We start from the raw sequence: 144,179 nt of genomic DNA, 5'->3' as shown, positions 1-144,179 counted from the left end.
AATCAAGTAACATAATTATTCTATATTTAACTTAAAGTAACTTAATTATTAACTAATGATTAGCTAAATAAATTATCACAAATCTATATTATCACAATTAAATTATCAAAAACTAAATTTCATTAAACTTAATTAAAATTAATTAAATTAATTAACTAAACTAACCTTTACTTACTAATAATTTAGTTAACATTAATATATTATGAACTTAATTACTTATTCAATAAATTGATCAACTTGTTTACTAACCAAATAAAACACTAGGGATATAACTCGGATGGGTTGTGATGGTGCACGATCCAGTCGCTCTTAGCTGGATGGTAGTTCGGACATCAGTCTGATTATGTGGCCTGTCGAATTGCAAGAGAACACGATCAGAGGACCCGGGGTGGCTTACCCGGTGTGTGCACTCCGATGCTTAAATTAGCGAAGAGTGATTGCGAACTTAAAAGCTTAGTAAGGGAGCTAGAGAGCTAATATCGCACATACCTTGTAAGGTTGGAGGTGAAACCCTTATATAGGTGAGCTACCATAGGCCTCACGAAACATGTTTAAAATCCCCGGTCCACATTACCCGAAGTCCTTTTCGCACCTAGAGATGAACTTCGTGTGAGCCAATAAGGGTTATCGAGTCTGTTCGATCCGAGCGGGATGAGGATAGGGCTCACTAACGTGCAGCATGAGACAGCTGGCAAGCTTCTAAAAGTGGGCTACAAAGCACCTTGGCAGGTCGGGATATCACAAGCTGCTCGGACCTTGGTCTTGGCCGATGTACCCAAGATACCTGAGCTGACTTGACTTGCTGAGGTATCTAGAGATGCTGAGTTATCGTGTAATCATCAAGTTGTTCCACGTGTCCGAATGCTAACAGGTCAGGCCAAATTATCCCTCATCAGGTTAGGTTAAAGTTACCTATATATTAGGAATAGGCTCACACTGAGGGCCTAACATTTTTTGTTGATAAATAGTAAAGCCTGGCCTGACCTGGCCTATGAACAGATCTACACATGACAAGGTCCCTACTAGTATACATGTATTTCAATATTATAATGTCAGCATGACAAATTTAGTTTTGATTCACCTCAACATGAACCCGACCAAAAACCCACCTGAAGCTGACCCACTTTTAAACCAATAGGAATGGGTGAATGCAGCTTTATCATTGAACCTGACGCATGGACATTTCTAGTGGTAGGGATGAAAATGGCGCAGGTGCGGAAGGATTTTGTAAATTTTAGATCCTACTTATTTCTTTAATCATCCCAATCCATGCCGCTATGCCCCAAAATCTATAGTGGATTGGATTTTGAGAATTCAAATCCTTTTCATACATGAAAATGCAAAACCCTCTTCAACCCTACCTTCCCTGCATTGAAGAATAGGACGAATTGAATTTAGAACCTGCATCTAATTTATTTCCTAGTATACTTGTTATATATATATAATAAAATAATATAAACAAACAACAATTTTAATGAGATATACTCACTTAATTTGTCAGGAAATGCACTAACAGAGTAATTCCAAGGTCCATCAGCAATTTAAGTAGTCTAACAATACTTGATTTGTCAAGAAATGCACTGAGAAGAATAATCCCAAGAAGCATTGGCAAGTTAAGACGGCTACAGCAACTCTACTTGTGGGGAAATGGTGTCGGCAGTTTTCAATCTTTCGGATCAAAGCAGAAATTCATTCTCACCTAGGGGTGATCATTATTCGGTTAAAATTGAAATACCAAATCAAAAATTTGGGTTTTGATTTTTGGGTAATTCGATTTTTAAGAATTTTGATTTTTTGTTTCGGTTTTCAGATTTAGAAATTCGGTTAACCGAAAAAACCAAATTAACTAAAATTCATTATATAATATGTAATATTACTAATATATAATATATAATATGTTATATATTTATATATTAATATACTATATATAATGTATTATAATGAAATTAAATTTCATAATATATATTATAGGTTATAATATATAATATTATATATATATATTAATAAAATTCAGTTTTTAACCAAAATAATCAAAAACTAACTGAAAATTTTGGTTCGGTTATTTCGGTTTTATTGTAATTTGGTTTTGGTTTGGTTTTCATTTTTATTTCAGTTTTAAAAAAATTGGTTTATTCGGTTCAGTTTTTAATTGAATAAACCAAATGCTCACCCCTATTCTCACTAATGTGACCAGCATCAAAAGAAATAACAGTGACAGAAAAATAATTTATAGCTTTAGTTCTTATTTCTTAAGCTACGTATGTTCATCGATATAATATATATTAGTCAAGAACTGTGTTTTGGAACTGCACTTGACCCAGACGGTCGAACCATTCGACTTGGGAACTATCTAAGCAACTGATTCCATTTTACTCCAAACCGGTCTTTGGTAAAAAATTGTTGAATTGGTCAGCAATCCGCTGACCCGAGTGGTCGAACCATCGACCCGTTCCACCTATTCAACAGTTTTGGCCATTTTTTTTTTAGTTAAAGCGGGCCATCCATTCAAACCAGACGATCGAACCATCAACCCAAAAACCGGTGGCCAAAATGGTTCTGTCAGGTTATTTTTTTAAACCTTGGTTGAGAAAGTCACCATAATGCCCATTGCCCCGTTACAAACAACATCCAAAGTTCCACATTTAAATATAATAAAGGGGCTGTTTGATATTACTAATGTTTTGTAATGATTAGTTTTTTTGTTTGATTTTAGACTGTTTAAGGATGCAAACAAGGTTATCAAGTGTACCATATGTATCATCTTTTGGTTACCGATGCACCTGTGAAAATATATTTTTTTAAAATAATATATAAAAATATATTTAAACTAAAAAATATAAAAAAAAAAAGGAGTATGGTTCAAAGTTCCAATACACAAAGGTGTATTGATACGTTGAACCTTGGCCCTTGGGTGCAAGCTGGGTACGCTTGGTTGGGTTAAAGTTCAACCCAAGCCCAATGCTAAGATTTGGGCCTAAGGCCTACTCAGATCAAGTCCAAGACCAAGCCTGATATATTCAACCCAGGCTCATCCTGCCCCGTTGGCCTCTTCTTCTTTGTTATTATGATACCTTGTAAATAGGTTAAGAAAAGTATCAGGTGTATCCTATCATATATCTAAGGGTCATCAATACAGCATACATTAGGGGTTAAGGGATTTGGATGTTTTAAAACGTTTAAAGAACAATACAGGATACTAGAACCATGAGAGGGACCAACAAAAAAAAATCGAAGTTGTATTTAGTATCATTGGTGTTTCTATTAGAAAAGTTTTGGGCTGATAAAGAATCTGAATTTAGTTATCACAAATTTGGTCCTCACACCGCCCTCACAATATCTGAAGCCATACATTGAGAACATCTCCATACTTGTATATTTTCATTCATGGGAAGATGTTTCCAATGCAGGGCCGAAAGGGTTGTGAGGACCAAATTTGTAAGGATTAAATCTGGATTCGGTGAGAGATGTTCTATCACATCACATATGAGAATCACTTCAGTTAGAGAGATTAGATTTCACCCTTCAACAATTTGACATTTGTAGCTAGAAACAGATTCCTTACACCTTAGGTAGAAATAGCAATTGTATCAAACACAACTCTAATGACTTCTTCATATTCCATTTTTTTTCCAAATCCCCTAACTAGATTCACCCCATGTTTCAGATTTAATTCATTTGGGCAATTAGTTTGAGTAATCCATATTCCAATTTGAAGTCTTGAACCAGTTGACCGAACAGAGAACTAGGTGTATCCATGCTGCTATTTCTTGGTCTGTTGGCAATAGTGATTGCATTATTATTATAGGCATGGTTATGTAGGGCAAATGCCACCTCTCAGGCTCTCGGGGGGTGTTCGCCTGTGTATGCTTTTGTTTCATTGGCAAACGCCCCCCTTAATTTGTTAATGTGCTGACGAGTTAGGGCTGCAAATGCTATCTGTTTGTCCAAATTCGAACATGATTCAAATCAGTCTGATTAAGGAGATTTGAATTTGATGCTTTTATAATTGGGTCAATTACAAGTCCACCCAATCCGATTCGAGGAAATACATGTATACATACTACTTGGATCTGCATTAAAGTTGGTTTGAATGTTACATGTTTACTGAATCATAGGTTCAGGACTGATAGAAGTTACTCGTTTGGACTGACAAAAAATAAGAAACTAACAGAAAGCTCAACCCCTTTTTTACTCTTATTTTCTGTCAATCCAAACATAGTCATGAAGTCATTTTTACATGATATGCTATCAGAGTTTTAGTTCTTTTTAAATAATGCAATTATATCCTGATCATTTTTAGTTTGATTTATTAATGCCATTTAATATCCAAATTTGATCCAATTGCAACCAAAACCCTATGATAAGATTCAATTTAAATCCAAATATTACCGAATCAAATTTGAATTTAGGCACACCCATAATTTAACAAGAACTGGATTACAAAACAGGATTCATGCAACTGGCCCCATATAGTTGCAACAAGCTTAGATGATGATGATGAAATTTGAATCTAGGTATATCCAATTTTATTCAGTCTGTATGCAACGTTAATGCAGTTGGAAGCAATTTTGAAAGTTTGAGGCAGTTGGCAGTCCCCATTTTACATTTGGTTAGTGGTAAGTTTTAAGGGTTCATTTGATTCACGGGAACATGGGTCAAGAATTGGAATCAGAACAGCTAGACCTGGCAATCGGGTTGGGTGGGTCGGGTTCAGATTGGGTCAAGGTATTTCGGGTTGGATTGTCAAATGCTAGGCCCTAACCCTAAATGTTCGGGTTAGGGTTGACTCATGGGTCAATTCGGATTATCCTAAAAAATAATTGAAATTTAAAAAAAATAAAAAAAAAATTACATGAAAATATCAAAATTAAAAGAATTAACCTTAAAATTCCAAATATAAAATAAAAAATTGAACATTTAACAATTTAAAGAGTAAACAATAAAGAGTAAAGAGAGTGGAAACTTCTAACAATACATAAATAATCTCAATTAGACTTGACAATCGGGTCAGCGGGTTGACCCATGACCCAACCCAACCCAGTTTTTTCAGGTTGGGTCGGGTCGTGTCATTTTCACATTTGATTTGCTAATTATGAGACCTTGACCCTATTTTTTCGGGTTGGGTCGGATCGGGTTCGCGAGTTGGATCAACTTTTTACTAAGTCTAACAACAGCCAATTCCAATTCCAGCCATTTCATTGGGCATAATGGGATTCCGATTCTAATTCCTGGCAGAACGGAATTCCCCCATTTGAAAAAATCACTACTCCGGCCTCGTCCCTTGGGGAAAAAAATAGTCGAATGACTTAAAACCCCCCGAACCCTATTTTTTCTTTACCTGATGCTAATCCTCTTTTGAGTCATGCATAGAATCCAAATCCAATTCCGCTTACCATTTTAACCAAACAAAATAAGTGATTTCGATTCTGACTACAAACCAAACCAACCCTTAAGCCTACACTTGGTTGTTGGCTATACTCCTTGCTTTACATACCAGTTCTATAATAATTGTTGGCTGGACATAAATGAATCCACATAAACTTTGGCCCGGACGACTTGATATCAATCTGGTTGTCCCGAGCCCAGAAGAACTGACCTCGTGAACCGGGTCTCTCTGTCCTGTAAACTAGCTGGACGAGGTTAATTGAAAAAGTGCAGCCGGGAGCAGACTTTGAATAATGCATCGATCAAACGTGGAAAGTTTGTTGGTCGGTTGGTTAATTGGAGGGTCTCATCAAGAACCGCTGCGCCTAATCTTTGGAACTGATTTGGACTTGGGAGAGGTGCCATGCGCAATTAAAGCCTTTTGGTAGAAAGAACAGGTCCTATAACACGCCCAACTGTGCTTGTCCCATGGACCTGCCTCACTCAAGTATTGGTCAATTACTCAAATGCCTATTATCGTACGCCCCAACTATGCAAGGAGTTCACTTGTGATACCACATAGTTTTAATGCAGGGCTAAAACCGTGAAATCATGGCGTTTGATGTATTGATGTGATGTTGTGGTTCCATCACTAAGTGGGGTCACAGCAATACATAGAAGGCTTTGATTCTCAGCCTCTAGTGCAGCGCTAAAATCTAATGTTTAAAAAATCGATCCAAAGGCTAAACCATTTTTTGTTTCGGGTCATACATCGGTTCGACTGGTCAATATATGTATGTGTGTATAAATATATATTTTAATAATAAATAATATATAAATATATTTTAGAAATTTATGTTTTTAATTTAGTTTTTAAATTTTTATTTATAAAAAAAATATTAAAAATTGCAATTTGAAACCAAAAATAGGTTTTTTTTCCTGAAAATAGCACGCAAGGCATCTACAGCCCCTTGAGATGCATAGATATCGAAAATTACACAATTAAAAAAAAATCACCCCAATCGGACATCAAAATGCAAAATTATGACCTCCGAAAATTTGCATATATTGAATATACAACCTGCAACCCGATCACCGGGTCAAACGGGTCTTGACTAAGTCAACGATCTTTTACCATCTAACAGGTCTTGACTGAACCAGACCCAAAATCATAACCGAGTAACAATTTGAACGGGTTCGACCGGCCAGGTCAACGGTGGATTGAAAACATTGCTAAAACCACGTCGTAGCAAAAGCGATTGGGCCAATGGGCTCAAGTCATACTCTTAATGTACTCCTTTTGGCTAGACCCTTGTGTCTGTTTAAACTTTAAAGTGATGAGGTCCCTACCGTTAAGTACTTTGCATGCTAATCAAAACAGAAAACACCCATAGCAACATATCATTCTGGTCGGAACCAGTATTCCAGATGTGAGCTCTTCACTCTTGAGCATGCGGAAATACTCACCAGTCACCATAACGCCCTGAATGGGCCATAGATCATCAAACACACCATGTTACTCCAGCTTGCCATGTAAGGGGACAGACATCATCCATCAAGGGGTTGCTCTCTGGGCAATATCTTGGTCAGGCCATGTTTTGCTATAATTGTACCTAAAGAGTAGAGAGAGATCCCATTTTATGACCCCACATGGTAGATGAAATGGATCACCTATTCGTAGCCGGCCTCAAAAAGTTGGGACTATGGCCCATTTTATGACCTCACATGGTGGTCGGAATAGGTCATCTACTGGTAGCTGGCCTTAAAAAGTTGGGGATGACTTGGGGAAAGGCTTAGTTGAGTTAACAAATGGTACTACGCTGCAACTCTAGTATCTGGGCTGCAGGACTCCCTTGCAACTCCAGAATGAAACATGGACACATCACACAATGTTCGAGCCTTTATTGAATTCTGCTCTCAGTGTGAAACTTGGATCGGGTTGGGTTTGAGAATTTGCCAACGAAACAAAAACATCATCAGTAGTTTAAATACAAATTCAAGGCATTCGTGTTTTGTTGGTGGGTCGCAAGGGAGTTCCACAACCACCGTCGCAGCAGATGTGCCCTGGAGTATACTTCAGTCTTTTTTGAATTCTGCTCTCATTGTGCAACTTGGGTCAGATTGTGTGGAGCATTTATCAAATCTCAAATGGACCCCAGAGCCCCATGTAGTTGAAATTCTTCAGCCTGGAACAACTCCATTTGCACCCTCTCATTACAAATTTACAATGTATAGATACACCACTAGTGCAGTAAGGTAGCCAGGAAGCTTCCCTACACCACTAACCTTATTTCTATATATATATATAGAAGGATGGAACCCAAGATCCAAGCCCTCAAACCACATCAATGACTCTCTTGATTGGCCAATTAATAAAAGCCAAAGGTGGCCAGTTAATAAAAGCCAAAGTTGGGAAATGGGGTCACTAAAACTTAGAAGAGAAGCTCTGAGGATCGTCTGAAAACATGGTCTTCAGAATATTAACCCTCTTGATTGGCCAATTAATAAAAGCCAAAGGTGGCCAGTTAATAAAAGCCAAAGTTGGGAAATGGGGTTATTGAAACTTGGAGGAGAAGCTCTTAGGCATGTCTGAAGACACCGTCTTTAGAACGTTATTTGCCCCCACTCCATTTCCCTGAGTTTGTTGTTGGGTTACAGGCAAATCCATTCACAGGATACAACAGAGCCTTAGGCGAGAATCTACAACCAGCAAAGTTGAAGAGTCTCCGAAAAACCTTCTGTGAGACAATAGCAGATCGGACTGAGAGAGAGAGGGAGAGAGAAAGTGATTTTCGAAAATTGTTTTGTGTGTACAAATGCTTGATTTGTGCTCCTTAAATAATCTTTGAAGAGTCATGATTTGAAATTGTGACTATTAGAAGGTAGTTAATAATTAATGATTGTTAACTTTGAGTGGTGTCTCTTGATCACACCTGATCAAATTGTGGTTGTTGACCCCATCAACGGTTAGCCTCGCACCAAAAGTCAAAGCCTCAATTCGCGAGCCACACGAAATGCGAGCAAAGTGTGCCTCTAAAATGCCTCATTGCACCACACACACGCTTGCGTGGTAGCAGGCCTCCATACTCTCCTTTCTTTATCTAAGGAGTGTAAATTAGCTCCTATTAAAAGACCCAAAACAAAATTTGTAACTTTCCAATGTCGGACAAGTTAAAAAACTATTTTTAGTAAGAAAAGAAGTTATTTTCAAAACATGCATGTAGGTGTAATTTTTTCATGTAGATGACCGATCAAACCCCAATAGATTTAATCTCTAATGAGATTAAAATCCAACAAGCTAGGTAGGCAGACTTAATTGGCCACATCCTTCTGCCATGTGGAAAAACTATGCAAGAAAGGATTCCATAATTAATCACATATTTATGCCGCATTGAGGGATGATATGGCTAACCCAAGCCGTCCAGAAAATAGACACTCTTACAATATTTTAATTTACTTCGGGTCGTGGTTATCTTTCAACGTTTTATGTGTAAGTGATAACATACACGTATACGGTGCATGGCACATGCACCCAAGACTCCTACTTCATCTTGTACACTCCTCTTCCCTCTTATCCTGTAAATATCTTTCCCACAATACTTCTCCTTCTTATAGATAACCCCTATCCTATACACTTGTAGATTATCTTTGTAAAGGATAAACCTAACCTAGTAAGATAAGGATTATCCTAATTAGGATTGCATCTAACCTATCCTATTTCAGATAGAACTTCTTGTACTCTATATATATCATCAAAGAAAGGAGAATAGATATTCGACCATCATTCTCAATTGTCTCTCTCTCTTATTACTCTCATATGGTATCAGAGTCATAGACAGTTCCTTTCTTTTCTTCTTTTCGAGCAGTTTCTTCTTCAAGTTTTCGTCATGTCTTCCACCATGTCTACCAGTTCAATCAATCAAATAACCTTCGGAGTATCGGGGAATCACATTCCTAAGTTGATTTCAGTTCGGTTGGATGGTTCCAACTATATTGCCTGGCATTTTCAGGTTGAGAATGCCCTTATGAGCCATGAGCTCCTTAAATATGTCGATGGGACAAACCCTTGTCCATCTCACTCGCTGATTAAACCCTATACACAATGGGTTAAACAGGGTTGTTATATTTTCAGCTGGTTGTTGTCTTCACTGATGGAAACAACATTAGCATAGGTCGTGGGAAGCAAAACCAGCAAGGATGTTTGGGAAACGCATGAGAGTCTTTATTCTCCTCGAGGAACAGCCAGTGTAGTTGGCCTCAGAAACAAACTCAGAGCTATGTGCAAGAATGATCTCGCCATGTCAGACTATCTACAAAAACTCAAGGTATTTGGTGATAAACTAGCTGCAATTGGTGAGACCCTAACAAATTCGCAGTTAATTCATCATGCCCCCAATGGTCTCGGTCCAGACTATGATGCCTTCCCTACATCAATCTTTACCCGGATAGATGAATTATCATTTGCTAACTTGCAAGGTATGCTTCTCACTCATGAAAATTGTTTACTTCATTCAGTAACTACATCTACACAGGCTAGCTCTCCTGTGAATCTTGCCTCTAAGGGGAAGGATTACAAGAAATATAATAAAATCATTCCAAGAAATTCCTCCCAAACGGGTAGTGGTTCTACTAAGCCCTCCAAATATAGCAATAATCCCTGTCAAATTTGTGGAGGATAAAATCATTCTGCTAGGTACTGTCGGAAACTCATTGCACACATTGAGAGTTTAAAGAACCCTAAACGACCACAACCCTTGGCGTTTACGGCTACATCAGGACGTGACAAGCAGAATACAGATGTTTGGTTCCCTGATTGCTTATTCAGGCTCTTCTACTAGTTCCTCGAATCTCCTTCAATCTATTATTTGTGGCTCGGTTTTTCGCTGATAATGATGTCTATTTTGAATTTCACCCTCATGAATTTTTTGTGAAGGATCGACGCACAAGGATGATACATCTTCAAGGGCCGAATAGGGATGGTTTGTATCAATTTCATCTCCCACTCAAGATATCATTTTCGTCCCCTTCTGCATTTGTAGGTACTTGTACCAACCCTACAATTTGGCACCATTGATTGGGTCACCCTGCTCTTAGAGTGACTCAACAACTTATTTCTACTCAGCACTTACCAAAAGTACCTAGTAGTGATTTAACTTTTTGTTCAGCTTGCTCTATGTCCAAAAGCCATGTACTTCCCTTTTCCAGAAAACATGCCATTAGTAATTCTCCCTTAGAATTAATTCATTGTGATTTGTGGGGACCCTCTCGAGTGACATCTGCTTCTCGCTATCGTTACTATATTCTGTTTGTTGATGATTTTAGTCGTTACAGTTGGATTTTTCCTCTTACTTGCAAATCTGAGGCATTTAATATGTTCTTAAAATTCAAAGCCAGTGTTGAATTGTTATTTGATACTAAAATTAAATATTTTCAAAGTGATGGTGGCTCTGAATTTAAGACCTTTGAGAAATATTTTCATGTGGGTATCTCTCGTCATATATCATGTCCGCACACACAAACACAGAATAGGCGAGCTGAACGCAAACATCGCCATATTATTGAAACTGGTCTTACTCTTATGACTCATGCCAGAATTCCTCAAAAATATTGGTTTGAGTCCTTCTCCACTGTAGTCTATCTTATTAATTGGCTTCCTACTTCGGTTCTTGGATCATGTTCTCCCTTTGAGAAATTATTTGGTCATCCTCCGAACCACCTCGAACCTCGGGCCTTTGGATGTGAGTGCTTTCCACATGTTCGGCCGTATAATAAGCACAAGTTATAGTTTCGCTCTCTTTCATGTGTATTTCTTGGCTATTCTAATTCTCACAAAGGATATGTTTGCCTGCATCAATCTACGTGACAGATTTTTATCTCTCGAGATGTCATTTTTAATGAGGATTCCTTTCCCTTCCTTACTGCGAATGCTGTTACATCTTCTCCATCATCGACTTCTCCGCCTCTAGTTGGGGCTCCTCCCCTTGTTGCTGCTTCTAACACTACATTGCCACGTGAGGTTTCATCTTCTTCATCTACACCTCTGGATGTTGTACTCCCTTCAATTGCGAAATCTATTGATACTGCCCCACCGCCTACCTCTTCCTTGCATCCCATGACCACTTGGGCCAAACATGGTATATTCAAGCCTAATCCGAGGTATGCCCTTCTTGCTAGTCCTCTTCCGAAATCCGAACCTACTTGTTATTCCCAAGCTCACAAAGATCCTCACTGGGTCCTTGCTATGATTGATGAATATAGGGATTTAATTCAAAATAACACTTGGACTCTTGTCCCAGCACCCCCTGATAAAAATATTATTGGCAACAAATGGGTTCAAACGTAAGCATGATGGTTTGATTGAATGTTTCAAAGCCCGCCTCATTGCTAAGGGCTACTCTCAGGAAGCTAGTCTTGATTATGATAAGACATTCAGCCCTGTGGTCAAACCAGTTACGATTCGCACAATATTATCTCTTGTAGTTTTTTTTAATTGGGATGTTCGCCAATTGGATATTAGCAATGCCTTCTTACATGGCCACATTTCAGAGGAGATATATATGAAGTGACCAGTTGGGTTTGTTGATCCCAGATTCCCAACACATGTTTGTCGCTACCATCGCTCTCTCTATGGTTTGAAACAAGCACCTCGTGCATGGTTTACACGACTACGTGATTTTCTTCTTTCTCTAGGGTTTCTCAAATCTCGAGCAGATGCCTCTCTATTTATTTCTCGTTCTGGATCTGATATTACTTTAGTTCTTGTTTATGTTCATGACATCATCATTACAGGATCTTCCTCATCCGCCACTAACACTCTCATTCAGCATCTTGCCTCTTAGTTTTCTCATTGAGATTTGGGATCTACACATTATTTTCTTGATGTTGAACTTCATAGATCATCCACTGGTTTTCATCTCTCTCAGCTCACCAAATCGGAAGGGGAACCTCTTGCCGATCCAACCTTTTTTTGCAGTATTGTTGGTGTTCTCCAGTACATAACTATTACACGTCCAGAAATCGCCTTTGCTGTGAATAAGGTTTACCAATTCATGCAGACCCCTACTGTTGTTCACTGGGCTGCTGCAAAGAGGATTCTTCGATACCTCAAAGGGACGATCACGTATGGTTTGCTTCTTCGACCATGCCGTACATTCTCTCTTGTTGCTTACTCTATGCTGATTGGGGTAGTTGTCTCATGGATCGTCGCTCTCAGAGTGATTATTGTGTGTTTCTTGGTTCTAATCTAATTTCTTGGAGCTCCAAAAAGAAACCCATGGTGGCTTGTTCCAGTATTGAGTCAGAATATCACAGCTTAGTCTCCGCAGCTGATGAGGTTTTGTGGCTTCATATGCTCCTCCAAGAATTGGGTATCTCTCTCTGCCACTCCTTTGATATGGTGTGACAATGTGGGCGCTAATTTCTTGCTAATAATCCTACACTTCATTCTCGTTCTAAACACATCGATTTGGATATTCACTTCATATGGGAAAAGGTTGCAGCGAAGCTTCTTGATGTTCGGTACATACCATCGGCTGATCAAATCGTAGACATCCTTACCAAGCCTCTCAGTCTTCCACAATTCGAGGTCCTTCATCACAAGCTCACCATTTCTCCCCCGACTGCACTTGAGGGGGGTGTAAGCGATAACATACTAACCATGAACATATCTGATGCATGGCACATGCACCCAAGACTCCTACTACATCCTATACACTTATCTTCCCTCTTATCCTATAAATACCTTTCCCACTGTACTTCTCCTTCTTGTAGATAACCCCTATCCTATACACTTGTAGATTATCTTTATAAAGGATAAATCTATCCTAAAAAAATAAGGATTATCCTAATTAGGATTGCATCTAACCTATGGTATTTGAGATAGAAATTCTTGTACTCTATATATCTCTTATTGTCTATATCTCTATTACTCTTATATTGTCTATATCTCTTATTACTCTTATATTATGTGTTTTTTTTTTTTTTTTTTTGCTTTTACTTGTCCCACAACACGCACCCGATAAAGAACGGAGAAGGAAATAAAGAAAGAAAAACTGGCTCTTTGTATATTAATTACTGGTTGCAGTCGTATCTTCTGATTTTGGACTATTCCGCCATTGACTTGCAGATATTGGATAAACAAGGGTTAAAGTTTTGGTTAAAAATAAAAAATCTCATCTTATCACGGAAGAAAGGATAAAAGAAATCCTGAACGCGGTGGTAGGACTGCATTATCATATAGCTTTTGGGAGGGCCCCACTGGGTAGCGGCCATGACAAGGGGTCCAACTCATTGCTTGGGGAGGCAGGAGTGGCCAATAGGACAGGCGCAATTCGGAGGGTCTCTACCCACTAGGACACACACATGCAGCTGGGAGGAGGAGTTCAGTAATCAGTACGTAGTTCATCTGCTCCATGGAGATAGTGCCAATAGCATTCTGTCAGAGCGGTGAGTGTGGTGGGCTATCTCAGGCCTATTACATGAGACAGCCAAACAGATGCAACCTCGACCTCACGGTAACTAACACTGGTCATGCATGAGTAGAGATACCCGTCATTTAATGCTTTCAATCTGGATTCTGGATCAATCAACTGATGGAAGACATAACCTCAAAATCACAAACAATCAGTTCTGCTCTCAGTCATGAGAGGATATAATCTGGTTCCATGACTCAGAGCATGAAAAAGAGATCTGAGAGAGGAACATCAAGTCAATGGTTGAGGAATCCAAACTGGTTTCTTTCTGACTTAAGAACACATCCAAATTAACCTCTGATCCAAACCAAATTGCATTTTTTTTGAATGGTCAGATTCTTCAATCTGATTTTATGTTTCAAAGGGCTCAGATAAGGCTCCCACTTTCCACAGAATTAAACAAGAAGATTGACAAAAGGAAGCATACTTTACCCATCTGCTTTTGTGTAGAAAAAGTACTGCCATTACCAAACCAATGCTTCTCCAATTGTAAAATAATAGCACTATAAGCCTCTGTGTTGTGTCATTATTCCATGATCCAACAATCGTCAGTTTTTCCTCTTTTTTTTAGTAACCCAATATCTGTCCGGCAACTAATTGCCATTGACATGGGTTGCTTGTGGACAATTGTCAATAATTAAAGCCAAATCACATGATTAACTTTAAATTAATTATGCAATAGACTTTCAAGCCCATGTGGTACACATGACCCATGACAGCTACTTAATCAACCAATTGCTTCTGCCCCCACTCCTTAATAATTAAAACTACCGATGAAAAGAGACCCTTAACCAAGAATTAAAATTACAATTTACTGCCATTATCATGAAAATGCTTTACTTGGGTTATGTTTGGTTTGAAGAAAAAAGTAGGGAAAGGAAGGGAAAGATAGGAAAACCTATACAAGGTTTGTAAAGTTTCCTACCTTTTCTTGTATTTTCCTTCAAACCAAATATAGCCTTAAGGCTCAGTTTGGAAAGAATATATAAATACAAATATATAGTGTAAAACCTTGTATTTTGTATGTATCTTCATTGTTATTCCTTCCAAAGTGAGCTTAAAGGTCAGTTTGGAAGGAGTACAAATGTAAATATATAGAGTGTAAAACCTTGTATTTTATATGTATTTATATTCCTTCCAAGTTTGAAAAGAGTACAAACATAAATATTTAGAGTAAAAACCTTGTATTTTGTATGTATTTGCACTGTACATATCTGTAGGGTCAATTTGGAAATAGTGCAAATACAAATATGTACAGTGTACATATTTATATTTGTACTCTCCCCAAACTGAGCCTAAACTTGAAAGGCTAAACCTCTTTCATGTTTTCTAACAAATACTTAAAAACTTCCCCCTTGTATTTTGACTTCATGTATTAAATAAATATGCAAAAATACCCTTTCTTTTTGGAAAATGTTGTTGTGATGCTTTAAAGTTTTTAAAATATCATTTGCACCCATAAAAAAACTTTTTTGGGAAATTTGGGCTGAAGACTGATTGAATTACCCCGAAAAGGTGATTCAATTATTTCATAGGGCCCAAGTTAATTAGGGTTGAACTTAAACCTCCCTTGTTAGCAGAAACACCACTCTCAGGGAAATCTAAGGGTGAACAAGCAGTGTCTATTGTGCACATTCATAACAAAGGTATAATTGTAATTATAACATCTCCATTAGAGGATCATTTACCGAAAGGGTGCATTTGCATATGTATTCAAAACCTGAAGGTAGGTTTTCTGCTGAGGTCAAAGTATAGGAACATTAAGAATTTGTCAGAAAAGGGAAGGTTTAAGTAATTTTCACTGAAATTAAATAATGTATCTTCTTTTCTCTGCTTCACTCAAGGAATTCTTGTGCTTGTAGAGTTTGGCATGCCTTAAGCAAAGTAGTTTACAGTTAATAGTTAATTAATTATATTAATTGCACTATCAAGCATGATCTACTCAGTCGAGTTGCTTCTAATTGAAGTAATTGTGGTTAATATTTATTAATCAAGGGAACACTAACCACTAAAATCTGGACTTTAGGGTGTCGATCGGTTTGCTTAAGCCGATCAATAAGGCCAATGTTCTTTTTAATTAATATATTCTTAGTGGCAAATCCATCTAATCCGAACCCTGTCTACTAAATTGTATTATATGAGCTTCCAATGGATCAAATGTGACATCAGACTTCTCTTTATATAACGTCAGTATTCCTAAATCCAACAGCTGGCGAATGGAGTGGTATTGTTATTAATATATTAACTCATTTCAATGGAAAAGGAATATTATTGTTTCACTACTTTTTGATTATGAAATTGATTAATGGTATGGTTAGCTTGTGGGTTTATTCCAACCATTAAGCTTAATTATTCTTGGTGGACCCTAATTAACCCATAAACACAAGGTGGCGGGTTTAATTAGGGATCCTTTGGTTTTGGTCCAAAGTCGGTATTGGAATTGGAATTGCCTATTCACCTTAGAATCAGATTTCATAAAATATGCATGATTCTCAAGGAGGGTTCGGCATTGGATAAAGAGAAATAGGGTTTGAGGCATTTTAAAAATCAAGTTCGGCTTCAGTCAGGGCAAAGCCCATTCGAGCAGCCTTTACTGCCTTACATTGAGAATATCTCCGTACTTGTGTGCTTTATTTCATGGAGAAAGATTCTCAATGCAATGTTGCAAAAGGTTATTAGAACAGTATGGTCACAGGTTTACACTGATGGAAGCCGATCTCTTTTAAACCACTTGTCCTTTTTTTGATCAGTTAAAACGAGATTATCCTTCATATGAAAGAGGCAAGAATGATCATTCCCTCAAATGGGAAAATGTCATTCTCCTAAGAATGAAAATCGGAATCTCATTCCATTCAACCAAATGGCCAAATAGGTCATTCTAATTCTGATTCCCGACCCCATTCCCTCAAATCAAATGGACCCTCAAAAATAAAAGAAGCCACAATTGAAGAGAGGGATGGCCTCCCTACTCCGATTGAGGGGATGCTTGAGGTTGCGTTTGTGTGCATACTTCGAGAGAATTAATTCTGATGAATTTTGTGATTCTAAGAATAATTTTGAAGTTTGGATCTATCAAAATTGTTGAAATTACAGCCCATGTTCTTATATTAATTGTATGGAGAAATATACAGTATTCCTAAACACATCCCTTTTAGCTTTTCCCATGCGAGTACGGAGTTATATTCAGGGGGAGATTCCTACTCTTTAGAGGTAGGAACATCACCATTGGCAAAATAAATTCCTTTTGCTGATTGGAAAATGTTAACGGATTTCTCATAAATGATGTCTAGTGGACCAAAGAATCCACCGTCCACTGAATTGGCAAATCAACGGTTACTCGGATATTTAATTCTGTTTACTTTTAGAAGGTTTGGTAAAAAATCTTTAAATGCAAGATTTAGGTAGATTTCTTGATTCTGTTTATTTGCTTTTTAATAACATATTTGGATTTTGTTTTTATTCGATTCTAAATTGTCCTTTACCTAATTGGCTCTTATTAAAAAAAAAATTCCTATGTGAATTTGTCAGTAGTTGTTGATGACTCACAGACCAATAGAAAAATGTAAACTGATCGTGTCATAATAATATTTTTCTTCATGCGCTTGTCCTTTTCCCAATAATCAAGACATGATACGACAACTCCTTTCAATAATCAAGCGTTTCTACTTCTTAAATCTTATATATTTAAAAAAGAAAGAAAAATTTACCCTTAGGTCAAAAGAACAAAAAGGAGAAGATGAAAGGCAGAGTTCAATGCATCATCATTCTTATCCTAATGTGGGACTATATGAAAACGTACAAGATATACTTTGTCTGTTTACGTGGATTGGAAAAAAGAAATACCTGTATCAAGCATTAGAGCTACAAGAGAGTTGGAAATATCCATCCAATTTGCCTTATTGGAATCTCTCTCTCTCTCTCATTATAGGTATGGAGGTGATCACATGACTAAAGCTTAAATTCACTGACATTGGATACATATCAAGCTGGTCCCAATTCCCAATTCTTAGATGTATGAAAAAGCTGAATCTGATCTTAGCATTCAAGGGAAAGCCGGAAAGGAAGACTCAAAAATAGCTGCATTTACCATTGCCTGTGACACTGTAATTGGGTTCTTCATACATCTGAATCTGATGATATACAGCAGCAGTCGCACTGATCACTGCTACTGATATCACAGCTTCAGCTTTAGATATGACAAAACCCCACCATTGGATTAGGAGCCATGGCATCAGAGAATTATTGTTCCTATGGGAGATTATTGGTGGGATTCTCACTGTTGGTTGGTCTTTGGAATCCATGTGGTTTGAAGCTCTGAATTTGATGACTACATCAGTACTGCAGTGAATTTCTGATTTCCTGTAGTCTTTCTTGCGCCCTGTTTTCTGTTTTGCTTCCTTCATACACTCCGAATTAATTGTTGATGTATGATTTAATATAAAGGTAAACCAGTCTGACTGCAAAAAACCAAGAAACACAGAGAAGATAGAAGTTCTTTTTATTGATTGTTATTTCGACCCTAAGAGGCTTCAGAATTGCCAATGTAGATTGTAGCGAAAATCAAAGTAAGCTTAGAACTCGGAGACTTAGAGACATGGAGAGAGAGCCCTTCATTTGAGCTGGAAGAAGCTCTATCCCTTCCTGATTTCATTTAAGCACAGAGGACTTGATGTTTATGAAAAACAATAATTATATTTAAACTATCGAGTGGGTTTAACAAAGAGCAGTAGTGTGCTTCCATGGTGAAGCAATCCTGCAACAAACTAACTACACACCAAATCGAGGAAATACATAAGAATTGACAGTGAAAGAAAGAGAACAGCACAAATAAAAGCCAAGCATCAGACTTGCCTAGAGGTTATATTCCTTCAGCGCATCCTCTCTTATCTTTAGCCAACTTCTCTGCTGCTAATCGCCGGCGAGTGGGTCTCCTGTCTGAAACAAGATCTTTCTTTTGTGCCTTCCACTCTGTAGACTTCCTCTGGGCTTGGATGCTGACATGATCATACTCCTTGGCTTCTCAGAAGAGGAGGAAGAAGAAGACCAGAAGAAGGAGAAGATGGAAATCTATGACACCGAGATGACCGAGTTATATATATAGAGAGATATTTATAGGAGTCTGAGATTGGCCTCTCAGTTCCTATTGGACTGGACAGATTGAAAAAATAAAATAAAGAGCACCTACAGGCGAAGATCTACTCATGAAGTCATGAGACAGGAGGGAGGGAGAGAGAGAGAACCCACTTGGATGTGGGTCCCTCTGAAAGAGGGAAACTCTTCCAAAAATCTCCAGTAGTGAAGACTGAAGACCATAGCCATGGCCATTGAACCAAACCATCCAATCAAATGAACAGATCATGGATTTAGACAGAACTCATTGGTGGCACTAACCAGTATCTCAACCCGTTCATGAATCATGACAAGTGACATACAGAGGTTCCCTAGTTAAGCACGGAATCTTCAATGAATCTCTGGTTAGCTGGTAATTGGTATCCTCCCCAAAAGTCAAATCTTCATTGATTATAGCCGTTTAGAATTTAGATCATAAATAACTCATATCCTAGAATAATACCCACAAACAGCAAACCGGGTTAACTCAACAAACTTTGCAGGCCAAACCAGTCTCTGAACTTGGTAGCCATGGGTGGGTATCCCATTCTTTTGATATTTTATGTTGCTTTTCTTTTTTAATTTGAAATAGGAATCTAGAACCTGCTTTGAGGCACTACCCTAAAAGTAACAACTAGGAGTGGCGAGTGGGGTTGCAACTTGCAAAGAAACCAATTTGGACCGAATCTTCATCAAACCGGTTAACCCGGTTCGATAAACCAAAGCAACCACATTATTTGACATTTTAACACTGATGGAGTGATGGGTGCCTTGACTAACCACCCACCCTCACATAATCACATTCCAGTAAGATGGACCAACCCGGTCCAACCGGAAATAAGAAAAGAGAGGGAAAAAGAAAAAGAAAAAAAAAAGTATAACACCCAATTTGTCAAACAACAGAGAGGAGATGGGGGGGGGGGGGGGGGGGGGGGGGGGGGGGGTTGCCTCAAAAATGGTCCAGGACCTCAAAAATAATCCAGGGCCAGGAGGCTATTACATTACAGGCTCCTTGACCTTTTCATGGGGTTGTTAGTGCTTATCCAACTAGACGGGTCGACATCATCGGCTCCCCACGTCCCACAAAAAAGTAAATCAACAGTGGCACATCATAGGTGGCGATGAATCGTCAGGACACATGGTGCTAATGCAGTGGTGGTGACCCCACACCATATCATGGTTCCCCACTTCCCACCAACAAGATTTTCTTAACACCTTCCACTAACGCAAAGATCTTAGAAAGGTAAATTGCAGCCAAATCACTGTAGTGAGCAATGTTACCATGATCGTGCCCTCATCATAAGAGGGACGAGGTGTCCAACATCTGGACCCCAGGCCCAACATTGGATGAGTCGTATAAAAAAAAAAGAAATGCGGAAATTCTCAGCCCTGTCCTTTCATCATTTGATGGCATTAGATGCCGGGTAATGGGTCCCAAACTATACTAAATGGACACGTGGCAAATGAAGAGGGTGACTCATTGGACTTATAATGAGGGCGCCCTCATTGTAACGACGCTCGTGACTTTCCAAAAAGAAGATCGCTTTAGAAAGTGAAGGGCAGTCCAAAAGCAAATCTGGCCTAAATACTCGGCCCAACACCGAAGTGTTCTGTTTTATTTTAATTTAATTGCAAACAAGTTTGCTGGACGAGTCACCTAGCAAAGAAGATGTGTGAGATCAGCATCAGCAACCTCGGATCCTTGACCTTGCGTCACCTGACACTGGGCCCCTCTTTGGTTTGCTGAACAAGACACTGGGCCCAAGGCATCGGGGATAAGATCCACTAGGTCTGGAATAGGCCTATAGCGGTGCAGAGAGAGAGAGAAAGGTTCTCACACAATTCCATTGGGAGTAAAAACCATGTGGTGGAATTGGAAAAGGCCCCTGGAATTGGCTTTTGTCGTATGGTCGCAATTAGGAAGCGGGAAGGAATCCCGGTAAAAGCGGATTTCTAGCCGTGTTATTCGCCGCTTCTGCGTAATTGCATTCCACGGCAGAGGGGATCAGGGGAGCTTTCCCTCCCAATTCGACGAGTCCGGATCTACTGCCCGTAATAATTCTGTTCACGTCTACCTACATAACATTCCAACTTTTTCATCTCCAACTTTTTTTAAGAAATGCACGCGATTTATCTAGGAAAAGTGAAACAATGGAAATCGTGGTTTTTAAAATCGATTCAGAGATTGAACCGGCCAAGGGTTCAGTTATTAGGTCGAACGGTCGATTTGTTCTGAAATAAAAAATAAAAACGGTCAAAACTGTTTGAATGGTTTGAATGGTTAATCACTCGGATCAACAGTCTACTAACCAAAATCAACGGTTTTTTGGAGAAAAACGGTACCAGTCACCTAACCGGTTCTCGGTTTTTCCAGTCCGGTCCGGTTTTGAAAACCATGATGAAAACAAGTAATCATATTAATAATTTTAGTAATTTATTATAAAAATATTTTAATAGTTTAGATTAATTATATTAATAATTTTTAACAAAAATAATAAATTATTGCTAATTGCCCAATAAATAATTGTTTTTTCATATTATTTGTTAGTGTTTTATTTTATTTATTTTACTTTATTATTCATTAAATGTTATAATTAAATTAATCTATAGAAAAACATTTTTAGTCATACTTAAATTAATCTAAATCCAAGCTCAATGTTTAAGACTATGAATCAAACCCTCGTCCCCATCCTCGGTTGGGTATCATTATGAATCTCCATCCCTACCAAGGCAATATCCTTTCATCAGCCCCATCTGGTCAGGGAAGTTGAGTATCCAATGGGATGGGAAACATTGTCATCCTTATTCACATTCAAATCCTATTAATTGGTTAATTGTCATAAAATTGCAATTCAAAACCTAATAAATAAAATTAAATTTTAGCAAATTTTAGAATTTAATAAAAAGTAATAGTTCATAAAATAAACCACTTTCATTCTATATAAAAAGTATGAAATTTAATTAAAATATTAAAACTAATAATAGCCTGTATGACATTTATAATTAGGTCATTATTAGTTTTAATATTTTAATTAAATATTACTTTTATATGGAATGCAAGTGGTTTACTTTATTATTTTTAATATTTTTATTACTTTTTATTGTTATTTTATGAATTACTAATTTTTATTAATTTCTTAATTTTTAATAGTTGATAGATAAAAATTTGCTAAAATTTAGTTTTATTTATTAGCTTTCAAATTACAATTTTATGACAATTTGCTACACAAATTTTAATTTTATCTAGCAACTATTCACATTTGAATCATATTAATTGGTTAATTGTCATAAAATTATAATTTGAAGCCTAATAAATGAAATTAAATTTTAGCAAATTTTTATGTAGCAACTATTAAAAATTAAGAAATTAATAAAAATTAGTAGTTCATAAAATAATAATAAAAAGTAAAATTAATAAAAATAATAAAATAAACAACTTGCATTCTATATAAAAACAAAAAAAAAAATTATTTAAAATATTATAACTAATAATGACCTAATTATAAATGTCTTAAGCCTCCACTTAGGGATGATCATATATAACTTAGCCTAAACCCAGCTAAACCAATAAATTTTTGAGCTTAAGTAACTATTTTCTTCTAAGCTAGGTTTAGCTCAAACCTACACCAATTGCATCTGCATTCGCATTGAATTATGAAATCAATATCCACATTCGCATTTGATTATTATGTTGGATTTTGGATCATCTTCGCATTTAATATGCAACCACCCTATTGTGTTTAAAATGACAAAAAAAATTAAAAAGTTTAAAAAAACCAATTATTTTTAAAGTATATAAGTACAATAAATGTTATATATATATAAATGTTATATATATATATATATATATATATATATTAAATTTATGAATTAAAAACTTTATATAGTTATACATAATATGTATGTATAAATTATTGAATTCTGATTGTTGTTGTTTGGTTCATTTGGAGTTGGAATTGGAATCAACTAACGATTTTATTAATATTTTATTATTTTATTAGTACTTTTTATTATTATTATTTTATTAGCCCTTAATATTAATATCTGGGTATTTATAATGAATATTTTATTTATTTTATTTAATTTTTTATTATTTATTTATTACTTAGTTAGTAGTAATATTATTATAATTAAACTTATTTTTTCTACCCCAAAATATATTGTATTAATATTTTATTTATACATTATTATTATATTTAATAATTAATATCTTTGTTTGTTATTATTATTATTATTTTAGTACTATTTTATTAAAGTACTATTATTTTATTATTATCTTATTATTAACTTAACAATATTTTATTATACTTTATTAATATTAGGGCTTTGGGGATTTTGTATCATGAGTTCTTTAGTTCTTAAGGGGGCCTAAAATACCCAAACATCCTTACATCTCTCTACTATTATTTTATTATTATCTTATTATTAATTTAACAATATTTTATTATACATTATTAATATTAGGGTTTTGGGGATTTTGTATCATGAGTTCTTTAGTCCTTAAGGGGGCCTAAAATACTGAAATGTCCTTACATCTCTCGATCTCTCTCTCTCTCTCTCCAAAAATAATTTAATATCTTGGTAATAGTGTGCAACTTTAAATATTAATGATATACAGATTTGTTAATGACAATATAATCTTTATTTGTCAAATGAAAAAATAAATAAATACCTATATTGATTTTTATAACTACAAATATAATTATTATTTTATATTTTTAATAAATGGTTATTATATTATTATTTTATAATTTTTACTTATTATTATTAATTTTAATAATCCTATTAATATTAATTATACTAGTTTTATAAATGGTCATCCCTAAGTACAAAGTAATACTAACTTTTATTAATTTCTTAACTTTTAATAGTTGATAGATAAAAACTTGCTAAATTTTAATATTTGTATTAACTTTAGTAGGTTTTATTAATTATAGTTATTAGGTTTCAAATTATATATAAATTATTATTATTATTATTATTATTATTATTATTATTATTATTATTATTATTATTATTATTATTATTATTATTATTATTATTTTATATCATGTATCACATGTTACAAACTCATTTAGCTAGCTTGTCTTCTTGGTACAAGTGATAAAACATGTTATACATTATTAATTTTTATTTTTATATCATTTTTAATGGGTCTTCTATTTATATAAGTCTCTTATATAGTATGATGGGAACTAGGCACAACAAAGGTCTCAACTCATAAAAATTATTAATTTTAAGAACATTATTAATTAATTAATTAATTAAAAATATATTAATACAAAGTTATCTTATAAAATAAAAAATAATAAACAAAACAAAATACAACATTAGAACATGGGTTCTATTTGCGATATATCAAACCCATATTTAAATCATAATATTATTAAAACTATCATTTAATATATTTTGTATTTAAATTTCTTATTTTTATTAGGGCTTATTAAGTTTGATTTGTAAGTGGAATTAAAATATTTGGGATTTTATTTAGATTTCTTATTTATTAAGTTTGATTTTTATTAGCGTTTTTAATTTTTACTAAGTCTTGTTAATATTTATTAGTTTTAAGCGGAAGTTTAGTGGATTTTTAAACTAATAGTTTCTAAACATTTTTTTTATTTTTGTTGTTTTATGTTTGATTGTTTAACCTCAATATATTTATATTATTTGACCTATTAATACTTTATTTTATTATATTATATTATATTACTATTCCCCCCCCCCTCTCTCTAATAGTGTGCAGTTTTATTAATTTAATCAAAATAGGCAATGATTACTTTTTATATTTTTAAAACTAAAGAAAATGAGAAAACACAAAAAAAATATATATAGATAAATAGTTTCTCTCAAAAGAAGAGACATGCTGATATGGACCATCCAAAATATAAGGTTTTGCACTCTACGTATTTGCAAATATGTACAATGTAAATACATACAAAATAATACAAAATATAAGGCTTTGCACTCTACATATTTGCATTTGTACTCCTTCCAAACTCAGCCTAAGAGTTTCCTTTCATTTGGTCCCAAATGGCATTCTAGGTGCCACTCTTGGGAGTAGTACGAGCATGAATTTGGAAAAATTACAAATTTGAATAACTCTATTGCAGTTATTTGTTATTATTGTTTCAAGAAATTACAGATTTGAAGAAATTTCATTACAGTTTTTAATAAATGATTATTATATTATTATTTTATAATTTTTACTTTTTATTATAAATTTGAATTATCCTATTAATATTAATTATACTAGTTTTTATAAATGGACATCCCTAAGTACAAAGTAATACTAACTTTTATTAATTTCTTAACTTTTAATAGTTGATAGATAAAAACTTTCTAAATTTTAATATTTGTATTAACTTTAGTAATTTTTATTAATTATAGTTATTAGGTTTCAAATTGTATATAAATTATTATTATTATTATTATTTTATATCATGTATCACATGTTACAAACTCATTTAGCTAGCTTGTCTTCTTGGTACAGGTTATACATTATTAATTTTTATTTTTATATCATTTTTAATGGGTCTTTTATTTATATAAGTTTCTTATATAGTATGATGGGAACTAGTCACAATAAAGGTCTCAACTCATAAAAATTATTAATTTTAAGAACATTATTAATTAATTAATTAAAAATATATAAATACAAAGTTATTTATAAAATAAAAACGAATAAACAAAACAAAATACAACATTAGAACATGGGTTCTATTTGCGATATATCAAACCCATATTTAAATCATAATAATATTAAAACTATCAATTAATATATTTTGTATTTAAATTTCTTATTTTTATTAGGGCTTATTAAGTTTGATTTGTAAGTGGAATTGAAATTTTTTTATCTATTAGTGAAATTTTATTTAGATTTATTATTTATTAAGTTTGATTTTTATTAGCGTTTTTAATTTTTACTAAGTCTTGTTAATATTTATTAGTTTTAAGCGGAAGTTTAGTGGATTTTTAAACTAATAGTTTCTAAACATTTTTTTTTTGTTTTATGTTCGATTGTTTAACCTCAATATATTTATATTATTTGACTTATTAATATTTTATTTTATTATAATATATTACTATTCCCTCCCCCCCCCCCTCTCTCTCTCTCTAATAGTGTGCAGTTTTATTAATTTAATCAAAATAGGCAATGATTACTTTTTATATTTTTAAAACAAAAGAAAATGAGAAAATGCAAAAATAAAATATAGATAAATAGCTTCTCTCAAAAGAAGAGACATGCTGATATAGTCCATCCAAAATATAAGGTTTTGCACTCTACGTATTTGCAAATATGTACAACGTAATTACATACAAAATATAAGGTTTTGCACTCTACATATTTGCATTTGTACTCCTTCCAAACTCGGCCTAAGAGTTTCCTTTCATTTGGTCCCAAATGGCATTCTAGGTGCCACTTTTGGGAGTAGTACAAGCATGAATTTGGAAAAATTACAAATTTGAATAACTCTATTGCAGTTATTTGTTATTATTGTTTCAAGAAATTACAGATTTGAAGAAATTTCATTACAGTTTTTAATAAATGATTATTATATTATTATTTTATAATTTTTACTTTTTATTATAAATTTGAATTATCCTATTAATATTAATTATACTAGTTTTTATAAATGGTCATCCCTAAGTACAAAGTAATACTAACTTTTATTAATTTCTTAACTTTTAATAGTTGATAGATAAAAACTTGCTAAATTTTAATATTTGTATTAACTTTAGTAATTTTTATTAATTATAGTTATTAGGTTTCAAATTATATATAAATTATTATTATTATTATTATTTTATATCATGTATCACATGTTACAAACTCATTTAGCTAGCTTGTCTTCTTGGTACAAGCGATAAAACAGGTTATACAGTATTAATTTTTATTTTTATATCATTTTTAATAGGTCTTCTATTTATATAAGTCTCTTATATAGTATGATGGGAACTAGGCACAATAAAGGTCTCAACTCATAAAAATTATTAATTTTAAGAACATTATTAATTAATTAAAAATATATTAATACAAAGTTATCTTATAAAATAAAAAAGAATAAATAAAACAAAATACAACATTAGAACATGGATTCTATTTGCGATATATCAAACCCATATTTAAATCATAATATTATTAAAACTATCAATTAATATATTTTGTATTTAAATTTCTTATTTTTATTAGGGCTTATTAGGTTTGATTTGTAAGTGGAATTGAAATATTTTTTATCTATTAGTGGGATTTTATTTAGATTTCTTATTTATTAAGTTTGATTTGTATTAGCATTTTTAATTTTTACTAAGTCTTGTTAATATTTATTAGTTTTAAGCGGAAGTTTAGTGGATTTTTAAACTAATAGTTTCTAAACCATTTTTTTGTTGTTTTATGTTAGATTGTTTAACCTCAATATATTTATATTATTTGACATTAATATTTTATTTTATTATATTATATTACTATTCCCTCCCTCCCCCTCTCTCTCTCTAATAGTGTGCAGTTTTATTAATCTAATCAAAATAGGCAATGATTACTTTTTATATTTTTAAAACAAAAGAAAATGGGAAAATGCAAAAAAAAATATAGATAAATAGCTTCTCTCAAAAGAAGAGACATGCTAATATGGACCATCCAAAATATAAGGTTTTGCACTCTACATATTTGCAAATATGTACAATGTAAATACATACAAAATATAAGGTTTTGCACTCTACATATTTGCATTTGTACTCCTTCCAAACTCAGCCTAAAAGTTTCCTTTCATTTGGTCCCAAATGGCATTCTAGGTGCCACTCTTGGGAGTAGTACGAGCATGAATTTGGGAAAATTACAAATTTGAATAACTCTATTGCAGTTATTTGTTATTATCGTTTCAAGAAATTACAGATTTGAAGAAATTTCATTACAGAAATTGTTGATTTGAAGATATTCCAAAATTTATTATTAATTATAAAAACAAGAATAACCTCATTCCTTTTCATCGTTCCAATGGTCCCATACCATCTTACGATTCTTGAAAATTTTCATCAGTTGGGCTTATTTTGAAAATTTAAGGCTCCATTTGGAAGGAGTACACATACAAATTTGCAAAGCGCAAAACCTTGTATTTTGTATGTATTTATACTGTACATATTTTGTATTTGTACTCCTTTCAAACGGAGCCTAAGGAACATTCGAGGGCAAATTCAACATTTTGTTCTTTTTTCTGTTAGTGCTTAATAATAACGTAAAACTTAGGGGTATTTTTAGACAATATGTAACAGTAAGGGTAGAATTAGTCAATTTCCTAAGTCATAGGGGTACTTGACAAAATTTGCCTCATTAAAATCAAAATCGAACTGAAAAGAGAAATTAACAAATTCAATGATTCCTCTTTTCATGTCAATTAGGATCATTTTGGGATGATGCAACATTTAACATGAATCGGGGAGATGGTTCCCATAAATACAAAAATCACTACCCAATAAACTCATAACTGATTTCTAAGGTATTATTTGGAATCGTGGGCATTTATTGAATAAACGCTGCCACATAGGCACCACTTCAGCATTTTCCCATTATGTGGATCCATACGCATATAGAATTGCAAAAGCAGGCATTGATTTATGTGCACACTTACCGTTGGGGGAAAGCAGGCATTTATTCACTTTTTTACACTCTGCAAGGCTCTGTTTGGAAGGAGTACAAATACAAATATGTAGAGTGCAAAACTTTACACATTGTATTATTTTGTATGTATTTGTAGTGCACATATTTGTATTTACACTCCTTCCAAACTGAGACTTAAAGGGCAAATTACATATCAATACCCTATACTTTGGGATAGTGGAAATTACCTCCTTTCATTTGCAATTAGGGGCGGATAGTGGCACTTTGCAATTACCTCCTTTCCTATTTTGTACTTTAGAATAGTGGCAAATACAAAATTTAAGGTTTTGCACTCTGCATATCTGCATTTGTACTCCTTCCAAACTGAGCCTAAAGCAAATCTGGTGTTGCTGATTTCTTGCAGGCCCATTTTTTTACTTGAGGCCCATTCAGTTATAAATCCCCACTCCTAAAAAGATGGTACAAGTGACAAATTATGGGGCCCACCAACACCATTTAGTTGCCCAAAAAGATGAGTCGGGATCTCCTATCCACGTTTACCCACATAACATTACAGTTATACATGGAGAACATCTCATTATCCTGCATAGTATTATGCAGGGGGAGATATTCTCAATTCATGGGGGATAATATATTGTGGGTAGACGTGGGCAAGAGATCCGGAGTCCAAAAAGATTGTACATTTTTCTACACGCTAAAAAGCTGAAAGTATGTCTTGTATTGGAAACAGACTTTTAACACGTATAATAGGGCTATCAATCGGGTTGGCCCGAATTAATAGTTTACACTGTACCCTTATGTATAACCAAACTAGAGGTACATCTCGGATTGGCCTGAGTTAACATTTTACACTACTTTCGATTTTGGGCTTTGGGCTCTTAATTATTTGTATTGATTGATCTAAAAACACTTGAACTAGAAATATCAATGGTATTGGTACCAAACACAACCAATACTAGCCACATCCGGTCCCCATGCATGCACACAACCAAATTATCAAATTGTGTCTGCATAAACGCACTTAATTCCCCTTTTTCCCTTTGTGGATTAGCTGACATGACAAGATCAAAGTCATCTCCAATGATTCTTTGAGATATTATTTAGCGTTTCTAGCAGATAAGCAACTGAATATCAATAAAAGATAATAATTTTATAAAATAACTAAAATAAGATAATTTTTTAGGGAAAATATCAAAAAAGGCATTCGCACTGTTCATTGCCTTCCTCTTTCTCTACCTGTATTCATGCCAGCCATTTCAATGGATAAATGGCAGTCCACGTTGGCTTCTTTCCCTGCAAATCCAACACCTAGGTCGTCGTCTCCAGACGCCAGCCCGCGTTGGCTTGATTGTCTTCCTCTTCTTTTGCCAGTATTCATTCTAGTCACGAGGGATACCATCTCAAACATTGCCGATTCGACCATGGTCGGGGTGGACAAGACCAAAGAGTAGGTTCGTCTGTTCCTTTTTTTATCTACGTCGTCTGATCGATAGGAAAGCAAGATGATCAATACCAGCGATAATCAGCAACAACTGGGTGATAGTAACAGAGGAGGTAGGGGTAGAAATGCAGGCAACACCGGTTTGGCGTCAGGAGACAACAACAGAGAAGGCAGTGGTATAAACACAGGCAACACCGATCTGGCATCTGGAGACGACGGCCTACGTGCTGGGTTTGCAGGGAATGAAGCCAACGCGGGCTGTCATTTAGCCGTTGAAATGGCTGGCATGAATACAGGCAGAGAAAGAGAAGGATGATGAATAGTGCAAATGCCCTTTTTTGATATTTTTCTCCAAAAGTTATCTTATTTTAGTTATTTTATAAAATTATTACTTTTTATTGATATTTAGGGCAAAAATAAGATAACTTTATAAAATAACTAAAATAATTACTGTAGAAACCCTAATTTTATAAAATAAGATAAATTTTGGGGGAAAATATAAAAAAGGGCATTCGTACTGTTCATCGTCTTCCTCTTTCTCTGCTTGTATTCATGCAGCCATTTCAACATGGCAGTCCGGGTTGGCTTCATTCCCTGCAAATCCAGCACCTAGTTTGTCGTCTCCAGCCAGCCCGCGTTGGCTTCATCGTCTTCCTCTTCTTTTGCCTAGTGGACCGACGGGCCAACCCGGCCCGGTTCGACTCCCGAACGGGCTTAAACATGCTTATAGGCCCACGAGCTTAAATTCGGACCAAAAAGCTCGGCCCGCAATAAATTCAAGCCGGGCTCGGGTTTTGTCAAAATAGCCGGCCCAGCCCGACCTAATATTAAACTTAAAATTAGTTATGTGATTATGTCCATTTGAATAATTTTTTTTATTTAAGAATGTAAAATTGTGTTTTAAAATATAAAAGAAAGGGAAAAATACCATCTTGTAGGCCCATTGTTCATTTAAATAGAAAAAAAATACTATCTAAATTTTTAATTCTAATTTGAATAGGGAATTTTTTTTTTTTCAATTAGGTCGGGTTTCGGGCTCGGGCTCGGGCCTAGTATATTTTCATTAGTGACAAGTGAAAGCCCGGCCCAAGCCCAGCCCGGCCTGGCCCATGAACAAGTCTATGTTCATGCCAGTCATGAGGGATACCGTCTCAAACATTGTCGACTTGGCCATGGCCGATGATGGAGGGTGATTTGGCCCGACCTCGTAACACAGGGACACATGTGCAGGACCTGGCTCGACGAACAGCTCAGCCTAACATCACAACCGTGACTCGACGGGAGGGACCCGCCGAATCCAACATTGGCCGCTCGGCGAGTTAAGCGACTCACCGATGACTAGCACCCGGCCAACCTTGACTCCCACCAAGTGTAGGAGATCCCGAACCCCTCTCAGGGCCCGATCTCCTCTAAGGACCCGAGCTCTCCCTTCCTAAGAAGGGAGCACCCCGGCTTTTGGCTAAGTGTCCCAAGGGAGAAACACCTCGGGGCAGTACCGTCGAGATTCCTGTACGATGGCTCAGCAGACTGCAAGGAGATCTGCCTGACATTCGTGCCCGCCTGACATCCGTACCTACCGGATCCGATGGCAGTGCTCGGATCCCTTGCCAGGCAGCGTTCTGCCTGCTGTATCTGAAAAGCATGGCATGCCTGTCGTAGTCCATACCTTGTAGTAGCAGCAGCCTGCACCTGCCACCTCTGCCCTGGTGGTAACGGCTAGGGTAATGGCAGTTACACCTGATGTGACCGAGCTCCGGTATAAAAGGACCCCAACCCTCATGAAGCAAAGGTATTAAAGCTAGCACTTTCAACACTCTTAATGTCAGGGTAATGGCACTTTCCCCAGAGTTTTAACTTAGCTATCAGAGTGTTTCCTCCGGGAGAACTCCTAGGAAACACTTCACCTTCTTCTTCCTCTCGAGTGCCGTCACTAACTCTCAACTAGTTAGGAGTGCTCAGATTGTGTTGCATCAGCCGAGGTGGCCAAGACCAAAGAGCATATTCTTTTATTCCTTTTTCTATCTACGCCGTTTGATCGATAGGAAAGCAAGATGATCGGTATCGACGATAATCAGCAACAGCTGGGTGATAATAACAAAGGAGGCAGTGGTAGAAACGCAGGCAACACCGGTCTAACGTCTGGAGACGACGACCTACGTGCTAGGTTTGCAGGGAATGAAGCCAACGCGGGCTGTCGTGTACCCGTTGTAATGGCCGGCATGAATACAGACAGAGAAAGAGAAGGATGATGAACAGTACGCATTTCCTTTTTTGATATTTTTTTTAAAAGTTATCTTATTTTAATTATTTTATAAAATTATTATTTTTATAGCCTCGTTGATCGTGGTCTGTGCCCAAAAGGGTACCCTACAACGTCCCACAGCAAATCTTCAATACATGTATTAGGAACATCTCCCAACATCATCAATTTAATACGATCACGACGAGATGTTCTCAATACACGACAAAAATGTGCTGTTGGACGTAGTGGGGCGCAGATGTAAATTCCTCCATACCACCCTCCCCACATTTTAATTAATTAAATTTCAGCATGATGATGTAGCAGAAGCAGTCACATCGAGTGAATGACGTAGTCCTGCCGTGTTCAACTGCTCAGTCACTCGGTTTAAATCTTTGACGAAAAGCTCATACACCAACATATTTTTCTTTAGTGCCTCACGTCAGGGCTTGCGTAGTTAACTCGACAAGGGCCAATATATGATAGAGTATGGGTTTGACGTGGAAAGAACTTCTGACAGTCCACTAAATCCAGAAATCTCTAAGGATGATGATTCAGTTGGAGTTGTTAGGTGCGCACCATTCAATTAATATAAAATAAAACAATGCGTTCTTTTTAGCTTATAACTTAGATAAACCGGAAACATGTAAGAATATACAAATATTTTATATAATAATTTTTTATAATATAAAAAATAACAATAAATAATTTTATATAGAGTTATTTATTAAATTTAGGAATGGTAATTTTTCCTATTTTCTCAATCTTTATAGAAATCTGTCTCGAATGGGGTGGGGATAGGGATGATTTTCTCCTTACGGGGATCTAGATGGGGAAATTTCTTTCTCTGTTGGCGGGGATGGGCGGTCCTACCCCGCGTGGCCCCCAATCCCCTGACTAATCTGATTTCTAGTATTTCCAGTCATCTTTTATTCAACAATTCCCAACTTTATTGGGTTAGCTCATTTTCGCTTTTCCCATTTGTAAACTGATTAAAATTGAACGACCCAACGAGAGATATATATTAACATTTTATATTTTAAATATATTTTTTTAACACAGGAAAGTGGGAAAATTCCAATATTTCTTAGGCTAAAATAGTTTATATCATAAAAATTTATTTTTAAATAATATCATTATAACTTTTTAAAAGATTTAAGCTTAATTTTTAATTTTAATTTTTTAAGTTTAAATCTTTTGAATCAACTAACCAAACCAAAAAGTGACCCAAACTGATATAACCTAAGTGACCAACCCCCAACCTAACCAGGTCGATTTGGTTGGCCAAACAACCTACAACTAAACCGAACCAACTCATGAACAATAACTTAATCTCCAATAATTATTAAAAGTTTATAGCAAAAATTCATAATAAGTTAAATTTAAAAAGATAAATAATAATAGTTTAAACTCCAATAATTATTGAAAATTTTCTATTAAATAACAAAACAAAAATAGATATATACATAATTTTTGAAAATATATTTATCACAGAAAACAATAGATACTTACTTAAATACAATAAATATTAATTTTAGTATATATGAATATATAATAAATAAAGATTAAGTTTTTTTAAACTATTATTAATAAGCAGTAATTTTTTGAAAGTTATTTTCTAGAATTATTAATTGGTATAAATGAAATTAGTTATTTACAATATTATTTATTTATTGAAATAGTATCATTATTTAAATTTTAAAATATAAATTACTTGTTGAATTTAATAATCCATAAAACTATAGTATTATCAATCTAGTTATCCAAATCTGATCCAGTTTCTGATAAGATCCCATTATCTGATTCGATCCAAAGATCCAAACAAAGGTGATTCGAATTTGATCAAATAGGATTAGATCTCGAATCGGGTCATGATCCGATCCATTTGCACCCCTAGTCACATTGCAGCTCCGAGTGGCCTATTTGGTCACATATGCAATTGTCACATTCATCAGCTGGTTATCCATTAGAATGGTCCTATCGGATGGGCGGGTCTACTTCGACATAGGTTTACCACAACCTAAACCCAACTCAAAGCAATTCATACCCAAAACCGATCTGGCCCAATTAGATAAAGAGGGCACACCCAACCCACCTCAACCTAAACCCAACTCAAAGCAATTCATACCCAAAACCGATCTGGCCCAATTAGATAAAGAGGGCACACCCAACCCAACCCAACCCACCCCGTCTCATATTCAATATTGAGATGTCAACAGGTTGGATACTTGGATCCAGCATGGCATGACATCAATCTGAACCCAATCCTAACCCGATAGGGTTGGGCCGGTGTGGATTTGCCACTAAACCCAACCAATTGACATCCCTAATATCCAAGCTGCATGCTGTATTCAGCCAATGGATAAACTAGTAGATCCCACTGCTGCAAATGTATATAGTAGCATACTACCTACTTCAATAGGACAGTCAGTCCTTTCTAGTGCCTGCTTGAATCAAGTGCTGGATTCAAGCTTGGGGGCTTCGGAGGCTGAACTGAAAGCAAGTTTCTTTTATTATTTTATTGAAATATCACGTTTTCTTTTGGATTGAACCCTAATATTAATAAAAATAATAAAATTTAAAAAATAAATTATTTTTTTAAAATTAATATTAAAAAAAGAGCAAAATTACTGTTTATCTTTTTCTTCTTGTAGCTTATTGTCGCCCGCTGCCGCCTTTGGCACTCCTCCACTCACCTCCGGCAACGCCACCGTAGGGCAGAAGTGGCGGTATTGGGCAGAGGCGCAAGCGAGAGGTGGACGGAGGTGCAAAACGTTGAAAACTCACTACTCTTCCGCCTCCGCCCACGACGAAAGGAAGCTGAGGGGCACAACCAAATGCAAGGAACGCTGCCAATGTCACAACCCCGTTCTGCCATGCCTTTTCCTCATTGTCCAGTGATTGCATTCCTTTTTGGGTTGTCATCTTCTCGTCGATCAATATATCTTTGTACTTGGAAAACACGTTCACCACCTTGCAAAACAATATTATTTAAAACCCAACAAAATCAATTAATGGAATAACCAAATTAAAAGCTCTGGTTGTCGATCGATAGATTCCAGTAATTAACTCCATCAGAACCAGTGATGACTGGAGCTATCTGATTTAATTTTACTCACAGAGTCACAGTGGTGGCATCTTCGAGGCTCATCCCAAGTTGTTGATACTTCTGCATCAGTTCCATCTGCTGCTGCCGGCCATGGTTATTTACATCTCACTCTGTAACCAACCTCTCCTCTTCAATAGCGTCCTTCTTGGTGCCAATCGATATAATCTGCGAATCCCATCGATATCCCGTTGGCCACCAAATTTGCAAACCCCAACACTAACAATGTCAACTGCACAACAAATTGAAGTACAAAAGAAAGATTTTCAGACCAATAAATTAAAAAGTAAAAAAAAAAAAGAAGAAGAAGACGCTTTTCAATAACAGCACGTTGACGACGTTGGGTACGTTGTATTCTACTAAGACGACTATGTGGGTGTACTGGAAGAGTAGCGAAGGGAGGCGTTGGGCAGAGGCGGAGGTGGGCGGAGGTGACAGTGTTAGGTGGAAGAGGAGAGGTGGGCGGAGGCAGAGGCGGTTAAGGGCATTCTCATGAATAAGAAGAAGATGAATAATAACTTTGTCCATTTTTTATATTATTTTAAAAAAATTATTTTATTTTTAAAATTTTATTAAATTTATTTCTTTATTAGGGCCCAAAAGTTACACCTTCGCGGGATCGCGACCCTTTGTCCCGAGCATTGTAGCACGTGTATCGCCCAAGGCATGAGAGGCTTGACGTCATCCTCACCTTCCTCCGATTTATCACCGGCAGTCTATTCAGGGTCAATTATAAATTCTCGTGATTTGCATATCAAAGGGTCAATTATAAATTGAAAAAATTGGATTATGAAATCGCGAAGCATAATTTCTTTTTTGAGTTGGATCAACATTTCCAATTGAATGAGTATGAATAAAGGATCCATGGATAAAGATACAAAAGTATATATACAAACCCTTTTTTCTTTTGCTTCTCTACCTTTTCCTTAATTTTCCTTTCTGTTCTTTCAACCCAAACACAGCCTAAGGACATAGGTTCATAGCTTAGTTTGGCAAATCCTCCGAGATGATTAAAAAACAGGGTAAGAAAATACATATTAATTTTTATCTAATAGTAAGAATATAATCCATAAGAAATTGAGAAATAAATTTATCTTCAAGGGTGCATGTTGGATTGGGTTAGGTCACGTTGAGGCCAAACCTTAACCTAAACCAAGCAGCTGAACCTCCAACCCTACAACTTCCGGGTGGGTTGGGGATTGGGATCAAGTTGGCATCGGGTTGCACCAACTCCTCTACTTCAGCTTGCCAAATGATCTGATTCCTTTGATTCAAGGCTTCAATTTAATTCAATTTTGACATTAGTAGGTGTAAAAGAATGTCTTGTTTTAGAAATTTATTTTTAAACTTAAAATTTTTTACATATATACATACATACATAATTAATTGGGTGGATAGGGTTTGGGTTGAACTTCAACCTAACCCCACTTAACCTACCTGTTTAAAAGAAATTAAATAGACTGAGTTCAATTCAAACCTGTCTTGGCCCAACCCAACCCATTAGGTTCAGGCCCATTAATCCTAAATATACATAAATTACATAAAAATATAAAATATATTGCAGAAAATACAGAATTATAAAAACACAAAAAAAAAGAAAAAGATAACAAAAATTACAGGAAAACATTATAAAATTATAAATAAAAAACAACAGGAAAAACACAAAAAATATATAAAACACAGGAAATGAAAAAACAAGTAACAGAAATTAGAGAAAGGTATAACAAAAATGAAAATATAACAAAGATGATAAAAATCGAAAATGAAAAAAAAAAAAAGGAAACTACAACTATTAACAGGTGGGTTTTTTCAACGTAACTGCAACTATACACACGCCATGGGTGACTTTCAAAGCTCCTCCTCCGATGCCAATGTTTTTCCTAATGAATTTTATCTTATTCTTCAACAAAAAAAAAAACAAATCTTAATGGCCCCTTAGCAAATAAGGTGCCAAATGTGCCAACCTGGTAACCATCACCTAACTTGGTAAAAATTTACTAAGATGGAGTAAAAATGACAATTTATAATGTAAAGACATCCAAAAGCCTTTGGAAACAAACAATATCTTTTGACAATAAAATAATACCTTGGTTTGTAATATCGGACTGTGATGGAGGTTCTTTGGAGAAAAGATTATCAGATTTTGCCATTCAGTTCTAGGGGTATTAGTATGGGACCAGTGGGATGATTGTGGGGCTCTTGGGTTTATTTCCTCTTTGGGTGATGCTTTATCTCCTTCCTAAGGTATTATTTTTTCAAATGAATTTTATCTTATTTTTCAAAAAAAAAAAAGATATCTCATTGACAGAGATGGGGCCAAATGTGCCAACCAGGTAAACATCATCTAACTTGGTAAAACTTTACCAGGATGGAATTAAAATAACAATTTTAAATATAAAAGCATGCAAAATCCATAGAAAAAAAAAGCAATATCATTTGAAAATAAAGGAATATCTTGGTTTGTTTTTTGGACTATGACAGAGGTTGTTTGGAGAAGAGATACAACTTTATTAACTCCAAAATCTGTATTAGCTATAGACAATCATTGTTATGCATGGTCCTATTTATCTGATCCCATATGAATCTAAGCACAATGAGGAATTTTTGCAAGCATATAATTGCTGCTTACCAGATTTTGGTGGATGATTCAATTTGGTTGACCATCAATTTGAGAAGATTTTGTGTAATTCTAGGTTTGTTGTGTCCTCCAAGTTGATGGTTCTAAAAGTAGCTTGACTTTTAAGGGATCAACCTCCATTTACTAGCATGAACCCTTAAAATTCTTTGGGTCTTCCAGGTTTGTTGTGTCCTCCAGGTTGGGGGAAAAATTGTTTTGGAGGAAAACAGAACCGGTCAAGTGACCAATTCCTAGTTTATCCAGTCTGATTGTCCGATTCGATTTGGTTTTGAAAACAGTGGTTCAAAATGAATCATTCTTGTAGTTGTTTAATTCGATCAGTTAGATTGATTTTTGGTGTAAATTAAAATTCTTCAATGTATAGAATTATAGATTATAAACTGAACACTTTTGGATCAGTGTAAATAGAACCATCAATGATGCTTTACCATCTAAAGGTTTCAAAAATAGTTGAACTAGGACAAAATTCAAGGAATATAGTTCAATAAGTAAATAGAAAAAATTATCCAAAACTTCTTACGCAACAAATTAACATCACAACCACTATAAATGGAGCTCAATTCTACAATTGCATATATGATTTCTGTTCTAACCTCAAGTGGGTGAATTCAATGAATGTAAATAAATTTCTATTAAAAAATACTTTAAGATAAAAAAAAATACCCTATGTGAAACCCCACCTTTCTCTTCTTGAATTTGACAAAATGGGCATTATCACTGTGAATATAACTGCCTTCTTCTCCCTTTCTCTTTAATGCACAGCTTGTTAGGAAAGTTGAAAAATACTTCTCTCTCTCTCTATCTCTATCTCTATCTCTCTCTCTCATGAAAAGTAAAGTAAGATTCCAACAAAATCTTTCTTTGTAATAATGCTATTTGGATTTTTGTAATTAAAAGAAATTTTAAATAAATATTTTTTAATCTATAAGTTACTCTTACTGCTAAAATTACTATAGCTTAAAAACTATGTATATACATATTTATATATTCTTAACTTTGCTGCCTAAAGTCATAATCTTGCTCCCACTTTCACTCCCATTCAGTGCTATGGTCATATAAAGATAGAGATACTGGGATTTTACCTAATAAAGAAAGTATGGAGAGGCATTCTTTATTGCTGGTTTATCCTTGTATTTATCGTTATTTAGGTTCCTAATGAGGAAAAGCACAAAACTGCATAAATTAATTATGTTAAAAAAAATTATGTACATTATAAGTAAATTCCTACTCAATAACATACAAGGATTTAGTGTTCACAAAACTAATTAATAAAAGTTTTTATTTTATTATTTTATAGGAAGGCTTACAAAAACTAGATAGTCTCCATATCTAAAATTTGTCCAGTTAGGGAGTGATTTATTTTTTCAAGTAGATGTGTATCAAGTATATAGGTTATTTATGCAATAAAAACTAGAACAATATATCAACTTTCAAATGACATGAGCTAACAAAGAAGAGATATGAAAGAGTAGGCTCAAACATATAGAGTGACAGGACCATGCATTCAAAATGAGGCCTTGGAAATCAAATCAAGTAAACCCTCAATTTACTTGCATGAACCCACTATAGATAACATCCAAGAATATGCAAGCTTTGAGTGACAGGTGATTCTAGGTTTAATTTATACTATAGATTATGCTGCTTGTAGATACTTGGTAACAGTTTTATGCTATCCAAATACCCGTGTTATCAAATTGATGATGGTATTGAATATGCTATTGCTCAGCTAAAATTAAATTTTAAGGGATCAACCCAAAAGTTGGTGCAAGTTTCTCACCTGGTGGCACAATAGGCATGTTTCTGAAAAAGATCAAAATCATAGGTACAAGAGGGTTCTAAAAGCAACTTGACTCTCCCAAATGAATGAACTTCTGAATTGACATCTCACACATTTCAATCTAGCATTATATTACTCAGATCTGGTTTGCTCTTTATCAATGTTTTGCCACATCACCAAATCTTGAAACAGGTCAAGCCCACAACCACTACTGCAAGATAAAACTGGTGTTTTCACTGTTAATTCCAAGTTCTATTTTTGGCACAACTTGCAAAATATTGCACCACTACTTACAAAAAATATAATTACTACACAAAAATTTCTAAGTGTAAGACATGTACAGTACCAAAAGACAAGACAAAAACTTGTACCTGTGCTTATAATACTTGGAAATGCATCCAATTAATCAATTGCAGCTCGACAAGTGCGTCAGTAGTGACCACTTTCTCCACACCGACTACAATGGATTTCCCTTATTTCAATTGGTTGTGATTCAATTCATTTAGTCCTACGTCGACCAGGTTGACGTTTTTGCTTTGGTGGCAACAAGTTCACAACATTATGATTAATACAACTGCTCATAAAAGAAACTGACTCATTACTGAAATCGGGCATATCTGAATTAGGCATCGCATGTATGTGCTCGAAGTAAATTGCCTGTTGAATTTCTTTCAAATAGCGCTCTTCAACAAAATCATAAATGTTTAGGCCAAATAGACCAATGGCACGACATCGTGCACACATGGTAATCCAACAATTTTCCATGCCTTAAATGAACAATTTCTAGAAATCAGGTGCACAATTTCTTGTTTTCCCTTACAGCGAATTTGAAATTCATCATCCCCACATTGTGTGTACCCTAAATTTATGGACTCTGATATGTTAAACTTAAGAAAATCCTCTATATTAGGGCTCACTGGTGTTTATATCCCTTAGTTTCACATTGCCTTCTTAATGTCAACTCTATCATTTTCAAGCAAATTATGTTGAGTAAAGACATGATAGATTGTTCTCGTGCCTCTAACACCCATGCATTAAATGACTTTGCAAAATTAGATGTAAACTTATCATACCGTCTACCCTTGAATAAAAAATTTGCCCAATGTGGCGGATCACTATCCATTATCCAACCATAGATATCCAAATTCTGATTATGTATTTTACTGAGATAGAGATCAAACTTCACGGTATCCCTTATATAAATTAATTGATTCGCATAATCCTCGATTACCTCTTTTTCAGCCTTTAATAAGCGTAGACGGCACATGCATCCCTTAAGGTTCTCCATCAAATGTCTTGAACAAAAAGCATGATATTCAGAGTCAAACACATTTTCTACTGCATGGCGAATGATAGTATTACAATCAGAAATAATTACTACATTCCGATCATCACTCAATGCAATTTTCAAATTCTCTAAAAACCAAGTCCAATCTGGAATTGACTCAAATGAAACAACTGCGAACGGAACTGAAAACATTTGATTATTTGCATCATATGCATTGTCAGCTAATAATTGACATTGATAACTACCATTTAAATGGGCCGCTTCAATGAATAGCATTGGACGACAACCAACTCAAAAGCCATGTAAGGATTAGTGGAAAGTAATAAATAATTGATTAAACATACCTGAATCATCAATCGTAAAAGTAGCAACTATTCATGGATTAGTCTCAACCAACTTTTTGCACAATCAATGAATAAGCTTATACGAATCATTTGCAGACCCATTAAGCAATTCTTTAACTCTCTCTTTCCCCCGCCATGCTTGTTGATAAGTCAGTGAAATGGCATGATCATGACTAAAATCCTTTATTATATTTGATGGAAAATACTTAGGAGAATTACAAAGCTTTTCCAACAAAACAACACTTATGAATTTATTTGATATACGAAACTGACAACTTGATTCATCACTAGCTGAATGTGTATGTACAGAACTATACTTATACACCCTGTATGTTGGTCCGCCACTAACTCCACTTGCTCGAATTTCTCATCCACAAGTGTTGACAGCACATCTACGTTGTATGTATTCTCTATGATTCTTTAGAAACTTATATGCAATTCTTCTAACAATGAAAAATTTATTTAATGCATTTCAAAAATCATCTCCACTGTCAAATGTTTGCCCCACTCCAATTATCTCATGCTCCCAAACTGCTAACAAATTGGCATGATTGCTAATGTTAAGCTCAGTTGTTGATTGTCTAGAAGATGTTGCCAAATCATGTACAATATGTGCATGAGGACTTGGTTGAGTTTCAACAATAATTTGCTCTGTGCCCTTCCAAAACGCATGCACATTTGCACTCTCATTATTAAATTCCAACAGATTTGAAAGGTCACGTGGTCCATTTAGTTGCAAGAAGAATGTTTTGTTGAGATGTGTTGTATAATGTAAGTTCACGCTATTAGCATGAATCTTTAAACCACCACACACTTCATCAACAAATTCATTAAAATCTATTTGGCTGTCAACACGAACCCCAATTATTGTATATCCTCAAAAGTGCAATAACATGATAAGACCTTGCGTGGAGTTGTTGTCATTTCTACACAACAAACAATATGAAAACATTGTCATAAATCAGAATAAATACATGAACATATACATTTAAATAAAGAGGCTATGCGATCTTGTAAATATTACGAATCATGTATCTAATTTTATCACTGTGAATTATTCAACCCATATTAATCTTTTATCCTATCCTTTTCCTCTATACATATTTCATAGTACACTATAAAATGTGTTAATTATGATGCTCAAACATCTATTGGACAACATGATGATGGTTGTAAGGATGTGAATCATTAATCATCTAATATATATGCTTAAACTAATAAAAAAAAAGGTCACATACTCTGCATTTCAGCATTTGCATTCTCTAAAAATATGATTTCTAAAGTAGATAATTTATAAATTGGAAAATGAAAAGCATTATCATCATTCCCTTCATTTCTTTAATATATAATTTATACATACTCTGTATTTCAGCATTTGCATTCTCTTTATTTGCTGCATTTTGCTGATTTAATGTGGGATTATTGGAATTCAAGCAAGTCTGAAATAGGAAAAAAATGTTGCAATCAAAATCAGTCTTGCTCAATCTAAAACTTAAGTGTTGAGTGTGAATTTCATATCCGAAACCTTGTACAAGAGTCTTGTACTTATATGGTTCAGAGTTCTTGAGAATGCCAACCTTGGAATCAACTAGAATATATTATAGAAAGTTGCATTGATATTCTAATATGCCCTTAGGTACACCATTATTTGTAAAATGACCATAATGAGTTGTGTCTTTGTCAGTACCAAATTTGGTTATGAATAGTGAGAATGATAACAAAATTTCTATGGTTACAGGATGTAAGTTTTAGTGAAATTCCATTTGTTAAGAGTCACTTTATAATTTCCTAAATTAGCTATTTCTTATTAACGATGACAGAACCTAGCTTTGGTATTTACTGTCATCTTAATATGACATTTCATACACATTATTTTTATTCTAAAGAATACTTCCATTAGAAAGTTTGGGTCTTACAGGAACATTGCAGTTCTGTTCATGGAGATCCCATGTAAGTTTCATTTCAACCTTTTTGACATTTCAGAGAAATATCATCAGTGTTTTAATTGGATTTGTGCAATTAATAGAAATAGTTATTTTAGGAATTAACAAATCTTTCAGATTAAGGTTTGTCATTGGAGAGATTATGCTAGTATATATGAATGAATGGTACAAGTTTGATAGAACTTACCAGCTCTTAAACTCTTTGAATTGAAATATTGAATAGGTTTATCTAGTGGTGGATATTACTAGCTCTTTAACTATTTGAATCAGTGCATTAGATAGGTTATAGAAATATGTTCAACTTTAACTTCACCCACTTCCAATGTAAAAATAGTTCAGAAAATGGTGTTTTCCAGACCACTTGAAAGGAGATTTCTCTTTTGTTTTCTAGCCTTTGAGTCAGCCTATTCAACTGAAGTGGCAAGGGTAATCTATCAAAAAAAGTAGTGGCACGTATTATATCAAATAATCTAAAGAACTTCTATACCGCATCCAGCCTAGGCTTTTGATTATAGCTTCCAGTTAGTTAAAGGGAATAGTCTCTAAAAGAGAAGTTTGCATATGTTTATATGATTAACCTTAAGACTTAATTTGAAGCATTTAACAATGAGAACTTTCCATTAAGGAGGTTAGTTAGATTTAGGTACTGAGAACAAATGACCATACAGTGGGGAAAAAAATAGCATTAGAATTAAATTATAATGTCCTGCTCCTAATTATATGCACAAGCTTAATAATATGCATAGTGTCAAATACTTCGAAATTATTTGGTTCTTTCCAGGAATAAGATCTTCTTAATACTTGTGGAATTGAAGTTACCCCTTTTCATTTACATACTAAACTCCATGGCTTATGCCATCAAGATCAACCCTAACCAACCCACCATGCTTGAATTCTAAATCAGGCCTGAGAAGGTGGAGTCTTCTGGTCAACAGTACAGGACAAGATCCTAACAAAGTAGAACCTAGTCAAAAGAGGTCTACATGTGGCAGATTTGGATTGTCTCTTATGCAATGGTAATGTTGAGTCTTCTGGTCACTTATTGATTCAATGAGAACTGAATTTACTCATTGGAACTGGTTAAGGATATTAGGTGTTTTTTATGCCAAATGGTACTTCCTAGCTACAGTGAAGGGTCGCATTGAGGCATGGCATTTAGAAGGTTTAAGTAGAGCTGGAAATTTAGCATGGAGCATACTTCCTTCAGTAGTGTTATGGATTGTGTGCAGTGAAAGAAACAGGAGATTGTTTGAAGGGATTCAGGTTTCAAAGGAAGGAATCCTACATAAAATTCTGCAGATGGCTCATTCTTGGTTGGCGGTTCACCCTTTGTTTAGAAATATACATCCACATTGTAATTTATTATACAAGGTTTACTTATAATTTTTTTCAAAAGCAAAATCAACCAAGTTGTCAAACACCCCGTTAATTTATTAATGACTTTCTTGGAATGCGTCATGGTGACTTTTTATAACCTCTAGAACTAAATCATTGGTGGTCTAATTTTTTACACCACTTTTAGGATATGACCCATTAGCCAACAGATTAATGTGTCCATTGACCTACTTTTTCTCCTATGATTTCATATCTGGAGTTAAAAAAGTAATTTGTTCTACTAATTAGGAAGATGGTAGTTGCTGCCACACTTCAGAACCCACTGCTGAGTATCAATCATGAAAACTATGGTTTTTTTTTCAAAGAAGAGCTCGGATAGTCAAAAAGGACATGGGCAAAAGTAGTAAGAAATGATTTTAAACACCAATAATTCAATAGTGAATATGGATTTAAATAGAACGGATTGACAAAATGGAATTCATATAGCCGGTCTCATATAGTTGGGATAAAGCATGGATGATCATGATGATGATATTGAAGTAGAGCTCCCTGTCATTGAAAATCTGAACTGGAAATAAAGATTGGTTGTTTTGATTTGAAAATAGTTAAACTTGCAATGCCCCTGAAGCAGCCATACCTCCAAGGAAAGGGGTTGATGGGTAGGCTGGTCCGAGGAGCAGTATTTTTCATTTCTAGCCCTTTTATTACCTCAGTACCTAATTCCATTCTCAATTTACAATTAAAAAGTATACTTTCTTGGTTGTTCTTGGGTGCATGCTCAACATTTTGTCCTTTTGTTTAATGTGATTTTTTCCTATTATTCTTTTCTTAGGTTAGGTTCCATAGACTTGGATCAATATTATAGGTTACATGTTCTTTTGCACTATATATGAATTATCAATGCCTTTGACTTGAGATTTTATTCTTAATTTGTGGTGCCTTTTATTTGATTTTTGAAGTCTTGTGGTATTCTTGTAATCTTAAATCAATAAGATAGTTCAAGGGATCAAATCAGTTTTCAAATCAACTGAAAATGGTTTTATAGTCATATATCTGCAATTTCCCTTCATCCACGTTTTTGCTTTCATGAGTCATGACCATTTTGATCAAATGAGCCCAACCATTGAAGATTTCATGTTGGGTATTTTGTCTGATGAAATCTAGAAGTATGAAATTGTGAAGTAAGAATCATCTTTATGTCATTTGTCACTCTTCTAGGCAAATGATGGTAAGGCCTTATTTAATTCTAGTTTGTAGTTTGCACCGCTTTAAATTAAGTTGATTTTTTCTTCTCAGCATTCTGGTTCAAAAGATTCAAAACTGGGTCACACCAAGAAATATTTAATGTTTAAGGGCATCAAAGGCTAGGATAGACCTGGTGGGTTCAGAATCAGAGTGCCATGTGCAAGGTTTCACCGTAAATCTTCACAGTTCTTTTAACTTTTTCTTGTTGTGTGTTCATGTGCTTGTGGGACTTGGATCAAAGTTTAATGCTTTGTATTTGTACTGCTTGAACACGAGACAGATAGTGTAGAGTTGTAGACTGATACTTATGTCATCTAAATTGGACTGAAGACACCTTGAAATAAGTTTTAGAGACAACGTAGTCCTCAATTAATAAATGAATAATGATTTGTCCAGTCTAGCCTGAGAAAGATTTGAGGTTTCACAACAAGGAATGAATAATTTTTAAATTGAAGAAGGCAATATGTAATTATTAAGTACGTGAAATACTGTTTGCAACGTATGCTTCATGCAGCACTCCAGTCATTAAAACCCATTTATTCATTGAGGTGGGGTATATTATAATTTTTACTTTAAAGACCAATGTTAGAAAATGAATAATTTGGGCATTCAAACCTTAAAAGACCAATGTTAGAAAATGAACTAGAAATAGAGTAAATATCTTCTACTTCCCTAAACTGGTAAATGGGTACCAATATAGGTTAGCTCATGTCATTGTCATGCATCCTCACTCATACCTAACTTAACAAAACTGTTAGATTTGGGAATTTGGCCCATTTCAGATTTGGGAATTCCACGCCAACTAACCAATGTTAGTAAGTGAATTAGAAACAACTGTCCATTTAGTACAACAGGCATCAAGGAGAATCAACAAACAAATGTATTGAATGGACTTCTTCATAAACTAAAACAAAATGAACTATGTACAGAGAAATTATCAAATACCTGTTAGTATGCTTCTTCAGTAAGGATTGTCTTCAACGCATTGGGAAAAACCATTGAAGGAGAGGGAGAGCAGCCGAAGTTCAGTCAAGGGTCAGTCAAAGGCCAAGGGAAAAGTTGCAGGGAAAAACAGTAAGAGAAGAGGAGCGCCGCTGAGCAGACTGAGGGGGAGCGAGGGAGGAGAAAATGAGGATGAGAAAGAGGAGCGACACTGGGGAGGAGAACTTGTAGTTATAGTTGCAGAAGCATTCGAAGAGAAGAGAGTTGAAAGTGTGAGAAAACGAAAGTTGCTGTTGGAGAAGCAGTCAAAGAGAAGAGAGTTGAGAGTGTGAGAGAACGAAAGAGAGAGAATAGGGAGGGCGGGAGAGAACAATGGCCGTGGACCCTAACAGGGTCATTTTAGTCTTTGCAATTTAAGGGTAAATTTCAAAATAAAATTTTAAATAAATGTTATTGTGACATGTAATCCGAGTTGGATTGCCACCTCACAGAAAAAGCATAGGTAGAAGTGTGACGCTTACATGGCGTAGGAATCGGTCTTATAATTTCAAAAGTTGAATTTGAGAGTCATTGTAAATTCTGTATGGGCTGGCCTGGTGTTCAGATTTCTACAATGAGCCTGCTCGTACTTTTCCCTAAAAAAACCTAAGCCTAAGTCCGGATTTTTTGGGTTGAGCTGAAATGATCACCCTTAATCGGGTTTGTCAGGTTAGGCTCAATTGCCCCAAGAATCAATTAATTCGGTTTTGTGTCCAAAAATTATAAACTCTATTGGGTCTGAATTCTCAACATTTCATGTTGGGTCAGCTTCAATTTCAACTAATTTTGATTCAGACCCAACCTATTGACAGTCCTAAATGTGGATAGTGCCATACCTATATCTACATTAATCCAAGGAATATAAACTACACTTCTCGTGACTAAGGCTCTTTCCTCCAAGATACAAGGACAGAGTGAGGGAACAATAGTAAACCAAAGAAGAAATTAAATTTCATGGGGGTATTATGAGTCCGAAGATGATTGATCTACGTTGTTGAAAATAATTAATTTACATTTTATAAGATGAATGATTTAGTATTATTGTTTGTGTTAATTAACGATTCTTTATTTTACATATTACTTTATTATACACGTATTTTAAATAAATTTAAATTAAGAGGCTTAAACCCTAGTCATTTAATTTAGGCCCCATTTGGCATATCTTTTCATGCGGGCTGTTCGTTGTTTAAAAGCCCAACAGCCTACTTTTTGGTCTTTTTCCATTTGGTTGGGAAAAGATCTAGCCGCCAAAAGATGCCTCCCCAAAAAGATGTGTGAAGCCCGTTTTTTACTATTTTTGAAAAGCTCCAAAAGGAGCTTTTCGAATTTTTTCATCGTGTCTTTACATGGGAAAATGCACCTTAACCAAACGATCTACGGATTGCTGAAATCCTAATGCAAAAGCTCACATCATCTTTTGGCTATTAGGGCTGCCAATAGGGGTGTTCAAATGTAGTTATTAAACAGAAAATCGAACCAAATAAGCCAATTCGATTTGGTTATTTCAGTTTTTGGTTTGGTTCAATTTGAGAAAAAAATCAACCAAACCAAATCAAAAACCGAATTAACTGAAATAAATACATATATTTATATTTTAATTATAAATATTAATATTAATATTAAAATTATTGTTTATATTAATAATAATAATAATATATAATATGTATTTTAATTATAAATGTTGATATGTTTTAATAGAAATTGTTAATATAAATATAAAATACAATTAAAATTTTGCTAACCGAGTTAGCCGAATTAAAACTGAACTGAACTGATATAAATTTGGTTCAATTCAGTTCATGAAAAATGACTTAACCAAAATGTCGGTTAGGTCCTGTTGCTAGGGGCCGAGAGAAACAAAGGAATTTTGCTAGTGTCCGAGGCCGATGGGATAGCAAATGAGAGTTCTCTTAGGATGCTGAATACAAGAGAGTTTGTGTCCTTACCTTGAGATGAGCACCCCCCCCCCCCTTTTATAGCTAAGCTTGTCTTGGAGTGGTTGGAGGTAGTTAGAGATGTGCGATTAGGATTGAATCTGGATGGTGCCACATGGCGCGATCCCAGGCCTATCAAGTACACCTACATCACTTGCCTCCCAATCTCAAGGCCATAGTGGTCAAGGTCGGATAGTGTGCTGAGGGGAGACCTCAACCTCGACCGAAAAGAGTACTACATAGCTGCATGGAGGCATCGGATGATGTGTTGGGCAGAGACCTCAACTTCGGCCAAAGAGAGTATCGACCTCGACTGCTGAGGACTCTTCTTGGCAACTGTGTGGCAATTGCTTCTTTGTTTTCTTCTCGCCTCATTGAAGAATCATGATGGGCTGAGAATGCAAGACCGTGGTCAGCATAGGTGTGGGGCGTCTGCGTTCGTCGGGCATGCCCTGTACAAGTGTTGTTGTCATCCAATGCGGGTCTATGCATGGGACGGGTGTCGGTGTCAACCGATCGTGGTCATGGGCGAGGCAGCATGGAGGGTCGCCAGGCTTGGGTCGCTCATAACCCAAAGTCGACGGTCAAACTGATTTGTTCATTCGGCATCGTTTCATCTCCTCGAGGTTGTTGGATGATTTCTATAATTATGTATTATCTCTGATTATGTGCTATTTTAGGTAGTTGAGAGATTTGTGAGCTGTACAAAGTTTTAGGAATCAGCTTTATCTTTCCTTTAATTAGGGAGATTTGTTACCTAGTTTGTATCCTTTAATCAGGGAGATTTGTTACCTAGATTGTATCCTTTAATTAGGGAGAATTGTTACCTAGTTTGTATCCTAGAGAGAGCTATAAATTTCGATGTACAGAAGCATAAATGGTCATCCCATTCTTCATATCTTTCTGTCTCTTCTTTATGGTATTAGAGCAAAAAATACCTAGGGTTTGTTTATGCGTTTCTGTCCCTAAAAATGTCCGAAGTCACGTCCAACTCTCATCCTTCTCAGCCTGAGCCCCAGATTGTCCAGAATCTGCCTGAAAATCACCCTATTCAGATCACTACAATCCGACTAAATAGTGACAACTTTCTCTAGTGGTCACAATCTGTTCGCATGTATCTCAGAGGGAGAGGGAAAATTGGCTATATCTCAAGAGACACGAAGAAGCCCGATGTGAAGGATCCAGCCTATGCTGTTTCGGATGCTGAAAATTCCATGGTGATGACATGGTCGGTTAACTCCATGACTGAAGAGATAGGTGCAAATTATTGCTGCTATTCTACAGCCAAGGAATTATGGGACAATGTCTTACAGGTGTACTCTGATTTAGGGAATCAATCCCAAGTGTACGAATTAACTCTAAAACTCAAAGATATTCGCCAAGGTGAGAACTCTGTGACTAAGTATTTTAATTCTCTTAAGAGAATTTGGCAGGACCTGAACTTATTCAACGATTACTAGTGGAAGTCACCCGATGACTGCAATTATTACAAGAAAATGGTGAATGTTGGCCGAGTCTTCAAGTTTCTTGCAGGTTTAAACGTTGAATTCAATGAGGTTCATGGCAGAATTATTGGAATAAACCCTTTGCCCCCAATCGGTTAGGTATTTGCAGAAGTACGTAGAGAAGAAAGCCGGAGACAAGTGATACTTGGAAAGAAGGCTGCAGGTAAAACCGGACCTGTGGAAAGGTCAGCCTTGATTATTTCCGAGGCCCAAGTCAGTCGAAAGTCAGCCCAAAATTAGCGGGTTAGAGACAAGAATAACCTACAATGTGAATATTGTGGGACACCTTGCCATACCCGAGAGAATTGCTACAAACTACATGGGAGACCATCAAATTGGAGGGTGAACAAACCTGGTGAACAGAATATACCTACAACAAACGAGGTTGAATCATCCCCATTCAGTAAAGAGCAAATAGATCATCTTCTTAAACTTCTAAGATCCAATTCGTCACCTAATACTCCTGTCGGGTCTATGGCACAAACAGGTAGCAATTCTTTGGCACTCTCAATTCTAGGAAAATCCAATCCTTGGATCATAAATTCAGGGGCCTCCGATCATATGACAAGTTGCTATAACCTATTTAGTTTCTATTATCCTTGTTCTGGTATTGAAAAAGTGAGAATAGCTTATGGTAGTCTTTCATCTATTGCAGGCAAAGGAAACATTAAAATTTCAGGAAAAATTACTCTGAAATCTGTTTTACATGTTCCAAAACTTGCCTGCAATCTTCTTTCTGTCAATAGATTGTCGAAAGATACTAACTGCTCCATTCTTTTTCTTCCTTCCACTTGTGTTTTTCAGGACCAGAACTCGGGGAAGACGATTGGAACTGCAAGAGAGATAAATGGACTCTACTACTTTGATGAAACCGCTACTGGTAATAAAAAAGTTCATGGTTTAAGTAGTACGAGTTCAATCCCTGTCTATGATCAAGTTATATTATGGCATAGAAGACTAGGGCATCCTAGTTTTCCATATCTCAAACATTTGTTTCCTAAATTGTTTAAAGGAGTTGATTTGTCAAAACTTCATTGTGAGGCTTGTCATTTGGCTAAAGATCATCGTGTTTTATTTCCAATAAAATCTTATTTTGCTTCAAAACCATTTTATTTGTTATATAGTGATGTTTTGGGCCCATCTAAGGTTAACACACTTTCTGGAAAAAATGGTTTGTGACTTTTATTAATGACCATACAAGGGTATGTTGGGTTTACTTGTTGGAAAGTAAATCAGAGGTTGAACAAAGATTTAAAGAATTTTTCCTAATGATTGAAAATTAATTTAAAACCAAAATTGGTATTCTAAGATCAAATACTTTAACAAATACTTAGGAGCATTTCTAACCGAAAAAGGTATTATCCATCAATCAACTTGTCGTGACATACCACAACAGAATGGAATTGCTGAAAGAAAAAATAGGCACCTTCTTGAGGTAGCTAGAGCCATCATGTTTTCTATGAATGTACCTAAATATCTCTGGGGAAATGCTCTCCTAACTGCATGTTACCTGATAAATAGAATGCCATCTCGAGTTTTAAAATATGAAACTCCTTTATAGAATCTGAAAATTTGTTTTCCCACATCTCGAATAACTACGGATCTTCCTTTAAAAGTGTTTGGTTTTGTTTGTTATGTGTATATACCAAATGTTTTTCGATCAAAACTGGATCCAAAAGCTGAAAAATGTGTGTTTCTTGGTTATGCATCTAATAAAAAAGGGTACAAATGCTTTAATCTAGTTACAAAGAAATTTTTTGAGAGTATGGATGTACACTTTGTTGAGGACCAACCTTTCTTCCAAAAAAATTCTCTTCAGGGGGAGAACATAAGTAAGGAAGATAATTTTTGGGAAACTTTACCTATTCTAGAAGAATTTATACCTTTGATTGATTCTGATAAGCAAATTCCGGAAATAATTGTTGAAAGAATGGAACCTAGTGATAGAACTCTTAATCTAAATTTGCCAGATACTACGTTATTAGAGATAGGGGGAGAAGTACTTAAAACGGATCACAATCCTCATCCTGAGCTTCTGTTTTATACCAGGAAGAGGTTTCATAAAAGTACTATTGTTCCAGTTGTTCCTACAGTAGAAGTCCAATCCAATTTGTCGAGTGATGGTCCTACAACTCAGAGTAATCCTTCTTCTATTCCTATCCCGTTTTTATCTAATGATTTGCCTAATCTGTCATCTTCTGATCTTGACATTCCAATTGCATTAAGAAAAGGTACCCGAGTTTGCACAAAACATCCTATTGAAAAATACTTGTCATATGAAAAATTATCACATACTCATAAAGCATTTGTGTCTAGGATTTCTAATCTGTATGTGCCAAGAACTGTTCAGGAAGCATTAGATGATACGAAATGGAGGTTAGTTGTGTTGGAAGAGATGAATGCTCTTAGAAAAAGTAATGCATGGAATATTACTGATCTACCCCATGACAAGAAGACAGTTGGGTGCAAATGGGTGTTTACAGTAAAGTGCAAGGCTGACGGAAGTGTGGAGAGATACAAAGCAAGACTCATAGCAAAAGTATTTACCCAAACTCATGGTATAGACTACCGAGAGACTTTTGCTCATGTTGCTAAAATTAACTCTATCAGAATACTTCTTTCTCTTGCAGTTAATTTTAACTAGCCACTTCGTCAATTCGATGTCAAGAATGCATTTTGAATGGATACCTAAATGAATAAGTATATATGGACCTACCACCAAGATTTGAAGAAAGTCTTGGAAGAGGCAAAGTTTGCAGGTTAAAAAAATCCCTATATGGGCTAAAGCAATCACCAAGAGCTTGGTTTGAATGATTTGGGGATGCAGTAAGGCGGCATGGCTTCTCACAAAGTCAAGTTGATCATACTTTATTTTTCAAGCACTCCACTGAAGGTAAAATAGCTATTTTGATAGTGTATGTAAACGATGTTATCATGACTGGGATGATTTATTTGAAATCAACAAGTTGAAGAATAAGCTTGAAGCTGAATTTGACATTAAAGACCTGGGAAAACTTAAATATTTTCTTGGAATGGAGTTTGCAAGGTCCAAGGACGGAATCTTTATCAACCAATGCAAATAGATTCTTGATTTGCTCAAGGAGACAGGGATGACAGGTTGTAAAGCCGCAGAAACTCCAATGGACCCAAATATGAAGTTAAAAGCAGTAACAACAAATGAGGTGGTTGATCGTGAACGTTATCAAAGATTAGTTGGAAGACTAGTCTATTTGTCACACACAAGACCTGACATAGCCTTTGCAGTAAGTGTAGTAAGTTAGTTTATGCATTCATCTGGACCTACTCACTTTGAAGCTGTGTTCAGGATTTTGAGATATCTGAAAGGAACTCTGGGGAAAGGACTCTTGTTCAAAAATAGGGGTCATCTCTAAGTCGAAGCCTACACATATGCAGATTGGGCAAGTGATGTAAATGATAGAAGATCTACTTCAAGTTACTGCACTTTGGTAGGAGGGAATTTGGTCACCTGGAGAAGCAAAAAACAGAGTGTTGTAGCAAGGAGTAGTGCAGAGGCAGAATTCCATCTATTGCACATGGCTTTTGTGAAGTGTTATGGATCAAAAGGCTCCTAGAAGAGTTCAAGGTTCCTACACCAATACCTATTTAAGTCTATTGTGATAACAAGGCAGCTATTTCCATAGTTCATAATCCAGTTCTACATGATAGAACAAAGCATGTAGAAGTGGATAAACATTTCATCAAGGAGAAGATAGACAGTGGTGTGATATGCATGTCCTACATACCCACCACGAGCCAAGTAGCAGACATTATCACCAAAGGGCTTCCTAGGGCGCAGTATGAGAACTTAGTTAGCAAACTTGCCATGAGTGATATATTCATGCCAGGTTGAGGGGGAGTGTTGGAAGATTTCTGTAATTATGCATTATCTCTGATTATGTGCAATTTTAGGTAGTTGAGAGATTTGTGAGTTGTACAAATTTTTAGGAATCAACTTTATCTTTCCTTTAATTAGGGAGATTTGTTACCTAATTTGTATCATTTAATCAGGGAGATTTGTTACTTAGTTTGTATCCTTTAATTAGGGAGATTTGTTACCTAATTTCTATCCTAAAGAGAGCTATAAATTTCGATGTACAGAAGCATAAATGATCATCCCATTCTTCATATCTTTCTGTCTCTTCTTTAGAGGTCGACGCCAGGTGTAATGCGTCGGTTCAGGCTGTTAGTTCAGCAATTCCGTGGCCATTGGATCAAAGCGATTTGAGCCATACGTTTTCCTTTAAATAGGGACGCTAGTTAAGCGAGTCCTCGCCATTCACTCGATCCTTGACTTTTCGCTTGTGATCTCAGAGACCTCGGCTACTAACCAATTGATTCCTTAAGCTTTTTTTTCTCACTCAGACACTAAGGTAAAGGACTTTTGCCATCAAACCATGTCGTATTCTGACTCTAAACATGAGTGCTATGAACTCCCTAACTTGAGTGACACTAGCAGTTCCTCTTACACCCCTTCCAGTAGTGGGAGTGACAGTAGTGAATCCGGGAGCTCCCCTTGGACACCTAGCGTTCAGGTAATGAAGGAGATGACCACCCTCGGAGGAGCCGAGCGCGACCGATGGGGCAGGGATTCTCCCGATGAATGTACTAGCCGAGAGGATCAGGCCGTACAATAGCTAGGATGAGTCGGCCGTGATGACTCGGATAGGCTGGTTGGAATGATTCATGTTGGGCCCTTAATAACGGAGGAAGCCTTGGTGTGGGCTGGCCTCAGCCCTGCCCCCACCGATACAGGCATTCCTATTGTCGGCTAGCTATGTTGTCTACTTAATTTTCCATGACTTTCCTTTAACGTAATCTTTCTTTGTTGCATAAATGAACGGAGGCTTGAAGGACAAACTCATGCAGGTTGCGATGACAAAGTCTAGGAAGGGCCCGGTCAAGGGGCCTTCAAGGAGGCCTAGCGAGAAGGAGCCGCCTCAGGTAATGGGAGCTGCCGAGGCCGAGAGGAGAAAGGCTGCCACGCCCAAGCGGCTAGCCGATGCCCCTCAAGACCAGAGGGCGAATAGATTGGCAGTGAGGGACCACCGAGCTGAGGGCGCAACTGGAGGTTCTCGACAGTTGGGGCCTCACTCCTCTGATCTGTGCGATGACATCCCGTTGGCGGCGCGTATGCTATTTTTCCTGAGCTAGAATATTAGGGAGGGCGACTCTCTCAACAACCCAGGCATCGGTTGAGATTTGGTTACTGGGGTGCTTCTTTCGGGAGATTGGAACTTGTGGACCTAGCTCTCCATCTAGGCCATTTGAGACACCCTCCTCGACAAGATAACTGAGGTAAGGCTTGCTCTTCACTTGCTTGGTGCTACTCTCCTACTAAGTTTTTTCAACAAACAAAGGTTTCTTGTATCCTTGTAGACGTCCTCCTGTGTTGTCAACTTGTGTGACAAGGTGGAGGTTTTTCTGTAGCAGCTCCATTTGTCGCAAGAGGAGAACGAGCAACTGAGACGCTAGTTGGCTGAGGAGCAGCCCAACCGGGAGGCCACTGCCGAGGTGGCCCATGGGGAGAACGAGTGATGCAAGAAACTTGAGGCTGAGGTGGAGGTTAAGAGGGAGCAGTTGAGGGATGCTAGGGCCCCCTTGGACGAAGCGAAGCAAAGGCTTCAAGAGGCATCCATTCAAGTTGTGGAGGAGTAGAAGGCCTCCGAGGCCCATAAGGACAAACTGGAAAAATTTAGCGTGTCCTCCTACTTGGAGGGAATTGAAGACACCAAGGCTTAGGTGCTGGTTGTCACGACCCAACTCTTCAAAGACCAAGTCACATGACACTCTTAGCTCCTAGCAAGAGTAAGCCAAACACCCAAAAGACAACTTCCCAAGCTAAGTGACTTAAAGACAAGGAAACAAGAAAACAAAAGGAAGGAAAGCTTTAATGCAAATGGACAAAGAGAGCTCTTTATGGAAGGTTAAGGCTTTATTGAACTCAAAGCTTGTTGGGTACAAATGAAGGGGGGGGGGGGGGGGGAGGCCACTCCTATTTATAGGGTTATCTACTTCCTTTGGGGGTGCAATTCTAGCCCTTCATTTATCACCTCCTTACGTGGACCATTGGATAGCACCTCCTCATCACAACCACATATTTCCACCTCCTTATTACAACTACACATTCCACCTTCTTTACTGGAAGCTTCTAGGAATCTCCTTGGAATATGCTCTTTCTAGATACAAGATATTTACAAGGGAACTCTAAATATTTCTACAAAGAATCGCCTATGAAGCTTTAGGCATGTGTGAAAGTCCCTGGAAGAGTCCAGAAGCCCTTGAAAATGTCCTTAGGGAGGGAAGAGATGAGTAGTTCATTACATTCTCTCCCACCTAAGACGTCAACGTCCTCGTCGATGTCCCTTGCAAGTATTGTTGTATTTTCTTCTCAAATTGCCATAATGTGTTGGCACATTCCCAGCTAGCCTCGTTATCTGGCAAATGTCTCCATTTCACCAAGTACTCGGTATATGTTGGGACTCCTCACCGATGTATGACCCAATCAACCAAGATATACTCAGCTTCTTTGCCGAAGGTGGTGGTGACTGCTGTAGGCGCCCTTATTGAAATACTCCTTGAAGGGTCTGCCATGTCTTGATGATATGGCTTAAGCATACTGGCATGGAAGACGTTGTGGATATTTAGCCATGATGGATAGTTGTACCTTGTAGGCTACTCGGCTGATCCTTTTGATTACGGGAAAGAGTCCCTCATATCGTCTCACTAAGCCTTTTTGTACCTTCCTTAAATACTTGAACTGTTGGGGCAGTAATTTGACCATCACCAAGTCCCCTACTTGGTATTCAGTTGGTCGTTGCATCTTATCTGCCCAGTTCTTCATTTGTTTGGATTCCTTGGTGATATAGGCCTTGGCCAGCTCTACCTTCTCATGCCATTTTTTGGCAAACTTGTAGGCTAAAGGGCTCTCCTCGGTGTAGCCAACTGCGAGAGTGTGTGGTGTGAGTGGTTGTTGTCCTATTGCTAGCTCAAATGGACTATGGTTAGTAGACCCACTCCTTTGAAGATTGTAAGAGATCTAAGCCACATCAAGCAAATTGGCACTAACAACGTGCCTATGATATAGCCCCAACAAAGCATTTACCTGCTCTGTTTGCCCATCGATTTGGATATGGAAGCTACTAGAAGGATTAAGCTCAGACCCCATAAGCTTGAATAGTTTTGTCCATAAGCACCCCGTGAATTGAGGGTCTCTGTCACTGATGATGGTTTATGGCAACCCCCAATACTTGACAACATGCTTTAGGAACAATCGGGCTGCCTCCTCTATGGTGTAGTCAATAGGGGAAGGTATAAAGTGCCATACTTGGAGAATCGGTCTACAATTACCATGATAGAGCAACACCCTTCAAACTTGGGTAAGGCAGATATGAAGTCCATGGTGATGCTCTCCCAAGGCCTACTTGGAACAAGTAGTGGTTCTAGCAAGCCTTCGGGCCCATGTTGCTCTATCTTATCTTGTTGGCATACCAAGTAAATATGCACATAGGTTTCAATGTCATCCTTCATCTGAGGCCAATAGTAAGATTCTTCAACTAAGGCCAATGTCCTGCATTGGCTTGGATGCTCAGCTCATAAAGTGTCATGGCACTCCCGGATGATGGTGCACCTAAGGTTCCCCCACTTAGGCACATATAGGCGGTCGCCTTTGGTGTAGATGAGCCCATCCCTTCGCCAAAATCGACGTGTCTTACCTTCTTGGATCAGGTGCAAAATGGTTTTGGCCATAGGATCTTTAGCAGGCCCTCTTTGCTTTTGGTCGGCTTGGTACCTTGGAGTTGAGTTATAGTGGCCAAGTAGTCACTCCTCATTGTTGCTAATTCAGCCTTTCGGCTTAAGGCATGAGCTACATGATTGTCTCGTCAAGGCTTATACTCCAAGACCATGTCAAATTATGCCAGAAAATCTTGCCATCTTACTTGCTTGGGGCTAAGCTTCTTTTGAGATTGAAAGTAGCTAATGGCAATGTTGTCTGTCTTCACTATGAATCTTTCCCCAAGAAGATAGTGTCTCCAACCCCTCAAACATTGCACAATGGCAGTCATTTCCTTCTCTTAGGCAGTGTATCACCTCTTTGTCTCATTTAGCTTTTTACTCTCAAAGGCAATGGGGTGTCCTTCTTGCATAAGAACCCTGCCAATGGCAACGTTTGCGGCATCAATGTGAATCTCATAGGGCTTTTGGTGATTTGGCAGATGTAGCACAGGCTCCCCCATAATGGCCTTCTTCAAGTCTTCAAAGGCCTCTTGGCATTTATCCATCCATTCCCATGAATGACCTTTCTTAAGAAGGTCAGTAAGCGGTTCCCTTGATAAAGCACATGTAGTAGTTAGCCAAGCCAAGGAAAGATCTTAGCTCAGTTAACTTAGTGGGTGGCTCCCACTCTTGGATGGCCCAAATCTTTCCCTCATCCATTTGAAGGGTTTCATCTATGATCTTGTGCCCTAAGAAAGTCACCTCATGTTGGGCAAAAGTGCACTTCTCCTTCTTACCGTATAGTTGGTTCTCTCGTAGCACCTAGAAGACGGTCCTTAAATGTTGTATATGCTCTTCCAATATTTGGCTGTAGACGGCTATGTCATCTAAGTAGATTACTACGAACTGATCCAAGTAGAAAGGAAACAACTTGTTCATCAATGTGTAAAAGGTTGTCGGGGCATTTGAGGCCAAAGGGCATGACTAGGAATTCAAAGGAATCATACCTGGTCACGCAAGTAGTTTTTTGCTCAACTCTTTCAGCTATCCTTACTTGATAGTTTCCTGAGCGTATGCCAAGCTTGGAAAAGATCCTTGCATGTCCTAGATGATCAAACAAGTTAGCAATTAATGGAATGGGATACTTGTTTTTGATAGTTACCTTGTTGAGGGCCCGGTATTCTATGCACAGGCGCAAAGATCCATCGTGCATGGTCGGATAAACCTGACATCAAGTAGCTCCTTGAGTTGTCTCCTTAGTTCCTCCAGCTCGGGTGGGGCCATACAATAAGGGGCCACGACTGGCAGCTTAGGAGGTAGTCTCTCGGGCAGCTCTGGAGGCATGATGTCTTGGAACTCCTTTAAGACTGTCTTTACTTCTGACAGTAGGTTGCTTAGGGTTTCGTCAATGCTTTCTACAAGGATTGCTATTCAAGTGTCCTCACCCTTCTTTAAGCCTTTGGAAAGTTGCAATGCTGGAATCATCTTGGTCGTAGGCTTATCTCCGTGGGTTGTAGGCACCATGCAGGGTGAGTTTTCCTCTAGGATGCACATGGCATTCACAGATGGCACAGGAATAACCCTAACGTGGCTTAGGAAATTCATCCCAAGGACTACTTGGAAGACATCCATGGGTACTACTGATAAGTCAACAGTTCTGTGCCAGTTGCCAATTTTTTTGCTGACTCCCTTGGCAGTGCAATGGATGGGCTTAGCTTGTGAGTTGACAGCTTTGAGCCATCCCTTGTCCTTAGTTACGAGCAAGTTTAACCTTTGAGATTTACTTAAGGACACAAAGTTATGGGTGGCCCCAGTGTCCAACATGGCTTGTGTCATATTGCCATTGATGTAGGCCTCAACATACATAAGCCTCTTGTTCTCAGTCTTGGGTTGTATGAATTGCTTCTTAAGAGTATTAAGAAGTTGGAGAGAACCTACCCTGGCCTCTTCGTTAGCCTCTTGCTCTTCTACCCTGGCTGCAAGAGCATTAAGTGCCTTCCTTTTTGGGCATTCCCTAGCCCAATGGTCGCCATCACAGACAAAGCAACTAGTCCTAGATTTAGACTTATCTTTGGCCCTGGACTTTCCTGGATTTCTCTCCTTATGGCTTGATGGATTGTTCCCCTTCTTATAGGTAGGAGCCTTGCCTTTGTCATCCTTATGGGTGAGTGACCTGTCTCCCCCACCTTTACCTTGGTTCACCTTGGAAGACCTATGTCTAGATTGATCAGGCCGCTTGAACTCCACCAGCTGCTCGGCCGTGGCCATGGCTGTAGCAAGGTCTTGGACATTCCACCTGCATAGCTCCTGTTTTGCCCATGGCTGTAGGCCTTCCAAAAAGTTGAAGAAGAGCTCCTTCTTGTCCATGTTAGGAATTTCCAACATCAAAGATGAGAAATCCTTCGCATAGTCTCGAAGAGAGCTTGTGTGCTTGAGTTTCTTAAGGTTCTTTCGGGCTAGATACTCCATATTCTTATGATAGAATTGGCACTTAATTTCAACTATAAAGTCTATCCAAGTGCTGATGGAGCATAGCCCCATCTCCATATCCATGTGGTGACATCTCCACCACAAGGCTGCAGAGTCAGTGAGGTACCTAGTGGCGATTTGAATCTTGGCTTTGTCTTCCTCCATGTGGATAGCTTCAAAGTACCGCTCCACATGCCATAGGAAGTTGTCTAAGTCCTTTGCGTCTCTAGCCCCATTGAACTTTGGTGGCTTGGGTGACTTCACCCATATGACCTCCCTATGGATAGAGCACTCCCCCGTTGCCATGGCCTTTTGCACAAGGCCAAGTCGCTCTTCATCTCTTCCAATTGTGCCTCGAGTGTTGCCATCTCACCCATGACCTTGGCATCGAGGGTGTCTCACTTCAAAGCCTCCTCAAGCACCATCTCGTTGAGAGTGACAAGCACACTATTCTTGAGGTCTCCAAAGTCTCCCGCAATGCCTTCCATGCTTGAGCCGACCTCATCAACTATGTCCCTCGTGTCAGCCATAGCCAATTCTACCTTGGCAAGCCTAGCTTCCAAGGTAGAAAGGATGTTCCTTGACTTCTCCCTCTTCTTGGTTTGGCCTTTTGGCTCCATCCAAAAAACCACTTTGGTTGTATCCGACAAGGTTACCCCTTAGTGGTGAGCACTCAAGGTATAGGCTCTGATACCACTTGTCACAACCCGACTCTTCAAAGACCAAGTCACGCGGAACTCTTGGCTCCTAGCAAGAGTAAACCAAACACCCAAAAGACAGCTTCCCAAGCTAAGTGACTCAAAGACAATAAAACAAGAAAACAAAGGGAAGGAAAGCTTTAAGGCAAGTGGACAAAGAGAGCTCTTTATGGAAGGTTAAGGCTTTATTGAACTCAAAGCTTGTTGGGTACAAATGGGGGGGGGGGAGGCTACTCCTATTTATCGGGCTCTTCACCTCCTTTTGGGGTGCAATCCTAGCCCTTCATTTATCACCTCCTTATGTGGACCATTGGATAGAACCTCCTCACCACAACCACATATTTCCACCTCCTTATTACAACAACACATTCCGCCTCCTTTGGTGGAAGCTTATAGGAATCTCCTAGGAATATGCTCTTTCTAGATACAAGATATTTACAAGGGAACTAGATATTTCTACAAAGAATGGCATAGGAAGCTCTAGGCATGTATGAAAGTCTCTAGAAGAGTCCAGAAACCCCTGGAAAGGTCCTTAGGGATGGAAGAGATGGGTGGTTCATTACATGGTGCTCCTTCAGGACTTCGTTGTCAGTTAGCTGGGGCTTCATCCTCTAAGCCAACAAGCGGTCAAGGTGGCAGGGCCAACCACAGGCCAGGGCATTGCTGAGCAACCTGTACAACAGGAAGAGTCTGACAATGAGCACATTGATATTGAGGCTGAATGAAGACACTTGTGTAGGGGCTTGGCTTTCCCCATCAGAGGCCTCTTTTTTTGTAAAGACTTGAGTGAACAATGCAATGAATATACTAAGTTTTTTTTTGTCAAACTTGTGCCTTTTTTCTTATTCTTTTTTTTGTGTAAATGGGGTCAGCCGACCCCCCCCCCCCCTCCCCCACCCGAAGAGGCATAATTTGCAAAGAAACTCATAAATCTTAGCTTAGCAACCCACGAAGGTGTTCCTCCCTAAGGTTGTTAAGCCAAGGCCGACTCTCATCGTTGAAGTCTCGGGACCCACTTCCTTAGCGAGAAAGAAGGGAGGAGATTGCCTTAGCCTGCCTGGCGTATTCTCCTTTAAGGGTTTAGAGATCGGACTCACGCGTTGTCGAGGCCTAGCGAATGGTAGTCACACGAGGATGCGGAGTACCTTTACCTTAGTGAGGTAGCATTATTCATTTAGTGTGTGTGTTCGTCGCATTTTGTATTAAATGGTGTGTCGATGTCAGCTCTTTGGCTTACACAGACACTTGCTTCTTCGGAGGGTCTCTGAGGCCAAGGCTGATGTCAAAGGCCACTCGTTAACAATGGTCGAGGTCCCGCAGGCTTTCGCCTTAGCTAAAAAAGGCGACTAGGCGTATGACCCTCTAAGAGTCATGTGCCTTAGGCAGACGTCTAGTCCGAGCCTGTAACCTTGGTGAAGCTTGTACGCTATGGCCGGTTGTTTGGTCGAGGGGTCCTAGCGATAGGATGAGACGTGAACGTTTACACTAAAGTTACTCAAGCTGAAGTGAGAGGAACTTTCATACTTTATTCACAAAATGTCCACTAGTCATATTTACATCATGGACAATACATTCAAATGTCCTTGACGTTCCAGGTGTGAGGCCATGGTCTTCCACCACGAACAGAGGCAGGTCGTGGCTTCTCGTCTTCTCTGATGGCTTGGCCAAAGGCTTGGCTAAAGGTGCATTTGATCAAGGGGTCTGTTGACATTGGTGCTTTCATTGTGGGTTAGGCCTGATTCATACTGCCTTCTCAAGCTCGGGTTAGGCTTGCTGGTTCATCCCTAAGGTCGAGGCCTCTCCAACGGCAATGCTCTTTAGTTCTTGCCTTTTAGTGCTGCAGCGTAGCACTACCTGGCAACTTGCTGGTCCTCCATGACTACTCCCACGCCATGCTCAGTGGGGAACTTCATAGCAAGGTGATAAGACAAGATGGCTGCCTTGAGTGCATGAAGGGTTGGCCTCCCTTTGATGGCATTATATGGGGAGCCTATCTTCACGACCAAGAGCTCGATCATCCGTGTGACTTGCCAAGGCGCGGTCCCTATCATGGCTGATAAGGTTATCTTCCCCTCGGGTTTAATGACTGTTCCAAAGAATCCTACTAGTGGCATGTCTACAGGTTGCAGTTGATCTGGCACCAGCTGCATCTTCTCGTACGCGTTGTAGAACAAGATATCGACCGAGGAGCTGCTATCTACAAGGACTCTCCTCACCACGTTATTGGTAATGGTGATAAACACCACAAAGACGTTGTCATGGGGCAGTGAGACCCCTTGTAAGTTGTCATCGGTTAAGGAGAGGGCGTGTTTTGACCTCAATTTTTTAGGTGTCAGGCTCTGGATGTGATACTGCCGGGAATATGCCTTTCGAGCTGAGGCCGACGCTCTGCCCCAAGGCTGATCCTCCAGCGATGACATTAATAACTCCAACCAAGGGGTGATGGGCCTGGGGCCCATTCTGCTATTGTCGTTGCGAGTACGAGGAGTCGGCATCGCCTCTGACATACTCCTTTAGGTGCCCGCGGCGAATAAGGGACTTGATCTCATCCTGGAGTTTGTAACAATCTTCGATATCATGGTCGGTGTCACAATGGTACTTGTAGTACTTCTTGGGGTTGCCTCTTTCGCGATTCTTTTTCAATTTGGCCAGCCACTTCATTTACTCCTCATTCCCTACTTGTATCAGTATATGTGTTCGAGAGGAGTTCAGAAGTGTATATTTGTTGAAGGAAGGGGCTAACGAGTTCTTCTTGCTGTCTTTGTTGGTGTGGCCATGGCCCCTCGGCTAGGGTTGACCTCTGGCTCATGGAGGCACTCGCTAGCCTTGGCCTCCTCGGCAACGATGTACTTTTGTGCCTTATTCAAGAACTCTGCATTGTTATTGGGTAGGGTCTTGGAGATAAGGGTGGATTCGAGTCGAACCGAGCCCAATATCTAGCTATTCAAGTTCGGTTCACTCATAAACTATCAGGCTCGAGCTCAAGCTCGATTCTAATTAGAGACTTGAGCTTGAGCTCAACTCAAGTCAAAAGCTCAGAAGTTCCAGCTCGGCTACATTTGATTGCATGTCTCCCTTAGCTGTTGAAGTGCCACGCTGAGGTCTCCCTAGTAGCCAAGGTGTCGAGTCGAGGTCTCCCTCAGTTGTTGAGGTGCCAAGCTGAGGTCTCCCTCAACTATTGAAGTGTTAAACTGAGGCTTTCCTAGTAGATGAGGTGCTGAGATGAGGTCTCCCTTAGTTGTTGAGGTGTTGAGCCGAGGTCTCCCTCAGTAGGCGAGGTGCTGAGCCGAAGTCTCCCTTAGTAGCCGAGGTGACATAGGCTCGCGAGCTTCACAGCCTGAGTGTTATTAAGCTCGAGCTCGGCTCGACTAGAAAATGAAGCTATATATTAAGGTCGAGTTCAGCTTGAAGCTTGGTTTAGATTGAGTCAAGCCGAGCTTTTCACTGGCCGAGCTTGAACAGCTCGTGAGCAGCTCGACTCGTGGCCACCCCTACTTGGAGATGGACCATTTGAGGGGTCCGGGTCGAAGGCCATTGATAGCTGCATGCATGGACACCGAGGGGTCAAGGTCTCTTACTTCGAGCTCTTCCCGCTTGAATCAATGTATGCCTGAAGGCTTTCTCCGCGCTTCTACTTGATTGACATGAGAGATACGATGATCTTCTGACACCGTTGGCTGCTAATGAAGTGGGAGAAGAAGAGGTCGGCAAACTGGTTCCAAGAGTTGATGGACCGAGGGAGGAGTGTGGAGAACCATTTGCATATTGCTCCCTTAAAGGTGGCTTGGAAGGCTCGCACATCAGGGCGTCGGAGTACCAAAGAGGAGCATGAGTGCCCTGAATCTCTCCAAGTGGTTAATTGGATCTATGCTCCCATTGTAAGTCTCCAGAGTGGGAGAGGCTCCGAGGTGATGGAGTCAGTGAAGGTGTTCATCATAGTGGATGAGGGGTTCTAACTAGTGGAGGCATCACCTCGACCCTCCTTTACCTATCGAAGTTGATATTGGATGGCGCCTATCTGTGCCTAAAGGTCACCTAGGCATCGGTCGATGGGAGCATGGGCCTCATCCAAGTTCTCTCTCACGTGGAACAGGTCGGCCCTATTTCTAGAGTACTCGAATGCTGGCACATCCTGAGCCTTGTGAGCTTGGTGATCGTTGAAAAGATTGCGAAGATCCAACACTGGTGGGGGAGAGGTGTAGTGTCGGCCTCCAGCCCTCAGAGGGGGATTGTAGTGGCCAGAGTACCTGTTGTTGTCTTGGAAGCTCTCTACGCGGCAGTGATGGCGGTCGTGGTCCCTACAATTATCGTGGGCCCCCACTGAATCACCTAGCTTGGGAGCCAGGAGGTATTTGACAAGGGCTTGTTGGCCCGTTAGCTGCTGCTATTGGAGATTAAGGGGTCGGCCTTCCCGGGCCGATCGGGCATTGGCTAGTGGCGCATGAGTGGAGGGAGCATCCACTGTATTGCCCCTGGCTTCTGATGGGGCGGCCACAATATATTGTACCATTTTATTATATATTAAGGTAAATTGTTGAAACCTCCTTTGAAGTTTGGTAGTTTCAATTACCTATCACGAGATTTCTAACATAGTTGCAAGTAGGCTCCTTTTCTTAGATTCCCAAAAAAAGAGGTGTGGAAATGTCTAAAATACCCATATAGTTATTTTTTTTTATGAAAATGTTTGTTTTTCAAATTTTCTCTCCGAATGAATCAATAATCCAAACCTTGCAAATCTCTTTTTCTAAAATTGATATATTTCTTTTTTTCAAAATTGTCTTCATATTAATCTCTCAGAGGTAAAGTTGCAACTTGAAATTCTCTATTATTTTGTTGTTTATAAAGGTTATATTGTGTTTTTTTTTCAATTGCATGGGTATTTTGGACATTTTTTGACTCCTTAAGAGGATTCTAACAGGGGGGTTTACTTGCAAATGTGTTAGAAAGTTTAGGGGAGGTTTCAACAATTTAATTGCACACTAGTACCTAGTAATTTGGGCATAGTATCACTCTGGTCCTTGAACTTCAAAATGTGCTAAATCAGTACCTAAACTTTCCAAAATGCTCCAATTAAATCCAAAACCATTAACTATCGTTGAGTGGCATATGAAAATGACACAAATGACCTTAAGGTGTCGCCTAAAATTTCTTTATCAACCATCCAAATGCCCAAATATCTTAGAAGCCAATAGAGAAAAGCAATTTGTCAAAAACCAATATGTTGCTTTAGTTCAACCATTATTCTTGAGAAATAATACAATGAACAGTACTGAAGGGTAATTTTGATATTTTCAAAAGTTTTAAGTTGCACATTTCATCACATGATTGAGATAATTGATGGTCTACTAATGGTAATTACTAAATAAGCATGTTTTGGAAGTTTATGTACTGGATTGACACATTTTGAAGTTCGGGGACCAAAGTGAGAGTAGGCCCAAAGTACATGGTACTAATATGCAAAGTTTCCTAAAATATATTTAAAATATTTTTATATGTTAAAAAATTCCCATATTTTAAGTAAATATATTTTCTAAAAAAATTATAATTTAAAATTTTTGAGGATTTGGATCATTGACTAGAAACTTGTTTTGGTTGGGGATCAGGGATGGAGGATAATTTTTTTCCCGATGATAATTGATATCAAGGATGGGGATTTGTTTCAAAGTCGGGTTGGGATGGGAATATGGTCCTCACCCCAAACCTGCCCTATTGCCATTCCTACAACCATGAAGTTGTTGCAACTCACTTATATGCATGGTTTTAAAACTATTGTTGATTTGGATGGTTTGACCATTTAGCATAGAAACCGGCCAAGGTACTGGTTATGTTTTAGTGTTGAACCATTATGTTACCAAAAATTATTGATATGACCAACAAACCATTGACTTAGATGGTCTGACCACTAAACCATTTGACTCGAACAATGTTCGTGGTTTAATATTACATTATTTAAAAATTTAAAAAATAAAATAACAAAAAAAAAGGAAAAAAAGTAGAGAGAAAAGAAATCGATCTCAAACCTATTAGATCTCAAATTAGAGAGAGAGATATGAGTAGGGAGATATGTGAAAGAGAGATCTTAGGTTCAAAGCTTTATGAAGGAGATCTTATATACATAGATAAGAGATTTATAAGAGAGATATGAGATATACTATGGAGACATGCATGAAAAATCAGTTGAAACATTTGAACCGTTTGACCCGGACGGTGAAACCGTTGGCCAAAGCGGCTCCGTTTCCGGGTCGGCTTTTGGTGACCTGTTTGAAACATACAGTTTTCTGGTAAGAATAACCGTTCGAACAAGATATTATATCGTGCAAAATTGCAAATGATGACACATTCGCTCCGCGACGGGATTCACTACTCTGCACACAACTTCTATCAAGGAAATCTAACCGTTCACTAGGAGCATCTCCACGAATTTAACATTGATGTACGGGAGATATTCTCAATGCACGATTAGATGTGATTATGGGCGCCAATCTGATATCGGCTGGGTGCTATGTGATCCGATTGGCGGAGTATGAGTTTAAAAAGATTTTTCACACTAGTCCTCTCACCTTCACGCTTCCCCAAATCCCTCTCTGGCTTTTCTGCTTCTATCTTTCTTCTGGCGGGAAGGAGCAAGCAGAACAAAGAAAGCTCCTGGAACTCAAAACCCTATTTAATGCCCTAATTCAGTTTTTTCACCGACACAGAAAAGGAGAAGCACCAAGAAACGAGAAAAAGAAGAGCAGAGAACGTGAAGGGGAGCGACGCCATGCTTTGGTTAACTACAAAAACCGTCATGGTCTCCTTGCCGCGCTGGCGTTCTCTTGCTCTCTTGCTTGGTTCCCCCGCTCATAGGTTTAGACCATTTGATTCATCATCGCTTTCACTGTAATCATCCTGTTCCCTCGCTTCCGTTCACATTCTTTTTTATCCATTACTAAGACTAGCTTCCACGCATTTCTGTGCTTGTTCGTTTCAAACAGACTTGATGTCTGGTGACATTACAACTTCGGACCTTGGATGTCATAAAGCACTATCTGGTCTTATTGCATGGGTTTTCATAACTCGTTGAACTGTTGTCCTTATGTTTATTGTATATGACAGAGAAGAAAAGTACAGCTTAGCTAAACTTTCTGGGAGAGGCTATTCGGTAGTTGTTATTTGAGGGTAGTGGGAGATATATTTGTTGTTGTACAAGAAAGACGTGCTGATTCCATCACAGTTTTTTCATGCTAAGGGTTGTATACTAATGGGTGCCAATGTGAATGATTGACTAAACATATTATGAGCCTCAGCTTGGATTCACAAGTGTTGATCCGGAGTACTTCAATTTATTAGTGCATTGGTTACAAGAATGCTCTTGCAGGTCCATCTCTATTTGATGGAACTTTAATTCATTTTAATAATGTGATTTTTAAATGTATTAAAGAAAAAATTGTTCAGACTCCTATATCCCCTCTTTGCGGTTTTATTGTTTTTCATGATGTGTATTACATGAATCTATGCACAAATTGGTTGGCCAATTTCATCCAAACTGACCAACTTGCTCCAATGCAACATATTATAAATTGAGAGTAGACATTTCGTTTGTTGGTTGCAATTTGGCCAACAGTGAGTGTCCCTATGGTTGATCAGTAATTGAATTTCTTTCCATGTGCAATTTCACCATTCTCCACAGGTTAGAGGTGTTATTTTTTAACTAAATGAGTTGGTGTCTGAAGTGGATGAGACATGATCGAGTGGGCGAGCTTTGTTTATGGGTGCTGAAAGTTGTCCAGAACATGGATGCAGCATGGTATCTAACATGGCCAAATTTACAGAATATGCCCTTCTTTATTGTTTTATGCTTGTTCCCTTTGGCTGTTCCTATGCTTTCTATTTTGCTTCTTAGTAATGTTAATTTTGTTGTTGCTCAAGAATAAAATGCATTTAACACTTAATCTCTTTTGTTTCCTTACATGAAAAATTGATGGATGAATAATTGATAGTTGGGCACTGTATAACTCCTAGTTGTACATGGATGGCATTTGTATATATTGGTACTTGTAATTAGTGCACGATACTTTACTGTCTCAGAGAATAAGTTCTCTTAGTACTGGAATGTTAGCAGTTAATTAATCTTGATGCTTTCCTGTTTCTTTTTACAATTTTCTCAAAGTGTTATCTGTTCTGGCAATCTTTAATTTTCTTTCATATATTTCTTTGTGTGATCATGTAATTAGTATTTGATATGGAATAGTTTTCTTTCTTCACTTAGCAGAGGACAAGGTGATTGGATCCATTGTTTCAAGACGGAGAGGCTTTCGAGGGGAAATGTGAAAGCAACTAAAAAACTGAAGGAAGCAAAACCTATTCTAGAAGAAAAAGATCATTCTCATATAATGTGGTGGAAAGAGGTACATGTGTTCTGATTCTATTGACACCACTTGGTCACATTTTCTCATTTTTATCCCACATTTGTGTTTACAGAATTTCTTGCAATCCTTCCCAATTTCTCTTGTACCATGAACTTTTATGCAGAGATTACAGTTTTTCAGAAAGCCTTCTTCCATCCAACTGGTTAAACGGCTTACCTATTCAAATTTGCTAGGTGTAGATGACAGCCTGAAAAATGGGAGGTGAGATACTTCTGTCCCAAATCCCAATTGGAAATAGATTTTTTTTTTCTAATTTACTTATCTATGAATTCCTTTGTGTTCTACTTGAGAAAAAAGGAGAGTTGTTCATAGGAGATACAAGGAGATGCTGCATGGTGTTCTAGTCTCTGAACTCTGTTTCTAATAGTAAAGTGAAGTCTTTTACACTAGTTAGAAAATCTAAAGCATGCCTACTGTCCTTATGGCAGAAATCTATAGAAATATCTGTATTTGAAGTCATTAACCTTGTGGCCCCCAACAATGTTATGTGCTAGGTTCAAAGTATCGATACATCCCGATATGGTGGTGTATCGGTACTTTGTACCACACATCTTTATTTTATTTGTAACTTTTTTCAAGAATAGGTCTGAAGGGTAGGTTTAATATAGATTAACAGATAAAATAATGGGTTTGGGGATTAGCTTTAAAAAATATGTATTGGCACCCTGCCAATACGATATGATACTCTGATATGGGGTGTATCGTGTCAATACTTTGAACCTTGGTTAAGTGGGCTTAGGGGTTATTGTATATTGTATGCTGAGAATATTGAGGTCAGTTGGCAACTTCTAGTTGAATGAGGCTTTTGCAGCACAATTTGGCTTCTCAAGAATTAATAAATTCTCGGGGACTCAAACCTTTCGTTAAAAAGATTATTTGACCTCTAATTTGCCTATATGCCAACGATTAGTGGTGAGTTGACAAATGTGCTTGGAAGGTGGCTGGAAACAGAAAATCATTTTTTTTGTCCATTATCGAGTCAGCTTCAATGTTTGGACTGACTTCCTCTCAAATCCATGGAGCTGAAATGGACTTTCCCAAGATCTGTGAAGGAGATAGTAGCTGGTTGGTGGGTAATGGACTCAAGAAGAGGGGGGAGTTAATTTGGAAACAGTAGTGAATGCTAAGGTGGAGGTAATCAAATTTTGGGCCTGTTCTTTATAGGAGGGAGGAACTTGCAAGGAAGAAATTTGGGGATTTGGAAGAAAAAATTAGCAGACTTCTGAAGGGCAAGGAAAACCATTTGGTTCATGAGCAGTCTTGCTGCAACGAAAGAAGTACAGATATCCAAACCAGATTGAGAGCAGATGGGGATGGGCCTGAAGAGAATGGATAGTTGGTAGCAACTAGCAAACCGGATCTTTGAGAAGAATGTGGTCTTGGAACTTGAAAGGATAAATGCTAACTTTCGGGCTCAAAGGATATTGAGAAGGTTCCTAATGTAGTAAGAAGGTTCAGAAATCAAAGAAATCACTGTATTGTACCAGTACTGAAAGTTTTTACAAGATTGAAGATGGGTTTATGTGTGGTTGGGCTATGTAAGAAAGTGAAAAAATGAGGAAAATCAACAAAAGGAACAGAGAGGTTTACATTCAAATTTCCAGACGAGATGATTAAATGGGCATGAAGTCGTGAACCACGAATGGCAGGAGGTCTGTTTGGTTTTTTTATTGGTTGGGTAGGTTATCAAGTGTAAGAAGAGGGCTGGATTAAGTATGTGGTGATTTGAGGTTTTTGTGTGTTTTGTCTGGGGTTTTATTCTTTGTTGGGCTTTGGAAAGATTGTTTAGAATAGAGAGGTGGGTTCTGAGTTTCTTTTTTCTTGCTTGTGGGTGATATTTTATCACCGCTCATGTATCCTTATTTCTTTTCTTAATATTATTTTCTGTTTTTTATTTATTGTCAACAAAGATGGTTGGAAAGAAACAAGAGTATTTTCCACAACAAGAAAAATCAGAAAGATGAGATGTTGAGAGGTGTTGTGAGAAAGATCTTTGCTTGGATGTCCGTGACAAAGGAGTTTATAGGAGTGCCTTTTCATTGTATACTGTGTATGGATAAACTGTTTTGATTTGCAGTGGTTCTTTTTGCTGTTTAGTTAGTTTGCACTGATGTACAGTCCCTCACTGTATAAGGGCTTAATCTTTTGGTGTTTTCAGAATTGTAATCATTTCCTGAATTCTAATAAATTGCATTATCTTTCTCGATGAAAAAGAAGAATGCTGTGAAATTTCAGAAAATGTACTGCTTATTGTATTTGAATTTAAATACAGGCTTTGATGGGGATGCACAAGACTACCTTTATGAGATATCTTTTTCTAAAACATTAAAATGGCTATTGCTTTAGGTGCTTATTTTAAAGAATCTCTAACTGCATCTGTGCACTGTATTTTTTCTTCACATGCACAACTTTAAGGTTTATGTTTTATATAGATTGTTGATCTATAATTGTGTTAATGTAGTTTGAAAGAGGGTACACTCAACTGGGAGATGCTGCAATTTAAGATGAGGTTTCCACGTGAAGTTTTACTATGTAGAGTATGTTACTCTTTTGCTTCCATTTCTTTCCATTCTTTCACATTTTCCTCTTAATGGGTGGATGAGCCGTGAAGATTGATGTTGCTATCTATTGTTGTATGTTTGTCTATGGTCTTTGGAGAATGGTGTCGTGATTCCTACTCTATTTATCTCAGCCTTATTCCCTACTATCTGGGGTGTGGTCCCACCGCTGTGCTGTATCAAGAGCTCTGTTTTCTGTTAAACTATAACCCCTTGGATTATTTGTTTGCACATTTTCTTTGGTCTCTCCTTGCCCTTTTAGAGCCTTCTACTTGTACCAAGTCACTCCTTTCAATTAACTTTTGATCATCTTAATATCTATAAAAAACTTTTGATCATATGCTAGTCATACAGCAGACTGGATTCTCTCCACTTCAGCTGTCCTGTTCTAATTTCATCATCAGCATCTTATTCAATTTAGCCAAGATACTGGAAATAGTTTATTTGGGATATCTTCTGATCATCAATTTTAATGGTGCACCATCATTGTCAGTACTATTTTTTGCTATAATTGCAATACATGTAATCTGTATCAGTCCAATATATCTTGAAACATTTTTGGCTTTAAAAGCAATAAAGCATCACTCTATTATTGTAGCCTTGCATTTATCTTTAGTTGCATGAATCTATACTATAATATCAGAAAACACCATACACCATGGCACCCCGTCCTGTAAATGACTTGCTAATAATTCTTCTGATCTTTTCGTTCTTTTTTCTATCTTGTTAATATTGATATGAATTTGATCTTGAATGGATACAGTTCTTTCTTCTTTCAGGTTGGGGATTTTTATGAAGCTATTGGTATTGATGCGTGTGTTCTTGTTGAGCATGCTGGTTTGAATCCCTTTGGTGGTTTGCGTTCAGATAGTATTCCAAGAGCAGGATGCCCTGTTATGGTACATTTATCCTATGACTGTCATTTTTCAATTGCTTTTTCTATATATTCCCCACAGGTGGACCCAGCTAGATTCATCTTTATGACTTCGTCTTATCTAAGTGGAACTAGGGTACTCATAGAAATTGTGGAGGGTGCCCAATACTTGATTAAATGGTCCCCTTCTGAGACTCTGAAGGGCATCACCTTCCGACATGAATATGAATTGGAATAATAGGTAGGAAAGCACTTTGATCCATGAGATCCATTTTGTTCACCTCCTTTAAGTTTGTACTAAACCATTGGACGCTGGTGAAAGAATACCTCTCTCCTGTTGGTAACTTGGTATTTAATTTTTCCTAGACAGTAATTTCTTATCATATTTCTCTACATGGGTTCCAACATTCATATGATTTATTATTGCTCCCAACTGTAGGCTTTGATAATTTATGGGCTAATTTGATGATATCTTGAGGTTGGTGGTCTAGGTTTCTCTATCCTCAAAATATGATAGTATTGTCTACCAATTTGAATTCTTTTGAAGTTCATGCTTCATACACTATTTGTTATCATTTATCAATAATTTGTTGCGACTTGAGAATCTTGAGATTGATAAAGGAAATGCACATGGATGTCAATTGTGCTTAGTGTTATCAATACAGTAAGGTGATGGCCAGTATTTTTGGGGCCTTTCTGGTTGATGCAATGACTATCTATGGAGCATTTGTTTGCAGTGTCTTGCAAACATAAAAAAGCAAGCTGGATGTTAGAGAGTTGCAACCTTTGTTTTTCAATTAAGGAGTGTGACCTTGACTATTTGATATGCTCCTTATTTTTGGTAATTACATACCAGCACAAAACTGTGAAGATATACCTTGATGTACACTATTAGAGTAGTCCTTGTTGTACAACATCGTATTCTTATTATTTTATATGTTCTTTTTATCTTTCAGCCCTGTAAGGTCATTCTTGTAACTGTACATATCTTTTATCTCTTTAATATAAAAGAGACTCTTTGGGGTGGGGGTCGACTGTTCTTGACACCCTTAATTCTATTTTCTTCTTGCTCTCAATTCGGTTCACATGGTATCAGAGCAGGTTGCCTTTTGATCTTCTTTCTCTTTGATCCACCTTGTTTTCTTGATCAATTGAGAACTTGCATCTCTGCCGATTGGTCCTGGACTATTTTGATCTTTCTAGGAACCATTTTTTTTGTTTTCTGTGCATCCAGAAAGAGAGGTTTCATTGGATCTCTCTCGTTTGACATCTGTTTGCAGCAAGATTTAAAAGGAGTTGTCGCTTAGCCCTTCTCAACATACTCTGAAAGTTTCACTAAGATCCGTGAAGTTTTGAGAGAGATTTGGACTTCTCTTCTAGGCGGCTGCGCCTAAACTATCCTTTTCTGGATTGTGTTTTTAGTTTTCTTCTTCTACTGGATCTTTAACAATCTCCGGTGAAAGTAAGGGGTTCCTTTCTCATTTTTTTGACTCTCTTGGATTCGATTACAACTTATTTCACTCGTTTTGATCAAGTTTTACTTCAGTCTAGTTCCTTTAAACTTCAGCCGAACCCTATTTTGTGCTATTTTCCTGCTGTAATGGCTTCAGACAGAGGTGATATCATTCTTGTGAAGATGAATGGACAGAACTATGGGACGTGGAAGTTTCATTTTGACATTTATGTTGAAGGAAAAGGCTTAGAAGGATATCTGAATGGAACAATCACTAAACCAATTGAGATCGAGGCCAAGGCTTTACAACAATGGAAGTTGGATAATGGTAAACTTGTTTATTGGATTCTAAGTTCTATTGATTATCATATATCTGTACCTATGAGGAGAATGAAAACAACCTATGAGATGTACTTGTATCTGGAAAAAGTTTATCAACAGTCCAATGTATCTAAACAGTATTAGATAGAATAAAAAATATTTTCCTACAACCAAGGAGATATGAGGATACATGAATATTATTTTGGTTTTTCTTGATTTATGGGCTGAATATGGGATTGTTCACATTGAACCCTCGGATCCAGCAGAGTGTGTGAAATATCTTCAGAAGCACTTTGAGAAAAGAAAGGTGACTAAGTTCTTGATGAGACTTAGACCTGAATATGAGATAATCAGGTTCAACATTTTGAGTAGGGGAACACTTCTAAATATGGATTCTGTTTTAGGGGAGCTTCTGAGGGAAGAGACTAGACTTCTCACTACTGTCGGGTTTGATGGGAAGATGGCTGAAGTTGGGGCTGAAACAACCTTTGTTGCTCATGGGGGTAAGAAACCAACTTCCAAGGACTTCTCCAAAACTTAATGCTATGAGTGTAAGGGTTTTGGACACATTGTATCTCATTGTGAGAAGAAGAATGTGTGCATCTATTGCAAGCAACATGATCACATCATTCCAGACTGCCCAATCTGACTAACTAAGGGTTCTCAGAAAAAGACTCAGCCCCGGGCTTATCAGGCAATAGATGGACAAGCAACAAACACTGTATCCACCAAGGGTGATTATTCAGTGAAAGGCGATTCAACAGGTGTCATGGATGAAGAAAAGGTTCGGCAATTGGTATCTTCTGCTATTTCCTATGCTTTCTCTGCTATTGGCTTGTCTGGTAAGTTCTTTGCATATTGTTCTTCCCCTTCACATGCTTGGATTATAGATTCAGGTGCCACCAATCATATGATAGGAGCCTACCTCAGTCACCCAAATCCGTCCACTGAAACTCACCATAAACATATTATTACTGCCAATGGTGAAAAGTTAGACATCATTGGTAGCAATGATTTGTCGCTTAAACTGTCACCAACTAGATCCTTCCTTCTCTCCAAAATCCTCTTAATACTCAACTTTATTACTGATCTGATTTCTGTTGGCCAACTTATTGATGAAGGAAATGTTCTCACATTTTCTCATGATGGTTGCTTGATACAGGACTGATACACTGGGAAGGTGAAAGGGAAGGGGCGTAGGCTGGGCTGTCTGTTTGCGCTGGAGTTTGAGAAATCTCAATCAGGAGCATCCTCAGCTTTACTTAGTTCTTCTTTGTCTAATTCTTTGTTGAGTTATAGAAATAATATTTGGGATTTATGGCATAAACGGTTGGGCCATCCATATTCCAAAAAATTAAAATTTTTGTTTATCTTGTTTGATTAAGAATAAAATTCCTCCTGTTTATACTTTTGATGTTTCTTGCACTGTGTGCTGTTTGAGTAAAAGTCATGTTTTAACATTTCATCATACATCTAAACATGCCACTAAACCTTTTGAGATAATACATAGTGATGTTTGGTCTACTTCTATTACTTCACGATTGGGATACATATATTTTTTATTGTTTATAGATGATTATACCAGATATACTTGGATTTATTTTTTGTGGCACAAATCGGAAGTCTTTGGCACATTTAAATTATTTCATACTATGGTGCAAAATCGATTCAGGTGCAAAATCGATTCAGGTGCAATGTGACTATCCTTCACTCAGATTCAGGGGGAGAATATAGAGACGGAGGCTTTTAGGCCTACTTGAGGAGTTATGGAATTTAATCTTAGTGCAGTTGCCTAGACACTATAACAGAATGATGTGGCTGAACGGAAGAATGGACATATTCTCAGTGTTGTGTGGACATTATAGGAATCTCATATTCTAACTTCGTTTTGAGTAGAAGCAGCCAATACAACCGTGTAGTTGATCAATTTTCTTCCCTCCTCTGTTCTAGGCAACACTTCTCCCTTCTAAAAACTTTTTGGTCATCCCCCAGGTTTTTCTAGTTTTCATGTTTTTGGTTGTCTTTGTTTTGTACATCTTCTTGTTCGTGAACGATCTAAATTAACTGCTCAATCTGCTATGTGTGCTTTTGTGGGATATAGTCCTGACCACAAAGGATTTTTGTGCTATAATCCTGCTATTCGTCGTATTCGGATTTCCCGGAATGTTGTGTTTCTTGAACATATCTCCTTTGTTGGGGTTTCTAGATTGTCTATTCCTTCCATCTTTGTTTTGTAGGACTTCGATTCATATGGCATTACTATTTCCTTGACCGAGAGATTTTCTTGTCTTCACCCACAAGCGGCTGCGTGTCTCTGTCCTTGTGCCTACAACCCCCCTTCCACCCGGTCCAAAGCATCCATCTCCGATATCCCCTGTAAGTGATACATTGACCGAAGATCCTCCTATTTTAGATAGTATTTCTCGATCCTTTGACCGCTATTGGTTTTCCTTCAAACCATAATTCCTTTTCTGTTGCACTTTCTTCCATAGATATTCCTAAATCTTATCAGCAAGCCATTAGAAGTTATCAGTGGAAAGAAGCCATGGATGCCGGAATTCAAGCCCTCCATGAGAATGATACTTGGGATCTTGTGCTAGCTCTTCTAGATGCTTCTATTGTTGGAAGCTATACGATCAAACTAAAGTTAGATGGTTCCCTTGATCAATATAAGGCTCGGTTAGTTGCTCAAGGATATAGTCAGGAATATGGGATTGATTATGAAGAAACATTTGCCCCGGTTGCTAAGATCACCACAATTCGGACTCTTATGGCCATATCTGCTGTTCATTCTTGGACTATTTACCAATTAGATGTGAAGAATGTTTTTCTTCACGGTGAATTGAAGGAGACAGTCTACATGAAACCTTAGCTTGGATATTGCAGTGATCCTTCTGAAGGGATGAGAAATCCATCCTATGGACGCCCAAAGATTACGGAATAAGGGGCGAATTTCAAAAAATTTTTCTCTCCCTTCAACTGGGAATCGTATTCCCTATTTAGAAAATCATATTTTCAAGGATCAATCTTGAACCATAAACTAAACCAGATCTGAACCAAAAAAAATGGGAGAGGAATATACCTGATACAGAGATGTAATATCTCCCAATGGAGGTGTTCACGCCCAAGGAAGAATCCAAAGACTGCTCCCACTGAAGATGGCGCAGTGCAGGGTGGAGCAGAATCAGCAACGTTCTTCCAAAAGAACTTGACCCTTCTTAAGGATCAACTGGACGACTTGAGTACAGCTCCAACCAATCTTTTCCCTAAAAGATTGAAATCAAGATCCAATCTTGATTGCTCCCAAGAACTGGAGATCGAACTGAAGGAATGGCAAAAGCAGGAAGGTGGCGGCAGGAGAGAATTCGCAGTATGCAGGAAATCTCTCAATCTCTCTTTCTTCAAAGAGAAGAATGCTATGGATGTTGTTGTGTAGTAGGCTGCCGCCCCCTTCCCCTTTTATAATCTCAAAAGGGATCAGCTCCTAATCAGATTAGGAGCTGCTAATCCAAATCATATTTGGGTTAGAAGTCCCTTAGTGATAAGGGATAACCCTTATCTTATCTGCAGATAAGATCAGCTGTCTCCTAATCTAATTAGGAGGTTTCCAGATCTAAATCCCATTTAGATCTTGGACTCTCTGAGTGGATAGGGTCTAAGCCCAATCCTTTCAGCTGACCCTCTTTAGAATTCGCCCCCTTTAAATGACTGATCAAATCAGCCCAGTTCGAAATGGGCTTAAGGCCCATTTAAGGTTATGTACTCAAAAGGCTTCCAAATTGCTGCCCAGTTGGGCTTCCTTGTATGGCGTGGGACCCAAGCATTGATCTACACATCAGCCACATGGGTTCGGCCCAGCCTTTGTTACAAGGCCTGGCCGAATACACTGTTAATGACAGTGCACCCCCTGAAACCCATCAAATGGGCTCTATGGGCCCAACACTTACACTAAGTGGTCCCTGGGCCAAGCCACCTTGTAACACCCAGGGACTGTGGGCAGATGCAAGATTAGCCCATCAGGTATTATCCTCAATGGTCTTACACTTAACCTCTCAGCCCATAATGATCATACACTGCCCGACAAGAGAGGACCTCTCCCTCGGCTGCAAGGAACAGTGTTGCATTCTCCACTTATATGGATCCCGGGAATTAAAACATTTTGCAAACATTTTAGAAACCATAATATATATATTTTTATATCTTATATAAAATATATTTTGCAAAACAAATCTCAACGGATGAAATCGGCTGCCGACAGTCTTGGTTTCCATCAGTGAGAGTGCATCCCCGATCATTACCTTTGTCCGACAAAGGGGCTGATCCTGTCACTATGATCACCCACTCAGATGAATTCTCGGACTGTCCCAACATACCCAGGTTTTGACCCCCGCTAAGGATTTCACTGATTGGTACATCAAAGACAGCCCAATCCGACACCTAGTGTAGTATCATAATCGAGTCTAGGGGTCGGGTGTAACTTTCCAGTTTTTCCATCAATCTCCAAGGTCCAGGGCAATACTGTTAATCTGGTCCAGTTCAAAGATTCAATTAATCCTACACTGTATGTGCCTAGGGTCTCACCCTGGCAGCTGAGACAGGCCACCCCAACCGACTTGGTGGCACCACAGTGTCAGCCTTGTCAGGATAGGTCTCCCTAGACCGACCCACTGGCTGTGAACATTCTAAACTAACACGAGTCTCATTAAGTGTCCAGTTTAAGGGTATTACACAGAAACATACCAAGGGAACATGAATCAAATATGTATCTTTATTCATTTACAATAAACTCATAAAGTACATCATTCTGATTGAAGCTAAGGGCATACAAAACTGTCTAACACCTTCATGTGTTTGTCGCCTAAAGAAGTCTCTATATTGTTTGAAGCAAGCACCCAGGGCTTGGTTTGAGCGCTTCCTGGATGTTGTTGTTGCAGCTGGGTATAATCAGAGTTCCTCTTACTACTCTCTCTTTATTAAGAGAAGACCCAGGGTATCACTATCCTCCTATTTTATGTTGATGACATGCTTTTAACTGGGGATGATCATGAGGGCATTTGTGAGCTGAAGTCCTTACTTCATAACTTATTTCACATGAAGGACCTGGGCCCTCTTACTTGGGTTTGGAGGTTCATCGTAGCAGTCGAGGGTATTTCATTTGTTAACAAAAATATGCCTTTGATCTCGTTAAATTTGCTAGAATTACTGATGAGAAACATGTTGGTACCCTCTGGAGTTGAATGTCAAGCTATCTAAATCCAAAGGCCTGATATTTCCCATGCTGTTCAGGTCATTGGTCAATTTGTTTCTACCCCGTGACAACCAAATATGACTGCTATTCACCACCAGTGTTTTAAAACGCGGAGGCGTTCCACTACCTAGATGCGTGAGGCGTAATTCAGAATGCAAGGGGCCTAAGCCTCCTTAAGACGAGGGGGGTTATGGGGAGGATGAAAAGGAAGGGGGGTTCTCATTTTTTCTTTATTTTAAATAAAAATCTTTTATATTAAGAAGAATAAAGATGCATAACAGTAGTTCAAAGGGGGGGTCTTGTCGAAGCGAAGGGGTCTGGGGGGCTTCGCCCCCCAGCTAAAGGGACAAGGGGCAAACCATTTTCTTTCCCCTTGTCTTTTCTTCCCTTCCCTTTTCTTTTCTTTCCTTTTCTCTTTTTTCTTCTCTTTCCTTTCCTTTCCTTTTCTTTCCCTTTCTTTTCTTTTCCTTTCCTTTCTTTTCCTTTCCTTTCCTTCTTTTCTTTTTTTTTTCTTTTTTTTTTCTGTATTTTCATATCAGATGTGCATGAGGCGCAAGAGGCGTATGCCTCTAGCATGCCTCATGAGAAAAGCACCTCGAGGCGTTTTGGGAGCGCCTCGCCTAGAGGCACCTCCAGGTGTACACCTCCCACGCCTTTTAAAACACTGTTCACCGCATCATCCGTTATGTTAGAGACAACCTCTCAGGGACTGTTTTCTCTTCCTCATCATCCATACAATTGAGGGTTTATGTTGATGCCAATTGGGTTGGTTGTCCTGACACTCGCCGATCCACTACTGGGTGGTGCGTCTTCATGTGTGACTCTCTCATTTCCTGGAAGTGCAAGAAACAACAAACTGTATCTAAGTCTTCTACTGAAGCCGAGTATAAAGCTATGTCTTCTGCATGTAGCAAGATTGTTTGGCTGAAGTCTCTTTTCATGGATCTTGGTACTCCTCTTCCTACTCCTATCCCTTTGTATGTCGACAACACTAGCGCTATCAAGATCGCATCTAATCCTGTCTTTCATGAGAGGACTAAACATATCGAGGTGGATTGTCACTTTATTAGAGACCTTGTTGCAGGCTCTATATCTCTTCCTCATGTAGCCTCTCACATGCAGATTGCCGACATCTTCACTAAGTCCATGACTAAAAGTCGACACCTCATTCTTGTGGGCAAACTGATGCTGATATCTATGCATCAGTTTGAGGGGGAGTGTGAAGATATACCTCAATGTACATTATTAGAGTAGTCCTTGTACAATATCGTATTCTTATTATTTTATTTGTTCTTTTTATCTTTCAGCCCTGTAAGGGCATTCTTGTAATTGTACATATCTTTTATCTCTTTAATATAAAAGAGACTCTTTGGGGTGGGGGTCAACTATTCTTGATACCCTTAATTCTGTTTTCTTCTTGCTCTCAATTCGGTTCACAAAAACTGGTTGGAAGAAGACTTAATATAACTCCTCTACACTCTTCTTTTATCTTGTGCCTTATTTCTATTTATACATCCTCAATAAACCATATGCCATCACAGATACTTAAAGCAACAGCATGAATATAACAAAATAAACCATTATTATTTTAAAAACTTAGAGATAAATATAATTAAATAAACTTTACAAAATTTTGTGGTTGACCACTTTGACTAGTTGCTAATCAAACTAGTGAATCTAATTGATGTTCAGTTGTCCTAGACTCTCCTAGGTGACTGGATAGCAGTCAAAAAGGCTCGGTGATGACTATTGGCTGACTGGTTAGCGATTCAGTTAGTAGGGCACTAGGGCCTTCAAAGGACTAGTTGGTTGACTAATTAATGACTACTTGTTGCTTTGATAAAACTGACTGTTTTGATTCTTAATGAACTTAATGGTGTAAATAGTGTGGATTCGGTTGTTATATGTTTTTGATCAGTGCTTGGGTGGGGATACTTTGTGATTTTGGTTCTCTTTATTTGAGGGCTCTCTGATTAACAATGAGCATGGGTTTTCCCTGTTGGTAAAGGTGGGCTTAGAAGAGTTGACAAAGAAAACTAAGTTTTCCTTCAGATTTGGAAAGATGACATACAAGGGACTAATACAAGATCTGAGATTTAGATCTGCATATTGATAAGAGGAGATAGAGAGAAAGAAGTAATTTAGATTTGTAAGTAGATAGAAAGAGATAGAGAAGCATTCACAATTCACACGTTCTAGAAGAAAAGAAGAGGGGAGAAGGAAAGATGAGACACTTCAAATATGGTTCAATTTCTTTTTTCATAATCAGTTTTTCTATTACCCAGTTTAAAAGCACATATTTATAGTGTTTTGGAAGAGGAATTTTCCAATCCATTTTCCATTTTCAATGCTGTTACCCACTGATAACACTGAATAAATTGGCCATAATTTTCCCCAGTTCATATTGGATTCACAAGATCTTAGTCTCATTTAATAGTTAACTCAAAAACCTCTCCAAAGGCACCAAAATCAAGCAAAGTGGAACAAATCAAATGGCTAACGAGGAACATAAATTTGAAGCTACAATGGGTCTTAAGATTACCAAATGGAATGGCTGACACTTTAGGCAAGTAAGGGGTTACTAGAAATCAATTGTGTTGGGCTTGCTTGTAAAATGTTTAATACCTTAGAGATGGGGTAGTAATCGCTGCTCTATCCAAGGATGATTGTACTATTTTTAATTTTATACTACTATTATTTTATCAGATTTCAATTGTCATTATTCTTTTTGATCTGGTGTAGTTTAGATTGTTTTTTGTATTCAATTCTTATTCCTATTGTGGTTTATTTCTTATTTACTTAATCCTGTTTTTTCCTTTGCTTTTTCATGAATGCTGGTGCTGCTTGCTTCTTTCTTTATGTTGATTGAATGCTTGTTTTACAGAACTTGCGACAAACCTTGGATGATTTGACACGCAATGGATATTCAGTCGTGAGTAAACCAGACTTTGATATTCCTAATCTGAAGTTCCGATTCTGAGTGTTGATTTTGTTTGATTATTGTCTTACAATGTTTTATATATATATATATATATATGATTTTATTTTGTGATATGTTGTGCATCCTGGATGTTAATATTTAAAATAGAATTATGTGCTTCAAAGTTTTTTCTTTTTAGTACCATTTATGAATGGAGCTGTTTTCTTTCTTGGAGAGAGAGAGAAGAGAGAGGAGAGAAGAGAGAGGAGAAGAGAAGAGAAGGGAAGAAGGAGAGATCTGATTGAGAGTCAAAAAGTGTTGTTGGCAGCACCCAACTTCTTATTTATATTAACTTAACATAAAAGGAGTAGGAGATTACAAATATGCCCCTGGTGGCACACCCTAATAAAAAAACTAATAAAAAAGGAAGAAAGGAACATGCTAGCAGCACACTAACAACAACTATAAAAAACAAATAAATAACCCTAATGTGCCATAGCCCTATACTCTGCTTCAGCACTTGACCTTGCTACCACACTTTGTTTCTTGCTTTTCCATGTCACCAGGTTACCTCTCACAAATGTGCAGTACCCACTTGTGAACTTTCTATCATCCACAACACCTGCCCAAATTAACTTAACATAAAAGAAGTAGGAGATTACAAATATGTCCCTGGCGGCACACACTAATAAAAAAACTAATAAAAAAAAACAAGCTGACAACATCCAAGGTTGATAGCACACTAACAACAACTATAAAAAACAAATAAATTAGCCTAACAACAGGAGCCTTAGTTGTCGTTCTGTTGGTCTGAAGCCTGATGTCTAAAGAGCAAAAACAGCTTGAAAAAACTACTTTGAAAATTGTTGTTTTTTGGCTTTATTTTGATATTTGAATTAGAGAATGTTAAACTGAAACTTGAATGCTGAATGAAATATGGTTACTTTACAATTTTGCCCCCATAGTTGAGTATGAGGCTAGATATTTATGTTAATTATAATTAACATTAATAAATTGATGTTGCTCATTATTTTTGGAATAAAATTAATATTATAAAATAAAAATAATGGTAATGAAATAATAAAAATAATAGAAAATGATAAAATAATAATAAAATAGTTAAATAATAATAATAAAATACTTAAATAGAGAAATAACAAAACAATAAAAAAGTAATTAAGTAATGGCCCTGACTTTGCACTCAGTTGTATGATTGGGGTGATCTTTATATCGATTTGAGGTAACTTTTTGAGATTTATGTGTATCAAGCAATGTTTTAAAAATTGACCCAGAACTCGAACCGCTTTGGCCACTGGTTTTCGGGTTAGCGGTTCAATCATCTGGTTTGAATAGATGGATCGTTCCAAGTAAAAATATTAAAAATTAAAAAAATAAAACTAAAAATTTAAAATTAAAAAGACAAACTGTTGTTCGAGTCAAATGGGTTGACGGTTCAACCAATTGGATCATTGGGTTGTTGACCAAGTTAACGTTTTTGACCACAAAATAGGTTAAGGGTGAAATAAAACCGGTTGCCTGGACGGTTCCTGGGTCAAATGATCCGATTGTCTGGGTCAATGACGGTTCGAAAACCTTGGTATCAAGGACTCAAAGATGTCTTGCCATTTTGGAACAAAACCCCCCTTTTGGCCTCAAATCTCAAATTTTTAGCGTTTTTATAAATAAAAAATGAAAAATGAAACAAAATATAAATTAATCATAAAATAATGCTTTTATATACATATATTACAATCGGAGTATAATTCTATATTATTTTATTGATATAATACATGTTTATATACATACATACATACATACATCTATATCTATGTTATCAATGTATGTATATATACATACATATATATATTTTTATATATATATATGTGTGTGTGTGTGTGTGTGTGTTGCAATTTGACTGATTTGACTTGGATGCAAAAACGGTTCAGCGTTTGGCTTGGTTTTTAAAACATTGGTTGTAGTATATGAAGGTCTGTAGTAAATTGTAGACCGACCTTATATAAAAGTAATAAGAAGTGAATAAATAAAATGAAAGTTAATATTTGAAAAAAATATAAATTTTTTTATAAAAAAGCACAAGTAAAAAACAATCGATTAAACTAAATACTTGTTAAAATAGAATAAAATAAAATGCATAAATAAAATATTTTATAATAATAAAATTATTAAATGGTTTATGTGATTTAATTAATGGTTTATATGGTAATATTGTAGACCGTCTTTATAAAAGCAATAAAAAATGAACAAATAGTAAGAAAGTTAATATATGAGATAAAATGTTCATGAAAAACAAAACTAAAGAGATACTTTTTATAATAATAAAAATACTACTCAAACTAATTCTTATCAGAAAAAAATAAAATGCATAAATAAATTATTTTCTATAAAAAATAAAAATATTAAATGTTTGTATGATGTATTATTGATGAAAGTTAGTAATAAATGGTTTATCAGAAAAAAATAAAATGCATAAATAAATTTTTTTCTATAAAAAATAAAAATATTAAATGTTTGTATGATGTATTATTGATGAAAGTTAGTAATAAATGGTTTATCAGAAAAAAATAAAATGCATAAATAAATTATTTTCTATAAAAAATAAAAATATTAAATGTTTGTATGATGTATTATTGATGAAAGTTAGTAATAAATGGTTTATATTGAAAGTTACTATTTCTCATCAAAAAACAAATAAAAATATTAAATGGTTTATATTTTGTGTATGATTTAATTCTAATTATTTATTAGAATAAAAAGAGATGCATCAAGGAAGATACTAGTCTAGAAAGGTGTATTAATGCTTCTTTTAGCATTTCATAGAATATCATTGCATATTTTGACATATTTCATAGTATTTCCATAGTGTTTGAGTTTGATCTGAAAAGAATAGTGAAGGAGAAGAGAAGAAGAGAGAAGAGAAGATTGGAGTCTGAAGAAAATTTGAGCTGGGGGTGCCAGCCCTTCTATTTATATGTTAGGGCGACCATACAATAATAAAGAAAGACGGAAAGACAAAAGTGTCCTTGCGGCACATAACCAAAATTACATCACTCCCCCTCAAGTTGGGGCGTTGATATCAATCATCCCCAACTAGTTACAGATTATAGTGCCACAAGGAGTTTAATCCTTTGGTAAGGATGTTTGCAAGTTGTTCCTTAGAGCTGATGTAGGGAATGCAAACTTCTCCTTTTTCCAATTTTTCCTTTATGAAGTGTTTGTCAACCTCTATGTGTTTAGTTCTATCATGGGGAACAGGATTGGCTGCAATGTTGATAGCAGCGATATTGTCACAATAGAGTGACATAGGATCACTGAGAGGAAAGCCCAATTCACCCAAGAGATTCTTTATCCATAGTAGTTCTGCCACACCATGAGACATGTCCCCATATTCAGCTTCTGCACTAGATCTGACCACCACACTTTGTTTCTTACTCCTCCAAGTAACAAGATTCCCCCAACAAAGGCACAATAGCCACTAGTGGATTTTCTGTCATCCATAAAACCAACCCAATCATTAGTGTAAACCTCAATTCTCATATGCCCATGCTTTTCAAATAGGAGCTCTGTCCCAAGGAATTTCTTCAGGTATCCAAGAACTCTGTTTGCTGCCTCTAAGTGTGTGGCCTTGGGGAGCATGCATAAACTGGCTAAGGACTTCCATTGCTTATGCAATGTCAGGTCTTGTCATAGATAGATAGAGAAGTCTGCCCACCAATCTTTGATACTGCTTTGTGTTTGCTATGGGCTCATCATTGTAGTCCCCAAGCCTATGGTTTACTTCTATAGGAGTGTTATTAGGTTTTGCTTAAAGCTTCCCCATATCTTTCAAGAGATCCAGGGTATATTTCCTCTAGGAGATGAAGATACCTTGATTAAAGCAGACAACTTCAATACCAAGGAAATAAACATAAAGGCCCTAGATCCTTCACTTCAAACTGAGTGGCTAAGAATCTCTTCAATCTTTGTATCTCTAAGTCCTAATCATCGGTGGTAATAATATCATTGACATAAACAATCAAGGCTGCCATTCTTTCTTGTTCTCTCTTCACAAAGAGTGTGTGATCAGACTGGCACTGCTTAAAGCCCATTTGTTGGACTGCCTTGTAGAACCTATTGAATCAGGCCCTTGGGGACTGTTTTAGGCCATATAGAGATTTCTTAAATTTGCAGACTCTTTGCTCATTTCCCTTAGTACAAAAACCTGGAGGTCGGGTCATGTACACTTCTTCTAAATCACCATTCAGGAAGGCATTTTTAATGTCCAGTTGATGAAGCTCCCAATCTAGATTTGCTGCTAAAGAGAGAAGTATTCGAATATAATTCATTTTTGCTACAGGGGCAAAGGTTTCTGCATAATCAACTCCATATACATGTGAAAAACCTTTTGCAACTAGCTGGGCCTTGTACCTTTCCACTGTGCCATATGCTTTATGTTTCACAGAGAATACCCATTTGCACCCTACAGGTTCCTTTCCCTCAAGAAGATCTTCCAACTCTCACATGCCATTTTTTTGAAGGGCATTGATCTCCTTCATTGCATCTGTCTACTCAGGAACAAGTAAAGCTTCTGTAACACTCTTAGGAAGGGGAACACTATCAATAATAGAGAGGAAAGCACGGAAAGAGGGTGAAACACTCTCAAAGGATAATGAATGAGCCATTGGGTGGTGTGTGGTGCATGATTTGACACTCTTCCTCTTAGCAATAGGAAGATCTAGATTACAATTGGAAGTGCCAATATCAATGGGTTTAGGAATATCAACTGGAATGATAGTACTTGGATGTGGTGATGGATTCAACCCTTGAGAGTCCGATGGCATGGGTTGCAGAACTTCAGGATGCTTTGTGTCTATTGAACTTTGTTGACCCTGGCCTTGGCTTTTGTACCACTGTCTACGAAAGACCCGAAATTGAGGAGGATCAAGAGGAGAAGGCAACAAAACCTATTTTTGTTTCTCCTCACTTGAACTCTCCCCTGAGGAGAAGCAAAAAAGAAAGGAACATCTTCAAAGGAGACATCCATGGATTCAAAGTACTTTTTGGAAATGGGGTCAAAGCAACAATAACCCTTTTGGGAGAGAGGGTGGCCAAGGAAAACATAAACAATGGCTTTGGGATCCAACTTACCACGAATAGGAGACAAATCATGGACAAAACACTTACACCCAAAGACATACATAGGGATAGGAAACAATGAAGCGGTAAGGAAGATGAGCTAATGAGGGGACACATACTCCAAGAGACGAGATGTCATCCGGTTGATAACATAAGCCGTAGTCATAATAGTATCCACCTAGAGCCTTTTGGAAACATTCATGTGTATCAGCAACCGCCGAGCAACCTTTAGAAGATGACGATTTTCTCTCTGCAACCCCATTCTATTAAGGGGTTTTGGCACAAGAGCTAAAATGAAGAGTGCCACAAGTTTCAAAAAATTCTGTGAGGTCACCATGAAAATACTCTTTGGCATTGTCTAATTGGAAAATGTGAATCTTTGTCTAAAATTGTGTGTATACTATATGTTGAAAAGCCTTCACAAGTTTAGGGACTTCTTTTCGAGAGCGCATATAGTAAACTCACATATATCGAGAGAAGTCATCAATGAAAGATATGAAGTACTTGTAGCCATTCTCCATTGGAATATTTACAGGTAGAATACACAATGGAAAAATGAACTTTTGATCTTTTATTTTGTAAAGGAAATGAAGTTCTACAGTGCTTGCTTAGTTGACACATTTGACATTGAAAATCATTTACTGACACTGACTTAAACAATTTTGGAAACAAGTACTTCAAAGACTCAAAGGACATATGACCCAAATGATTTTGCCATAAAGTAACCTGACTCTTATTTGACTGATTCAAAGACTCTGAGGCCGCAAAACCAACTTTATTCTCTAGCACATAGAGGCCATTCACCATGTTCCCTTTACCAATCGTCCTCCTGGAGGCTAAATCTTGAAAGACACAGGATTGAGAGGAAAAAAAAGGTTACTGAGCAGTTCAAAGAGTGTGTAATGTTGCTAATAGATAACAAATTAATAGGCAGCTTTGGAACATGTAAAACATTTGACAGAGGTAGGTCAAATGGTAAAGATATATATCCTCGGCCAGCAATGGAGGAGAAGGACCCATCAACTAACCTCACTTTATCTATGTTAGAAAGAAGGGTGTATGACTGACAAAAGGTTGATTTACCAGTCATGTGATTGGAAGCACCATAATGTATAATCCTTGGAGATTCAGAGGTTTCAATATACACATGGAATGTAGAAGCTAAGCTACCTGAGGAGGAAGCATAAGAGGTTGAAGGAGTGGGTCTAGAATAAGCTTGTGTTAGAGCCCTACCATATTGCTCCAAATGGTCACCGAAGGCATTGATAATATTTTCCTTGATGTCAGAATTAGGGGGGCAATCCTACGAGTTCACAATAGTACATCCACTTTGTGGCTCATGAGAGGCCAAGTTAGCCGAGGTGAACTTGTTCTGATTTGGTTTCTTGTTCTGTTCTTGTGCTGATTTCTTACTTAGGTCTTGTGCCCACTTTGGCTTTCCATGCAATTCCCAACATGTCTCCCGTGTGTGTCGGGATTTCTAACAATGAGTGCACTACAATTTACCATCTCCTATTCTTGCTGAATTGGTCTCCCCCTCAGGGGGATTCATGGCAGATTTTCTACTTTCCTTAGATTGAACCAGTGCATACACCTCTTGGATAGACAAAAGATCCTTGCTGCCCAAAATCTAAACTTGAATGGGTTCATAAATGGGATTAAGCCCTAGCAAAAAAGCAAACACCCGCTGCTGTGAAACTAATTGTTGTAAGCTTTGGCATCCTTCTCGTTCTCCCAATCAATGTTTTGATAGTAATCTAACTCTTTCTAGATGGGTGTGAGGTCAGAATAGAAGGTGGATAAGCTTCTTTCCCCTTGTTTACATGTTGCAGACTCGTCTTGCAATTGATAGATTCTAGCATAGTGCCTTTGCTTGTCCCCATATTTCCTTGGCTGTCTCAGTCCACATAAAATTCTGCTTAACCAATGGTAGCATAGTAGTCAACATAATGATGCAGTTCTCCTGGTCCCACTTATCATATTCAGCAGTACCTGTCTAGGCTCCTTCACTTTTCCATTTATATACCCTGCCTTACCTCGGGCTGTGATGTACAGCCGCATCTCCTTAGACCATGTCAAATAATTTCTACCATCTAAGGGAGTAATATTTGTTGGAAAACTCATAGATTCATGACTACTATTCATTCCTCCTTGATTGAAGGTTCCAGAAGTTGCAGAGTCCTCAGAGGCCATAACAGATGCTACTATCAGAAGTTTGAGACCTACAACTCTTCTTCCGCAGTCCACACACTCAAAAAACACACAGCCCTCACTGTAAGGTTTAAAAAAAACTGTAAACACAGTAACACAGTGCCTGTTGTCACAGGTTACAGGTCTAATCGACCTCACAAGGGCTAGGCTAAGCCACATATAACATCTACAGCACCTGCTGTCACAGATTCACAGGTCTAACCAACCTCACAAAGGCTAGTTTGAGCCACACATAACATCTACAGCTCTTCTGTTGTACCTTTCCATCTAAACCAGGTCATACATGACCTAAACAGGTTCTTCATCCACACAGATTTGGATCACCGACCCACAAGAAGCAACTCAACATGCCTACACCATTTGACTACGGCAGATTTTAGTATGTTCTTGGTAACAGTACCAAGAACCAATAATAAGAATACTTCAGTCTATGTTTCTGATCAGTTCGACTGACTTCTGGAAGTTACAGTCCAGAGAAGAATGGAAGAGAAGAAGAAAAACAACCACCAACCTCTAAGAAGACCTCAATCAATCATCTGCTTCTCTCTGAAAGTGTTTTTTCCAAGTTTCTGTTTAAAGGCAATGGAACAGGGTCAACTGAACAGTTCTCAAGGCAAGGTCGGACTCGTCTTCCTCATTCACAGTCCAGATATGTGATTGGAATAGCTTCAATCAGACATGAATACTTTTACAGAGCACTGTCCTGCTCTGATACCATGATTTTGATCAGAAAAGAACAGTGAAGGAAGGAGAAGATGGAGGGAGAAGAGAAGAAGAGAAAAGAGAAGATTGGAGTCCGAAGAAAATCTGGGCTGGTGGTGCCAGTCCTTCTATTTATATGCTAGGGCGACCATACAATAATAAAGAAAGATGAAAAGACAAAAGTGCCCTTGCGGCACATAACCGAGATTACATCAATGTCTATAATTTTAACAATATTTCCATTCAACATTTCTAACATATGTTCTATATTTAAGTAAGCAACAATAATCAATGTTTTAAAATGCGGAGGTGTGATGCGAAGTTCAGAACTAAGCCTCTTGAACACAAGGAGGCATAAGCCTCCTTAAGAGGAGGGGGATGAGGAAGAAGGAGGAGGAGGAAGTGGAGGAAGAAGAGGAAGGAGGATCTCATTTTTTGTTTATTTTTAGGAATAATCTTTTATATTAAACATTGTCATTGACATTTTAGAGGAAATGATTAAAAAATTCTGTTTATTCTAGAGGAAACATAGAAGATGAACAAAGGTGAAGGAGATATGTAGGGCGCTTTTGAAGTTGAGAGACTGAAAATATGTTTAAGCCCAAGTAAGGAGAACAGAAAATAAAGGGAGCATTTGATGATGGCCAGTTACATTAGGAATGTCTAAGATGTTAATTATTCAAAAAGTGGGTGAATGGGGCTATGGGAGCAATGACTGGTGATTTTGGTTAAGTAGAAAGTTAGAGGTTAGAAGAAAGCATGTGAGGCCACAAGAAAAAGATTAAAGGTGAAAGGAACCTTCATCTTCACCCCATGTGAGAAAGAAAAATCCTTGCTGGATTTGTTAGAGAATGCAGTGTAGATCGTTGTTGAAGTTATAGAGACTGAAGAAGGACAAACACTTGCTTCGAAATGGTGTCTTTTGTCAAACGCCAAATCTGTCTCACATGGTGAAGGCTTGGTGATAAGGATACTTGGATTACCCTTCCACCTCTAGATGGAGAGCACCATGAAGCTGATTGCATCCTTGTGTGGAGTCCGTCTTGGAGGGTGTGTTCTTGAGAGGCTTGTATTTAGTCATTATAAGGGTTGTGGGAGCAAAGTATGAAGGTCTTCCAAGAAATGTTAAAACTGATTCAGGTGGTTAAACCTTAATTTTTGGATGATCACCTCCATTGGTGCTGCACTTTGGAGATGGGGGCAGGAAGATGCTAACATGGAAAATTGAGTACTATGTGGTAGTGTTGGGTTGGGGAGTTAAAATTTTCTAAGTGTTTTCATTAGTAGAGAAGAGAGAGAACATGAAGATCAAAAGCTTTTGGGTCTCATTCCTTCAATGGGGAGACCTTATGCTCTAAGAATAGTGGCCTAGCTTGGGGTCGGGAATTGGAGCGTGGTAGAGTTCTCTTACATGTTCTTACAAATGGTAGTAATGGTTAGTCAAATGGGGGAAGGGGAAACCCTGTGAAGAAGTTAAGGCTTTTTGAGAAGGGTCCTAGGCAAAATCAAATGAAACTATGAAAGCCTGTGATCAATGTGGTTGGACCAAGTCATGTGCTAACCTAGTTGAGCACATGGGTGGATCTTTGTTGGGCCTTGAGATAAAATGACATGGAACCTTCGTGGGCCATCTCAAGTGGGGAGGTCTAGGGCGGAGGGGCCCGTGTGCTTTTAAATTTGCATGTGATGTCAAGTAAAGGTGGGTCTTTGATAGAATTGAGCTTAGGTCTATGTTCGTCTTCAGTGCGTTGTTCTGAGAAGATATAAAGAGGTTGAAATGTTTGTTGAAGACAAGCAAACTAAGGCTAGAGAGTGAAGTTCAAAAAGGTGACATTGGGGCTTTGAGAGGCGAAAAAGAGGGTGGTTTTGGTGGATCTGTAGAAATTAAGTTTGGAGCCAAATCTTGGCTCAAGGAGGAACTTATAGGGAGGAATGAGAAAGGAGTTAAGAGGGGAGAGAAGGAGATTGAGGACGTTGGAGGTGAGGGTGTTGAAAAAGGGAAGTTGGTTGAATATAAGTTAACGAAACAACAATTGGGTCAGAGACTAGAGGGGATGGGGGAAATTTGGAGAACTAGTCAGAGGATTATGATCTAGTGGAAGAAATTAATCAAGATGGGGAAGGAAAAGGTGAACAGGACAGGTGTGGGGTGCATGGTCTGATGATCCAAGGTTCTACATTAAGGAAAGGAAATGTAAGACCAAGCCACTTCATAATTTTTGAAGTTCATGAATTGGGAAGATCACTCAACTTGGAGATAGTGGTGAATGTGGAGTTGGAGGTGAGTAAAATGATGGGTTTGTATTTTATGGGGGGGGGATTTGCAAGAAGAATCTTTTGGGAGTTAGAAGAGAAGTTATGTTTTCCGTCAAAGGTGGGGGAATTGTTTCGGGTCTAGACAAAACTAGGGGGTATTCCAGAAATTTGGAAGATAGAGGAGTTGGTGCTTGTTGGAAAAGATGTGGAGGAATGAAAAGAGAGTGGTGAAGTAGTGACAGATCAGAATTTTGATAAAACGTGGCGTTAAAGTTAGAAAGAATTAATGCTAATATAAAGGATCTGAAATCCTCCGAGAATTTTCCAAATGCATTTAGAAGAATTAGAAGTTAGAAAGCTACCTGGACTGTTCATGTATAAAATATTTTTGCCAGATTGGAGGGGGAGGGGGTTACCCAGTAGTGGGGGTCAAAAAGACAAAGGGTGGTTAGAAGCAGAGGTTGTTGTTGCAGTCATTAAAGCTGGTGAGTAATAGGGCAACCAGTTGGGGTTTTATTTGAAGAGTCTTGTTTTAGTTGGGTAAGGGTGGTAGGTTTTGGGTAGAGGATTGTTTGTGGAGGTTCAGTCGGTTAAATCTTCTTTGGTTTCTCAAGGGTTGAAGTTCCCATTGTTGTATTTTTACACTATTCCTTTGGGGTTTTGGCAATTGTGATTTTACTTAGGGGTCTAATATTGGGAGGCTAAAGGGGAAGGTTGTCTTTGGTGCTGGCGCTACTTTCTGTATTGTATGTGGGGTGACTTCTTTTCACCCATTTGTAATATTTTCTCTTCTTTCTCTTAATATATATATATATATTCATTTATTTAGTTTAAAAAAAGTTGTTTTTGAAGGCGGAGAAGGTTTGTGTTGCTTGTAATAATGAATCATGTGTTTTATCGACCGATGGTTGGATGGGCATGATATGGTTAGAAAAGATAAAGTTGAAATGGTCATTCTAGAGCATAAGAACAATATAGAGCCTAGAAATGATTCACTCATATTGGATAAGAATTTCAAGATAGATAAGAAAATGGATCTGAGTAGATTGTGAGAAAAAGATGTCGAGCTGAGGAGGTTGGGAATTCCTTTTCTAGGAGGAGAAGAGTTTTCTAGTAAAGCTTCTTTTTGGAGCAGAAGAAAAAGAAAGGAAAAGTATAGAATAGCAATTCAAATCCGGAATTAGACGAGGTAATTCTGGAGGGTGAAGAAGGGCCATAGGAAGTTCTTTTTTATTGGGATAAATTTTGTGAGAGCTTGTTGGTGTGATATTTGTGGTTTTGAGGTTTGTTTGTTAGTTGTGTTCAAATCAGGATGTAGCGAACCTGATATGTGAGAGGTGAGTTAGGTAGGGAATTTGGTTTATGTGATGTTTGGGGGGGCTTTTGACTTTATTTTTTTTTCTGATCAATAACTCAACCTTTTATTAATTAATATAAGTGCATTACATTAAATACAGTTGGACTGTGAGACATAAAACTTCTTATCTCTCCCCCTACAATCAAATCCCTTACAGTTGTGCCCAGAAAAGTGAATCTCTCTCCACCCCTTGTTTAGCTAAGGCATCTGCTACAGAATTAGCAGATCTTTTAACCCACCCAACCACTGTTTCCATTATCTCTGGTTAGCCACCTGATCTTCTTCCTTTCATTGTTGGAAAGCCACAGTTCTGATCCCCCATTTTGTAACCAGCTACTGTTTTAGCAGGTTTTTGTTGTCAGTATTGGGGTGATGTTAGTAAGTGGAATGGATTTGGTTTGTCTCAGTTATGCCTTGTCAACTCAGTTTGTATCCACCTAAATTTGTTTTTTCTTTTAATAGATTTCTTTTATATTTACTAGCATAAAAAATGGGCATAAAGGACTTGTATCTAAGTGTTGAGCAGGGAGCAATTAGGTGGCCCCTTTGAAGGTAAAGGACTTTTTTGCCACAAGTATAAACTATAATGTTATGTAATACTCCAAGACAAAAAGACAAAAAGACATTATGGAAGTGTATGTGTGCAGTGATGCCATGGGGATTGCCGAATAAAAGGAATGGAAACATATTCGAAGAGAAGGCTATGAGGGTGGAGTTGATTGATCTCATCATAATAAGGGTGTCTTATTGGGCTATGGTGAGTGAGGATTGTAAAAGAGTCACTCTAAATGACCTTTTAAGAGGATACCAAATTGTTATCGGATACCAAGCTATAAGACACAAAATGGAAGAATGGACAGCCCCAACCATGGGGAGACAAGCTAAATTTTGATGGGTGTGGTCTTGGAAATCCAGGTTGGGGGTGTGGTAGGGGATCATAATGGCAATGTTCTACTCAGTTCTTTGGGCCCAATTGAAGATGGCAATTGCTGCAATTCTTTGAGGGATGAACTGCTCGACTCAATTCAAGGCTTGAAGTGATGAGTAAAGAAAATATAAGGATGTGGAGGTAGAGGAGGAATGCCAAGCTAACGTCCGTGGGATGAGAATGCTAGAGGAGATTCCATTAAAATTCAAACCATTGGTTCGACAGGCACAGATACTAGGCAGCAACTTGAATAGCTCATTGAAAAGGGTGCCTAGAAGTGCAAATGCTTTAGCTGATTCTTTGACAAGGGCAGTGGCTGTTAAAGGAACAGCTGGAGTAGTGGTGTTAGGGATGGGCAACAAGTTGTAATATCTTAATAGTTGGTTTTGCTGAGCTCCATATTTATTGGAGTAGGTGTTCTATACTCATTTGGCGTGATGCACACTTTGATGGGCATGTTGAGGTTTCATTTTAATAAAATATTTGTCACTTATAAAAAATAATTGAAAAACAACTAAAAAAAGACCCAAATAACATAACTCCTAGATAAGACCTCATTGACATTAGGTAAAATTACCAAAATACCCCACTTCCCTTGAGCCATCAATTGTGATATTTCTTTATGTTGGCACGTGGATTGCTGGTGCACTTTCATGATTAGTGATTTTTTCTCCTTTTGATTTGATTAGTTTGTTGATGTGGTTTTGTTTTCTATTTGATGCTGTCTACTCCTTGCAGTGCATAGTTGAGGAAGTTCAAGGTCCAACTCAAGCTCGTTGTCGCAAAGGTCGTTTTATTTCCGGGTAATTAAATGATAATGTAATCTAGAATTATAAGCTTCTTGGATGCTGTTTTTTTTGGAATTCTATGTTAATCCTAAGTTCTGCATGTTCCATCAATAATTTCTGCTGCAGTTTGGATTTGGTAACACCTTTAAGAAGTAATACTTGTATCATCATTTGAAGCATTTTATTGTAGTCACTTGCCATTTGCCTTGCATAATTCACTGACAACTTGTTTATGCATTGAAATTGGCCAATTGTTTAGTTCTACTCTTTTCTTTTGGTTAATTATTATTTTTGGATAATAAATACTTTTTTTGATGAATTGGGTAATAAATAAAATTTATTAAAAGGAAAAAAGAAGATACAATAAAGGTGATCAGAAGTCACCCGAAAGAAGAAAATGAAAACAACCCAACAACAAATTCACAACAATCAACAATAAAAACCAAAGGCAACAAACATCCAAACCCACTAATTGGACTGCAAAAGAGCGTCAGAACCCAACAACACTCCCAATAAAACACCACATGAGACGATCCTTGATTATTTCACGCTGCCAGCAATATGCATCTAAACTCCTTTGCTTCTCATGCCAACTTTCTTAACTTTCTTCACCTTCTTGATAGGTCCAATCCCACGAAGACCCCCTTTCAATCTAGCAAGCAGTTTCAAGACCTGAACAGTCTGGTGATATTTTTGATTTCTGAATCGTTTAACTGCGTTGGAAAATCTCTTGAGGTCTTTCTGATGTTTATCTCTAGCAATGATTCTTCCCAATTTCATAACCACATTTTTCTTGTAGGTCTGATCTGCAACTTCCACTCCACCATCTAATCCGACATCCCCTGAATTAAAAGGGTTCGGTCTAATTTGATCATCATCATATCTTAAATTGGAATTAGGCAAGTCCTTGCACAAAATTGTTTCTTCACTTGAGCAAATTTTCCAGATCACCCAATAAGCATCATAGGAACCACTAGATGTTCCTTGTCAAGAACCATTAATAGTTGCATTTTTTATAATTGATCATTTTTGCAATGAAAAGAGAAATTAGAGAAAAATGTGAAGAGAAGAACTGGAGGAAGAAGTATGATTTGGAAGTAAAATGTTAAGCATGCACATAACATTTATACTACTGAATAGAATTGAAATAGCTGATAAAAAAATAGAATTAAAATATACCCTTGATAGTAAGAAAATAGATTTTCTTAACATGCTCTCCTTCAAGCTGAGCATATATGTTGTACATGTTAACTTGCTCAAAATTTTTTCCAATTGGGATTTAACCACTTTCTTGGTTAGAATATCAGCATTGTGAAACTCAGACTTGATGATTGTAAACAAGCTTCTCCACTTGTTATTGATAAAATGTTTGCCTACCTCAATGTGTTTGATTTGTGCTGAGAGGTTGAACTTTTGATGGTCTTGTTATACATTGAGAGGTTGAACTTTTGATGATCTTGGTGTTATCTTCCATTCTCTCTCTCTCTCTCTCGTTTTTTTTTTTTTGTTTTGTTTTGTATTTCATTGCTGCAACCTGTCTCTTTCAACTGCACATATTAGACTAAGTTAGCTGGATTTATTGTTTGTTGAATCACAAGTTGGTATCAGAGCCAGGATCACTCTTCTTTTTCTTGCTTGGTGGACCCATGCAACCCTAGGATCAATATGTACATCGGTGATTGAGTTGAGGTGCTGATCAGTTCTCCTATCTCACTGGATGCATTTAAGAGATTTTTGGAGAATATCAAAGTCTGTTTTTGCTACCTAGAAGTCTGTCCTAGTACAGCTGCCCAAAAATCAAACAAAGGCTGAAGTTTTTCTATTCAGAGTTGGGATGGACATGCTGGAGATTTATTAGGGTTGGCGGTTGCTGTTTTTTGGATTTTGTTTAATCCCTAGAAGAGATTAATTGCTGTTCTTGGTGGTTCTGGACTGCCTGGTGAGATCGGTCCCCCTGTTCTTCTTTGTCTTAGTGGTGCTAGGGTTAGGTAACCCTAAGAAACATATTGTGTTTTCAATTTTTTATTGAAGAATAATCTTTATATTGTTATTCTTAATCATTTGAAGTGTTCTTTGTTTATCTAGAGTGATGAGATTCATTGGTAGTGGCCAGAAGGATGGATTGGAACTGAAAGTGTTGGGGAGACCCAAATCAGATGGAAAACCAAGTATCTATCTTTGGGTGGGAGAACCACACCCATAAAGAGTGTTCTGTCTAGCTTACCAACATATTATCTTTCCTTTTTAAGAGTTCCCAATGAATTGGTGATGAAAATAAAGAAAATTCAGAGGGACTTTCTATGGGAGGGGGTGGGGGGACTAAAAAGTTTCATCTGGTCAAGTGGGAGAAGGTCTGTAGATCAAAGGAGGGGGGAGGTTTAGGGATGGGAAGGGTGAAATTAATTAACAAAGCACTCTTATGGAAATGGCCATGGAAATTTGGGTATGGAGAGGAGGCATTATGGAGGAGGGTGGTGGTTCGAAAATATGGAGTGGTGAGGCTAGGAATGGCAACGGGGTGGGGCGGGGATGGGGAGCCACTCCTCATCCCCATCCCCATCCCCATCCCCGCTAGCGGGGGCAAGGTTATCCCCATCCCCATGGGGATCCCCACTCCCCGTGATTTTTTATTATGTCAACCATTTTGTTTTTGTTTTTGTTTTTTATTTTATTTAAAACATTAAAATAAAATAGTTAAAATTTACAATCCCATTAAAAAAGATTAAAATATATTCATACGTACATGTATAGACGTACGCATCCATATATACATATATATTAGCGGGGATCCCCACGGGGTGGGGAGTGCTCTCCCTGTCCCCACCAATGGGGATGAAAATTTCCCCATCCCTGTCCCCGTGGAGGGAAAATCAGCCCCATCCTTGCCCCATTTGAGGCGGGTCCCCGTAGGGATTGGGGAAATGGGGAAAATTGTCATCCCTAGTGAGGTTCGGGTGGGAATCAAGGGGGTAAGATGTTCCTATGAGGTATGTGTGTGGAAAGGAATCATGAGTTTTAATCAAGAGTTCAGAAGTTTATGTTATGGGCCCGAGAATAGGATCTTGTCACGGATCGGTCCACGGGGAAAACTTCCTGTTTTCCCTTGTTCCTCCCTTCTCTTGAGGAACCTATCTTGGCGCCTTAATGGTGATTTGTTCAAGAGATCACCGACTCTCCTCTACTCTGTCTTGATTGAGAATTTCGATGCCTTTATTGAATATTATCAGCTTCTTAAATAGGAGATTACAAGAGATAAGAGTCCTGCTTTTAGGAAGACTCCCTACTAATCTATACTACTGAACAGATAAGATAAGAACACTGAATAGATAAGACTCCACTAATCCTACTACTGACAACAAATAAGATAAGATAAGAACATTGAATAGATAAGACTCCCTACTAATCCAACTACTGAAAACAGATAAGATAAGAATGCTGAATAGATAAGATAGAACTGTATCTAGCTGGAATTAGATAAGATGAGAACTGAGAACACCCAATTACTACTGCTATCGGCGGCTATACTTCTTCCCAATAAACGCGTCCACATCATTACTCCCCTCCTGGACTAAGAGCTTGTCCTCAATCTCGAAATCAGGATATGTGTCTTGAAACTCAGTCAAAGGAATCCAGGATAGGTGGAATGATTTTGCCCCCCTGGATCGGGTTCCAATGAAGAGGTTCATCCTCAGACAGCTGCAGTGAGATACCAAAATTTGACCATGCGTAGCTGCATTCTTTGCCACGGGCAACTGCAGCCTTAAGGTACTTCTGAGATGTCTTGAATCGTAGAGTACAAAGATTGTGAAGGCCAAGCTGGTGCCACTGAACTGCATCATCTGGATCCTCTTCTATTGCCTGCTTTAGTGTGTACAGAGCTCGCTCTTCCACTTCCGTCAAATCATTATGTCCAGTTTCAAACGTTGCTGCAATTTCATGCTGAGCCTTGTGAACCATGGCAAGTCCTGCCCATGCTATTCGAAGCTCAATTGTTGCAGAGTCCCCTTCTCTGAGTATTGAAGCCATTTCATTCGCAGTCCATGAAAGTTGTTCAGTGGGATCTTGAGACCTTTCTGCATCCTTGATACGATGAAGCGCAATAACATATCGAGTTGACATGCAATTAGGCTCCAGTTTTGCTGCCTTCTCTAGTCACTTTCCAACACTTCTATGATCACCAGCCAAATAGTATGCATTAGCAAGATTCACCCAGATATGTGCAGCCCTAGGATCTGATCTGACTGCAGCTAACAAACACTCTTTTGCAACATTTGCAGCCGCAACATGAGGCATACAAGCTCCTTCACCAACACTTGCCCCCGCACCTGCAACAACTGAACCATATTTACACAAAAGAAGAGATGCGTAATTGATTAGGGCCGCAGGATGGTTTTGACCTTTTAGAATCAAATCTTGAAAACATTTCATTGACAGCTCCAAGCTACCACTTTGAAGATATGCAATCCCAAGATTTGCAAGGGAGTCCAAGTGGTCAGGAGCAATAGACAACAAAGAGGATAAAACCAATATAGCACTCTGTAGACGGCCGATTCTAATAAGTAATAAACCAAGTGTATTCTAGACAGATGCTTGTCTAATATCTTACTGCACTGATTCCTTCAACTTAGAAATAATTTCTCCAAGTTCTTTATGCGTGAGTTCTTTATCGGCACAATGATCAATTGTACTTCCTAGCAGGAGGCACTGTGCATGATGAATTTGAACCAAAGAAAGTAACTCAGGCCTGTCAATCTCTTCCTCACTCCGAAGTAATATTTCTGCTGCCTTTTCATATGCTGGCACTGCCTTCTGTGGCTGACCCAACCTCTAATACATTAGGCCAAGTATAAAATGTGCATGGGTAATTTTGGGCATCTTCCTTGCAACATGAACCAAACCAGTTTTAAGGTTGCTGACTTTTTCCTCACGGGATGCTGGAGCCCCTTGACAGTGTTGATTGGCATCCGTATCAGGCCCACATTCAAGAGAACATTTGCCCTTGTTAATTCTTGAGCGACACTTCCCCAGTTTATTTAACCGTTTAGCTTCTCCTTCTGTGGCATCAACCACAACGTCTTTACATACTGAGGTACTTTTCTCCCCACAATTTTCTTCCTTAATGCTCCTGGTGGAATCAGGAGGAGCGATGGAGGCACAGTCATCGCCGTCGCTTTTGGGAGGGTCGACGTTGAGGTCAGCGATGATGACCTTGGAGTAGTTGCTCTTATTCTTCTTTGAACTCTCGTCGATGGAATCCTCGATGACACCGGATTCCTGCTTAATTGGGACATTCTGGGTGTTGCTAACCTGCGCTAGGGCAACGACCTGCTGCTCGCCGGACGATTCTGCCATGTCTGGTCGGCGGCCGGTTGTGGTTGCAGCCCCTTCCGGGTTCCTTTCCTTGTTGGAAAAGTACAACTCCATCAAGCGCCTTAATTCTCGGACGTCGTCCTTGATCTCGCGCACCTCCGTGCTGTTTTCCACGATCTTGAGCTCCAGTTCATGAACCCTAGTCGTCAACTGCTCAAGGTCACCCATGATGCCTTGCTTTGATACCAAATTGTTATGGGCCCGAGAATAGGATCTCGTCACGGGTCGGTCCACGGGGAAAACCTCCTGTTTTCCCTTGTTCCTCCCTTTTCTTGAGGAACCTATCTTGGCGCCTTAATGGTGATTTGTTCAAGAGATCACCAACTCTCCTCTCCTCTGTCTTGACTGAGAATTTCGATGCCTTTATTGAATATTATCAGCTCATTAAATAGGAGATTACAAGAGATAAGAGTCCTGCTTTTAGGAAGACTCCCTACTAATCTATACTACTGAACAGATAAGATAAGAACACTGAATAGATATGACTCCCTACTAATCCTACTACTGGAAACAGATAAGATAAGATAAGAACATTGAATAGATAAAGACTCCCTACTAATCCTACTACTGAAAATAGATAAGATAAGAATGCTGAATAGATAAGATAGAACTGTATCTAGCTGGAATTAGATAAGATGAGAACTGAGAACACCCAATTACTGCTGCTGCCGGCGGCTATACTTCTTCCCAATAAACGCGTCCACATCAGTTTAGTTAAGTTTAAATTGGGGGAAGGTCTTAGGGTAAGGTTTTGGGTAGATGAGTGGCTTGGGGTGGGAAAATTGTGTGAGGTGTGTCCTAGACTATACAAGCTGATTGATCAACAAGTGTCTATTGAGCAGTGCTATGAGTGGAGAGGGGAGCAAGTGATTTGGAACCCGATGTTCAGAAGACCTTTATTTGACCGAGAGGTGGAAGAGTGTATTCTGTTATTGGAAAAGTTAGAAGAGAAACACTTCCAGAACTACAGAAGATGGATTATGGTGGAAAGAGTGCAGAGAAGGAAGACTCTCAGTTAAATCCTTTACAAGGCTTTACTGAGAGATGGTAGGGATTAGATCAGATAAAAGGAGTGTTGGGTAACCCAGTACCCCCAAGGGTAGAAGCTTTTGCTTGGCTGGTGGCTTATGACAGTATTTTAACCTATGATCACCTGAAATCCAGAGGCTTGCAGCTAGCAAACTGCTTCTTGTGTAACCAGGAGGAAGAAACATTCATCCATTTATTCTTCTCTTTAGTGTGGCAAATCCTTCATGTTTGGAGAGAATGTCTTTCTTCCTTTGGTTCCAGCAGAGTTATTCTCCAAGTGGCCGAAAATCAGAGGAAGCAAGAAAGCCAAAATCCTGGGGAGCTGTATTCCATTTGAAGTATGCTGGTCCATCTGGAAAGAGAGAAATAGAAGGGTCTTTGAGGACAAAAGGAAAAGAATGTTGAATATTTGTTAGCAGGAGTGAGCAACTCGATTGCAGATTGGGCTCTCAGTCTTCCAGAGTTTGACCAAGTGAATAGATGGTGAAAATGCCCCTAAAACTGGCTGGCCTCTGCATTATTTGTTTTTGACTTGAAGAAAGAATATTCTAATTAAAGAGATTGGATAAGTATACTGAAGATACTAATCCCTACTAATAAATGAATTTGGATTAGCTGAACACTTTAGCTGTGTAGCAGGCTGTGGAACCAATGATAGCGCTCCACACCAGGGATAAAATACATGGGGCCCACACTGGGAGGTTGATTGATTGTGAACCCCATGTGTTTTATGACTGGTGTGGAGTGTCATTACTGGTTCCACAGCCTGCTGAACAGCTAAAGTGGTCAGCTAATCCTATTTCCTAATAAATAAGGGAAATTTGGCAAGTGCAACACAATGAAGGGCCTAAAGAGAACTGCATGCATATATAGACATAAACAAGATGCATAATATTGTCCTTTTACAGGGATCCTCAATAGAAATGACCCTCAAGATTCCTCTCCTAGCAATGATGGAGTACAAAGAAAGTCTACTGATAATTTCTTATACTGCCTATTGTGTTCTCTCATGCTTTTCATATTTTTGCTAGATAATGGTTACATTGCACTATTGATATGTGTATATATTAGATGATGCTGTTTGAAGATTTGCTCTTTGGTTTTTATTTTATGATTTATGATTTAGTTAACATTTATGAGTGATTCCTTGTTTGTCAGAATTGAAGATATCTTGTGATATTTTCCATGTTATGCTTTATATGAAGCTAATTTCATGGGAAAAGATAGAATATAAATTACTATTTTTATAATTGCTGCTTCTTAGTGTTCATGACATAAATGTTTCTTTCTGATTTGTTTAAAATGCTCAGGCATGCACATCCTGGTAGTCCTTATGTTTTTGGACTTGCTGGGGCTGATCATGATGTTGATTTCCCTGAACCAATCCCTGTAGTTGGTATGCACACTTTACTTTGTCTTTTGCTCAAACAAATTTAGTTTTGATTTTCTTTCAGTTAGAATTTTTTTTTAATATGTTTGGATTTGTTGGCATTTTGATATTTGCCACTTGGTTGCTACTACTGTTTTTTTGGTCGGTGGGTGCCTGGGTGGGTATGACTTAATTCTTGAGGCAAACTGATGTTTTAATCTATGGTACCAAGTTGATAGTAATCTACGGATGTTAAATCTATCTGTTTTGATCAGTAACTGAAATTTTCCCTGTTAGTTTATGTGAAAAAGATGTGTATTATGTAAAAGGAATATGCCAAGAATTCCAAAGTTATACCACCCATAGTTTTGGAGGTGCCAAGGCAGTTAGGTGACGGGGCGCCTTGTCGACTAGTTGCCTAGGTGATGGATTTTTTTGAAGTAAAAAAATATATCCTAGGGTAGTTCCCTAGGTTTCATAACCATATTTCCTTAATAGTTATCTATAATTTTCATAAGAAAAGTATAAACTTATGTTAAAGTATAGAAAATCAACATATTCATGAGGAGAAAAGGAAGAAAGAAAGAAAATTCAAAAAAATATAAGGGCTGAACTCCTATTTTTGTTATAGGAAAAGAAGAAAAGAAAAGAAAAGAAAAGAAAAAGAAAAGAAGAAATAAGATGTGTGCATTAGAAGGCATGGGAGGCGCTCCCAAAACACCCTGAGGCGTACACCTTAGGTGCAAGAGGCGTATGCCTCATGCGTTTTTTTCATGAGGCGTGCTAGAGGCATATGCCTCACGCACCTCATGCACATCTTATATAAAAAGACAAAAAAAAAGAAAAAAGAAAAAAAAAGGAAAGGAAAAGAAAAGAAAGGGAAGGGAAAGAAAAAGAAAGAGAAGAAAAAAAAGAGAAAAGGAAAGGGAAGAGAAGAAAAGATAAGGGGAAAGCAAGTGGTTTGCCCCCTGCCCCTTCTGCTCCGGCGAGTTCGCTTCTCTCGCTTGCCTCCGCTTTGACAAGGCCCCCCTTCCAACTAATGTTATGCATCTTTATTCTTCTTAATATAAAAGATTTTTATTAAAAATAAAGAAAGAATGAGATCCCTCCTTCCTCTTCATCCTCCTCCTAACCCCCTTCCCCTTAAGGAGGTTTACGCCTCCTTGTGTTTGGGAGGCTTACGCCTCTTGCGCTCTGAACTACGCCCCACGCCTCTAGGTAATGGAACGCCTCGCGCCATGCCTCTGCGTTTTAAAACATTGCTTATTGGTTCAGGTTTTTAAGTCTTAGGGTTCAACACAGCATTTAGCAATGTCTATGTTGATTAAACTTTCACAATTAAGAAAATAATAAAAAGAAATAGTAAATAAACACACAAAATGAACATTTTAGTTTAATAATGTCTATTTTATAATTATAATCTCAAAAACTCAAGAATACAAAAGTATTTTATAACACAATGTACAAAATTGCTTGGCGATTAGGTGAGGGAAGCCTCCAAGGGTGCCATGTCACCTGGGCGTCGCCTTGAAAACTATAGTACAACCTATTTTCTCCTTTGTTTTTTTTTTCTAATTTGTTTTTATAGGTAGTTTCAGCCTTATTTTGGGCTTAGTTTACATGTCTGAGGCTTCTGGGCCTTGTTCAGAGGAAGGTTCTATTGCACCTTTTGATGTGTCTTCCTCACAGTTTTATTTATTTTTTAAAATACATAAATTGTTATTGATAAAAAGTAGTTTGTTTTTGTAAGTGAACGTTGAAGTTTTTGGACAGTTTTTTTGATCAATAACAGGAAATTTTATTAAATAGTAAGAGGAAAAATACAGATTATGAGTAGCCTCAGCTACCCCACTAGGACTTAAAACCTTGCCACACTAGCATCTTTTTAACTTTTCAACCTTACAACTGAGCTCAAAAACAAAGTTCCCTGTTAAAACCCCATGTTTTGCCAACTGATATGATAAACTGTTTGCTGCTCTTGGAGTGCTCTGAATTTGCAGCTGCATGTCATTGCAGAGTCTTTTAAAATCCTTGATTTCATTTCTGAAGAGCCAAGGAGTCTTTTCATTCTGTTTCAGCCAGCTTATAACTACTTTGGAGTCGCCTTCCACTATGGACTTTCTCACTACCAATTCCATAGCTTTTTGCATCCCAGAAATCACTGCCTTTAGTTCAGCTGTAGTGGAATCTCCCATTCCAATAGGACCTGAATACTACCCCACAATAAACCCCTTGTCATTTCTTATCACCCCTCCAATTCCAGACATTCCTGGATTACCAAAGTTGCTTCCATTGACATTTAATTTGAGAAAACCCCTTGTCATTTCTTACAACCTTTTTCTTTACTGATGAAGAGGATGCTACTATTCTCCAATTTCTGATTATATCATCAATAATAAAGTTCTTGGACAACTATGCAGTTATACTTAATGATCAATTAAATTCAATCACTAGGATTCTCTTGAAATCTAACAAAATATAGTTCTCTTTTACATGTTCTTTTGTTTCACATTCAATATTTATATTATACATTTAGGAGTATCTCGTTCTGCAAAAGGGTATTGCATAACTTCAGTGCTGGAGACTATGAAGACATTTTCAGTGGATGATGGTCTTACTGAGGAGGCTATAGTAACCAAGCTACGCACTTCTCGATACCAACATTTATTTCTGCACACATCTCTGAAACACAACTCAGCGGGTTTGTTTTCTCTGAAACACAATTTTTCTTGTTTTTATATTTAATCCTCTTGGATTATTCATTGATAATTTTAAAGTTTATCCTGTTCTCCTTAGTGAAGATGACATTCAGTCTGTTGGCATAATGGCATGGAACTATAATCTTTTTTTTATGTGCAGCATCGCATGGGTGGGCGGTTTTACTTTTACTGAATCATGCTTAGTGCTTGATATATCATTTTAGCTTTTTTAAAAAAATGAATATAATGCTTGTTATACACACACATTTGTTTGAAAATGACATTCAACTTCTAGAGGGGAGATATGGAGTTGTCATTCATCCAGCATGTGTTTGAAGCTGAGAAACTTGACATTTGCCCAAAGTTGATGAATATAACTTGACATCAGAAATTGATAAAAAAATGACATTAGAATCTCTCCATAGCAAGCCTATTTCTATGAAATGGTCTTTGATGTATTGGTGCCTTGCAGTAGGTTATTTGGTGTTTGTTCATTCAATTGCTAAGACTAAACATTCTTGCTTATACTAGAGGAAGGAGGGTTAAACAAAAAATATACACCTTAGAGGTACAAGTTGTATAAAAAGCAAAATCTAAAGCGAATGCACCTTAATCGATTGGTCACTCAACCTTGAGGATTAATAATGAAATAAGAGTAGTAAAACTAAAGGCAAAAATAGAAATGGAAATTTGACGAGCAAAAATAAAATGGAAACTAAGAGTAGTAAAAATCCTACTTTTGTAAGCTGGCCAAAGAAGAAGAGTGGAAGAATATTGTGGAGGTGTACAAGAGCTGCAGTCTGTTGGACAATTTGGGAGGAGAGGAACCAGAGAATCTTTCTGGATAAAGAAAGGATGGATTGGAGCTCTATAGTAAGAGCGTGGAATGAAGTGGCACACTCTTCTGAGAAGAAAGAAAGGTGATGGAGTGGAAGCCCCCAGGTCTGAACAAAGTCAAGCTGAATTTTGATGGGAGCTCTATAGGAAACCCGGGACTGGCAGGAATTGGTGTTGTGATCAGAGACTCCTCAAGCAAAGTATTGGCTGTGTATTCAGGACCTCTAGGGGAAGGTGATTCCTTAAAGGCTGAAGTTTTAGCTTTGCTATAAGTGTTAAAACTTGCCAAGCAAGCAGGCCTTAAGAACTTGGAGGTAGATGGGGACTCAAAAAACAGTGATATCATGGACCAATTCAAGGGGTAATGCTCCTTGGATTTATAGACATCCCCTAAGGGAGATTGAAAGCCTAGCAAGAGAACTCAATGCCTCATTCACATGGATCAGGAGAACTGCAAATGGGATGGCTGATTCATTAGCCAAACAGGAAGTTTACAGGCAACAGCTGTTCTGGTCTCTATTGTAACACTCTGTGGTGCATTGTCTGTGTATATTTGCTATAATTGTGTAACTGATTTTCTTAATTGGATGATATTCTCCTTTTGCTGATAAAAAAAAATAAAAAAAAAGAGAAGCAGGGATGCAATTATTGAAGTGATTATCATTAGAGTGATCCATTGGGTGAAGGCACTGGATCCTTTTAAAGACATTCCGGGAGGTGGACTAATGAGGAAATGGGAGGAAGTAGCTGATTCCTCTCCAACTTAGAGGCTGTTAAGGCTGTTAGGTCTTGTTGGTCCCTGCCTTATGAAGGAGTTATTGAGCTTAACTTTGATGGAAGTAGTGAAGGTAATCTGGGTCTGTTAGGCATTGGAGGATTATTTAGAAATGAGCAAGAAAAAGTCATTGCTATCTATTCAGGCCCATTTGGAGTAGGTCACTCATTGAGGGCTGAAATTCTGGCTGTATTGGAAGGGATTCAAAAGGCAAAAGAATTGAATTTTTGAAAATTGTCAGTTGAAGGAGATTCAAAGCTTGTGGTAAATTGGCTTTGAAAGGATGAGGATGATGGATGGTGGTGCTGCATCTATGAGAAAAGGAAAGTGATGAGGTTATTACAGGGAGTAGATGTGACATTCAATTGGGTGAGAAGAGAAGCGAATGCATTTGCTGATACATTGGCTAAACAAGGGGTGGGAAGGAACAATTTGTTTTGGGCTATGTTGTAACTTGATTCTTCGTTGGGGAGAGTTAGAGAGTTTATCTCTCTCCCTTTTCTTTGTACTTAATTTTATGGACCAACAAACTATAGGGAGTAAAATGAATTTTGGGAACAGTTGGTTGTGATCAAAGATTTGTGGGATTGCCCGTGGTGTGTAGGTGGGGACATTAATGTCATCAGATTCTCTTTTGAAACAAATAACTTGAAGCAATGTGTCCCCACAAGTATGAGAAAGTTCAATTTGTTGAAGATTGGGAGTTAAAATGTGTTGCCTCTAACTCAAGCCTTCTATACGTGGCCAAACCTTCAGGTTAATCCAAATTGCTCCAAGTTGGATAGATTTCTTTTCTTTGTCAATTAGGAGGATCATTGGAATGGTTTGTCCTTCAAAACCTTACCTAGAGTAATCTCGGACCATTGGTCCATTATGTTATATCAAGAAAGTCCTTTGGGGGCCATCACTCTTTAGATTTGAGAATCTGTGGTTTACTCACCACAGTTTGTTCAATGTGAAAAAGTGGTGGTAAGAGGAATCTCTCAGGATGAAAAGGAAAGGAATGAAATTCTAGGCTTTTTCAAAGCAATGGATGTCAGAGGAAGAAGTCTGGCAGAAAATTGTGAGGAAGCTGTTATCATGGGCAGCTGCAGAGTTAAATATAGAAGGATCTGCCATTTGTTCTCTTTTGGAACTTGAGAATCTTTTTGTATCTTCAAATGGAATAGTGGCCTAATTAGCTTTGTACTTTCCTTTGTACAGCCACTGGTTGTACTTGTTTTTTTTTGTTCTAATGAAATGATACCTTATCTCTTCTCAAAAAAAGATGGAAAGGATTGGAGTTCTTGAAGAAATTGGATTCCTTAAAGACAAAAATGAAAGAGTGGAATAAAGAGTAGTTTAGCAGACTATAAGAGAGGAAAGAGAAGATCCTAAACACATAGAACATTTGGGTAACAAAGAGACAACAGGCTGTCTTGGGGAGAATGATAGTATAATCAGATGGGAATTAAGAGAGAATTGGGGAACATCTTGATGAAAGAGGAAATCTGTTGGAATAAAAGGAACTGTTCTGTTAAATCTTTCCTGGAGAAGCTAATTGATCCAAACCAGTTAGTGGTGGCTTGGAGGGTGAAGGCTCCGTCGAAATCCCTATTCTTTGTGTGGTCTGATAATCCAGGAGAACAGGTCTAGCAGATCTGTTCTAGTGATTTTTACAGCAAAAATCACACAAACTGTTTGAGAAATTCAAGAGAAAGAAAGAAAATAGAGTGAAAAAAAAAAGAAAAACAACTTTCTTAAGCTTGAAGTAATTGAATATCCTCCTTTTTTATCCTTTGAGCAGCAGCTAATAATGTTCTTATATAGGGGTTCTATTTAGGTTGGCATCCAACAAAACCCTGAAATTACAAAAATACCTCTGTCCCAAAATAGTAAGGAAAACCCAAAAATAACCTTATCTAATAGCTATTCTCCCTATACAACTCTTCCTAACAATAATAATCCGCTAGATTAATTGACTGAGAAACAACCTAGGAAATCTTCAAAACAAAATTAAAACAAGAAAATATCTAAGCTCAAGCACAAGAATTCTTCACTATCTTGATCCTTCTACATTTGTCATGTGTTCATAGTTAAGTGCTGCAGCCTCTACATCAGTCCCCTCCATTCGAAGAGGACTCACCCTCAAATGTTGTTTGGAAATGGGTGGATGGTACTTAAAAGAGATAAGCAACACTGAAAGTTCTAGATATAGTGGAAGTAGGAAGGTCTACAACATAGGCATTGTTACTAATCTTCTTCATGATCTTGTAGGGTCCAATCTTCTTTAGCCGTAACTTGTATTGCTCCATAGGGAACCGTTCCTTAGAAACACCATTACTTCATCCCCTTCTTGGAAAAACTTTGGTCACCTATGCTGATTAGTTGCTTCCTTATGAATAGATATGATCTTGTCAGCAAAGTTCTCCGCTGCAACACTATATCTAGTAGATCTATTCACCATGTTAATATAGGCAAATTCTGCTTGTGTAATAGCTAAATCCCATTGTTTAGGATTCCCACTAGATAGACTGTGTATAATATTACTAAAAATCCTATTCACCACCTCTGTATGCCCATCTGGATGAGGGGACGATTGAGCTTGAGAAGTAGACACTCTCCTACTGGTAACAACCTGCTATGCACTGAAGGGTAGTTTGATACCATTACAGCAGCATCCTACACCTGTTGAGACCTCGAGATAATTTCATGTTCTCCCAGGAGGTGTCCATCACCTAGGCCGATTGAGAATTTGAGATCTCTTCTTCCCTACCTGCCTCCAAAGCAGCTTCAGAGGAAAGGATTACAGTCTCACAATCACCTTTATTAACTTCGTCTAATCGTCTTCCTCCAGGAGTAGTTGCTCCCTGCCAAAGCTCTCATCCCCTTAAACCCAAAGGTTTTCTCTGGCCAAACACTCCCAATACTTGAGGTTGAGGAATCGGACTCGTCCGATTCAGAATCTTCCTCACTGAGTTCCACCAAATCTTCCTCTTCTGCTACACCCCCTACCAGATCTGTTTTCTTATTTCTGGGGTTGCGCCTCTCTGGTGAAACACGCTCCTGTGCAGGCACTGGTCTCTACTACAGTGAGCTAACACGATCTGTCTCCTTCTCTGAGTTTATTCGAGTTGGGGACGATGATGGACAGATGGACCAGATTTAGTGTCCATCAGCATCCCCTTTAATCGATCCACATGACCACTTAAAAGGTCACACGATTTTTTCTTCGGCAGGTTACCTGGGCCAGGCCCATTTGTTCCTTCTTTAAAGACCTTTAAATTTTTTATCCCTGTCACTTTATAAGCATCTCGACCCAACCCATCTGCCCTCTCTTGGGCTGCGATGTCTCATTCTTTGGGCACATTTGAACAACTCTCCCCATGGCTTAAGTGTGCTCCCTCTCTACGTGCCCACATGGCCCTCCATCCTGACCGGATGACTCTTGCTTATTTGATATTTGTTTTAGCCCCGTTTCTCCACCTTGACTAATCAGTTTCTTTTTTTGGTGAAACCTGTCAATCAGCCTTCTGCCTACAGCTGGTCTCTGTCAGCACTCGTGCATAAGACCTGTGACATGCCTCCTTTTCCTTTTCTCCTATTGGTTCTTTCCCACTGGTTGCTGGTGTCTTCCCCTTTAAATCCTTCCCCTCCAATGTTTACCATTTTGGTGTAATCCTCGACCAAATTTGAATGAGCCAATCCCTTACTTCCACATAACTACTCTTCTTCAACCTTCTCATCTTCCTTCTGCCTTCACTCCACAAGGCAACTTCAATGGCTGTTACTATCCAGGCTACGTAGAACACCCCATCAACCACCAGTTTAACTGAATGGGGGATATCATCCAGATGCACATTACTTGGACAAATTGCAGCTGAGTAAAGATCTTTAACAAAAAATCCATCCAGTCTTGCCTTACACAGAGCATCTATGGAAGCAAACACTTCTGAGGTTCAAAGATGAAATGACAAACCCAATATCCGTACAATTACTGTCTCTCACATGCAGATCCTTAGAGTTTGAATGAGGGGTCCATTTTGAGATAGTTACAAAGTCTGAATCCAATTTACAGCACATAGCAATAGCATGGAGTTCCATCTCCTCTCCTACTAACTCGACCAGGGCCTTATATTTCTCAAAGGGGGTTAAGATGATAGTACAGCTTAGCTTTAATCTCTTTAATAACTCTTCAGCAATTCTCCTCCAGTTTTTTGGTGGTACTGTAGAGATTACAATTAACTTTTTCTCTTATTCATTCTTGAGCACATTGCAGGCCATTCTACAGTCTTTTGCTGCTTGACCCACAATCTGTATTCCTGCTACTTCTTTAGCTCAACCCTGCCTTACTTTTAAATATTTGGGCTCAGCTACATGGATTCTTTCTTGCCATTTTGCTCTATCAAGACTCAAGGCTATGTGTACCCTACGTTGCACAAAACAATTCAGGATTAATATTCATTATTGATTTGCTAAGGGTTTTTAGGTTAGCTGCCACCCACGCACGACCTACCTCCCTTAACTTGGCTTGGGGCCAACAGGGTAGGTTGAACTAGCATTTGTGGAGTTCAATTTCTAAATAATAGCCAAAATTTACAACTTGTAAGAAAATATATGTACATGTACAGATACCCGAGTTAGACAGACCTTACTTTGTGTCACTATTAGCTGGATGCATACACTTATCTTGATGCAATATTAGTGCCTTTATCTTTTTTCATTTTAATACCAATTATCATTTTGGTGATATATATCTTAAGTTATCTCTTTTAAATTTTTAAGATATTAGAATTTTTTTTTAAAATATTGTTTGATGGTGCATTTTTTTGTGGCGTTATGGCTCTTTTGACATCTCTCTCTCTCTCTCTGTCTCCATCAATTTAGATGGTGTTTGGTTGGGCTTCAAAAGATGAAGCTTGGGAAGCCTGATTGGTAACTTTGTTCTCCAAACCCTTGCTTTTGGTCTCACAACAGTGAAAAATGACTAAAGGGTGTGCTCTAGTTGCCTTTTAGTCACACAGGACAGAAAGATTTCTGGGTTTTAGAAATGGAGGCTTAAAGCTAGAAATTGGAAACCAACTTCAATTGATGCTTCCTGTTTTTGCTCTTTTTTGGGCTCAGCTTCTACTGGGCTGTGGCATTCAAAGAACAGTTGGGTTGCAAAATCTCACCAGTCTAACCAAACAGGGCCTATTTCTTTTCATGAAGTTTCATTTCTTTATGCCTAGACCTTTTCAACTGTTTTATTCCAGAATGAGAGAGCCGAGTTTAGATCTGAATTCCTTGATATTTGTTTTGCACTAATGTAATATTGTAGGTTTCACTGCAGGTACTTCTCGGTGGGGAGAATTTGGTGAAGGGGGTATGTTGTGGGGAGAATGTACTGGCAAGCACTTTGAGTGGTTTGATGGTGATCCAATCACTGAGATTTTATTCAAGGTTCACATTTTAGAAAATCTTTCCTTGGCACCATGGTTGTTGTTAATTGCAATGTTCTCTGAAATCACTAAAATTTTGAAGTTACTTGATTATATTAGGTAAAGGAGATCTATGGTCTTGATCATGATGTTTCCTTTAGAGATGTCACTGTTTCTCCCGAGAAAAGGCCACGACCTTTGCACCTTGGAACAGCCACACAAGTTGGTTAGTTAATTTTTTTTCTTCTTGACTTGGTTCCTATGGTTGTGCCTTTTGGTGTATCTTCTTAGTGTCACCATTTCTCCATCTAGGTGCCATACCTACAGAGGGAATACCCAGCTTGTTGAAAGTGCTGCTCCCTGCAAGTTGTGTTGGCCTTCCTGTACTGTGAGTGATCTCTTTGTTGTTTCATTTCTTATGCATTAAGAAGTCAGTTACCAGTTATCTGTTAATGGTTTGGTAATGAAATAAAGTTAAGGTACAACATTTATTTTTTCATATTCACTGCTCTTCTAAATTTCTGATTCTGTGAAATTTGCGAACTGTAGATATAATACATCTCAATTATGGATGAAAAAATGTTTGTACAGGGAATTCTACATGCATAATTTTTACCAAGGAACTGAGGTTGGGAGGGGGCTGTTTCTAAAATAATTCTTCCCTTGGTGGAAACATTTCTGGGAATCTGAAGTAAAGGCCAGGATTTTCTTTATTTGTTTTATGTCACATATATATCTATATTATATTAGAGGAAAGAGGCCAAGAGTCCTCTCACCTCAACTCTCATGTGCGCCTCCTCTCCTTTCTCAGACATATCTTAATTATCTCTTATAAAATATTTCTTAACTCTCTCTCTCTCTCTCTCTCTTCAATATTCAATATTGTAACCTCTCCCCTCCATTCAATTTTAAATCCCTCTACCCTTTCCAGTAAAGTAGGGGTATTAATTGGATGGGTTAGTCTAGTTAAGGCCAAGCTCATCCTTTGACATGGAGTTGGCCCAAGCCATAGACCGAGGTTGGAGCCCAATTTTGTCAAATCAAACCCCATGTAAGCTAAATGCAACACAACTTAGGATGGTTCAAGTGGGTTTTGTTGGGCTTGTGTGGGTTGTTCACTTGAGTCTTATTACTAGGGGTGATAATTTCTAGGTTGACTTGGCCCTAAATGTATGTATATATTATATAAATATATAATTATTGTTTTATACTATTTTAAAAATAACATATATTTTATACATATATTATATGTTATATAATAAAAGTTTTGGCAAAACCTGGTGACTATAAACAATAATTCATAGAAGACCTCATGCTGAACTTGCACATGACTTTCTATTCATATTAATGAAATTTTGTTACTTATCAAAAGGAAAAAAAAGAATTGATTGATGCAAGTTGAAGGGCCTAGACAATTTAGGTCAGGCTGGAAAAGGCATGGCTTGGGGTAGTGGGAAATGATTTAAATGTTAAAGTTTAAAATGAATTTGGCCCTTGACACCGTGGCGCCATTACTTGGTGTAATGGTAAAATCTCAGTCTGTCAAGCATGAGAAAGCAGGTTCATTCTGAGAGTGGCCACTTTGTGAGAAAAAAATGCCAGAGGTTAGGATTGTATCCTGTTCACCCATTTCTGGACCCCAGATAACCGGGACCAACGTTGGATAATGACTTTATTATGCTGTTGAGTGGTGGAAAAGGACTTGATGGGCTGGACTGACTTATCAGTTGAATGTGACTGCCATGTAATGATTGGATGGCTTGCATCAGAAGATCAAGACCCTTGGAACCTAAGGCATTTAATAAGAGAAATCAAGCCGCTGGTATCTGTGGTTAACCACTCTTTCAAATGGATTCCTAGGTCTGCAAAAAGCCTAGCAGATATGTAGCCAGGGTGGGAGTAAATAATGTTTCGTTGGACTGGAGTATACCTGGTCCATGGAGGGAGTTGTACCAAAATCATATTTAAAGACTTACGAGTCACTTGTCAGCATTTAGCTGTTTGTATATACCTGGTCCATGGAGGGAGTTGTACCACTCTTTCAAAGTCTCCTAGTACTGTTTAAAAAAAATTGAAAAGGATTTGTGTAGCCACCCCCTATAGTATGGATTGTGTTTTGTTGAGCTGATTCAGAAGAAGGACCATTTTCCAGAATATGTAACCATGAATACTGGACCAAGTGGCCAAGTAACCAAAATCTCATGTTGCTCCGAAAGAGCACATCTCTTCCCACTTAATGACGAGAAGAAGCTTCTTTGCTAAAATGAAGTAATAACAAATTCCTGACACTCTTGTTATCATTCTTCTGCATGGTAGAAACAGGGGTGTTTGACAAGATGGTTGGTTTTGTTTTAAATCACTTTTTGCTGGTGTGGCAGTTGTTTTTGTTTTTGAAAAGAAAACCAACCATGTTTTCGGACACCCTCTAGGTTATCGATTTGTATCTCCCTCTTTTTTTTTCACTCTGTTGTAAGAATCTTCTCATAGGATGCTTCATCTTTTTGGTTGCTTTGGTTAAATGGGGATGCCTTGTAGCATGGGCCTTTTGCATTCTTGTTTTGACTGCCCTCTTTAAGTATGGTGGAGCTGCTTGTTTCTTTGTTTTGGGTTGATTTATCTATTACTAGTATGCAAGGTTCAAAATATCGATTCACCTGATACGCCGGTAGGCGTATCGGTAGCTGTTTCTTTATTTATTTTATTTTATTTTTCAAATCTGGTTCAGAGGGGTCAGTTTAAAACTGGTCGAGACCCCCAAACAACCTCTGTAGGGGTGTATTGGGAAGCCCCCGATACGATACGTATCGGATGATACGGCCCGATGCATATCGATATTTTGAACCTTGATAGTATGTTGTTTACTCAAAAAAGTATCATACACATAGATTGGTTAGTACTTTTACAGTAGTTGCTCTGATGTCAAAGTACAATTGAATTTCTAAGTTTACCTTGCTGCTAAGTCCATTTTGATGTTTAGTCACTTCAGTCTGTTTGGATGTGCTTTCATTTTGAAATTGCTGTTGTTATATGTGTGTAATATCCAAGCTGCTTTAGGCAAACATCTTGTGTTGATAACTGCAGTTGTAATAGGTTGGCATTCTTAATATTACTCCTTTTCTATTATGAATTTAATCATCAACATTGCTTGTCTTTTGAGCATTGGTGCTGAGTTCTAGTTCATTTAATGCATCATTGGACACTTAGTTCTTGTGTAGAATTATACAAACATGTTGCACTATCTTTGTTTGATGTAGTATTCAGTGTAGTTATTTTTGTATTTCTTAATTTTTTTAGGTATATAAGAGATCTTCTTCTTAATCCACCGGCATATGTGATTGCATCGGCAATTCAAGGTGACGGGGTTCCTTTTCATGGATTGCTTTGCTCAATCTTTACAAGATGCTTGCATTCATTTTTATTATCAAGCAATAGATTCTTAATATTTGATCATTCAATAGAAAATATATAGTATATATCACTTTTTGATCGCACGGATATGCTTTCTAAATATTTGATGTTTATATCTTTAGTTAGCTCAAAATTATTCTTTGCTAGTCAAAATAGATTGTTTTTTTTTCATCAATAACAGGAGGATTTCATTAATGAACAAAAAGATAAGGTTCAAATACAATGGTGAGGGTGGGGGGGGACTCTCTTAACTCTCCCCCAAAGAGAAAATTACAATGTAGCCCAAAACAAATGATTTCTTCCCACCCCTTGTTTGGCAAGTGTGTCAGCAAGTGAATTGGCACATCTTTTAACCCACTGCAATTGCACTTCCACCCCCTGAGTTAGCCACTTAAATTGTTTGCGTTCGTTGATGTGTCCATAGTCCATCATCTTCCTTCCCTAACTATCCTATTACCATTTTTAAATCTCCTTCGATGATCAACCTGTTAACATTTAGTTCCTATTCTTTTTTCCAATACCAATTGGGCCTGAAAACAGGGCTATAACTGAACCTTCTTCCAACCTAAAAACACCACCAACCCCTGTAGGCCCTAGATTATCTTCACTGCTGCCATCAAAATTGAGCTTGATAAAGCCTGCACAAGGTAGAGACCATGAAGGTTGAACAATGCTTCTGCTTGGAGCTGAGGCTGCTACTTCCTGCCAATGATTCAAAATGGTCTCTATGGGAATGTCAAACTCGATTGTTTTGGGATTAACAAAAGAATTTGTTAGTAGGGGAAGAAAAGATACACAACCTTAGTAGGATGCATCTTAAAATATGACGAAACAAAAGACAAAACCAAAATGCTACAGTCATGATACTTTGGAAGAATGAACCCTATAAAACTCATTTCCAACTCCTCTCTAGGCCATAGGCAAAAAAGTTAGCTGCTGTTGGGAGTTATGTAAATGACATGTTCATTCTCTGTCTTGGTGTGATTTGTCTATGGCATTTGATTTGGGGGTGGTTCACAAGGTCTTTCTGCATTTGAAGCTGTAATTTAACTTGTGTCAGCTTTAAAAAGATAGAAAGAGTGCAGAACCAAAGAGATCAGAGTGCCTTTTAACTTTTATTGGCCTGATGGAACTATCCTTCTAATGACTCTATTATACAAACATTTTTCTAAATTATCTTTCAAGCTGGAGCATATATGTCACTTACAACTCTAGTTTGGTACAAAATGTAATTCATCCTAACCTGACTTAAATTTGTAGTAAACATGTCAGTCAACCATTCTTCAAACCTGACAAAAGACATGGATGTATTGCCACTAATAACTTTCTCTCTTACAAGATGACAGCCTACTTCAATATGCTTTCTTTTCTCATTAACTGATTAACAGGTTGAGTAGTTGGTTCTCCAATGTCCTTAACTAGGTGCTTCAGCCGTATTAGTTCTCAAGCAGTATGAGCCATGGCTTTATGCTTTGTTTCTGCACCACTCCTCACAACCACACTCTGTTTCTTGCTCTTCAAGTGATTGGGTTACCTCCTAGAAATGTGTAATACCTGGTGGTAGATCTTAACTTCGAACTATATAGTCTCTTGTCACAACACACCATGGCCCTCTTTGAACTCTCAACTAGAGGGACTTAAACCAAGTTCACCAGTAATTCACAGTCAGCACAGGGAACCATAAGCACAACCTTCATGGATCTAAATCCTTAGAAAAGTACTTGATTTAAATCTGTTAATTGCATGATTAGAAGATAAACAAAATACCTACTGCAGATCTAAGCTACTCTTAAACCTGGCTTTGCTACCATGTTGTCCAACTTGCAGTGACCTTTAAAGAAGATAGGAACAGAGCAGAAGAGTAGACAAATTTGTAGAGAAACATTCACATTTCCCTCTTCCTGTTCCTTCCATATACTTTCTTCACAGTTTTCAAAAGGGTTTAATAAACATTGTATTGGAAGATTAGCAGGCCCCACATGCAACTGATCATTTCTTTCATGTTTTATTACAAATGGTTTTTTTGTTTGAGCAAAATGTGTCAGATAAACTCTGGAAAGTTGCTGTAAGTAGGTGATTCCAACTTTTTTTTTGTTATTGGAATTTTTAAGTCTATATCAGTTGTAAGCGTGCTTGGGACAAACAGCCAACTGCCACTTATTTTGTTACTCTCTCTCCTATTACTTTATTAATCACCTGGGCTGGGAACAAAAAACTGTTTACCCAATCAGAAAAGTATATTCTTTCCTTTGCTTGTAAACCAGACATAGCCTTAAGGAGCATACCTTAGTCTTGGAAAATCCTAAAGGGATACCATTCATTTCTATGAAATCTTTTAATTTATCTCCCAGTTATCATTATGATTGAATCCTTTTACTCTCAATAAACTGGTCGAAGATATGGCCTCCCAGTTATCAGTTTCTTCTACTTATTTTCCTCCATTATATTTATGGTTGATACCAAGAAGAAATTTCTGCATTTGATCATTAGGGCCTCATGAGTGTTTTGTTCTGCGCAAGTGCTTCATTTGTACATATTCATGCACATATATGTATGTGTGTTCCTTGCATGCTGCTATGTTATTGAGTTTATGAATGAGATGTGCTGAGTTGTATTTATTTTGGCAGAAACATGCAAAATTATGAGTGGTGTAACGTGTTCGATCCCTGAGTTTACATGTGTGCCAGCTGCCAAGGTTGTATTTATTTCTATGTTAGTTTGACAAGAAGAATGTGCCTGTATGTTAGTCCTTTTCTCAAGCTATTCGTTAGTTGAGTATTATTGGCAATTATTTTTTTTATCAGTGTATTATTGGCAATTATTTTCTGCAAACTATGATTTCCATTATAGTTTTTACTTGCATTGTGAAATCCGATACTTAGGGCCTGTTCGCTTGTTCTGAAGTCTGACATCTGAAAGTGCAATAATTACATTAAGAGGTATATTGGTATTAGTGAACTTTTCTTTCCTCTGAACTCTGAATGCAGAGGATGTTGTTCTGAACTCTGAATTCTGACTTCTGAAAATTATCAAATATCTATTTTGACCCTATATGTTTAAGTTTTTGTTTGTATTTTTGGGGTATCATTGGAAAAAAAAATTGTGTGATTGCACTTTAAGAGATAAGAGATAAGAGGAAATGAACAACAATTTTTCTCTTAAAGTTAAAAGATTCCTCTGAAGAGATAAGAGTTAAGAGGAAACGAACTGGCCCTTAGTGGAGGTTGGGTTATGCTTTAGTATGCAAATTCTTCTCCTTATTGGCAAACCCACTGCTTTAGATTCTCACTGATTGGCTTGAGAAAAGGAGCCATCTGGAATCTGGACAACAGTGGACCTTTTTCTGCATTTCCCCTGTTTTGGTCCTTAAATCCTCATGGTGGGGGCTGACCGCTAGTCATTCCATTTTCTGTTGAATTTGTATTGCTGTCCTATGTTTGCACTTCCTTCCCATGATTCCAAAGCCAAATACATATGTGTATTTGGAAATCTTTAGCAACAAACAAGCAATGCGCCTTTGCCTGTCCTCTGGGAAGGATGGGGTAACACCCTTTGAGTGTTTTCCTGTTTTGCTCCTTCCAAGTTCTCTATGTTTTCCAGTTTTCCTGTTTTGGTTCTGAATTCTGCTTTATGTTTTGCAGCTTGTGAAGCTATTGGAATCCAGAGAGGCAAATCATATTGAATTCTGCAGAATCAAGAACATAGCTGATGAAATCCTGCAGATGTATAAAAGCTTTGAGCTATGTGATATTCTAAAACTTCTAATGGATCCTACTTGGGTTGCCACTGGGTTGAAAGTTGAATTAAAGACCTTGGTGCGTTGCTTTTCCAATTTGATTTGTTTTTTCTTTGGTTAAAATACTTTTGCATTTATAGAACTATTGATACGTGGGTACATATTAAGGGCCAAAAGGGAGAAACCTGAAATGAAAAATTACTGCAAGAAATAATATTATTGGCACAGCAAGTAAGCATATATTCACTTGTGGTGCCAAGCTCTATTGGAAGGAGTGACCAGGCTACTGTATCAGATTTTAAATTTGAAGGAATCACTAAATCTGATATGAAATTTTCATGGGTGTGAATCCCTAAAATGTTACATGAATTAACAAGAATCTGATCATGTTTCATTGAAAAGAATTTTTGATGACTTGATTACCATACATATTGACATGCATGCTACATAATAAAATGATAAATAAACTATTTGATGTATCCTTGAAATGTGTTTCATTGTTTGTGTACATGTTAACTGTGGAAACATGAGTATATTCCCATTATATTAAGCTGGTAAATGTTTGCTTTTTTGCACAAAGAATTTTTACAAATGGTAAGTGTTTTTGTTGTGAATGAGGTAACCTAATTCATCCAAAGCTAGTTGGGACAAGACCAACATATCTATAATGCTTTTATGAGGTTAAATCACATTTACTATTTACTATTCTTACCCTTCCTAGGTAAAAGAGTGTGAATGGGTGTCAAATCGAATTGGTGAAGTGATTCTTCTGGATGGTGAAAGTGATCAAAAATTCAGTTCCTTTCTTGCAATTCCAAGTGAATTTTTTGTAGATATGGAATCTTCATGGAAAGGGCGTGTGAAGAGGATTCATGCTGAGGAAGCGTATGCAGAAGTGGAGAAGGCAGCTGAAGCCTTATCTATAGCAGTAGGTTTCCGATACTCTTAATAAATTATCTTGTTAGTTGCCATCATGTTTAAGATACTACTTGAGTTTGTGATACATGTTTGATATTATATGTTTCTTGTTTGCTTAATAGTTTGACTTATTTACACATGTTATTGTTTTTTTCTTTTTCATTATTTGATTTGATCCATGGAATTTTAAAAGCAGCAAAAAGGTAATATCCTTGTTATTCTTTTGGTTGTTGAAGTCTATTGTATTCTCTCTTATCTGTACAAGATTCCTTGTCTTTTTATTTGATTTTCATCTCCTGTTTCACATTAGCTGTATAATTTGTCTTCTGATAAGGACATTAAAGCATTCCTTTATCTTGCTTCACTTTTATCAATTTATGTTTAACGTATATAAGACTGCCACCAAATTCACTAGAAAGATCGCAATCAAGTTTACACAACAACAAGCCAATAGTAGAAGGGAAATGGAATTCAGATGAGGAGGCAAAGCACCATAGAAACTTGATGGAATGAAGAATTTAAAAATATTATCAAAGTAAAACGGGCATTTCATACTGGTTTTCTAAAATAAAGTGTAGAAAACTTGGAAAAATATAAAAACACAGAGAAAGGGAGATAAGAAGAAAATGAGTGAAGTTAAATTTAAGGCAAATGGCAAACTCTATCATAAACTAGGCACTAAAGGAGAGTAAATAGAATTTATTACTTACATAGATCATAGATGAGGGACAAAATACAGAGATTTAATTCATGATAGATACATGATGCATCAAAAAGACTCTTCACAAGAAAATGATTAAATAAAGGAAAGGTTGAAAAAGCTATTTTTTTTTTGAAGAATAAAGAGCAAATTTCATTAAAAAAGAAAAAGAAATACAACAGAAAGGTGATAAGATATCACCCGAAAGAGAAACACAACCAATCGACCCAACATTTAGACATCAACGTCCCCTTAACAAATCCAAAAATACCACACAACTTAACAAACATAAAGGCTCATGATACTAGACTCAAAGCAAAGACCAAAGAATAGCCCCAGGAAAGAAACCCCTTGAACCGAGAGAAACCATCAACCAGACACCTGAAAAAAAACACAACCACTACTTGCAAATAACTGACACCTCACTCTTCTTCCATGAGTGTATCCACCTGGCCTGAATCATCCTCGTTCCATGCCTCGCCTCCTTCCCCAAGAACTTTTTTGTTCAACTTCTCTTCTGTTCTTCTCCTTTCAAACCCCTCAATGGCTTTTCTAGCAAAGTCCCCACCACCCTAGAAAAACAAACCCAGACTCTTACCAATCGTGGCATCTCTTTCCACTATTTTCTGAAGAGACACACATTCTGAAGCGCCATCCTTATCATTGTTACTTTGCAACATCAAATTGGCATCAGATTCAGGACCATCAACACTCACCTTGTTGTCTTGTTGCTCCTTCCCAAAATAGGAGTTTGATGGCTGAACTTGCATCATCACCCCCATGATCATTTTCAGATGGCAAATTGCCTCTTGTTCCTTTCTCCTGTAAACCCATTTGTAGTTTTTTGTAGGTCCTGCCCTGGCCAGACCAAGCTTCAGCCTAGAGAAGATTTTTGTCACATGCACAACATTAGGATTTCTTGAGCTACGTGTTTTTCACTAATCACCCCATTAAAGGACTCCTCTTGAGTCTTGCTCCTTCGATCCAAGTCAACACCCATTTGGTGCCTACCTAGGCTCATTTTGTAGATTTTCGTCCTCAATCATTTGGGCCAATCTAGGCCAATTAGTATCCTTTTCTTCCTCATCATCGGCATGAAGTAGAAACACTTATTGGGCTTTGCAAATGTGGTCTGATCTAGACCCGTTAGCATCATTTTCTTATTGGAATGAAGTAAAAACACATTGGGTTTTGCAAATGTGGCCTGATGTGAATTTCTTGTCACAATTATAACATAATCCTTTTTTTTCTTGCATCAAGCTTGCATATTGGCCAATGCGAGGTGCTTGAAAGGTAAGCTTGGATGGCCATAGTGGGGCCTTAGACTGTGTAAGTCAGGGCGAACTGGTGGAGTATTGAAAATTGGCCTGGTTGGGTAGTTCTCCCATTTCAGCCGGTCAATTGCCCTTCATAGTTTTCAAGGCACCAAGGCGAAGCTAGGTGATTGGGGGGGGGGTTGCCTTGTAGCCTAGTCATCTAGGTGATGGAACTTTCATGAATCCTAGGGTAATTCCCTAGGTTCCATAGTAACGAGCAACCATCTTTGGTTGATATTTATAAGCTTCATATTAAGATATCTAAAATCAACATATTTATGAGAAAAAAAAATGAAAAGAAATTTCACAAAATATAGGGGCTGAGCGCCTATGTTGATTGGACAGAATTTTTAAATTCTTCCTTTCTTATTGGTTCAGGTTTTGAGGTCTTTGAGGGTTGAAGACAGCATATACTGACATATGTGTTGATTGAACCCTAACAAATAAGAAAATAATTAAAAGAAACTAGTATATAAACCCACAAAGTGAATGTTTTGGTTTAATAATATCTATTTAATTATTATAATATAAAAGTGTTTAATAGTGGCATTTACAAGATAGGTAGGTGATTAAGCAAGGTGACTCCAAAGTTATTCCATTCATTCCCTCCCAACCTTTTATATCTTTACATCATGATGAGTACAAGTGTTTAACCACTAGAGAGGCCAGATTAACTGATTGGTTGATACGGCCTCCTCAAGTAAACAAACCACTTAGTGCTTGAATGGTTTAGAGATCTGCTGCCTCTCATGGGCCTGCCTGGTCGACACTGGAGCTACTTGGGTGGGCACTGATTGGGCCAGGGATGGGCTATTATCAGATGTTGACTGAACATCATTTGAGGTCAGCTTTTGTTAGTTTTGGATTTAAATGACAGATATTTCTGTGTAGAAATGTGGATTTTGTATTGTGTCCACTGGAGAAATTTTGATTTTTCTTCTTGAATTTTTAGCACTTCATTTCCATGTAAGTTTCGTTTTTTCTTTTAATAAATATATTACTTTGCAATATAAAAGAAATATTTTTACTTTGTTTGGATGGTTGCATTGCTTAATGTGTTAGTAATGACCTTTTGATCTGTTTCTAATTTGATCTATCCTCATTCCCTCTAAAGATCACTAGCAATTGTTATTTGCTTCAGATTTCCACTAAAACAATTCTTGAACTTGGCATACACTCTTCTGTTTGGGGTATGCAAGTCCTAATAATGGCTGATTTATAGGTTTCCTAGAAATTCCACTTTTAAATGTTATGGGAATTTTTGTCTTAGGTTATGGAAGATTTTCTTCCAATTATTTCAAGAATAAAAGCTACAGCAGCTCCCCTTGGGGGTCCCAAGGGAGAAGTATCATATGCCAGAGAACATGAAGCTGTTTGGTTTAAAGGAAAACGTTTTGCACCCACTGTTTGGGCTGGTACTCCTGGGGAACAAGAAATCAAACAGCTTAGACCTGCTACAGATTCAAAAGGGAGAAAGGTTGGAGAAGAATGGTTTACTACAAAGAAGGTGGAGGATGCGCTACTTAGGTGTGGATTTTCTATTAATAACCTAAGTTGTATATTTTTGTTTAGCGAGTTACCATTTTGTTTTCTGGTTTATTGTGTTATTTGATTGAGTGAGACTTTGGTCTTCTATGTCAGATACCATGAAGCAGGTGATAAGGCAAAGGCTACAGTATTAGCATTATTGAGAGGACTTTCTGCTGAGTTACAGGACAAAATAAACATTCTTGTCTTTGCTTCTATGTTGCTTGTCATAGCAAAAGCACTATTTTCTCACGTCAGGTTAAATCCCATGTCAAGTAACTTCTCTCATGAACCTTAAAACTGTTTATGAACCATCTTTACTTACCACTTTCTGCTCAGATTAATAAAATTTGATGTTTTTTTTTTTTTCTGATCAATAACACTTACATTAATTCATCAGTAGAAAATTTACAAGTGGAAGACAAACACACTTATCTTCCAAAAGTCACAAAGAACTTCAAGAAAGGAAAAAATACAAAGATACAAAGACACTACCGTTACAGCTTAGCCCAAAACAAAGAATCCCTTTCTGCCCCTTGTTTTGCTAAACCGTCAGCTAGGGAATTAGCTGATCTTTTAATCCAACATGTCTTAACTTCCATCTCCCACACCAGCCATTTGAATTTCCTCTTCTCATTATTATACTTCCATAAATCATTTTGATCTTTAGACAGCCACCCTATCACCACCTCTGAATCCCCTTCAATTATAAGTTTCTTGATGTTCAATTCCTTAGCTTTCCGGGCTCCTTCCATAACTGCACATATCTCAGCTTTAAGGGAGTCACCCACTCCAATTGGGCCTGAGAACATAGCAAAGATGACCCCATTATCATCTCTAAAAACACCCTCGATCCCCGATTGTCCCGGGTTTCCCCTACTGCATCTATCAAAGTTTAATTTCAAGAATCCACTAGGTGGGGGGTCCAAGCCACACTCATTACTGACTTGGTCTGCGTGCAATTTGCAATTTCACCCCACTTCCTCAACATGTCATCCACAGTGTAATCTGTGAATATTTCCAAAGATTTCAGCCATTGTACCGCCCTAAAGTGTATGATAGCCCTCAGATCTGCTGGCCCTCTCTGAGTTTTTGAGAATATCCTAGAGTTTCTTTCTTCCCACAGTGTCCAACATATTGCAGCCCTTAGTCCTCTCCACATTGTCCTTCCCCTTTTTAACTGCCACCTGAAAAAGGAAGGGGAGAAAAGGCCCTGCATGTCTGATGAGGGATTGCAACTGCATCCAAATAAGGAGAAAGCCCAATCCCACAATGACCTCGCGAAGTGGCAAGACACCATTAGGTGAAAACCAGTCTCCCCGTCTACTTTACACAGAACACACAACTGAGGTGACAAGCAAGTATTGGGTCTCTTCTTTTGGAGTAGATCACCAGTGTTGATTCTTTCCAGATAGGCTTCCCAACAAAAACTACCAACCCTAGGAGGTATAGCTCTGCACCAAACCTCACCAATAGGGAAAGGGGACAAGGTAGGACTGGTGGACTGACTTAAGACTTTGAAGAACGAAGCACAAGAGAAAATGCCATTGGGGGTAGGTGTCCAAATTCTAGAATCCGCCCTAGTGGGGTCTAAGACAACGTTATCAAGAAGTGCAAGAAGGCTCGAAATACAGTCGAAGTTTGAGTCCCTCAAATCCCTTCTTAGACCCAAGTTCCACCCAATCCCAGAAATGGAAGAGGACGGGGTGGTGATTGACGAGATCGGCTCATTTTTCAAATCAGAAAGGGCATACAAAGACGGAAGCTGATCCTTTAGAGGGGTGCTCCCCACCCGGGTTTGTTCCCAAAACTTTATGGAGTTACCGGAATTCAAGTCATACCTGATATTAGGAATGAAAACTGATAGCAGGTCATGAATGTCTTTGCAAAGAGAATTGCTTGTGATCTTAGCTCTGATTCTAGCGTCCCATCCATTGTGCTCCAGCCTATGAATACTTGCCACTATTCTAGCCCATAGCTTCTCCTCCAAAGGAAACCTCCACAACCACTTCCCCAGCAGAGTCATATTCCTTCTCCTGATACTCCCAAGCCCCAAGCCACCACACGACTTACTCCTACACACTATTTCCCAGTTAACTCTATGATCCCTCTTCTCTTCTCCTGGCTCCCACAGGAAATCTCTCATTATCTTCTCTAATCTGTTAGCAATCTTCAATGGGATTTTAAACACCGACATGAAAAAGATGGGTAAGTTAGCAAGCGTGGCCTTAATTAGTGTAATTCTCCCACCAAGAGAGAGGTAGTTCTTTTTCCAGGATACCAATCTTTTTTCAAACCTTTCCATCACCGGGTTCCAGAAACTCTCTCTCTTGGGATTATCACCTAATGGTAATCCTAAGTAGTTCAGAGGCCATCCCGAAACTTCACACCCCAGCACTTCAGCACTCTCCCTGATCTCTCCCTCCTCCAAATTCACCCCCACTACACAACTTTTCCCAAGGTTAACCTTCAAATTGGACATTTGCTCAAACAGTTGTATCACCGACTTTAAATTCCTGATAAACCTTACATTACCACCTTCACAAAACAGAATCGTGTCATCAGCAAACTGTAAGTGAGTGAGGGGGGTTTCCACCCTCCCAACCCTCCAGCCTCTAATGAGCCCCCTAGAATCTGCTCAGTGAATCAGTTTCCCCAAAACCTCCGCAATTAAAATGAACAAGAAAGGAGAAAGGGGGTCTCCTTGTCTTATACCCCTACTGGCTGGAAAGAAATCTACCACTGTCCCATTCACTAGCACTGAATAATGACAATTCCGGACACAGCCCATGATCCACTTACACCATCTAGCCCCAAACCCGAATTTAGTTAAAACTTTCCTCAAGAACTCCCAGTCCACCAAGTCATAAGCCTTTTCCAGGTCCAGCTTACAGACCACTCCATTCTTCTTATCCCTCTTAAAGTTCTCCACACTCTCATTAGCAATTAAAATCTGGTCTGTAATTTGTCTTCCACTCACAAAAGCTCCTTGATAGTGTGTAATGATATATGGCAGTACCTTCTTCAGCCTCAAAGACAACACTTTTGCAATGATCTTATACAAACTATTAACCAAGCTTATTGGCCTAAAATCCTTCGAGTGGGATGCATCTTTCTTTTTTGGAATTAAGACTATAAATGTAGAGTTCACACTCGGATTGACAATTCCTCTCCTGAAAAACTCCTCAAACACCCACAAGAGATCATCTTTCAAGATATCCCAACAATCCTGATAAAAAGCCATTGTAAACCCATCTGGCCCTAGAGCTTTTGTTCTATCCATAGAGAACACAGCCTCCTTGATCTCTTCTATATTAAAGCTTCTTTCCATCCTTCTCCTATTCTCCACCCCTACATCTGGCCAATCCAAACCTTCTACCCACACCCTTCTACTCACAGGCCTTCTTAGAATAGATTTGAAGTGCTCCACACAGGTCCTGGCAATCTCCTCTTGCTGTACTAACTCAACTCCATCTACTACCAATTTGGAGATAAAGTTCTTCCTTCTCCTGCCATCTGCTAGAGAGTGGAAATACCTAGTGTTTCTATCTCCCTCTTGCAACCATTTACACCGAGATTTTTGCCTCTAGCTAATTTCCTCCTTGTACAGGCAGTCCTCTAAATGTCTTCTCAATTCTCTCCTGAGGACATTGTCTTCCTCTCCAAATTCTCCCATTTCCTCTTTAAAGTCAAGGCTTTCAATCTTCTTCATCAAGTCTCCCTTTCATTCTTCTGTCCTCCCGAACTCCATCAAATTCCACTCCTTGATTCTTGCTTTCAAGAATTGTGGTTTCTTATGGAATCTCATCCCCTCCCACTCCACCGACGGGCTACACTCATGCCACCACTCCCTCACTTTGTTAGGAAACCCTGAATGAAGTAACCACATATTTTCAAATCTAAAGGGGGTAGGACCTCCACACCTTCTTTCCTCCTTACATAACACTATGGGCCAGTGATCCGAGGTCACCCTTGGGAGAGCTCTAGCATCCAAGGTTCCCCAATGTTCTTCCCAATCCAAAGAGAAAATTTGATGTTACTGATAGTATATATATATATATGAGAGAGAGAGAGAGAATCAGTTGCAAGGTCCTATTGAGTGCCCAAGTGAACAACAGTGCTTATGGACTTAAGCTAGAGGCATGCGTACCTAAAACTTAGGCTTTTACCCAAATGATAAGACAGAGTTTTGAAAGAGGTAGGGGCCCAATCGCCCAAGAGGGTTTCCAGAGTTCATGTTGTCATGGGAGATGGTGGGTATTTCTTTATCATGGGCTCGCTTTAAATAGACCAACAACCAGCAGGTGTCTATTCTGGAGAAATTGGACAGTATTGTTGCATCAGTAGAATAAATAAAGTGCTTCCCAAATTTGGTGCAAGTAGCATGCCAAGACCTTTATTTGATCACTCACCAATTCTTTTGTGGACTGTGGAGGATGAACACTTAAAAATCTACCTTTTTCTTTGAGAACTCGTTGCTATTGGAAGAAAGGTTTGTTGGAGAGAATGGAACAATGTTGGCATCGTGGCAAGAGTTGGCCAATCTAGTGATTTAAAAGGCATGCCTCAGGCACGCCTAGGCACATAGGGAGGTGCATTGTATACGTCTCGCCTAGGTCCCAGGCGGAGTATTTTCAAAAGGTGCACCTGGTGTGCCTTGCACTCCAGCCCAGACATGCGTCTTTTGAAGATTTGTGCATTTTTTCTCTTTTTTTTGTGTGTTTAGTAGCTGGCTTAGGGGCTCTGCCACCAGACCCCCAACGAACCCAAACAAGTATATATTATGGTCTTAAATTCTTAATCCCAATGAAAAAAAAAGATTTTATAACTTTAAATGTCTTTTATAAATATCTTTTATTAAGATGAATGAATGAACACTTGCAAATATGGGGCTTTCAAAGTTACAATGAGCGAACAAAGTGTGCGAAGAAAAGATATTTTTAAAAGATACTTAAAGTTATAAAACTTTTTTATAACTATTTTCAAAAGTTGTGCACCTGTTTGGGCTTGCCTCGAGGGGCTTGGTACAAAGGTGGCTCATAGAATCAAGAATGCATAATGATAAACTATTTGAAATAACGAAATTGGGAAAACAAATAAAGAAATGAAGAGCTTATATGCTTGAATATGCTTTTTATGTTATGCTTGATTTTATTTTTAAATTTTTATTTTAAATATGTTTTACATGTTATGTACTTATGTTTATATATTTCAATTTGAGATAATAGGTTTTTTTAAATAGTTTATTCTAAAATTTAAGTTTATATTTTCAATTAATAATGTGTTCAATATTTTAATAATTTGTATTTTTTTAATTTTTTATATTTTTTTGTTCATTTTTGCACCTTGCTTCAAAAAGGTGCGTGCCTCGAGCGCAAAATGTCCCTTGTGCTTTCTTTTCTTTTCTTTTTTTTTTTTTTGCATTTTTCGCTTTTAAAACACTGGGCCAGTCAAGTTTTTGGGAAGAAACCCTTGGTTCTAAAATTAATATTGAAACAATGGAGCAGGAACTCATGTAGAGGCTGAGTAAGGTGTACTATCCATAGAGAACAGGCAGAGATTGAAGTATAGTGGAGATAGAAAGCAATGCTGGAATTTGATCATTTTGTTTATCGAGATGAAGTATAGTGGAGGCAGAGATTGAGGTGTATAAACCAATGACAAAAAAGAGAAAGTAGAAGAGAGGAAGAATTAAAGGGAAGGGAGAATCAAAAGTTTGGACCTGAAAAAACTTGGGTAAGCAGTGCCCTTATTAATATTTTAGGGTGACATCACTAAACCATAAAATAAAGTAAAAAGACATTTCTGCCCCTCTGGCAAGTTAACTCTATATTATGACACTCCCCCTCAAGTTTGGCTATAGATGTCAATCATACTCAACTTGTTACGTATTTCACTATGCTGCAGAGCATTTAACCCTTTTGTGAAAAACATCGGCAACTCGATCTTGCAGCAACTCCCTGCTTCTTACTCCCCCAAGTACCAAGTAACAAGATAACCTCCTATAAAGGTGTAGTAAGCACTTGTTGTCCTTCTGTCATCAATTGAGCTTGCTTGGTCAAAAATCTGTGTAGACCTCAACTCTCAAATGGTCATGTTTAGCAAACAAACCTTTACTAGGATATGTTTTCAAGTACCTAAGAACCCTTTCTATTGCTGCAAGGTGTCATGTTTTGGGGGCATGCATATTAGCTGAGAACTCCAATAGCATAGTCAGTATCTGGACAGGTCATGGACATATATAAAAACCTCACAATCAGCCTCTGGAATTGTTTCACATTATCTTATATACAAGTGCCTCTCTCTCTCTCTCTCATCACTTTCAAGCTTGTGATTTTGCTCTGTCGAAGTATAAGCTGGTTGGTCCCCAGCTTTCCAGTATCCTGCAGAAGATCAAGAATATACTTTCCTCTGAAACATGAAATTGCCCCTTTTGAGTGGGCCACTTCAATTCCAAGGAAATACCAGAGAGGACCCAAGTCCTTCACTTCAAAGTTGGAGCATAATAACTCTTTCAATCTCCTAATCCCAATTACCAGTGACAACAATGTCATCTACATGAGGGTGGGCCTTGATGCAACGATTGGGTTGCTCCATTTCGACTAGGTGACCAGGGTTCAAATCTTGGGAACAGCCCCTCTGTATGTTCAAGGGTAAGGCTGCATACATCTCTCTCATGCACTTGGCTGCCCTTTAATAATGTCATCTACATACATAATGAGAAAAACAATTTATCTTTCCCTCTTTACAAACATGGTGGTGTATCTGATTGACACTGTTTGAATGTTATTGTAACTCTCTTAGTGCTGCAAGGGTTACTACTGTAATAGGCTCATAGGTTTTGCCTCCAGAGGTATCAATAGGCCCACCTATATTTTTTTGGTGATCCAAATTTATTTTCTTCCTCTCTTGTTTCTTCTCTTCTCACTTTTCTTCTCTCTTTCTTTTGAGTTGCGGGAAAACATGGTATCAAGGCTATTAAGAGAATAAAAGCCTATTCAAGGACCTCACCTAACAGCTTAAGCTTTTAGGTTAAATGGTTGCTTGAGATGGTATATTTGATCAAGTGGTCTTGTGTTCAATCCTCGTTGTCCTCATTTGTATTTAATTAAATTTCAGTACTAGGTATGGGTGGGCCTATTGATACCTCTGGAGGCAAAACCTATGATCTTATCACTACTGATGTTTCTATTAAGTTTCAGTACATCATCAGATTCTTTGGAGGAAAAACCTACCCAGCCAGGTATCATCATTCCTATTGGTACCTCTGAGCCTATCACTATTGATGGTTCTATAAATGACCTTGACATTCTTGTCTTATGGTCTTGTTTTTCCATCCTTCCGTGCTTCTTTGTCTACCTCTGATAGTGTCTCCGTCCCCAAGAGTTTTGCAAAGGCTCTAACTATCCTTGAGTGGACAGACACAATGTAAGAGATTAATGCCCTACACAAGAACCATACATGGGAGTTGGTGGATCTTCATGAGGGAAAAGAGTCAGTGAGGTGCAAATGGTGTTCCCTATGAAACACAAAGCAGATGGAACAGTGGGAATGTTATAAAGCTAGGTTAGTGGCAAAGGGGTATACGCTGGTGTACAGGTTGACTATGCTGAAACATTTATTCCAGTAGCCAAGATGAACTCTATCAGGATCTTATTATCCTTGACAGAAAATTTTGATTGGGAATTGTACCGATTAGATATAAAAAAAAATGCTTCTTTGAATGGTACTTGGAAGAAGTCTACATGCTTCTTCTGAGCTAAGGGTTGTGAAAACAAGGTGTGTAAACTGAAGAAGTCTTTATATGGGTTAAAACAATCACCCAGAGCCTGGTTCGTCAGATTCCACTTGCATCTTTCCATGGCATGACTCTACTGCTGATTTTAAAGGGTTCATTTTGTTACATTCATGAATTAATCCATTATATTTCCTATATTGTATAAGGTGGATGCCCTTAAGGCGCCTCAAGGTATGAGGCACATGTGCCTTTTACTTTCAGGCATGCCTCAAAAGATCTTTAAGCTTTGCCTCAAGCAAAGCTTCAAGAAGTAACTATCATATGCCTTTGAAGGCCCTGGTAAATTTGCTTTGAGCTTTTTTATGGACAAATATTTACCTTTACTTTCAGGTCAACTATGATATCATGTGTATTGTACTGTTTGATAAACATTGCATGTTGGATTTCACATTCTGATATTGTTCTTTATTAACTTTTTATTGCAGTGAGGGTAAAAGGAGGAAGTGGGTTTTTCCTACCCTTGTTGAGTTCCCTAAGAGTAAGGTATTATTCATGTCTACCTATAATTGACTTATAATTGTCAATAATTGGGGAAAAAGCAATGTAGCTTGTAATGCTTAGTATTGGGACAATATAGAATATGCCTCACAGGAATAATATGCTGCTTTGGTTTCCTGCTAAGTACCCATATTTACATTTCCTGGAATTTTAAATCCAATTGCCACTTGACTCGTGTAGCAAACTGTTTCCATGGATAATATTACATAAAAATGTGGGACTTTCCTGCACAAGATAATGTTTGTGTGCAAATGTCTGGAGTATTTAAAATTTAGTTTAGTTCCAGAGAATTTTCTGTTTTTTATGTATTATTTATTCCATAGTATTAAAAAAAATGCCCTTTATGATACTTGATCATGTTGCATGCTGAGGTTTCATAGTTCAGCCTTATGATTCAGCTGAATTAAGCTTGAGAGCTCAGACAGGACCAAAGTTAAAATGCTTGACCTTTTTCCCCTTGTTAAGCCATAAAAATTGTATGAAGAGCATATTAGAGTATGATGCAGGTAAAGTCCTAGGAGAACCTGTCATAAAGGAGGGGGTGGGATGATACCATAGGGCCCTATAGAAGATCCACAAAATGATCTCCATTCAATTAAGTTAGAAGCTAAAAAAGACCATTAGCAGTGAAATGAATCCTAAAAACATCCATTTAATGTTCATCTTTAGCATGACAATCTGCAATCTGTTTAGGTAATCTCAGAAAAACAAGTGGTTCAATCTGGATATTAGAGGTTTTGCCTCTCTAATCTGATAGCAAGAGTGGTTCTTCATCCATCCAATCACATGTGAATTTCCTTCAATGATAGCCCTCCCAAATCTCATGGGATCACCATTTCAACTGGCCTCCAGTAATTCCCGATACTTGATGACTCCCCAAGCAGCAACCATCAAGGTTCAACTTAATGGATCAGTCAAGAAGCACCAAAAGCTCCATTTTTATGAGGTCTAGATGGGGAGAGATTTGGCAAACATAAGCCACCAACTGATCATTGATCATCCATAGCCTCCACAACTATCCCTTGCCCGTACTTGACATATTATTCCGATGTTTACTAGTCAGACCAATAATTGTTGGTTTAGAAATGATCTTTGTAAGTTGTGACCATGGTTTGTAATATCGCTGATATATTGGAGAATAGCTAGGGGTGATATGAAACTATCCTGGAATCGTTTTTCCCTCATATTACCGACATAATTTGATCTAATATTTTTTTCTTAAAACTAAAAGGAAAAAAAACAAAAATAAATTGCAAAGAGGAGCTAAATAAGAAACATGCCAGTGATGCCACATGCGTACAGAAAGGAATAGATCATAAAATGATTATAAGAGAGAGAAAAAAAGAAGAGACTAAGAGAGAAGAAGACAGAGGGGGGGAAAAAGGATTGCAGATTGCAGATTTACCTGTCAATCAAGTGACTCAAAAATGGAGTTTTGTCTCTGATATATTCTTATTCGTATTAAAGTTGAAAATGCATGAGAAAAAGAGTGTTCAAGCCTTGATTATCTGGCTAGCCCCATCCATCAGATTTGTGGGCTCCAAAACCCTACTTGATGTGATTTGTGAGCTCTAGAAGGCGGAAGCACTATATTGTGCAAGCTTTGATTCTCCTTTTGGCTTATTCCTTGCTTCTTTAGAAAGGAATAGGTCATAAAATGATTAAAAGAGAGAAAATCAGAAAAAAAAAGAGAAAAGAAAGAAGAGATTAAGAGAGAGAAGAAGACAAAGGTAAAAAAGGCTTGCAGAGATCAGTCAAGAGACTCAATAATGGAGTTTTTGTCTTTGATATATTTTTACTCGTATTAAAGTTGAAAACGCATGAAAAAAATAGTGTTCAAGCCTTGATATGATTTGGGAGCTCTGGAAGGTGGAAGCATCATTGTATGCAAGCTTTGATTCTCCTTTTGGCTTTATTCCTTGCTTCTTCACATCCAAAAATCTTAAAATATCTTGATTGTAAGCTCACTGTTGAATCTCAAAAGAGAGGAGCGAAACCAAAGAGTTTTTCCCCTTCTCTACAAGTTCATAAGGTTTAAGTTATAAATTTATAAATTGCAAGAAATCTTTATATTTTTTTAAATAATGATTAAGTCCCTATTTAATTATTAATAGCCCCTAAAAATTACACAAAAGTCCTTCATAAATTGTTATTCATAGTAGTCTTTGGTAATTATTAATAAGTCCTTATTTATTTTCTAATAAGTCATTTTCTTTGGTTAATTATTAATATGCTATTTACAATTAAACCCTTCTATAAGATGTTATAAAAAAATCCTTCTATAAATGTGACTATGTGAGGCAGCTCTTATGTAACCAAACATTAATAAAAATTCCAAATCAGTGATCTACACATTACCTTACATGATATATATGCATAAATCATAATAGACAATGACTAAAATACTTATATATAATAAATTAGTAAAAATGTATAATACATAATTATAATATAATACAAAGCACAATTAACGTATTTCATGTTTTTATCAATTTTTAAAATTTCCAAATATCTTAGCAAAATTAATGAAATATCTTCACTATTTCTCTATTTCCTAATAGCAAAATGTTTGTTGATATCAAAATTGTGAACCTTGGTTTTGACCAATATCTAGAGAATATGGGTCTATGACAAGATTCTTTGTTTTGGGGTATTTTGTTAATTTGTTTGTTCGTAGGATTTTTCTCAAGTTATTTTTTATCAATGACTGGAATTTAGGGGTATCCTTTCTCGCTTGGACCGAAAATGTTTATATGTATGTATTGTATATATTATATACATATAAATATTATAATATGACACATTTGATACATATTATATATAATATTTTATACTATATAAAGTATAACAATAAAATGTATACATATTATAGCCCTTATAAGAGGTGCTAAGCCTGGCCCATCCTGTCCATGATCACCCCTACTTGAAGTGCTTCTTTAGATCTAAATTGGCTGTTTTGATTTTATTTTCTTATAAATAGATATTATTAGACTTGTTCATGAGTTGGGTTCGGGCCGGGCTTTGTCTATGTATCAATAGAATACATTCAGGCCCGAGCCTGAGCCCTACCAGAAATTTGAAAACATATTTTTTTTTCCTTTTTTATTCAATAAAAAGTGTTTCATTTATATTAAAAGCCCTCAAAACTCAAAAATAATAAAATCTTTCACTATTACTTGAAAAAAAGACAAGAGAAACAAAGAAAAAAATATTGTATATATACTTTTTATTAAATAAAATATATTTTTTATTATATAATATATATTATCAAGTCGGGCTTGGGCTTGGACTATGCTTTTTTGTGAAAGCTTGAGCCCAGCTCGAAAAAAGGTCTGGCCCGGTGTTTTAGGCCCAAGCCCGAGCTCGTGGGCTTAAAATAATGTCCAAACCCGACTTTGGGCCAGGCCGACCCATCGGGCTACCCGGCCCATGAACAGGTCTAGATATTATTCGAGCACTGGAATAAGGTCTATTATTTATGAATGAAAGTGTTGCTTTTTGGCTTTTAGTTCCATTGAAAACTCTAGGGTTTGCTTGGATTAACATCTTTCATGACGGTTTTACCTTTTGTTTTTCCTATAAGAAATCAAAGCTTCAATAGTGGTTATGTACTTGTGTATTTTAGCATCCAACTTCAAGCTTCATAGCAGATGTTGGGTTTTTCCTCGATGTTGGTTTTCAAGCCCTCAGTAGAATAAGACTTACCTGGGTTGTTTAAAGGGTAGAAACGATCTTATGATATTTGATACAATTCACAGTTAAATTTGATTCCCTTGTACAATTTATTATTTGATTAGAATTTCAGAAAACTTGTTGTATTCCTAATAAGCTTTTTATTTATAAAAAGGAAGACATTGGCCTAGTTGTAGGAATTTTATGTTGAATAGAAGAAGTTCCAAGTTCCAATATTATATAATTTTCCTATTTTATATGTTATGATTGTGAGTGCTTGTCAACTTGAACCAATTCCATAGCCAACCTTTTTGGAGTTGAAATGGTTTTGGTTGGTCAACTTGGGTTAACTTTGATTTGTCTTGGGTTATGGTCAATTATTTAGGTTTTATGTTTGGGCTTCAATTACCCTGAAATCAACCAACCTCTGATCTAGTTGCAACAAAACACCTTGCTACATGTATTGTATTCTGCTGTTGTGGCAATACATATTAGTAAGAAACTCTTATATCTTGCTGGAATCCCAGACCTAGTAGTAAGAACTCTTATATGTTATGGGTAATTGGGATATCTCTCTCCCTTTCCTAAAATGCTGGAATCTTGGATATCTGACATAATATGCTTACATTATTTGTCTATATCTAGTTTTTGAAGCTAAATGTCATTTTTCAAGACTTATGTCTTGATGAATTTAATTAAATTTCTAACATGTGCAGATCTTTTTATAGTATGATTTGTTAACACATACCATCTTATATATTTTGAAAGTGCAATGCTATAAAGTACATCTTGAAGTATCCATGTAGTATCCAGAATTGTATCCAAGGCATGTATAGGTATCTGGGTATCATAGGTACTTGCTAAGCTAATAGGATATATTCTTTTAAGTGAGTCTAATGCATTTTTGGGGTACATGTTTCAAAAGTAGAATTTTGGTTTGGGCTATATGCAAGTACATAGGGTTATGGGGTACTTATTTTGTTTTTTTGTTTTTTTTTTTTTTGTAGTTGAAGGCCTTTATGATGGATATTGCCTATCATTCTCATGTTACTGTTAATAGTGGATGTGTTTTTGTCATATTAGTTACCTCATGTATGAGGCTAGGACTGTAATGATTGGCTGATATAGACTGTATTATTATGATAGGCTGATATGAAGCTGAATGCAGGATAGAATATCATCACATGGGGCAAACAAAATGCAGATATTTGGTTTATCACCTTATTGGTTTGATATAGCACAAGGCAATGCAATACATAATACAGTTGACATGCAATCATTGTTTCTTTTGACCGGGCCAAATGGGGGTGGTAAATCTAGTTTGCTTCGATCAATTTGTGCAGCTGCATTACTTGGAATATGTGGATTGACGGTGCCTGCAGAGTCGGCACTTATTCCACATTTTGACTCTATTATGCTTCACATGAAATCTTATGATAGCCCTGCTGATGGAAAAAGCTCCTTTCAGGTATACTTTTATATTGTGATATATGATTCACTTGTTTATGCTTTCTGCAATGTCTTGCCATTTGGAAGGTTTGTTTTCATAAGTTTACTGCTCTGAATCATGTTTACACATATTCATTTTGTGCTACTTGCCATATATTTTATATACCATTTAAATAACACCAAGTACCATATGGTAGATAGGTTTAGAAATGAGCACATTCATGGGAATAAAGATGATTTGGCCGTATGTCTAGAGGATCATACTCCCCAACCCTGATCCCGACCTTCAAACAAATCCCCATCCCCAACCCCAATTTCTGCCAGGGATAAAAATAACCCTCCATCCCTGACCCTTGATGTTGATGATGATGGGTTCCCTGTTGAAGACCCAAATCCCCGAAATTTTAAATTAAGTTTTTTTAGAAAATAGATTTACTTAAAATAAGGGAAGTGTGTGTAATCGGGGTTGAGGCGGGTGGGGAATTCATTCCCTGTCCCTGTCCCAGTTGGGTATCACCATCAATCTCCATCCCCTACCCCATCAGGTTAGGGAAACTTGGTACCCGGTGGGGACTGGGAAAACCCTAAATGGAGTGGGATTTTGGTAGCAAGAAACAGTTGAGGGCCTACAAATTTTGTATCTGATCCATCTCATGTAGTTGCAGTATGGCTTTCTGACTGGAATTGGGATGTACAGATACCATATATTATAATATAACACTACACACAATAAGTAAACTCCCTGCAAGAAAAGTGTAGAGAGGACTGAGTAAAGCAACCAGCAACAGGTGTCTGTTGTCTTTTCTGCCCTCCTACAAGGTTTCAAGATGTATTTGTCTTGGATTTGTTTTTGAATGTAAAAAAAGTAAAAAAAAAGAATCACAGATTTAGATAAGCAACTGGAGATGCTAAATCACAAAAAAGGACTAAACCATACTAATGCAAGCTCAATGAACTGAAGAAGTTGCCTCTTGGAGCAACTTTGTCTGAGAAAAGATCTTTTTTTATGCTCACAGATTTAGGCATTATATTCTAAACATACTAGATTTTGTCATTTATGGGCATGGGTTGAAGTGGTAAGAAATGATTTAAGTGGTCATAATTTAGCAATGGATACCAGTGAACAGATGGAATTGGCAAAACAGTATTCATGTAACTGACCCTATATAGTTGGGACAAGGCTTAGATGATGATGACGATGAGTGGATGTTTCTCGTTTTAACAAACTTTGGTGTGTGTGTATTTGTATTGCAAAAATCTTATCTGTTATCAAGAGTATATTCAATTATTGTAAACCTTGCATGTATCAAGAGTATATTCTTTTCATTTTTGCCTTCAAATTTCCGAACGCTATTTGTTATCCAACTTCTAACAATAATTTAAATTGCAGATTGAAATGTCAGAGATTCGTTCCATAATAGCTGGGGCCACTGCAAGGAGCCTTGTTCTTGTTGATGAAATATGTAGGGGTACAGAAACAGCAAAAGGAACATGTATTGCTGGTAGCATTGTTGAGACACTTGATAACATTAGTTGCCTTGGTGTTGTTTCTACCCACTTGCATGGGATTTTTGATCTACCACTAAACACAAAGAACATTGTATATAAAGCCATGGGATCAGAGAACTTAAATGGTCATACACGGCCAACATGGAAATTGATAGATGGAATCTGTAGAGAAAGTCTTGCCTTTGAAACAGCCCAAGGGGAAGGCATCCCTGAAACAGTAATCCATAGAGCAAAAGAACTGTATCTTTCATTAAATGAAAAGGAGGATGCATCTTCAGGAAAAAGTGATGCAAAAGTGGAACATCTTAGTTCAGATTCTGATGAAGTCGAAGAGCAATTGCATAGGGTTAAGATAGGAGCTATTGGTATGAGGATGAAGGCATTGAATTCTGTAGAGATTCTACGAAAGGAAATAGCAAGTGCTGTTACCATAATCTGTCAGAAGAAACTGATAGAGTTATACAAACAGAGAAATATTTCAGAACTTACTGAGGTCAATTGTGTCATTATCTCTTCTAGGGAACAACCACCTCCATCAACTATAGGTGCTTCAAGTGTCTATGTGCTTCTGAGACCTGACAAGAAATTATATGTTGGACAGGTACTCATCAAAATTTGCTACCTTGCCCTATCTATTTCGTGTTCTCTCTAGTATGAATGCATCTCTCGTTGTGAATTAGTGAAATTTAGAATTTAATTGATTTTCTTCCAACAGACGGATGACCTTGAGGGTAGAGTCCGTGCTCACCGTTCAAAGGAAGGGATGCAGAATGCTTCGTTCCTTTATGTTATAGTCCCAGGAAAGAGCATAGCTAGCCAACTGGAAACTCTATTAATTAACCAGCTTCCTCATCAAGGCTTTCGGCTCACAAACATTGCAGATGGAAAGCATCGTAACTTTGGCACATCCAGTCTCTCCTTAGAAAGTGTCGTCTTGTAATAAAGAACCTGTAGCAGTTGACCCTTAATTGAGCTTATGTGAAACCATGTTGAGCTGATCGGAGATGGGAGAGCCTCTTTTTCTCCTGTTCTTTTTGTCAATTTTATAATTTGTTGTATGGAAAAATTAAAGTGGTTAGGCCGTTGAATAAAATGTGGCTGCAGCAATTTTGGGTCTTTTGATGGCTGCTCCACTCTTCGGCATTCCCCCAGAAATGTGATGCAATTTCTGTTCAAAGTGTGTTTATCAGATGCAGCATTTATGATCAGATGAAGCATTTACACCTATATGCTAACATGTCTAGTATTGTATTTTTGGAAGCCCACATGTTTAGTATTGTTTACAAATGGCTCAACTAAAATATTTAATTATAGCCCCCTCCCCCCTGATCTTTTTCTAATTACAATGTGATAGCTTAAGATGACGAATTATTAGTTTACTTTGAGTATGCCTTTAATCCTTATTATAGCATGCCTTTTTTCTTTGTTTATTGTTTCCGTTTGATTCGAGATTTCAATCCCTATGACAGATGAGTTTGAGCAGAATTGCTACAAATAGAGACCAGATTGGTTGGAGACGATCATACACAGTGGGCTGGGCAACCTTTCATGAGTGAACATGCCAGTGTTCCATATGCACAAGGTGTGGGTTCCACATGGGTTCCATGTTTATGGAACACTGGGGTGTTCACTAGTGACAAGTTGCCCAGCCCATTGTGTATGATTTTGTCTCTGGCCAATCCAGATCTCAAAGAATGGATTATTGACATTCACTCTTGATTGATTATGTGAATCATTACACTTTTGGAGTCTAGATTTTCTGAAATAAAACACAAGTTACATTGTTACCAGCAACACCATCGTATGCCATATGTGCTTGGCAAATGTATCAATTCGCACTTTGTGAAAAGACCTGTTCATGGGCTGGGTGGCCTGACGGGCCGGCCCGGCCTGGCCTGGCCCCCTAACGGGCTTGAACACGTAAATGAACCAATGGGCTTGACTTCGGGCCAAAAAGCTTGGCCTGTAATAAATTCAAGCTGGGCTTGGGGTTTGCCAAAATAGCTCGGCCCGGCCCGACCTATATATTAAACCCAAAAACCCTAATATCCAAAGTAACCCTTCTCATTCATCTCTTTCCACTTTTCTAGTTAGTCGAATTGCCCAATGTCGAACCTCTCAGGTAGCTGCAAAACCGGTGAACATTCACTGATGCAACAACTCCGGGAGACCGGCAGTGAGTCCTCTCTCTCTCTCTCTCTCTCTCTCTCTCTCTCTCTCTCTCTCTCTTGTTCCTTTTCTCATTTCTTCTCTTTCAAATCTCAAACATCAGCGAGGCGACGAACATAGGCATCGGCAGCGGCGGTGAGTCCCCTCTCTCCCTCTTTCTCTCTCTCATAAGCAAATTGACTTCACTTTTCATTGTCAAAATCTTAGCTCACCGGCGAACACAGCCATCGGTGGTGAGTCCTCTGTTAGGTCGAGCTTCGGGCTTTTTATCAGGGTCGGGCTTTGGCCCAAGATGTAGGCCCGTTGGTCGAGTCGGGCTTAGGCTTGGGCCTAACAAAATCTTGTTTATGAAGAGCGAAAATCCAGCCCGAGCTCGGCCCGGCCCGACCCATGAACAGGTCTATTCGTGAATAAACATGTTAAGGGTTGGCTTTTGCCTCTTTATAAACAAAAATTGACCAGGCTTGAGACCAACCCTATATAAAGCCTAAAATCCAGCCCCAAGATCGAAGTCTAATTTGAACAGAAGTTTTATAATATATTAATTATACATTATTAGTAATATATTATATAGGGTAAAGTATAGAAACCTCCCATGAAGTTTCTGACAATCATAAAAACCTCCCCTGAAGTTTCTAACAATCATAAAAACCTCCCCTATAGTTTTACTTTAGCAAAAACCTCCCTTAAGTTTTTAAAGATCTCGACAAAAACCTCCCTTCCGTCACTCATTCAGACAGAAAACCAATAAAATTATAAAACTGCCCCTAATTAATTGTCAGAGTCAACAAAATATTTTAAAATGGTAGAATTGCCCCTACTTCCCCTTCCTCTCACAATAGAAGCCTAGAAGGGAACATCATGAAATACTTCCCCTGATCTCCCCTCACTGGTTTTTCTCATTGATTTCTTGTTCTTCTTCGTCCTCACTGTCTCCACTTTCTTCCATCAAGTCAATTGAGTCAAAGCAACCAAAAGGCACTGTTCATCTACTTCAAGGTAGCAGTGAATAGAGTTTCAACAACTGTCAATGGCAACCTCCTTGAATCTGTTGCCCAACACAAAGCAATAGAACTGAGTAGTGAACGAAAAAGAACTTGCAATTGGCAGCAATGTCAATGAGTCCATCAATAGTGAAACCCTTACAAGACGATAGGACCAAAACACTAAAATTCTTAAACAAACGTGAGATTAGTTCCAACACCTCATCAGTCACCACCATGCGCTTCAACCTCAACTCCTCTAAGCATGGGTAAGCTTTGGCCATGGACGAGATCTAGGGGTACACATACCCTCTCCACCCCTCCAGCACAAGATTGAAATTAGCAAAATGAGGTTTCCCCTTGAGCGACACAGGTCGGACCTCCAGGAACTGCTTGATTAGTTGTAGAGGGATCTTGTCCCTTATCTCAATCTCTCTCCTTGTTGAATGGATCAACGTATGATTTGATTTTTGTTATCCCGTTTAATATTTTCGTAGTTTCTAAAATTTCTTAAATTCGATTCTTGTTCGGGTTGGAGTTATCTTTTCTCTCCATTTGTCTGCATGTTTTTCTGTTTTCCTTTCTACATCTCTTATGAGTTTCAACTTTCAAGTTAATCTTGTTGTT

At 37.7% G+C, this 144,179-nt stretch overlaps 1 protein-coding gene, 1 long non-coding RNA gene and 1 pseudogene across 7 annotated transcripts; 1 reads left to right on the top strand and 2 right to left on the bottom strand.

Annotated features, from left to right (window-relative positions):
* Window positions 1-34,718: 34,718 nt before the first annotated feature.
* LOC109115053 (uncharacterized) lies at window positions 34,719-35,829 on the bottom strand. Of its 2 annotated transcripts, none has more exons than XR_002022970.2 (3): window positions 35,692-35,829; window positions 35,357-35,575; window positions 34,719-35,210 (listed from the first exon to the last, which is right to left on the bottom strand). It is a non-coding gene; the product is annotated as an uncharacterized LOC109115053 (long non-coding RNA). The 2 variants fall into 2 exon arrangements; XR_002022969.2 differs by having other exon boundaries at window positions 35,674-35,806.
* A 31,954-nt stretch (window positions 35,830-67,783) lies between these two features.
* Window positions 67,784-141,779, top strand: MSH1 (MUTL protein homolog 1). Of its 5 annotated transcripts, XM_088894825.1 has the most exons (23): window positions 68,139-68,591; window positions 68,904-69,020; window positions 69,486-69,621; window positions 69,746-69,843; window positions 72,104-72,179; window positions 72,980-73,099; window positions 82,981-83,028; window positions 96,342-96,406; window positions 104,101-104,186; window positions 106,696-106,860; window positions 113,770-113,891; window positions 113,990-114,095; window positions 114,182-114,257; window positions 117,164-117,222; window positions 119,905-119,972; window positions 120,919-121,092; window positions 121,735-121,941; window positions 125,218-125,474; window positions 125,589-125,732; window positions 133,698-133,755; window positions 138,611-138,910; window positions 140,282-141,001; window positions 141,116-141,779. In XM_088894825.1, exons 3-23 carry the CDS (start codon window positions 69,607-69,609, stop codon window positions 141,338-141,340), a joined length of 3,189 nt encoding a protein of 1,062 aa, XP_088750951.1. In that variant the 5' UTR covers window positions 68,139-68,591; window positions 68,904-69,020; window positions 69,486-69,606; the 3' UTR covers window positions 141,341-141,779. The 5 variants fall into 5 exon arrangements, with proteins under 5 accessions (XP_019054219.1, XP_010264854.1, XP_010264853.1 ...); XM_019198674.2 differs by lacking the exons at window positions 68,139-68,591; window positions 68,904-69,020 and adding an exon at window positions 67,784-68,113 and having other exon boundaries at window positions 69,483-69,621; XM_010266552.3 differs by lacking the exons at window positions 68,139-68,591; window positions 68,904-69,020 and adding an exon at window positions 67,785-68,113 and having other exon boundaries at window positions 69,483-69,621; window positions 113,782-113,891.
* On the bottom strand, window positions 99,730-102,141 carry LOC148804028 (uncharacterized; annotated as a pseudogene).
* Window positions 141,780-144,179: the final 2,400 nt, after the last annotated feature.

Source organism: Nelumbo nucifera, chromosome 1 (assembly GCF_055504915.1).
Source record: "Nelumbo nucifera cultivar China Antique chromosome 1, China Antique-T2T, whole genome shotgun sequence".
Classification (NCBI taxonomy): Eukaryota; Viridiplantae; Streptophyta; class Magnoliopsida; order Proteales; family Nelumbonaceae; genus Nelumbo; species Nelumbo nucifera.
The sequence above is the reverse complement of the archived record's forward strand: the minus strand, read 5'-3'. Positions and strand labels throughout refer to the sequence as shown.

Bases quoted from the DNA above. Each gene is read 5' to 3' on its own strand.
- MSH1 (XM_019198674.2), top strand. From the start codon at position 67,995: ATGCTTTGGTTAACTACAAAAACCGTCATGGTCTCCTTGCCGCGCTGG. The intron at 96,407-104,100 runs GTAATTAAATGA...TAAAATGCTCAG, and splicing joins AAAGGTCGTTTTATTTCCGG to GCATGCACATCCTGGTAGTC. The intron at 133,756-138,610 runs GTATTATTCATG...AGCTGAATGCAG, and splicing joins TTGAGTTCCCTAAGAGTAAG to GATAGAATATCATCACATGG.